This window comes from Lynx rufus, unplaced genomic scaffold, assembly GCF_022079265.1.
Source record: "Lynx rufus isolate CCGP_SWC_20201006 ecotype Redwood Valley unplaced genomic scaffold, mLynRuf1.p SCAF_1, whole genome shotgun sequence".
Taxonomy (NCBI): domain Eukaryota; kingdom Metazoa; phylum Chordata; class Mammalia; order Carnivora; family Felidae; genus Lynx; species Lynx rufus.
The window spans coordinates 124,455,384-124,599,562 of record NW_025814823.1 but is presented as its reverse complement, the minus strand read 5'-3'; the positions used below and the strand labels follow the sequence as shown (position 1 = coordinate 124,599,562).

General features: G+C 40.2%; 1 protein-coding gene and 1 pseudogene across 2 annotated transcripts; one reads left to right on the top strand and one right to left on the bottom strand.

The window, feature by feature from the left end:
- The first annotated feature begins 29,978 nt into the window (after positions 1 to 29,978).
- ANKRD55 (ankyrin repeat domain 55) lies at positions 29,979 to 125,297 on the top strand. 2 transcript variants are annotated; one of them, XM_047086729.1, is made up of 11 exons: positions 29,979 to 30,061; positions 57,704 to 57,826; positions 68,024 to 68,154; positions 72,330 to 72,439; positions 81,977 to 82,037; positions 93,535 to 93,663; positions 105,537 to 105,721; positions 109,857 to 110,024; positions 113,092 to 113,753; positions 122,232 to 122,324; positions 124,269 to 125,297. In XM_047086729.1, exons 1-11 carry the CDS (start codon positions 30,004 to 30,006, stop codon positions 124,388 to 124,390), a joined length of 1,842 nt encoding a protein of 613 aa, XP_046942685.1. In that variant the 5' UTR covers positions 29,979 to 30,003; the 3' UTR covers positions 124,391 to 125,297. The 2 variants fall into 2 exon arrangements, with proteins under 2 accessions (XP_046942685.1, XP_046942678.1); XM_047086722.1 differs by lacking the exon at positions 29,979 to 30,061 and having other exon boundaries at positions 57,703 to 57,826.
- Positions 125,298 to 134,038: 8,741 nt separating this feature from the next.
- Positions 134,039 to 136,525, bottom strand: LOC124509602 (succinate dehydrogenase [ubiquinone] cytochrome b small subunit, mitochondrial-like; annotated as a pseudogene).
- Positions 136,526 to 144,179: the final 7,654 nt, after the last annotated feature.

Here is a 144,179-nt window from a genome sequence, read left to right as displayed (position 1 = left end):
CCAAAACCCAAGAGCTGACCAGAAACACAACAGCCTGCCTTGGCTGTTCTTTTTACCCTGACTGCTAATGCCACTGCAGTATCATGGTCTCCAATGTTGCTCTATCCATCAGTCCTTGAATTTGTCTGGCATAAACTCCTTCACCATCTCTAAGCCCCAGCTCAGTCTTCAAATGCCTTCCCTCTCCTTCCCTGACATCCTACCTGGCCTCCTGCTGGACAGAGAGAAATCAAGGTAATTAGGAAGGATCTCCTTTAACTTCCTGCCCCCTTCACTATGAATATATTCATATCCACACACATCCTTTTTCCCTTTTCCCAAGTTTGTAAGGCCAAGATCTCCCTCTTCTTGTTCAGAGTTTGACCTCTACCATGAACCACATACTGTTCTTTCCACCTCATTCTGCTATACCCTCAACTGCCTCCTCTCTCTGGGCTACTTCCCCTGAGCTTCTAACCATGGGATCACTTCTCCAGTCCTGAAAGACCCACCCCTGCAGCAGAGGCTCCTCTAGCTTCTGTCGAATCTCTTTCTTCCCCTTTTCACCTGAACTTCTAAAAAATGTAGCCGACCCCCAGTTATTCAGCCATTGAAATACGCCTTTTGTCCTCCTTCCACAACTGAAACAGGTCTCCCAGGCCACGAATGACCTCCTTCCTGCCAACCCAATGGATACTTGCCTCTCTCTGCCCCACCAAACCCTCTGCTTTGGCTACATGGATGATTACTCACTCCTCAAAACTCTTTTGTGATTCTACACTTTCGTGATTCTCTTCCTAAATGTCACTCAGCCGTTCATTCATTCCAGAAAGCATTTATTTGACACCTGCCATAGGAGGATTAATCCAGGAGATTTCAAGGATCTAGAAGTAAGGAAAACATATCTACACTAATGGAGTGTACTGTCTGGTGAGAGAGACAATACAAACAGGCAAAAAAAGCAAACATGGAGTCAGTTCTCATGATTCATGGTCATCGTGTTCTATAAAATCACTGTAAACACTGAACTAGCAACTATTAAGCCATTACTCCTAGGGGAAATGCAGGGTCAGATTCCTATAAGCCCCTGGTCACATGTTTGCCAGCTGATCAATACATAGTCTTGTTTTATTGTGTTTCTTTTTAAAGATGCCTTATTCAATAATTCAATGTATGTTTCTTACTAATAATAAATTCTATACTGTATTTCTTTAGAATAAAACACAAATTGAGAAGACTTTAAGGCTTTCTTGAGTTTAAGGCTTTCTTAATTCTGGGTATTCCCTCCAGGCCATAGTCTCTGTTCATTAAAATCATTTCCTAAGCTGCTCTCTCATTGTGCTCCAGCATTGAGGACACTGATGCTTTTATTAATGTGCTGAATTTGTTTATTTCTCCCTCTCTCTCTCTCTCTCTCTCTCTCATTCACACACACAAACACACACATACACACACACACACACACACACACACACACACATACACACACAGACTTAACATCTTTCAACTCAGGTCAAATTATCAGAGTTTATGTCTCATCCTACAAATCATCTTGACACATTTATTTCTGCTTCTCTAACTATAATTTATAGGATGTTGTGATTAAATTTGAACCTGACACATCAGATTTCCCTGAGCATCAAGATGACATTGCATCAGCCAGAGATGGTGGTGAAGATTACTCTGGAGTCAGTGAAGTGCTGAAGTGTAGAAACAAGAGAGAGCTCCAGACTCAGACAGACCTAGAGTAGGTTATGACTGTCATTTGCCAACTGAGACTTCAGCTTAGGTACTTAACTCCTCTGAGCCTCCGTTTGCTCATCCATAAAATAGGAGTAAAAGTATCTCAGGAGAAAACTGTGAGGGCTAAATATACATTACATGTAAATATCCTGGCCCATACTCAGGGCTCAATTTATGCCATTTTTTATTTCTTGAGATTTGTTCAGTTTTCAGAACCATCTTGATGTCCACTCACCTGGGGTGATTCCCCGGGCTCACTGGAGTACAATCTGGTGTTAAGAACATCCTATGGCACTGCAGAGGAGGAAATACTCATGGCTTAACTATAGAGGAAGGCTTAGAAGAGGAGGCAAGGATCTTGGGAAAGGATGATACAGGTGTAGAGGTGCAACAAAACTGTCTTTAGCAACTTAGAAAGGGCAAGAGGAGATGATGAAAAGCACAGTGATTGGGAAGAAGGGGCTGGGAAAAAAAGGAGTAGGCCTAGTAAGGCAATCAGCTAAAGTGGAGTAAATAAATGGACTGTCAACATGGGAATAACCATCCTTTGGCACCAGGAGAAGCCGAGTGCCCCTGAGATTCAACACCCAAGAAGATGAACACGGAGGGGGAAGGCCCAAGCAGGCCTTATCAGGAGGCCCCCGTCTATGGGGTTTATTACCATGGCTGGGCTGCCGAATCCCAAGTGTGGAGAGAGATGAGGCAAAAGAGAGTATCTGGAGAAATGGGGACTCCAGCTATCAGGCCTGGCTGCAGGGGTTCTGAATCCAACTAATTTGAATACAAGGACCCAGATATAAGTCAAATGGACATCTCTTCCAGGAAAGCACTTGAACTTATAGTTATTTGGTACACAAATAGTGCTTGGTTCAAATGTAGATTTTGAGGGCCCCTTTCAATGATGTCAGCAGTCTACCCAACGATTTAGAGCCCCTGGTTCAGCATAAGGTGCAACTCCAAGAAAACCCCACACATCTTTTATAGCCCTCTCTTCTTCAGTTTTCCAGAGGGGGAATTGGAATCACATCAGCTCTTCTAAGGGCAAAGACCATCTCCTCCCCTCTTCCTCTGTGCCCCAAAATGGTGGAATCTGACCCTCATAATTACATTCTGGCCTCACCCAGTTTCATCTCATTCATTCTCCACCCCCATTCTCCCTTTTGCCAAATTCCTCTTCCTGATGAGTCAGGGATTAAAAATGCTTGGCATCCTTGCTGAGTAAATAGTATTTGTCCACAGTGATACTGGTCAGTGGCAAACTGCCTTTGCTCTGTGATGAGGAGGTATAAGCACACAATTAGCAAGCTGGCTCTTTAGGACATGGCCAGGACAAGGAGCAGGATTGTGGTCTTCTATGAGCATCACACTCATTATGTCCTCAGCCTTGCTTGTACTCTGCTCTAACTAACTGGGCTGACTGGTACAGAAGAGAAGAAAGAAGGCAGGAAGGAGGACAGGGTACAAGGGGAAACAAATATACTGGTTTCATAAATCTTCTACCATTTGATCATACCTGCAATGCTGTTCTTATCATTCCCATTTTATAGGTCCAGAGAAATCAAATCATTTGTTAAATTTGCAAGTGTCAGAAAAGCTAGAATTTGAACTCTTGTATTCTTAGTGGGAGCCTATTGTCCTTTCTACCACATCAGGCCACTGATGGAAGTGAGCAGGCAATTGACTGAAATTGATTCTGCCTGCCTCGGGGCCTTTCGGAGATGGTCTGCCCTAGATATAATGGAAGTTGCAGTGAACATCAGACAGCATTTGCCTCTTACCCCCTGGCCTGGCGTCAGGCTGCCCCAGAGTGGATTGTTTGTGTTTGGGGGCATCTGCTTTGTTTTAGGCAGCTGTGGAAGAGGCACTTCCCCTGGAGTGATGGACACAACAGCCCCCTGCTGCCCCAAGAGATCCCCCTGGGGTGGGGATGGGGTGGGAGGGGTAGCCATGGCAGGAATTGTTTACTTCCTTCCTTTAGCAGGTTCTGACCATCTCAGGTGGTTATGTTAGCTCAGTGTTCTCTGCCAATTAGGTTTTTTGTATTTTTCTTCTTTTTACATCTTCAGGCACCTCTTTGAATGTTCCTTAAGACTTAGGAGCTAATGGGTCATTCACTCCTGAAGATTCCATTTGTATTCATGCCTAACAGTTAATGCACAAGGTGACCAAAGTTCAAAGAAGGAAGTTCCTCAGGGTCGCACAGCCAATGAATGACAGAACCAGGGCCAGAACCAAGAAAACTGACTATGATTTAGTGACTCATTCAACAGAAATTCCTTCACTGCTGATTATCCACTAGTATTAGGCACTGAGCTGGGTGCTGGGTACTCAGGGTTTTAGCACATGCTGTGCTACTGTCACTGGTGCTTCCCTGCTCCTCCCTTTGAGATGTTTTCAATTCCCAGCCCCAGTCTAACCCCAAGACTCCCAGGGCCACTCACCACGGCATTCCTAAAGACTTAGAAGAGGTGCCTTTGTGTGCAGACTTTTCCTCCAAGTCCCTGGAATGCGCGTTACAGGACTTGCTGATTTATAGCCATGTTGCCTTTCAAAGAATTCCCTGGCCTGCGTTAAGTCAACAGATATGAGAAAAGGCTTGTTAAAAGTTCTGTCACGGGAGCCAGTTGCTCCTTGTATTAGCAGGATGCTTTCTTTAACCCTGGGCCCCTCAGGCCTGCAACAGCACACCCTGGTCCTACAATAAACTGCTCACAATCTAAGTGGAAGACTTGGAATCTCCTTGAAATATAAATGTACTCAATGCCATATCCAACCTTGCCACTGTTTCCAAAAGCCCCATGCCTCTCTTCTCTCATTTGCTGCTTTTTGATATTCGACTATCTTAAAGTTTGTCTGTTCACATTGACCTATTTTCTATTTTTACACTCTTGTCAATTTGCTTGTCAACTGAGACTCGTGGCCACATCCTGTCTGTGTGCATGCTGACCTTTTGGAAAAGGAATTCATTCATTCATTTGCTCGTTCATTCATGTGCCCACCCATCCAGTCAATAATTCTGACCCCCTTCTGGAAGCTGGGCACACACCAATAGACAAAGATCCTGCTCTAGTGGCTGCTGCTGGGGTGCACCACCCAGATCCCCCATTCAGGATCATTCTGCCCATTCCCCAGCTGCCAGGAGTGTTGCTGGCTGCTGACCCATGACTGACTCCTCCTGGGATCTGCCCTTGGCCACAAGGAGCTGTGTTACCCAAGGTAATGCCTCTTCCCTGGTGCACCCTGTGTCCAATGACTGGCTGCTGTGGAGATACAGAGGCCCAGCCCCTTTTGTCACAATTCAGGACAGGCCGAGGCACTACCCCATCTTCAGAGCTCCCCTTGGGATCAGCTGAGACCTGTGTTCAGCTGCACTACACACTCTGCCCAGTCCTGTTTCCTCAGTCCCTTATGGCTGCTGTTCCTGGGAGCATTACCCACCCCCATAAGCATCCTGTGCACAAATCTCCACCTCAGAGTTTTTCCCAGGGAACTTTTCCCACAACACCTGCCATTGTGAAGTTTATACACTGGATAAGGGAGATAGAAAATAAACATGATAGTAACACAGTAGGTGAAAAGTGACATTGCTATGGGAGAAAATAGAGTGGGGTCAGGGGATCAGGAATATGGAATAGAGAGATAATTAATTTTCATCTTTTAATGTTTATTTATTTACCTGGAGAGAGAGAGAGAGAGAGAACACAAGCAGGGAAGGGGTAAAGAGGGAGAGAGAGAATCCAAAGCAGGCTCTACACTGAGCACAGAGCCCAATGTGGGGCTTGAACCCACAAACTATGAGATCACGACCTGAGCCAAAACCAACAGTCGGACACTTAACCAACTGAGCAACCCACGTGCCTCTAATTTTCATTTTTAATATGGTGATCAGAATAGGCCTCTCTGAGAATGTGATATCTGAGCAAAGACTTAAAATTAGCAACCTGAATTATCAAAAGCTTCTGAATCCAAAATTGTTACTGTTATCAGACAGGATTTTCCAGAGAAACAGAACCAATAGAATGTGTGTGTGTGTGTGCGTGCTCATGCGCCTGCATGCACAAATACCCTTTGAGGAGATTTGTTTCAAGGAAATGGCTCAATTTGGATTTGTTTTCTGCTTCCTCATGATTAAATTAAAGTGAGATTATGCATTTGGGGCAGGAATATCACAGATGTGATGATGTATTTTCATGGCATCCCATAATATGACACATGATCTTGGTTTATCCTATTAGTGGTGAAGTAAACTTTGAGCTCTTGAGTAGCATGGTGTCTACAAAGGTTCTCTACTATAAGATTACTCTTTTTTTCCTTTGCAATTAATAAGGGTTTTGTGGGAAATATTTTAAGGCTATGTAAATGCTCCATTCTTCACCCAACTTTTACCCACTAGTTTTAGAATCTTTTTGATAATTTTTGCCTAAAATAATGATCACTATGGGTCTCAAACTGTGCTTTTCTAATTCCATAGTTTCTTGAACATCATTAGTTGGTATTGTACTACAGGGAAGATTATTCTTTTCCCCTTACATGTTCATTTACATATTAATATTAGGAAAAACTAATGGATGCCCATTTTAGTTAATGGGACTTAATCTGATGCTATGATTTCATTTATATCAAATCATCCCAAATTGGACCATTTGGCACCCCTTCTGTCTTCTGTGTCCCTTGGACATGTCTCCATTACTCTTTGATTATTTTCTGGAATTATGAGATGTTCTAAACATGTCATATTTTTCCTGTTCCAGCCCTGGCATCAAAGCTGTTCCCTTTTAGTGGAGGCTGGCGTTTAGAAACCAGGATCTGGGCTCTAGGTAGACTCTTCATTATTGGGGTTTTCCTACCCCCAAGCTCTCAGGGATAGAGCTAGGAAATACATGTATTTATGTATGTGGTATACATGTGTATGCATATGCATACATACGGAGATATAGAGGTGTTTGCATACATACATAGAATGTACATCACTATTTCTTTCTGCATCTAATTCTACATATTGAGAACTCTAAGTCTGCACTGAACTTCCAATTCTAACTCTATGCAACGTGACTCATTCCAGCTTTCTCCCTCTCTATATTTATTACTCCCTTCTCTAGTGAGAAACTTCGTTTTCATCACTTTATTACATTCACTTATTTTCTAAAATCCTCTTTATCCCCTACTTTTAATCTATCTCCCAAACCCAGTGAGCTGCCACCCCTGTTAGGCCATCTTCATTAAGTTGCCAGGACCCTATCAGGCCAATACTCTCATTTAGACATTTGATTACAATGATAAAAATACAGACTATGAACTAATAGCCTGGACATAAGTCTTTTGTAGAAAATGCTACAAAATTATGGCACAACAGACGTTTTGAATGTGTTTCTTCAGGCAATTTTGATGATTGGCGAAGGTGAAAGTTAGTCCATGCCTGTGAAAGAGTGTTTTCTCTAAGAAAAGCTGACTACTTTGTGGGTTTAAATCTATAAGTTGTACAATACATGTATAACATGAGCTATTGTCCTATGGCTCCTCGTGTGCCACAAAAGAGAAAGGTGACCCTGTTGTCTTCCAGATTGAAACCATAAAATGTATGTTATAGACTTTCTAAGGAGGCTTACATTTTCCCCAAGGCCCAAAGTTAGAAAGGGAAAAAGCATACATGGGGTCATGGGTCTTAGTATTGCAATTCAACAGTTAAAAATTATTTAGGAATATGTTATTTAATTTCTTGCTAGTCCTCGAAAGGAATTCTTTATGGAATTGTTGACTGTAGTTTCAGGAATGGTTCATACTGGAAGATCTTCTAGGCTAATCAGATATCGTTCCTTTTTCTCTTTACTAGATGCTTTCTGGTCTGTGCATGATAGATGATAGTGCTAAATGATTTACTCTTAAACCTCCCCTGGAATCATTGGTGTGCTTACATGTTTAACAAAGTCAGCTTTCTAGGAGAAAGAGCCCTGATTTGCAGCATTTGCTCATTTCTGTAAATACTCTCACCATGACCAATGTTAAGCTACCAACACACACCACTCAACTAGGTGGTAGAGGGATGTACACAATTGGCTCTCCTGAGGTTGCATAAGCACCTCCATCATGGATGCCTGTGCAACCTACAAACCAGTTAGACCTACCCATCCACTTAAGCATTGTCTTCAAACTGCCACTGACTTACAAGGAAAAGTTATTAGAAGGGAAGTCCTGTGCTCTGAAGAGATAGGGTGAGGGATGTAGAATAGAGTCCTTGCTTCAGTGTGTTTACATGCTTGACTCTGAGAACAATGACCACCCTGCATCTACTAAGCAGCAGGAGGGTTATTGCTGCAAGAAAATGTAAAATAAGCAAATTGCTTTGAAGTCAGAATTAATCTTTATGGTAAAGCATCTGAGATCAGCTGCCTCCTATGTTTTCATGGTCCTGCTCTTCCTGAAGAGAAGTGTGGACTCACAGGGACTTCCTGCTGAGTTCCTATTAGCAGGATTTGTCCATCTTGAGGTTAAAGGTGCCAAGCAGTAGACGGACGCAGCCTGGGGCTCTCTCTCTTTCTCAGACATAGAGTACCTCTGACCCCCACTGGCTGCTGGCATGTGTTGCATCTTGGGGATGGCCAAGGCTCTTCCAAACACTGCCCTGTCCCTAACTGCACATGACTCTTCAGGGGTGGCCTGACCGATTTATTTTCTGCCGTGTTGTCAGTATTTCCTACATGGTGACATCTATCTCTCATTGGTTTTCTTTAAATTGTTCAAACTCTTCATCTATTTCTCCTCTGGAGTGGTAGAAATGTCTACTATCATTATTCTGTATATGGATTTTATTTCATTTGATCAGAAAATGAGCCAAGAGAAGGTTTGAGGTTGTCACATTTGCGGTTGGTTTTGGTTTCTCTTGCTCTGGCCCTTTGGGTGACAAACACCAGGTGTTGCTTCTTTGTTTATGAGAAGCCCTTCAGCTGGGTTGGCACCTGGGCCCATGTTTTCCTATGGTGGTGCCTGTGGTAGAGCAAAAGCACTGGCCACAGCAACAAAACAGGCATAGGCCAGGCTGTAAATCTCTGTAGGGAGCCAGGGCAAGGGCTGTTAATGAAAGCTTGGGCCAGTGGGCCACAAAGCCCATTCTGTAATCAGAAAGCCCTGCCTATTGAACGTATTTGAGTGTCTGATTCCGTCCATTCGTTTTGGTATTTCTATGACATCTGTCACCATGATACCTTGGTAATCTGGTGCATGAGTTAAAATAAGCCCAGGGAAAAGCAGCATGTTACTGGGTAAGGAACATGCTTTCCAGTGGGTTTGCTCAAGCCAATTTAGCAATCTCTACTAATTACTGAGCCTGCACTGAAAACAAAACATTTGTACATTACAGGTATTCCCTGTAGGAGATATTTTTTAGCACTGTGTATTAAATTAATTTCAACTTTTGAACTGAGACCCAAATCCAGTTGTTAATCCTCTTTTTAGAAGGAGATTTGTATTGCTATTTCTAGCTTACTCTTCTCCCACCATTTTATTTTCATAACCCAAGTTGTGATGGCCCTGATGAATAGGAAAATTCTTGGCTCTCTCTGTATTACTTTCAATACAAAATTCAGGGTTCCTTGTCCTAAAGAATTGCTGTTTGCTCTTGTTTCTCATGGCCAGCAGAGGGCCCCAGGGTAAGGCTCACACCCAATGTGAGATTAGGCTTCTCTAAGTGGTGAAAGATCCCCTAACTCTCCAGAGAAGTGACATTTCACCCGAGGGTTTCCCAGCACACATACAAAAGGCTTGAGAAATAGAGCTAAATCTCCTGGGACCACAGGTAAAATAATCTTTATTTGGGACTGAGAAGAGCTTTGCAACTGCATCCACCCCTGGCAAGGAGAGAGAAAGCAGGTTAGCCCTTCTTTTGAGAATCATAAAAACGAAAGGAGAAAGCAGCAGAATCCTGGACCTGGGCCATTACTCATCATCATCATCATCAAACAACACAGAGTTGGGGTGTGGAGCAGAGATATTTGGGAGATCAGAGACTGGCTCAAGTTCATTATAGTTGATAAACTTTATAAATGTCCTATTCTTTATGGGTATTATTTTGTCACCTGTCACATTTCATTCTCTGTTCTGTTTCTTCCTATCCTGTAGATAATCCCCAAACTGTATAAAAAGTAATCTTGGGGCACCTGGATGGCTTAGTTGGTTAAACATCCCACTCTTGATTTTGGTTCAGGTCATGATCTCACGGTCATGGGATCAAGCCCACGTCAAGCTCCATGCTGCATATGGAGTCTGCCTAAGATTCTCTTGGGGCACCTGGACGGCTCAGTCAGTTAAGCATCTGACTTTGGCTCAGGTCATGATCTTGTGGTTTGTGGGTTCAAGCCCCGCATTGGGCTCTGTGCTGATAAGCCCAGAGCCTGTTTCAGATTCTGTGTCTTCCTCTCTCTCTGCCTCTCCCCTGCTCACCCTCTGTTTCTCTCTGTCTTTCAAAAATAAATGTTAAAAAAAAATTATGAAAAAAAAAGATTCTCTCTCTCCCTCTGCCTCTGCTCATTCCCTGCATGCATGTGCACACATTGACTGTCTTTCTCTTTCTCTCTCAAAAAAGTAATCTCTTTGACTTAATAAAATGTATGTTATAGTCATACATACTACTCTCTGAATTTTGAATGGCCAATGTCTAATGATAAGAAAACTTTGTAAAGATTCCTGGCATGTTTCAATGGAATCTTCAACCAGTGTCTATGTGGCTTTGCTAAAAATTAACTTGAGGGTAAGTTTTATTGCTTAATACTATGGAAAACTGACCAATAAAAAGCTGTGGCATATTTATCATGTTCAGGGAGTTCACGAGGCAATGCAAGGGTTACAAATAAACACAAAATATGGTCCTTGAATAGAGGAGGCTGACTGACCTACTATGAAGAGGTGACATGATCCAAAAATGCAATAAGGAATATCAAGTAATCTATTTAATGGTAATAGTGGTAATAATAATAAAATACTACGTATTGAATACTTACACTTTTCCAAACACTGCGCTAAATGCTTTGTATACATTTTCTCATTAAATCCCCAAAACATCTTTATGAGGTAGATATTATTATTTTCATTTTGAGAATAAAGAAACTGAGGCACACAAAGTTTAAATAACTTGCCCGGATTTGATTGCAGGCTGTGTGACAACCAAGACTATGTCCTCCAGTATCCAGTGATCTGTACTGTCTCATGAGAACATTCAGGGTTCTAAGGTAGGAGATCAGTGTGGGCTAGAGGAAACCTTCTTGGAAGAAGGGTCGAGGGATGAGTGTGGTTCAGGGGATAATGTGGAGAAGAAGAGGGAGTGAGAGCATTCACACAGGCAGAGAACTGAAGATGCTCAAGGCAGGGTGGGCTTCCAGGAATGAACTTGCTGCCTGCTGTGGATGCTTTGTGCATGTACATGAATGAGTGGAAAATGGTCGCTTGGGAAAAGCAGATGGAAGGCAGGTCACGGAAGGACCTCCTTGAATAACACCTTTAGAAACTAGTGTTGGAAAAGGTAGAATTGGAATCAAGACAGACAATAAGTAAAGCACTTCAGTGATTCTCCATGTGAGGTGACAAAGGTAATACTGGAGCTGTGGGCAGGAAATGACAACTGGAGATAAGATGTCCCCAGTGGGATCTGTCTAAATTCTGGCCCCGGGCATTTTATATTCTAACCCCTATCAGGGAGTAACAACCACTAGTATATTGTGCAACTTTGGCACATTCACCTAAAAGCCAAAAACTATCTCTGTCAGGTACTTTATTAAGTCCCTTTCATAAACCTGTCACTGTCATACCAAGTGGGCTTAGGAATTATCATCATCACCACCAATATCATTGTCATCAACATCATCACCGTCTGTTACCAATGGGAAAACTGAGGCTCAGAGAGCACATGACTTACTAAGGACATCCCAGATAACTCAAACCCAGATCACCCCACTCCAAGACATTCACAAACACTCTGCGAATGTTCACTGAGTAGTCACTATACACCTGTGTATCTGATGTTGGGTGTCCAAAGACAAGGAACTCTACCCACCACTTTAGGGAGCTCACAGCATTTAAGTGATAAAACAATACAGTCGATAATGATAGGTGAAAAATCTGTTCTAAGCTTTTTCTAAGATTTTACTAAGAAAAATCTGTTGGAAGTGGGATGAATGTGCATATAAAAATGAGAGCACTTTTTCAAGTAAAAAGGTTGATTCACATGCAGTTTATTTCATCTCTTGCTTCATGCCCAAGAGTAGCTGACAAGAGCCAGCTGTCCTTCCTAGAGAGTGGGACTAAAAAGTGATGAGTCTGATTTTTACAGTTTGCCAAGACAGTAATTCTCACTTCAGTTGCTTGTGTAGAAGTAGAGGAGCAAGTGTTGACTGATACCAACCTGCCACCTGCTGGAACCAAACAGAATTACCTGAAGCTCCAGGGGAGGGGCTGGTGTGGGATCTAACAAGACTGTGTTCTCTTTGTACCTTACGGTGTGAGTTGACAACCTGCAGTTAGTTGCTCCCAGCCACCCTTTTTTAATGGGTTAAACTTGGAAAAATGGGACCCTGAGGAGGCTTTCAGGAAAGGAAGTCATAAAGGATCTGCAAGCTGTGGAGTGAGACCTAAGCACGTATCTAACTTGGCCACTCACTTGCTAGGTCACTTTAAAGATATTAGTCAGCCTCTCTAAACCTGTTTCATTGTCTGTAAAGTGAGATTACTGGCAATCAAATATACGTTGAATGAATGAAAAGAATGCATGAATACATTTTTGGTGGTTGGCATACACATACACACACACACACACACATACATATGGCACCTATTGTAGCATATGACATCAAGATCAAAATAGGGGTGCCTGGGTGGCTCAGTTAAGCCTCCAACTCTTGGTTTCAGCCCCCGTCATGATCTCATGGTTCATGGGATTGAGCCCCACATTGGGCTCTGTGCTGACAGTGAGAAGCCTGCTTGGGATTTTCTCTCCCTCTATCTTTGCCCTTCCCCTGCTCTCTCTGTCTCTGTCTCTCTCTCTCTCTCTCTCTCTCTCTCTCTCTCTCTCTCTCAAAAATAAATAAATAAAAACAGGGACACTTGGGTGGCTCAGTCGTTAAGCATCCAACTTCAGCTCAGGTCGTGATCTCATAGCACATGGGTTTGGGCCCCATGTCAGACTCTGTGCTAACAGCTATATATATATTTTTATTTTATTTATAAATGAATTTATAATAAGTTTATTTTATTTATTTCTTATTTATAAATAAATAAAAATGTTTTTTGATAAAGACAAAAATAAATGGTAGCTGTGAGGAGTTATCAATAGAACAGAAGCGTAACCAAACCCAAGTTAGTATGCCTGACATGCAGCTAAGCCAATCACTGAGGCATGTATGCAGCAAGGAAAGGGTTTATCTGAGAGGCAGCTGAATGAGGAGATGGAAGGGCAGGCCTCAAATCCACCTCCGCTAAGATTAGAACAAGTTTTATAGTCATAGGGTTTGGGATTATATACAAAGGGTGTGGAAATTTAAGACTATTCATGAGGAAAGATAGAGCATCTGCACTGAGCAAACATATGTAACATACATCCCATGTTCACTTTGGGTTGGAGACTTAACATTAAAATGGGGCAAAATTTGGCCCCTGACATCAGGAGGTGATCTGTTAGGAGAAGACTATGTACATGTTAAAAAAAAAGAAAAGTTGTTATAAACTGGATGGAGTCTGGGACTCCTTATCTTTGGGAAGGAATGCAGAGCCTAGCTTATTCATAGGCTAGAATCATATCAGTGACCTTCATGTGTGTCAGTCCAGGTCTCTTTGGAGACAGCTAGTGGATTTGTTAGTGGGCTCCAAAAAGAAACAATAACTGATTAAGGAGAAACAAGTCTCTGAAAAACCATCTTTAAATTTTCTGTTAGTCTCAATCTTTAACCCTATGGCGCATGGTTTCAGAAGTTATATGGGAATACAAGCCTAACAGAAATTTTTGGAGGAATAACCCATGGGTTTTTGCATTTAATCCTTTATAACAATCTTATAAGCCAAATACTATTATTTCTTCATGTTGCAGATAAAGAAAATAAGGCTCAGCAAATTCAAGTGTAGTAGATACCAGTGGTTATCTACCTAATAACCTTCTTCCTTGTGAGCAGAATTCACTTTTATTCAAATGCTCATCTCTCCCCAGGTGGCTCTGGCTTATATACAGATTGAGGAGTTGGTCACAGGAATTCCACTTTCCTTACTGGAGATTGGCTTAGGCAGGAACAAGAGACCTAGTTATGTTCAATAAATCATGAGATGAGGTTTCTTCCTTCAGGTATTGTGTCTGGATATGACTCAGGGAACCAAAAGGCTAAAGACAATACCAGTACATAAGATGGCAGAGTGGCAATATGGAAATAACCTAGATTCTTGGTGATGTTATCAAGCTATTGAATCTACCAATCCTAAAGAAGTTCTACCTCAGACTCTAAGATAGATTTGAGATAATGAATTCTTCTTAAGCCTTTGAGGCTTAGTTTCTATTACTTGGAATCAAAAGCTCTTTAACAGATGGATTAAGTAACTTGGTAAAATTCATACATCCAGCAAATAGCAGATCTACCTCTTAATTTCCTCACCCCCAGTTGAGGTCCTCTGGACACACATAGGAGTTCAGGGGCAGCCTCAGGACTCTGGTGCCTCTGACTAGAAGGGGAGATGACAGAGAAAGCTGGACTGGATCATCCCTGGGATGACTCTTGTAGCCATTCCTGTTCCTTATACCAGTGCTCTTCCAGATCTGAGAAACCCACCTCCTTAGGACTATCCTATCTAGTCTTTTCCTCTCTGCTTCACCCTTCCTACATTGCTTTTAAAACTTTCTTGCCTTGAGGCACTTGGGTGGCTCAGTAGGTTAAGCGTCTGACTTCGGCTTAGGTCATGATCTCACCATTCCCCAGTTTGAGCCCTGTGTCAGCCTCTGTGCTAACAGCTCAGAGCCTGGAGCCTGCTTCAGTTTCTGTGCTCCCCTCTCTCTGCCTCTCACCCACTCACACTCTGTCTCTCTATCTCTCTTAAAAATAAATAAACATTGGGGTGCCTGGGTGGCTCAGTCGGTTAAGCGTCCGACATCAGCTCAGGTCACGATCTCGCGGTCCGTGAGTTTGAGCCCTGTGTCGGGCTCTGTGCTGACCGCTCAAAGCCTGGAGCCTGTTCCAGATTCTGTGTCTCCCTCTCTCTCTGCCCCTCCCCCGTTCATGCTCTGTCTCTCTCTGTCTCAAAAATAAATAAACGTTAAAAAAAATAATAGAAATAAATAAATAAATAAATAAATAAATAAACATTAAAAAAACTTTGTTGCCATAAATTCTTAAGAGTTGGCTACTCTAAATTACTTTCATCACAAAGTTCTAGGACAATTATGGTTACAAATGCTTTTACTTTTGACCAGTGTTAAACACTGCGGATATGCCCAACTAAAAACATGACAAACTTATTTTTAAAAACAATTTTCAGAGGAAAGTTACAGAACCATATGTGGTTTCATCTTTTTTCCTTTGAAAATGAGTATGAAGCAGTATGAGTTTTGATTCATTATCAGGGTTAATCTTTTAAATATAATTTCACCATGTTTTCAAAGGTTAGGTAGTCATTTATGCATTGTCTAAGCCTCATTTTCCAGCATGGTTCATCCTTCATGAATAATGATTGATCTTTTCTTATTTCTCCTTACATCCCACCCTGACCTCCAATCTTAGATGATTTGATGCTATCTGAGAAACGTAGTACAAGTTTTGTTTCGTTTTCCCACAAAAATAGTTCTGCCTGACCCAGACACCATGGAATATTGACATCATACTAACACTGTCTTTGAAAACAACCTAAACATTGCACAAAATACTTAAAGCAATTGTTTGAAGGCACAAAAACAGACCATACTTGAAGAAAAGCCCATGACATGAGTTCCACATTCTTCCCAGATATTTTTCTAAAGACATTTACAAGTTGCAGAACAAGGATATACAACAGTAGTCTTATTGGGCTAAAGAGGCAGAAGTCAGAGTTTGGAGTAGCTTGAAGCTTGCTACTTGGGGAGCAAAGTCCTAGAGGAGGAAGGCCAGCAGAGAAGGAGACTGAAATTCTGCATACACATTTCCCTAAAGCTGGGTAGCTGAAGTGCTGATCAGAGAATTCAATACTATTGGGGAGGCAGAAGTCATAGTTAAAGCCTTACTAAGATGGAGAAAGCTTGGTACAAATCCCAGGCTTCGAATTGAAACCTTAGCATCATGCCTTAAGAATAAGAGCCATACCATAGGAATAAGGACCAATCCATAGGAATAGGAAAAAAACAAACTAGACTAGCCCCCCAAAAAGCATAAAATCAAGTTTTCTCAAGATCTTGACTACAAACCTGCAGAAGAAAACTTAACCTTGGAAGAAGATAACATCATTTCAAGTCTTTATAATTTTTCATTGATGACATCTGGCATTTAACCAAAAATTTTGGTGTTGGTGAAAATATAATAAAAATTAAAAGGATCAAAGTACTGAAATCCAAGTGAAAAATATGGGTAATAGGAAAAGATTTATAGGTGATTCAAATACTGACATTAACCCACAGGTAGTTTAAAATAATCATGATAAATATATTCAAGAAAATGTAGGAAGTGGTAGCCAGCATAGAAGATAAGTTGGAGAATTTCAACAAAGAAATAAATCTATTTTTAAAAAGAAGCAAACGATTAGGGAGTAAAATTTTTAAAGCACCAAAAACTTCAATTATGCAGAAGAGATCTAATGAAAGATACACAGTACTTCTACACTTAAAACCACAGATATGGGGACGTCTGGGTGGCTCAGTCGGTTGACCATCCAACTTCAGCTCAGGTCATGATCTCATTGTGTGTAGGTTTGAGCCCCATGTCAGGCTCTGTGCTGACAGCTCAGAGCCTGGAGCCTGCTTCGGATTCTGTGTCTCCATGTCTCTCTGCCCCTCCCCTGCTGGTGCTCTGTCTCTCTCTTTCTCAAAGATAAATGTTAAAAAGAAATTAAAAATATATATATACTGAGAAAAGTAAAAGAAGACCTAAATAAATGAAAGACTATACTATGAACATGGGATTCAAGGATGTAACATTAAAATATGAGTTCTCTCCATGTTCATCTCTAGACTCAGTGCAATCCCAATGAAAATCTTAGCATCATTTTTAATTGGTGGAAATTGACAAGCTATTTGTAATATGTACACAGAAATACAAAGGATCTAGAATAATCAAGGCAATCTTTAAGGAGAAAAATAAAACCAGATATCAAAGCTAGCGTAATTAAAAGTGTGGTATTAATATAAGAATAGACAGTAGATGATGGAATAGACTAGTAGAATAGAGTTTAACAGATCCACACCCAAATGATGAATCAATTCATTCATGACAATGACACCACAGCAATTCAGTGGAAGGATGGACAGTGTTTTCAATAAATAGTGCTGGCTCAAATGGGAAAAAAATACCTCAAACAATACACAAAAATTAATGCAAGATGGATCATATACCCAAAGGTGCAAAGTAAAACAACAAAACATGTAGAAGAAAACACAGGAAATATCTTCAGGACCTCAGGGGAGGTCACACGTTTTTAAACAGGACAAAGGCAATACTGATAATTTGGATTTAGATAAATTCAGATATTTAAATTCAGAAATTTAATTTTAATTTAATTCAGATAGTAAATTCAGAAATTCCACTTAATAAATTACACTATTACGACAATGGAAAAGCAAACCTTAGACTGGCATGCACAGACATACAGACACACACACACACATACACACACACACACACACATCTAGAAAGGATTTATAACAAGAATATCTTTTTAAAAATTCTCTAAGTCTATAAGAAAACAATAGCGCAATTTTTAAAATTGGACAAGAATCCTGTGCAGGCACTTCGCAAAAGAGGTTATCAAAATGGTCAAATAGCAAATGAAAAGTGCTTGGCATCATTACTCATGGGAAAAATGCAAATTAAAACCACATCTTGATAACATATGTTGCTCATAGTCCAGAAACATCACTGTTTCTCCTTGAAAAGACAATTGCAAAACCACAGTTCTGAATACCATAAAGTGAATTAAAATAGGTGTCAATAATTATAAACAGCCTAGTTTAATTCAGAGTGAGGTTTCTGCTAAAAGTAAGTTGCAGTGAAATGAATTTTAATTCCCCATTGTAATTACATAAGAAACTCTTGTCACCCTAGTACAAAAAGCACAAAAGCTGTAACAGAAACTTCACTCCTGGAATTAAATGTGACTGTTTGCAATTATTGAAATCTATCCAAATTCATTTCTTGATATTTAAAACTGTGGTTTTAAAATTGCTTTCTGAGGAAGAAACGTCAGAGAAATGTGGCTGCACTATCTTTTAAAATCCCTCTCTCAGTGGGGACCTGAGTGGCTCAGTTGGTTTAGCGTCCAACTTTGGCTCAGGTCATGATCTCATGGTTCATGGGTTCAAACCCTGCATTGGACTGAATGCTGACAGCTGGGGGCCTGGAGCCTGCTTCAGATTCTGTGTCACCACTCTCTGCCCCTCCCCCACTCATGCTATGTCTCTCTCTGTGTCTTAAAAATAAATAAATTAAAAAAAATTTTTTTTAAATCCCTCTCTAAAATGTGGGAGTTTAGTGTCAATAGATGTGATAGCAGTGCAGGAATGTATCTATTCAGAGAGATGTGAGCAAACCAATTTATTATGGAGCAATGAGAAAAACCAGTACATGGAAATGCACAGCACGATGAAAATACATATACAGTTTACACTCTCTGGGAATGAAGCATGGGCTTGGGTGAGCTGGGAAGATATGAGAAGCAGTTTGAGCTGCACATCCACTTGGTTTCCCATCCCTCTGGCCCCTCAGTACCCACTGCTTTTCCTCTCCATGTCACTGGTTCTCAAAATGGTGATGTTTATGATGTGTTAATATAAAAGCTTATATACCACTATATTACAACATTTAAAAACTTTTTTTACTATGTTGCTATGTAATTGGCTTCCTTTGCAATTCCATGCTTTTTATTTTATGCACTTATCCTGATAAGGAGTCCATAGGTTTTATCAGACTGCCAAAGAAGTTCCTGACACACACAAAAAGATTAAGGTCCCACCCTAGCCCATTATTAACTTATTATTTACCATGTGTTATTCCATAATGTGTTTCTAAACATGTCTTTGGATGTCCAGACACCTCATCTAGGCTAGAAGCCTTGCTGAATGGCTTGCATATGGTCAGTGCTCAAAGTGTTTTTGTTGGTTTATTGATAATATGAGTCAGTGCTTAGGACTGAAGTTAGACTACCTCTGTTAGAAAACCTAGCTCAGGGACCTTGGGCAAGTGACTTAACCTCTTAATTTTCTTATCTGTAAGTAGAGCTATTAATACTGCCTATCTCATAGGGCTCCTGTGAGAATTAAATGAAAAAAATATATACATAAAGAGCCTGGCAGAGCATCGGCCCCATAATAAACTCTTAATGCACATCATCTCTTAATTATGAGCATATTATTATCCATGAAAGTTTTGAGTGAAATACTGTTGCCAGATAGCAACTAGGGATCCTGGGAGTTAAAGGGAATTGAAAAGATGGGGCAAGAGATTAGAATTCAGGTTAGCTCCTTCAGAGTGAATTCAGACTTAGCCACCCAATGGGGCAATCAAGGCTAATAGAGCTGACTCACAGCTAGTAGTAGACATATCTCTGTGTTGAAAAGTGTGATAGGGGCGCCTGGGTGGCGCAGCCGGTTAAGCGTCCGACTTCAGCCAGGTCACGATCTCACGGTCTGTGAGTTCGAGCCCCGCGTCAGGCTCTGGGCTGATGGCTCAGAGCCTGGAGCCTGTTTCCGATTCTGTGTCTCCCTCTCTCTCTGCCCCTCCCCCGTTCATGCTGTGTCTCTCTCTGTCCCAAAAATAAATAAACGTTGAAAAAAAAAAATTAAAAAAAAAAAAAAAAAGAAAAGTGTGATAAATTATTCCTACCCCTCACTTTGCCCAGTTCTCAAAGTTGCAGGTCCTGGGCTAGGAGATCATCCCCAGAAGGCAATAGTAAAGATACTAAACCAATGTTAATTTCCGCTCACAGAGCAAGAGTCAGCATGGAACAGTGGAGAAAGTGCTGGCCTAGGTCAACACACATCTGTGGCCTTGGTTTTCTCCTTTGTAAAATCAGGGTGCTGGACTGGATGTCCTCCTGATGTCAGGATGTCTGAAGGAAGCTGCTTATTTGAGAGGGTGATTATGTTGTAACCAAAGAGTTGGTCTTAGAATAGCTCACCATTGGCACCTGACTCACAGACACTAGCCTTGAAGAGTAAGTGTAACTGACCAATGGTCAGGAAAGGTTCTCAACACAAAGGACTTGCTCTGGAAAGTGGTCTAGAGGGGTCATAATGTAAGACTCATGAGCCAGCAGAAGGGACAAGATGTATACTTACTTTATACCTATCTGTGCAGAGAAAATTGGACTAAAACACACTTCTCCTTTCTGATTACTGGGGGCACAGTAGGTCTGAGAATAGGCAGCTGATTTATGAAGCATGTTGTGATAGTGAATAAGGGCACCAAATATTAGTCCAGGCATTCAATGAGTATGTTATACATACTTCTTCATCAGTAGTCAATAGTGATCTCCTCTAATACATCATTCTAACTCAACTATTTGGTTTTTCTCTCAGAAAAATTTAAGAATTCTGATTTGGATCTTTATTTGTGCATGGTAAGCATAGAATTTAATACACAGGAGTATGTTCCATGCAAACAGAATTACACGAATAGTATTTCAACAGGCTGATATCGTCTTGTGGAGTCTATCATTGCCAGAAGGGGATTCAGAGATCATCATCTTTTTCCATCAATTATTAATTGCCTGATAATGAAAATCACTTCTCTTATATTTCAGTCTATCAAGCAAATAGCTAAAGCCTCTCCCTGTATGTTCTTTGTATCTTAAATTATAACAAAGAGAATATTAAAATAAAATGACAACTATATTCCTCTGCCCATAGAATTTCAGTTTGTTTGTTTAGCTGGATGAAGGAAAGCTTAAGCTTGTTATTGGAGATACAGAGATTAATTTAGGTTTTTGTTTCTTTAAACCTTATCATGCCTAAAGTCTCACGCTGCAAATTAATATCTCTTTTCCTCCTCTATTTCACAATTTGGATTGCAATAGAATTTCTTTCCCTGAGGGAAAGAAAGGGAAATGTCAGAATATATGCTTTGGAAGCTTAAATCCTGCAAATAGATGAAATGTTCCATCAAGCAAAAGTTGCCTAAAGGCTGGTATGTTGCTGCATGTATAACTTCTTCAGTACATCTCTCATTAACACACAGGATAAATTGGTCCAAAGAAGGACTCAGGCATTGTTTTACCCAGAAACATGCACCCTAGGTCTATATGATACCAAAAAGATGGTTACTTTAGGGACTCAAAGCCTACCATACCAGTTTAGTGTAATTTAGAGCTAACAAGATACATGACAGTTTGGTTAAAATTTTAATTTTCCGCTTTGTAAGCTTAATATAAATCTGTTTGCTCCAACACCACTTTCAGTGGAGAAGAAAATAGAGATGTTTTAAATTGTGTCTTACAAAAAGATTGGGAAATCAAACAAGGGATTGCTGGATGTCACTCAGCATTTCAAAACCCTTATCTGGCACAAGCTCATATGAAAACATCCTTTTGGATGATGTGTAAAGGAAACCCTCAAACCCTTGATGTCATTAAATTGTTGATGCTGTATTCATGCAATGGGAGTGTCGCCTCAACCGGCTGAGCGATAATCCAAACTTCCTTATTTTTCTTCCTACAAATGAAGAAAATTATTTTCTCTGATGATTAGTGGTTTAGTTATCAACTCTCTGGGTCTGGTTGTAAGATGAAGGTAGGTAAGATAATTTTTTGTTCTAATATGTTTTATGATTCTCTTAACATTGGGAATTTTTTTCAACACATATGACAGGAGGACTTGAGGGGTTAAGATTCTCTTGAGAGGAAAAAGAGATTAGAGGCAGAACTAGAAAGAGACACTATATATTATAGATGATACCAGAGAAAAACCAGACTGACTTCAAGCAGGAGAGGATTTCATCTGAGCCCCATTTAAAGGGTCAGGTCTGAGTCCTGTGACCAATTTCATCTTCCTGCCTTCATCTTCCTTCAGAGAGAAAAATCCTTTCAAAGCCCTTGGGTTATTCACTCTTGTGCCTAAGGGCCTAAGTTACAGGCTCAAACAAGTAACCTCCACTCAGACTCTGCCGTAGTCAGACTCAACCGGGATTACTGATACATTAGCATAAAAATAAGAAGGCAAGGGTCCTGAGTGATTTGCTGGGAAATAATTCACTGCAGTTAAACAAGTATTGGTGAAGCATCTACAATGATCTACAATGTGTAGAACAGAATGAGAACTTGAGCCCAGGTCTTGTGGTAACAAAGTTCACCATTTTTTTCCACCATACCACATTGCCTAGGCTCAACTGCCAAGGGTCTGCCTCTACCCCCCCAAATAATACTGGATGCTCAAGTGGTAGAAGCCCTGAGATGTGTGGAAAATACTATTTGAGCCTGTATGTTTTTCAAAGCAGGCATTACCAATCAGTTCCACCAGCCAAACGTGCAGTGAATCCTAACATTTCCATCAGAACAGGTGTCCATCAGAGTATCTGCACAATAGTGCCCATACTGAGCTGAACTGAAATTGTAATGGACCAGGGAAAGATTGGGTGGTCAGGAAAGAAAGAGAAAATGTGGACTTTTTTCTCCCCCAAAAGCATGCTGGGAAAGAAAAGGCAAACCTGTCTGAAGAAACATCACAGTTTTGTCTTATATTATTTTGGTTTGTTTTTTAAGGATTGAAAGATGTGAGCATGCATGTAGGCTAAGGAAAAGGATCTTGAAGGAATAGGATGAAGTTGCAAAAGAGATAAAATAATTGATGGCATTAATAGTAAACGTATATAAGAATTACTCTGTATAAGGCATTGCTTTTAAGAGCTTGACATATTTAAATCAATTTGATGCACTGAAAAACCTTATGGGAAGTCATTAATATGATTCTGACTTTACAGATGAGGAAAATAAGGCATAGCTTAAACAGCATCAAGTTGCAAGACTGGGGTTTGAACCTAGCTAGTCAGGCTTAGTCATTGCTCTTAATGGTTGTGCAAATCTGCCTCTCTGGGCAGATTTTGTGTAGAATGAGATGCACTAATGGTGGCCTAGCATTCTCAAGGAGAAAAGACACTTCTTTCTTTGCAGCAGAAGAGATTGGGGCTAGGGGAAGGAACAGAAAAATTTAGAAGAAAAGGAGAAGAGAGTTGAGGGCGTTCACATTCGATGACTATACTCATTCTTAGATCTAGTTGTAGCATAAATACACAGAGGGACATTACCTCCCTACCTGCTGTGTCAGGTGCCATTTCCAAATTAATCTACCAACTACAGTTATTTTGAGAAATGTGTGAAAGCTTATGACTGGGACACAGACCTATCTTATAGCACTTGTACATATTCTCTTTCTCCCTGTTCCAATGTTCACATTATCATTGAAAAAATTTTGGAGAGGCATTATTATCTTGGAATCTGTCCTGAGATTATTCAGGTTGGACTCTGATTCTTCCTGTGAAAGGAATCAAGGGCTTTTGGAGTAATGGACTCCAAAGATTTTGAAATTATGCTCAGTAGTCTCCTTGGAGAGTCAAAAAATAAGGCATGATCAATCATGGTATATGGCAGAATATGTAATACCTCTGCAACCTCCAGTTTCAAGAGACCCACTCTTGAGAAGAACCCTATTATAGAATTTATTGAAAAGGAAGCTGCTATACAATGTCTAGTGCTAAATGATGTGTTTCAAACCACAAGTGCTGGAATAATTCAGATAAGGTAGCTAAGGTAGTATTCACAAGGTCTTTAGTCACTAAGTACTTTATTTTTTTTTTTAACATTTATTTTTGAGACAGAGAGAGAGCATTAACAAGGGAGGGTCAGAGAAAGAGAGAGACACAGAATCTGAAACAGGCTCCAGACTCTGAGCTGTCAGCACAGAGCCCGATGCGGGGCTCAAACCCACAGACCACGAGATCATGACCTGAGCCAAAGTCGGACGCTTAACCGACTGAGCCACCCAGGCGCCCTGTGGCACTAAGTACTTAATAAAAACTGGTATGCTGGTAAAACAGCTCTCAGAAAAACAAGAAAGAGCCCTTACCAGTAGCATTTGCTGTTTTCCATAGGGTAAATATTCCCACCATTGCTAATTTCAAGCTACCAAGCACCTCACAAAATTCCTCAATATTTAACAGTCAGCTTCAGAGGGCCAGTAGGTGCTGGCTTCAGCACACCGCTGTTTTGTTATCCTTTTTCATCCTTACAGCTGCCTTTTAAGGTGAAGACCACCATTATCTCCAGTGTGCTAATTAGGAGAAAAAGAATTTGCCCAAATGCACAGAAGTAGAATGGGGGCAGAGCTTGAGGGAAGCTCAGGGTATATGACCCTAATAACATCCAACTATAGGCCTGTACTCCTTCTTTAACCTAAAAACAGCCACAGATATTCAAGGTGGTAATGTTGTCAATAACCATTCCCCACCTCTGGCTCACTTCTGTTACAAATACATTTTCTGTGACCCCTTGGGGACTTAGTTAATATTTCTAGATCTTTACTATTCCATAGAGAACCTTGGGTGTAAAAGCCCAGTAAGTGTATATTTTACTTAGTATTTGAAAAATATTCTGGCTCCTTGCTACATAAAGAATGGACCAACTGGGGCGCCTGGGTGGCGCAGTCGGTTAAGCGTCCGACTTCAGCCAGGTCACGATCTCGCGGTCCGGGAGTTCGAGCCCCGCGTCAGGCTCTGGGCTGATGGCTCAGAGCCTGGAGCCTGTTTCCGATTCTGTGTCTCCCTCTCTCTCTGCCCCTCCCCCATTCATGCTCTTTCTCTCTCTGTCCCAAAAATAAATAAACGTTGAAAAAAAAAATTTAAAAAAAAAAAAAAAAAAGAATGGACCAACTATCAGCATCATCTGAGAATGTGGTAGAAATCTAGAATCTTTCTTACCCAGAACTACTAAATCAGAATCTTCCCCATAAGATGATCCCAAGGTGATATATATGTCCATTAAAATTTAAGAAGCACTGCTTTAGGGGTGCCTGGGTGGCTCAGTCGGTTAAGTGTCCGACTTCAGCTCAGGGCATGATCTCACGGTTTGTGAGTTCGAGCCCCACATCGGGCTCTGTGCTAACAGCTGAGAGCCTGGAGCCTGCTTCAGATTCTGTGTCTCCCTCTCTGTCTCTGCCCCTCCCCTGCTCATGCTCTGTCTCTCTCTGTCTCTCAATATAAATAAATGTTAAAAAAAAATTTTTTTTAAAGAAGAAGCATTGCTTTAGCCTACAACAATCATACTGGGGCTTTCATGTGTCACGTTGTATGTTGTTTTTGCAGTTGGCAGTGACTGGCACTGATACAATATAGTCTATCATATCCCATCCTCTTTGTAGCTGATAGTGGTACACTCTGTGGTCACAAAACACAGCAGCTTTACAGAGTGAGACTTGGCCTTGTTAGCAACTATTCTGAGCAAAGAACCACAGGCTTCTCTTCCATTAACCTGCTTCATAACCTCAAATTTTGTTTTTCTAATTCTACAAGAAACTTTGGAGAGCCAAGTCCAACTAGATTCCTCACAAGGATTTCCTCTCAGAAAAATTAATGCAAAGAAAAGTAAGTTCTAAACACTTGAGAGTCTGTCAGGAAGTGGTGGGGAGGAGTGAGCTTGCCGGAGCCAGACCTCTCTGACATGCTAACTTAATTCAAACCACAGGACTTCATTTGAACTTGGCCAATCATTCCTGAGTTGAAAATAGAAGGAAAGGATCTGTGGCCAAAGTTAGAACTTTTAAAAAGAGTTTTGAGGTGTTCAGTAAATTTACCATCCACACATACATTTAAAAAGCATCGTGGATTGAGTTTCTATTATGTTTTGTTTTCTGTGTTTTCCCAAACCATCAGGTTACTGAGGAAATGTCCACAACCCAGATGGATTTAAAGGTAAATCCCCACAGTTTCCAGTTGATATGGAAGTCTAGAAATGAAACAAATACAATTCAGAGAAAGAAAATTTCAAAAAATATCTATTTGGGATTTTAAAATAAAGGCAAAAATTATTCTAATCTGTGGACATCTATTGTAATATTAGTGCTCATGGTGAGAGGCAGGGTGAAAAACCCTTAGCATTTTTCATCTGGCCAAAGTAGGGTAGCAAACCTGCCTATTAGAGAGCCGAAGAGCAGCATTATTCATCAGCATAGGATAGAAGGAAGAACATTCTGTCTGCCCAGATATGGGGAGGGTTACTGTGTTCTTACAGAAGGTGGTCATTCAGAGATATTTCTTCAGGCTTCTAGTGATCCAAGGACTCCGAGGTTCCGGAAGGCCACAAAAGGTAGTCTCCTAAATCATCCCTAAACTGAAAGCGTCTTATGAATGGGGACCACATACCTAGTTTGGTCAGCACCATGCCCCCAGCACCAACACTATTGCCTGGAACATAATTAGTATTCATTAAATACGTATCATGTGATGGATGGATGGATGAATGAATAAAGCCATTGCTCCAGATTAAAGTCAGCATGTTAGAAATGCCTGATAAATACCCACCAAGTTGCTATCATGATATGCATGAAGGTAAAAGTTTATAGTAGCCTGGAAAACTAAGATAAAAGGAAAACATAGGGCAAAGTCAGAAATGGGGATGTCTGCACTAAGTAGGAATGGGATTGTGCAGACTGGGAAGGGGACAGGAGGAGCACCCACTGTTGGAAGTCTCCATTGTCTAATTCACCATTTTACCAAAGGTTGGATTTGTCCATTTGGGCATTTAACACTTAACATTTAACAAAAATCAGTATCTGTTACTGGCAGCTCTGAGTGTAGCACTCTTTTGGCACTGCGGGAGACAAAAGACCTATTCTTCAGCTCAAACCTTCTGGGAACTTAGAATTGAGTTGTGAATGTAAGTCTAACATGATCATATAACAAATTTTTAAAAACACATTGCAAAATATCAGTAATTTATGATTAAGTTCCAGATAAGGTAATGAATGTTAAATGGTCAGACATCTTTGTGAAAGGAGATCTATTTCAAGCTCTAAGAGTCCCTGGTACACACTAATCACTAAATGTTTATGTAAGTGAATGAGTGTTAAAACGTACAAGTTATAAGATCAAAGCAACATGAAAACTGTTTTAAGAATAATGTGTATAGGGGTGTCTGGGTGGCTCAGTCGGTTAGGTGTCCAACTTTGGCTCAGGTCATGATCTTATAGTCTGTGGGTTCGAGCCCCACATTGGGCTCTGTGCTGACAGCTCTAAACCTGGAGCCTGCTTTGGATTCTGTGTCCCCCTCTCTTTCTGCCCCTTCCCCGCTCATTCTCTGTCTCAAAAATAAATAAACATTAAAAAAATTGTTTTTTAAGAATAATGTGTATATATATATACAAAGTATATACCATATTTTATACGGAGAAAGTTCATATTGCTGCTTCATGAAATGAGTGGATACAATATAATGCACCCAAGAGTGTTAAGTTGTTTGAATGTGGAGACCTTGCTCATGCCTGCATCATCAGAACCTACAGAGATGACCAGAGTGCGCTAATCCTTCCATAGGAATTGATGAATCAATGAGCAAATGAATGAAAAGGAAGTTAATCTAAATTCGAGGTAGGTCATTTAGGCAAGCTTGAGCCAGCTTTCCTTAGCTAGTATGAGTCACTTTCTTCACCAGTCCACTGAGCCTTCTCACTTTGGCTTTCATGGCTAATGCAAAAAAAAAAAAAAAAAAAAAAAAAAAAAAAAAAAAACCAACAAAAACAAACAAAAAAAACACCCCACAGCATTGGGAAATTTGAGAGACTTATCTATAGAGCACATTTTGCATAATGATTTATAAGAAGTAGTTCCTGCCTGTGTTTTAAATAAAAAGAACACAGGGCATCTTGGGGAGAGGGACTGACATAGGAAAGGTAAATGAGTAGCAATATTGTCACAGGGAATTGAGACCAGACAATGTGTTTAATGGAAAATGAATGATGAGGCAGTGAGAAAATATAAGAAGGAAGAGATAAGAAAGAACCTTTTCTATTGGGGCGCTTGGGTGACTCAGTCAGTTAAGCATCCAACTCTTGATTTTAGCTCAGGTCATGATCTCACAGTTCGTGGGATCGAGCCTTGTGTAACGGCCCCTTGCCTGCTTGGGATTCTCACTCCCTTTCTCTGCCTCTCCCCCATCCCCTTGCTCTCTCTCAAAAACAAACAAACAAACAAACAAACAAAATTTTTAAAAACAAAGTAGTTTTTCTATGAAAGAACACATATCATAAATTATATGTCCTTATCAAAACAAGTTGTGGTCATATATGAAGAAAAATGGCTTCTATTTTCATTTCCACATTCACACAAAGTTAAAAAGAAAACAGTTATTACCATTTTCAACAGCCTTGATGACAGCATTTGCTATATGGCTGGTTAACTTGAGTGTAGAGCTTTGTTAGTTTGCTTTGAATTATATCAAATTTATAATGACAAATATAAAATAATAGACATTAATTATAATATGACTAAAAATACAAAGGTAGATGGAGTTAGAAACCTGCTACTTTACACTCTCAACAATAGCCAAATTATGGAAAGAGCCTAAATGTCCATCAACTGATGAATGGATAAAGAAATTGTGGTTTATATACATAATGGAATACTACGTGGCAATGAGAAAAAATGAAATATGGCCTTTTGTAGCAACGTGGATGGAACTGGAGAGTGTAATGCTAAGTGAAATAAGCCATACAGAGAAAGACAGATACCATATAGTTTCACTCTTATGTGGATCCTGAGAAACTTAACAGGAACCCATGGGGGAGGGGAAGGAAAAAAAAAAAAAAAGAGGTTAGAGTGGGAGAGAGCCAAAGCATAAGAGACTGTTAAAAACTGAGAACAAACTGAGGGTTGATGGGGGGTGGGAGGGAGGGGAGGGTGGGTGATGGGTATTGAGGAGGGCACCTTTTGGGATGAGCACTGTGTGTTGTATGGAAACCAATTTGTCAATAAATTTCATATATATATATAAAAAAAAAAAAAGAAACCTGCTACTTTAATTGCAATCACCTGAGGTAACCAGTATTAATGGTTTGTTGTGTATCTTTCTACATCTTCCTTGATGTTCCCTAGAATATATATATATATATTTACATACACAGTGGGTAGTTATTGTATTTATAAAAATGTGAACAAATGAAATATATAAGCTTTTTCTTCATTTAACAATAGATTAGAGACCTCCTACCAGATGAATATATAGAGAGATTTTCTCACGTTTTCAAATGTAGAGTATGAATTTACTACCATTTGTTCAACTATTCCTCAATAGTGTACATTCTGGTATTTTCAGGGTTTTTTCAAACACATATAGTACTGCACTGAACGCCCTTGTGATTGCAGACTGTTTTAATTTCATTGTCATGGGTGTCTGAGACTTGAAATCTCACCTTTCAAACGCCACTTGCTTCCCCTCATCCTCCCTGTCATTTGGAGCATGAAACCGAAGAGAGACTGCAGATGAGCTATGAAAGCCGATAACCACTCCATACAGCACATGGCCAGCAGCTTCCTGCTACACTATTTACGTCCTATTCCATTGAGATGGCACTCTCCGCTCACATGACCCAAATGCAGCTCTCACTCCACCAAGAACACAGCTGAATCCAACTGCATTGGCAGCTCTGCACATGCTCCGTCTGGCCCTGTGAATCCTCACTCACCCATTGAGATTTCTTTTGGTTTAAAGCAACATTCCAGCTGCTGAAGCTCCGTTGACCTCCAGTGTTTTCCTGGCTCAGATCCAAGGCAGGTGGCCCCCTGCAAATTGTATTTTTTTTAGAGTTTGAGCTTTTTCGTTTTTTTTGTTGGGGGTTGGAAGGTGTATAATAATTACCCACAAGCATAGCTGATGAATGAAGCCACAAGAAGTAACTCTTTTCCTGGCAGGTATCACAGGAATAACATTTGCCTATTGCCATCATTTGCCTCGACAACAACCTGCAGCTCTAATGCACATTTAATTCTCAAACAGGAGTTTTGGCAAGTGATGCTGTATTTGACTGATGTGTTGACTGTAACGTGTGAGATGGTGGGTTTTTTTTTCTCTCTCTAGAAACCTGGATGCTTTTTGCCATTCTGATGGTAAATGATGAGACAGGCAACCATGGATTTCAGCACTCCATCTGTGTTTGACCAGCAAAAAGGTAAAAATGCTGCTTTAATACCTCCTTTGGTTCTTCATATCTTTAGTTCAGTGGTAGAGATTCTGCAATTCTGAGGGGGAAAAGAGTAGTGTGTGTGTGTGTGTGTGTGTGTGTGTGTGTAATATGAAAGAGGATTTCACATAGAAAACAAATCTGTTTTACATGTTCACTTCTTGTTTGGTAAGCATTTGGAAACGAAAAATAAGCTTATGGTCTGTTTGTCTTGTTAAAGTATTCCTATGTACAAATTTTAAAAATTGGGTTTCAAACACAACCAGCTATTTCAGATACGATCATCTTTATTCTCATTAGTTTATTTTCAAGTCTTTAAAAACTATATTATAGTAACTAATATAAAAAGAACAAATCACATGTCTCTTTTCATTCTATTAACTCAATATCTCATTGCCACAGTTCCATAGATACTTCTTGATTTCCTTTTAGGAATAGATGTTACCTAGATTTATACTATAGTTGATAGAATATCTCATCCGTGGTTGTGGTGTGATTTAACACTATGTTATTTGTAATGACAGGATATATCTTTCCTACTCATAATTTGCCGAGTGGAGGTCATTTTCCACATGAAAAGATTGCTATGGAATCAGCCCCATCCTCATAAAAAGCATGTATTCAGCAGTACAGTTTATGTGTATACATTTTGCATATGAACTGTGTACATATACATAATACCTTTGTGTAATTATGCATCTTTTCTATATATGCACAGGAAATTTCCACTCTGTAAATGTAATAAATATTTTTTAGAATATTTAAAAAAAACTGACATCTAAACCATTTTTTGTAGCCTGTGAATATTCTTCAGGACCCTAAAGTTCTTTGGTCATTTGCTCCTAGTTTTGGCTCCAACATGAAAAAGATGATTTGTAAAAGCTCATTAAGAAAATCCATTGCTTCTTTCTTTTTCCCTTGTCCTGCTCTAGGCCGTAGTGTGTTTATTACCCTTCAAGCTGTATCTGTTTCATGGGTGAATTATTTTAGCTCAGTGCTTTCTCAAATATTAGATTTACTTTTAGATCTCTGAGTGACTATATGTACAGATGTATATATAAAGAGAGATAGTTCTCCACTTCTTAACTCATTTTGAACTGCATGTGTGTGTCCCTTCAGAATATGCTGGTTCACATGGTGTTCGATGATGAACACCATAGGGAAAATGATTGTTAAAGCTGTGCCTACCACCATCCCCTCCCCTTGGTACATTTTGTATCACTGAAGGCAATCAGCAAAAATGAAAGTCTGCCTAAATCCAAAGACCTCATACTAGCTAAAAAGTGACATTGTTGAGCTATGCAATCCAAAGAGGAACACAACGAGTTTATTTTTTTTGAGACTAATCTGAGGAAGCTGGAATTGACTGTGAAGAGGTGGCCCTTCATAATGAATTCACCTGTTCCAGTGTTGTGTTCCCTTACAGGCTTGAGCCCAAAACGTAGTTAACTAGTTAACATATTAATTTGTCATATTTATTTTCTTACAGCACCTTTCATGTGAGCAATTCACAGCATTTCGTCCACCCCACACCTGACTCCCTCATGAAAGTTCACCTTCTCCCTGCCATCTCTATCTCTATTTCTCAATCCTTTCTAGAGGTGCTGAAATATGGTTGAAATAGCGTAGGTTGGAATGGCAGATCTACTTCTTAGCTGTGTGACCTTAGAAAGCTACCTAACCTCTCTGGGCCTTACTTTCCTCAGCAATGAAATGGAGGAAATAATGTTTGCCTCGCAAGGCTGTTGTGAGAATATAAAATAATACATAAAAAGCACCAATCACATTGCCTAATGTGCCATAAGTACTTTAAAATTGTGGCTGCCTTTGTTATTCCTGTTTTAATTGCTACCTTGGACTATGAGTTCCTCAAATGTGAAAGGCTCTTCCCTTCTCTTACCTCCAGCTTGAATTGAGCAGTCCTCAGAACAAACAAGAGCTTAGTTAATACTAGTTGACTATAAAACATTAATTTTTTTTTCAGTATTCCAGGGTACTATTTAGAGCAATCCCCTAAAATAAAAATTAATTAGATGATACCTGAGTAGTTCTATTATCACATTAACCCTTCCATCCTCTTAAAAGCATGAAAGGCCATAATGGTTTAGACCATTACATAGCTTTTAAATGCCATTATGGTATATTGTTGGGCAAACCACAGCAGAGTGATTTTCTCCCCAAATGTGGGCTTTATTCAAGGGCTTTCCATGAATTCTGAATATTTGGGGAATCAAAATTCTAGTAGCCCTGGATTTCTGTGGAAATGTTGAGAAAAGAAATGATCTGGAAGGATCTCAGAAGTCATGTAATCTATTGGTTCTCACACTCAGCCACACATAAGAATCACATGGACAGGTTTGGAAAACGCTGATGCCTAGTTCTCCAGTATAATTAGTGTTGGGGGGAGGCCTGGAAGTTCCCCAGGAAGATCTCACATACAACAAGGATTGAGAATCATTCATCCAACCCATTGGCCTAACATCTCAGATGGGAAGAGGGAAGCACAGAGAGGTGAAAAGGTGGGGCATGTTTGTACTAATAACACCCAGCTAGTGAGTCATAGAAGGGCCTGAGACCCAGGTATTCTCTATCCAGACATCAGAACATTGAGAAACTTCTTTTCGTGGGTGGTCTGTGGCCCCAATAGCTGCTATGGAATGGTTGCAGGGCTCAGACAGCTCTGGTTTATGGTTTCACAGGGAATGGTTAGCATTGTGCACTTGAAAAAAATATGACACAGAATGACCTTCAGGGGTCAAATGATGTGGATGTGTTAAGTCTGAATCCCTTCAGTGGCATTTTTCTAGATTTCTCTTTAGTAGAGGTAACAAGGCATCCTTATGCTAGGGGCTCAGGGACATATATATGGCCCTTACTCATGTTATGTCTCAGTTTTCTTCCCATTTGCATGAACCTGGACAAATCAATCTCCTAGTCTGTGAAATATGCAGGGTTGCTGGGAGGCTTAAACACCCACTTATCTGGTTACGGGAACGAGAGTCGTTTCTGGTTTGCTTTCTGAAATTGTGACGCAGGAAGCCTAGGTCTTCAGAGCTCTCCACTCCTGCTTTGTGCTTTTTTGCTTTCACCATAGCAACACTGTTTCTGGTCCCACGTGTTCCTCCTGGCTGTCTTCCCTGTCAGAGCCCACATGCAGGAAAGGACCTGTAGTAAAATCATTTACTACGGAACACAAAGCTTCCTACTGCAGTGGAGATGTTATATAACAGAAGATGTTTGCATTTTAAGCTTTGTCTCTAATTGTGGAAAGAAAAGGTTTGCTATGCCCAAAGGAGGAACCTAAGGCCTCAGAGAGGATGGGAGCTGGATGAGTGGTCCCAAGGGTCTCTCCACACCCTGCCCTGCCCAGGGTCTAGACGAAATTGTGTTTCATGAGCATTGTGTTTGTGGGCACCTGAGGGGGCATGGCCCACCCTGCAGGCTCTTTACTGATAGAGTTGCTGAGAGAACAAGAGGAGGGCCAAACTCTCCAGTGCAGATTGAATCACTGCAGTAGTGTCCTAGGGCTGCATGACAAAGCACCACAAGCTGGGTGGCTTAAAACAACAGAAATGTATTGTCTCACAGTTCTGGAGGCCAGTGTATGAGATCAAAATGTCAGCACCTGCTCCTTCTGGACTCTCCAGGGAAGAATCCTCCCTTGCCTCTTCCAGCTTCTCGCTGCTTGTGGCCTCCACTCCAGTCTACACCCCTGTCTTCACATCACCTTGTTCTCTGTGTGTGTCTGTCTCAGAAATGCCTCTGCCTCTCTCTCATAGTTACAATGCATGGATTACCCACATAATCTAGGATAAATCTCTACTCTCAACGTCTTTTAACTTGATCACATCTTTTGACATACGAGGTGATATCCACCCTTTGGTCATACACGGTAAAATTCACAGGTTTCAGGGATTTACGATATGGATGTATCTTCAGGGACACCATTCAGCCTGTTACGTGGCATGAACAGATATCAAATCTCAAGTCCCTTATCAGAAAGTATTATGACTGGGGTTTTGGGAAAACCCATTCTTATTGAAACTAGAGAGAAATTTGGCATTTGGAAGGGAATATAGAAAGGGCATCTACTTGGAGCAGACTCTGTGCAGGCATTTTACATGGATTATATTTGATGAGAACAAATGTCAATTGAGCACTTAGCAAAGCCAGGCTCTGTGCCATGGACTGTACATAGACTAGCTCGTTTAATCCTCACATCTATCCCACTCTCGTGTTCCCGCCTTTTACCAATGAGGGAATTTTATAAGGTTATGACTGACCCAAGGTTACCACATATAAAATGGCAATGCTGAGATTCAAGCTGCTTGACTTCAAAACCCATGTTCTATCTACAACTGTAATCTTCCTTCATCAACCACAAATTTTAATGAAGAAGTAAGAGATTAATGAAAATTCAAATTAATGAGGCACCTAGGTGGCTCAGTCACTTAAGCATCTGGCTCTTAACTTCGGCTCAAGCCATGATCTTGCAGTTTGTGGGCTCCACAAACTGCAGACCCCACATCGGGGTCTGCGTTGACAGTGTAGATCCTACTTAGGATTCTTTCTCTCTCCCACTCTCTCTGCCCCTCCCTGGCTCACGTGCTCTATCTCCCTCTCTCAAAATAAATAAATAAACTTTAAAAAATTAAAATTAATGAAGCGTATATTTTCACAATCAAGCTGTTCTTCCATTGTGTTGTGGATTTTTAAAGCTCCCACACACAGATGTGAGGGTTTTAATTTCCAACATTTCATCCAAAATGGAAGCAGTAAACAAAAAGAATTTAGAGTGTAACAAATTTGCACTTTGCTGAAAAAGCAAAAGTGAAAATTCTGCATGACAACCAGATGCCTCCAAAGGAAGAATAAGCACATTTTTAAAGAGGTTTGGGAAGAGAGCAGAGAGAGGCAGGCAAAGGAGACAAGACAGAGAGGGAATGATTTAGGCCCAATTGATGATTTTAGGGTAAAAAACCTAAATGCGTACCTAGAATGAAACCCAGGAACACTGAGGGGGAATTCTGTGATTAATTTTCAGATTAATTGTCCAGATAAAGTAAGATTAGCTGGAACTCACCAGTCCACAGGCTTAGAAGCAGACTGCTGTTGCCTCTGGGAAATGTTTAGCCTTCTCCCTCATTTGGTGAAGAAAGAGGAGCAGAGGGAAACAGAGATGAAAGACTTTTTTCTGGTCTTGTGGCCCACTCAAGACCAAGTTTTCTGGAAGTCTGTCCCTCACCCTTCTCTGCTTCACTGCTGTCAATTTGGCACAGGAACCTCCCTCCCATCAACCAACTCCTGGGAAAGGTTGTGACAAACCCATCCACTCCTGGCTCCTCTTGTGAACCTAGCAAGAGGAAAGCCTTGACTAATCTTACCCAAACAATTACCATTCACAGCCTTTGAGAGCCATGAAAATGCAAGTGATTCAGTGGGTTGGGGATTAGGAGAGTGGTGTCCTCAGTATTCTCTGTCACAGGACAGCCCTACTGTCCTAGGGAATGGGGCCTTTTTCCCTAGTATGCATCCCAAGAGGGAGCATCCAGGAGTGGTAGCCACAGAGAATGAAGGTACACTGGTCCCTTAGGTCTCCTGCATCAACCCTTACGTTATGCCCACAGCTTAGCCAGATCAACTTCAGGAGGTGAACCCTCTTTTCAGCCCCTTGTCCAAAAGTCAGCTGGGTCACTACAGTGAGCTTTTCCTACCATCTCTATCCATTAACTCCACATTTCCTTAGCAACTATTAAGCAATTGTGTTGGGTAATGATATTCATGTATTTTCTCTTTGATGCAATTATTTGGATGCAGGATATTTTAATGGAATCTGAAAGAAAATTTACTAAGCATGTAACTATTTTTATTACCAAACAAGTATGAAACAAACATCTTACCCATCCCCAAATATGAGACAAGGTGAGAAGAAGAGGGTCTAGAGGCACTTACATACAAGATTGGTGTAAAAGATGTGTAGAGATATATACCATCTTGCAGAAAGACCCCATCCTACCAGAAGTCATGTTTAGCACTTGTAACTATGAGGAAGGAAGCCTGTCAGTTAGTGCAAAATGTTTGCTGATTCTGAGAATCCACTTATATCAAGAATGATCTACATCTCAGCTTTTCTGATTTATCTCTGAAAATCATGGTGGTTTTAACTAACACTAACTTTGAACTAATATATAGATTTGTGTGCTTAATAAGGGTCTTTAGTTTGTTTTCTCTTTGTAAAATTTAAAAAATGTAATTTGTGCATTGATAATCTTGTTTTATTGGCTCTATTGGGGAGGAAGAAAAGGGAAGATTCCTTTCACACAGGAAGTATTTCTATCTCTAAATGTTCCTCAGAATTTTAAAATACACATGTAAAATATTTAATAGCATGCTAATCCTTTTTAAACTTTTTGTTTGAAAATAATTTCAAATTTAAATCTTGTAAAAATGGCATAAAAGAACACTTGACTATCTTTTACTCAGATTCATCTGACATTAATATTTTGCCCCTTTTGCCTTTTTGTTGGCTTTCTTCTGTCTGTGTCTCTATGTCCCACATCGCTCTCTCTGCCTCTATGTATATGTTTATATATGCATGTGTGTGTGTGTATGTACTTTTATCTAATCTGTCTGCATTCCAATTTTGTCTAGTGAGCTAGTAACATCTTTCATAGCATTTCTTCCAGTACTTGATCCAGTCTAGGATGACGTATTATATTTAGTTGTCATGTGTCTTTATTCACATTTCTTCTGGAACATTTCTGCACAGTTTTTTTGTCTTTTATGGCATCGACATTTTGAAATTATAGCCTCTCTCTGTCTCTTTTAATACTGAGTTCCTCCTTTTGGGTTTGTCTGTTGCTCCCTCATGACTAGATTTAGATATATACATTCCCAGACAGAGTACCACATGGGTGATGTCTTCATCTCAGGTTATCACAATATCATTTAAATCTTTTCAAATTCATTTCAAATCTTTCAAATCATTTCAAATCTTTTCAAATTTGAGATGAATGGTGTTGCCTTATTAGTTATCAACCAGTCCTTACAATGTTTTTTTTAACATACTGTTTTCTTTCTTATTGTGAAATCAATACCACCTTTTTCAAAATAGTCAAACAATACAAAAAGGATTTGAGCATAAAAAATGTATTCTAGCAATACGCATGTTGTATAACTAGCAAATGGCTCTGTTCTTCAGTCTGTGAGCCCAGCCTGTCTCCAGCTTCTCAGCCACCAAGATGGACTCATCGTAACTTACCCCCCATGCCAGGGCTGGGGAGTAGATTACAAAGGGAAATAGAGGAGATCAGGCCAAGAATATTAACCAGTATCATTAACTGGTCACAAGAAGAGCAGTAACTGGTTTATTAAGCAGCTCCCACATGCCAGGCACTGTGCTAAACTCTTCACTCCTATTATGTCACTTGATCCTCAACACAGCCTATGAGATATATTCCATCTCTAGACTGTCTGAGGTTACATGACTTGCCCAAGGCCACATAGGGCAAGGGCAAAACTGTCATTTTAACTCCAGCTTCTGACACCCAAGCCCCCTCACACTCCTTTTTACCAAAAGTTATACTTTGCAGGTTCTGATAGCCCACCCACCTACCCCTTCATGACTCCTAGCACGAGAAGGAAAAGAAAGGCAATGGCACCTCAAGCAGGACTGGTGGGAGCTGTCAGCCACTGAGGTGGTTCCCCAGGCTGAACTTCCAGTTGCAGTGAACTGTGCCCAGTGGGCTCTGCTCACTGTGACAGCCTGACCTCTTCTAAAGTAGCGATGGATTCAGTCTCCATGGCAGACTTCGTTTGGAGGAGAGAAGAGCACCAGCATCCTAGAAGGAGGGGTCAGTGGCGAAAAGGTTGGGGTTACACTGGAATGTGACCTGTGAAGCTGATGTGATAGAAGCTGAGCATTTGCAAAGTCAGGGCTTGGGTTCCATCACAGAAGCTTCAGAAGCCAGATTCTTTATCATATTCCTATTCAGCACATTTGTTCTGTGAAGCAACCTGATGTTTCTCCAAAAGACAGTTCAGGGAGGCCAGCCCTATAAACAAGGTCACACATAAACAGCATTTGATAAAAAGAAAAAAAGAATTATTTTAACATTGACATCCTATGCTGTGATAATAACCTTGACACCATTTCTTTGTTCTCTAACTCACCACAGTAAATTAAAACACAGTCTGCGGTTTTATTTTTTTAAGTTTATTATTTATTTTGAGAGAGAGTGCAAGCAGGGGAGGGGGAGCAAGAGAGGTAGAGATAGAGAGACTCCCAAGCAGGCTCAATACCGTCAGCGCAGAGCTCAGATCTCAGGAACCATGAGATCATGTCCTGAGCCGAAATCAAGATTCGGATGCTTAACTGACTGAGCTACCCAGGTACCCCAAGTCTGCTGTTAAAAAAAAAAATCTTATTTTTAAGAACTGTGAGAGGGACACCTGAAATTCATCTGAATTGACGCTTTTTTTTTTTTTAAATTTTTTTTTTTCCAACGTTTATTTATTTTTGGGACAGAGAGAGACAGAGCATGAACGGGGGAGGGGCAGAGAGAGAGGGAGACACAGAATCGGAAACAGGCTCCAGGCTCCGAGCCATCAGCCCAGAGCCCGACGCGGGGCTCGAACTCCCGGACCGCGAGATCGTGACCTGGCTGAAGTCGGACGCTCAACCGACTACGCCACCCAGGCGCCCCTGAATTGACGCTTTTATCCTTCTGATTACTTAGTGCCATCCAAAAATGGTGTTCTAGAGTTTTGGCCATAACTTGGCTGACTCAGCATGACCACTGAATATAGAGAGGAGCAGAGATAGGCTCACAGGCATCTGGTTTCAGGCAGTCAGAGCAGAAACCAATTTCAGGATGGATCCTGGAAGTGTTATGACTGAGAGTAGTAGTACTTTTTGGAATTGGAAGGAACGTCAGTGAGTGTTGAATCCAACTCCCTTACTTTTTATATGTGAAAACTGAGACATCGAGGTATTGATGGGGATACAGTATAATGTTGTAATGGCCACTGGAGCCAAACTGAATGGTTCAAGGCCAGTGCCACCACTTAGTGTGTGACCCAGCTAACATCTCTACAGCTCGCTTTCCTTGTAAAGCCTTGTAAACTAAGATGAGGCTACTACAAAGGATTGTTTATATAGATTGACTTAATACATACAAAGCACCTGCAACCATGCCTGGCTCATAGTAATCATTCAGTGAGTGCTAGTGTTGGTTATAGGACTGTTTTAAAGATGATTGCAACAAAGATTGTTATAAAGATTTAACGAAGTAATACATACAAAGCAGTTGGAACTACTAATGGCCCAGAGTAATCACTCAGTGAGTGCTAATGGTTCTTACAAATGACTCACATAAGGTTACACGGACAACTGGTCTTCCCAGGTCAAGAGAACCTCTTACCCTTCAAGTTGACTCCTGCTTGGTAATAAATATGTGGCAGAGCACCACTGTTTTTTGTGGAAATTGAAAGGGACAAGATTTTCTTGGGCAGGAAAACCAAGAAGGAAATGAATTCTCCAGGAAAGCTCACATAGCTTGGAATACTTCTACTTTCCCTGTCCTCTGTTTCTGGTGTTCTGTCCTCTAAGACTTGCCTTCCAGATAAAACTCTTCTCTTTGCTCAAAAGCCACTCTGTCAGATTCACTCTCTATGCTGGTGCCAGGCAGGTTTCTGGGCTCTCTACCCGGTTCTAGAAAATCTATCTGGGTTTGAGGCAGAGCCTCATTTGTTTAATAGTTTCATAATGTTTTACTCTTTGATAGAGCAAAACTCCCTCAGTACTCTTCTTTTTTTTTCAGTTTTATTGGATAATCTTACTCATTTTTGTTGACTTTTTAAAAAAAATGTTTATTTGTTGAGAGAGTGAGAGAGAGTGGGGGAGCAGAGACAGAGAAAGAGGGATAGAGAGAGTCCCAAGCAGGCTCCGTGTTGTCAGCACACAGCCAGACGCAGGGCTGGATTCATGAACCGTGAGATCATGACATGAGCCAAAATCAAGAGTCAGACACTTAACCGACTGAGCCACACTTTTTTTTGTTTGTTTTTGCTTTTGGAAGATATTACATTCATACATGTTCAAGGTATAAAACAATACCCAATGAAAAATCTCCCACCCCTGCCAGACTCTCTAGCCATCCAATTCCCCTCGCTGGAAGCAAATCAATTTAAGCAGTTTCTTAAGTATTTTTCCAGAGAGATTCTATGTATAGATAAGCAAATAGTTAAATATATTCTCTTTTTCTTCTTTAAAGCATAAACTTATCCATTTGTTTTCACAAATGAAAAGTAGTAGTATTTCCCTGAACCCCATCCCCTAAAAACCTATTTAAACTTTAAAAAAAAATTTTTAAGGGGTGCCTGGGCGGCTCAGTTGGTTGAGTGTCCGACTTGGGCTCAGGTCATGTTCTCATGGTTCATGGGTTCAAGCCCTGCGATGGGCTCTGTGCTGACAGCTCAGAGCCTGGAGCCTGCTTCAGATTCTGTGTCTCCCTCTCTCTCTGCCCCTCCCCTGCTTGTGTCTCTCTCTGTCTCTCAAAAACAAATAAATGTAAAAAAAATTTTTTTTAATTTTTTTAAGTTTATTTATTTATTTTGAGAGAGATAAAGACAGTACAAATGGAGGAGGGGCTGATAGAGAGAGGGAGAGAGACATAATCCCAAGCAGGTTGCCATACTGCCAGCACAGAGCCTGATGCGGTGCTCAAACCCACAAAGCCCTAATATCATGACCTGAACCAAAACTAAGAGTCAGACGCTTAATTGACTGAGACACCCAGTGCCCCAAAAAACTATTGAAACTTTTACTGAAATGACTTTAAATTTACAAATGAATCTGTAATAATTAAAATTTATTATACTATTTAGTTGTCCCATCTGGGAATATGGCATGTATCTCTATCAATTCAATTCTTCTGTTACATCATTCAGCAAAATTCTATAAGTTCTCCTCAATTGGATTCTGAATATTTACTCCTGGGAATTTTTTTGTTTTCAGTGTAAGGAGGAGTCATTTCCTGCTTATATTATTTTATTATAAATTTTTATTTGTAAATTATTTGTAAATTATTAGAAATTATTTTACTATAAATTTATTACAAATTTATATTTATTTTTAAACCTCACTAACTTAATCAAATCTTATTACTTCTGTTGTTTTGTCACTAATTTTCTTGTGCCATCCTTGTGCAGAGGTTGAAACTAGATGGACTATTTTCAAATCCTGCTCTGCCACTTAACAGCTTTGCAACTGTGGGGAAATTATTAAACTCTTCTCTATGCTTCTATTTCTTCATCTATAAATTGGGATAAATATACTATCTACTTCATAGAATTGTTGAAGCAAATAAATAGCTGAATTCAAATGAAACTCTTAGGACAGTAAGGGTGGCTGTGTGGTTCAGTCGGTTAAGCTCTGACTTCAGCTCAGCTCATGATGTCACAGTTCATGGGTTCAAGCACCACGTGGCACTCTGTGCTGACAGCTCAGAGCCTGGAGCCTGCTTCGGATTCCATGTCCCTCTCTCTCTCCCTGGCCTTTCTCCACTCGTGCTCTCTCTCTCTCTCTCAAAATTAAATAAACATTAAAAATTTAAAAAAAAAAAGAAAGTCTTAGAACAGTATATGGAACATTAGTCATCTGTAAAAGTTAGCTGTTATTAAAATTATGATAATTTTGCTCTCCCTTTGTGATTATTGTATCTTTTTTTTGTTTCATACTTACTGCATTAGGTAAAATTTGTCTTCTTTCTTTCTCTATTGTTTTGCTATTATATATGATGTTTGGAGTTGATTAGAAATAAATGTACTTAATTTAGAATGTAAACTTTTACTCTTAGATATTAAGCATTTTTTAAGTAACAGATATATCAAATTTTATTAAATGCCTGTCTATTCTTTACTTGCATTATCATGTATTTCCCCTTTGTTCTAGTGGTATGATATATTTTACTAACTGATAACAAAAATCAAAACATCTTTATAAATGATAAACTGTTTGATTATGGTGTATTATTCTTTAAATATTCAATTGAATTTGATTTGGTAGAATTTAAAACCTAGAATTTTGTACTCACAAATTAAATTATTCTGTAGGTGCTTCTCTGTGTGTGTGTGTGTGTGTGTGTGTGTGTGTGTGTCTGTGTGTGTCTGTGTGTTTTACCAGTTTATGCTGGCCTTAAAAAATAAATCAGGGGGGTGCCTGACTGGTCCAGTTGATAGAGCATCCAACTCTTGATCTTGGGTTTGTAAATTCGAGCCCCACATTGAGTGTAGAGACTACTTAAAAAATAAATGTTGCTAAAAAAGAAAAGCGATTAGAAAACTTTCAGTCACTTTTCTGTGCATCAGTATGAGAATTATTTGTTCCTTTGTCATATTTATCTTAATATATTAAAAGAATTCAGTCAACCTCACTTTAGAATCTTTATACTATTACCGCTGACTTTAATTGTCTCCCTGGTGTACAAACAGCTCTTCATAGATAACATTTCCAATTTTCAGCAAATGTGTAAATTGTACTTTTGCTACAAATGAGTATAAACTGCAGAATGGTGGCATCTGTCAGGCACAATGCTGAGGCACACAGCTTGTGCAGCAGAGTGGAGAGCCAGGCGCAGGCTCTGTTAGAAAGAATGGAATGTGGAATGACCATCCAGCACCAGAGAAAGGTCACAAGTTCACTGGAATATGTGAGAGCTCTGCCTCCTGAGTGAAAGGGCAGTTATATATAATAGTCCACATGGGTCACAGGGTGGAATCTGAGGCCTGATAGCCTGCAGCCTTTTCTGAGTTTCACCAGCTACCTAGGTGCCTTTGGGTAAGTCACTTTCCTGCCCTAAGCCTCAGTTTCCCCATCTGTAAATGGGAATAATTTGTAGTACCTAGTTCATAAGGTGAAAATTAAATGAGTTGATTTACAGAAAGGGTTTAGTGCAGTGCCTGGTGCATAATAAGCATAATGTTACTGTTAACCATCATTATGATTGTTCTTCACAGGGTGACAGAGACATGAAGAGCACAATAACAGTGGATAGTATCATAGTGACTGGAAACATTGTTGTACTGTAGAAGTGGTCGTATAATAGTTTTCACTAACTCTAGGGTTGTTCTGAGCTTTTCAGTTCCTCTGAATAAGCTACCAAAAATTCTAGAATTCAAAACTCTGCTAGAAACATAAAAAAGCTAAGAACCTTGACTGCAGACTGACCACAGGACTCTTTGGAATGTGCCTGAGGTGCACTTTGGCTATCTCCCCAAGTTCATGTGTGCACCACTGCAGAGAGGGCAGTTCTAGGGTTCTGCTTTCCAAGCCACAGTTTCAGTGAACGGAAGGTAGGAAGAGCCTCCTGTAAGGAGTTAATAATGATTTAGTATATGATAAGGTTGTCATTACAAATTACGAAGGAAACAGAAAATTATCCAATAATTGACTCTTTGGGAAAACATTGTAGTATACAAAAATAAAGTTTAGAAATTCTATATTAATTATAGTTAAGTGTTAACTGTTAACATACTTATAAGTCTAAGGTCCCACAACTTCTGACCTCTCTAATCATAAAAGCAATGAAATAAATTTTTAAAATGCAATATCCATGAATTTTGAAGATGTATTTTTCAAGAACCAACAAAGCACCTGGGAACTTAAGTGGCAAACAGGGAAAATAACTGAAGCATAGGTAACAGGTGAAAAGCTAGTGTACTTACTGTATATAAAAGTATTGCAAATTAATTAGATAAAGATAAATGCCTTGAAATAATAAGATATAAGGACACCATTAAATGATAAGATGGCCATAAACATATGAAAAAACTTCCTCTCAGGAAGAATAAATAAATGGCCATTGAAAATTATATATTATTTTCCATCTTTCACATCAACATTCATTTTTTTAAAATAATAATGTACACTATCATTAAGAAAGATGAAGTGGGGCGCCTGGGTGGCTCAGTTGGTTAAGCGTCTGACTTCAGTACATATAATAACTGAAGTCTCGGGCGCCTGGGTGGCTCAGTCGGTTGAGCATCTGACTTCAGCTCAGGTCACGATCTCGAGGTCCGTGAGTTCGAGCCCCGCGTCAGGCTCTGGGCTGATGGCTCAGAGCCTGGAGCCTGCTTCCGATTCTGTGTTTCCCTCTCTCTGCCCCTCCCTCTTTCATGCTCTGTCTCTCACTGTCTCAAAAAATAAATAAACGTTAAAAGAAAAATTTTTAAAAAGAAAGATGAAGTGGTGTGCTGTCAAAGCCTGCTTGGGGAGGCCAATTTAACAAAGAGTCAATGAATTGACTCCCATGTTCACTTCTAGGAATATGTCCACAGCAAATAATCAAAGATGTGGAAAAAGATATATATGCAAGAATATTATGGCATTGTTTGGAATAGCTACAGAACCTTCGATTCTCCAAAAAGAAAAAATTTAAATGTCCTATGATAATAAAAGGATCAAATCAATTATGGCTAAGTTCAGTCAATGGGATTTATGCCACATTTTATAAATAACATTTTAAAATCTTACCTTAGGACATGGGAAAACATTTATGATCAAATATTAAATGAAAAGGGGCAAAAATAAAAATTACGTGTATAGCGTAATCTCATTTAATAATGAATAAATAGATATGTGTAAGTGCAGGACTATGCTCAGAACTGTTAGTCATTGATTTTGTTACAATATTAAAATACCTCTGTGCCCTCTGATCAATAGGGACCATCCATCCTTCTGGACCAATCATTCCCTAGGAACACAAACACATTACCCACAATTTAGCAGCTAAAAAGTTATAGATCCCACTCCAGCTGTTAGGCCTGCTTCCATTCTGATGGAGGCTCTGATAAACCAGTTGTTAGATACTCTTAATACAGACCTCTTAAAATAGACCCTTGACCTGGTGCCTTATTGTGGAAGGGGAATTGGGGTGGGGAAGGGGAGACAGAGATTCACTTAGTAAATAAGTAACAAAATGCCCTTATAGTTAGCCAAACTCACACTGTCTTAGAAGATCTTTTAGTCATTTTTTTTCAGGTTCTATCATTGTATTCCAACCATGGAAAGATCACAGTGTGAGAGATTAAAGAGTTGTATGGCTAGCTTGGCCAGCTAGTCCTGTCCCACCAGCAGCCACAGGCATGAAGTCACTGTCCTTATCCCTGAGGCTTAGTACCTCAGGGTGCTATAGCACCTTCTAGGACTTTGTCCCTCCTGGTTTTTTTTTTTGCCTCCTGGCCTCACAACTTTTTGGATGTTTTAGTCCCTTTGATTGCTCCTCCGGAGTCTGCCCTCTCATTTATATAGCCTGTGAGTTGGGTTACCACTCATTTTCAGTCATACCCATTTTGAGTGCAGAATGGGGAGCAAGAGACAGTTGAGATTTTGAAGGAGAAGATGGAAAGGGCAGAGGCTCTCACAATTTCTCATTCTGAAGCAACCAGATCCTTCAGGCTCACAGTCTTCTGCTCTTGCTAGCATTTCTCCATACCCCCTCATTACATCATACAGGCAGGTAGAGGAACAGAGGTTCCAGGAAGGAAGAGGTGGGAAGGAAGCCCATTGCGTCACATAAGTTAACTACATACAACACATCAACATCTTAATGGTGATTATCTTTGAGGATGTATTTTCTTCTTTTCATCTGTATTTTGTAGTTTTTATAAAGCAAGAGAATATTATAAATAAAATAACATAAAATGATAGATCAATTGAATCAAAATATCTGGGGATAGCATTTGAACATCAATTTTTTTTTTTAAGCTCCCAAGGTGACTCTAATGTTTAGCCAGTGTTGAGATCCAAGGATATAGTCAACCTCTAATTTCACAAAACAGGCAGCTGAACCCAAATAGGTTCACAGTAACACACTTGGATAATATGCTCATTGTTCAAAAAGAGGATTCTTTATGAGATTCAGATTTGAGTGAGAATTCACATCTCTTAGTTACTGAGAAGTCATTTCTGTTGCCATTGTTTTAGATCTCATAATATTAAATGTATAAAGTTCTGATAATACAGTATAAACCAGCCTTACTTTAACCATACATCTATATTTGATAGTTGACAGAAGCTGTTCATTTAACTCCACTTAAAATCCTAGTGATAAGCCTTACAAAATTATTTAAAGGAGAAGACTCCTTCTTTCACTACTTTTCATAACTCTTTTCCCAAGGATTATGAAAAATGAGACTTAAGTTCTTTTCTTTTTTTTTATAAATTTTTTTTAACGTTTATTTATTTTTGAGACAGAGAGAGACAGAGCATGAACGGGGGAGGGGCAGAGAGAGAGGGAGACACAGAATCGGAAGCAGGCTCCAGGCTCTGAGCCATCAGCCCAGAGCCCGACGCGGGGCTCGAACTCACAGACCGCGAGATCGTGACCTGAGCCGAAGTCGGACGCTCAACCGACTGAGCCACCCAGGCGCCCAAGACTTCAGTTATTATATGCACTCTGTTCAACTTGCCAAATGGAAAAGAATATGCTGATGCAATCATATAAACACATAATTATCAAGTATCTACAATACATCCAACACTACTCTAGCTTCTACTATCTAATATTAGAGATTTTTTTCTCCTGTAATAAAGGCAAAACTATACTACCAAAATTCTAGTACAGACATATAAAGAGTGATTATTCACTAGGTTTGGCTTCATGCTCTGCCTTTTATTACACAACAACGAAACCATGGCAAGAACAGACATCTTTAAAAACACATGGAGACAGCCATTCAGGAACTTATTGTCAATTTGTGACTGTGGACAGAAAGCAAGTGTAGAAATTTTCAGGGTCAGTTCAAATTTAAAGAAAATTTAAACAAGTAAGAGATCATGTCCAATCTGAATTAACTATTGATAAAGAGGGAGAAAGAGAAGTCAAGACAACAAGGACATCCATGGAAGACCAGCTGACAGAATGTGTCTGCAACAAGGCTTCAGGAACAATGCAAAGCAAAGGGACTACAGAGTGACAGACTTGTTCAATCTCTAACGCTGGAACAGACAAACTAAATTTGTTTTCTTAAACTGTTTTCAGGAAATCAAGGCACTAGGAGCATTTTTTAAGTGGCTACAGTAGAGGGCCACTTGAAAAATGTCTTTTAGAGGACCCAAGGAAGACCTCCTTCTCCAACCCCTTCCAGCCCAATAGTCATTATTCATCAACAGTAGGTGATTTGTTATTTGGTTCTCCACAGAAATGAGAAAGACATGTAGAACCTCAATCATGAAAGGAACCTTAGCGGCCAACATTCTATTCAGCACAGGTATCTAATTAACAGCATCCCAAGCTTTGTTGGTCAGAACCCACTTAAACTTGGGTAGTGATGAGAAGCACACTAGCTCGCAAGATAAGCTCTTCTAGTTTTGAATAGCTCTAGTTATTTGAAGTCTCAATTCGGTCAATTTCTACTCACCTGAAACTACCCACCACTAGTTCTCCCTGTGCATCTACAGAAAACAAATCTAAATCCTCTTCCAGTTTTCCAGTATTTGAAAATGGTGCTCATGTCTTCCCTCAGCTAACAAACTCTGACTTTTCACCAATTCCTCACCTCCCAGAGTCCCCAGGTAAAATGACAAATACTTGATGTATACACCTCCCATTTTTGGAAAGTGAAAAAGATAGGTTGAGGGATGTATTTGATCTACAAAAGAGTTGGGGGTATTGAAGGAAGGGTGGTTGAATAACAACACTTGGCTTCCTTTGCAATTTCCAAAGGCCAACAAAGCTAGCACAGTCCTTCATAAAATTCATTTAAAATTTATACCTGCCTAATTGCCAGAGAACTTACTGACACAGTATTTTAACATCAAGATATCCACAAGACTCCAATGGCTGAGAAACCCCATTGAAAATGTGTGCTAAATCACTCAATCGATCCATTCATTGAACGGATACTCAAAGCCCTATGCTTTGAAAATTCAGTTCTTCTTAAGAATTAGTATTATTAAAATGAAAGTTCATTCTATGAAAATACATTCTAGAGAGGCATCACTATTGAAGTTCAACACAGACATGCTTCTTAAAATAGTAAATTCCATTTTCCAGTGCCCCCAGACCCCACCTCACCACCACCCCAGGTTCAATAGAGATGCCAACTGTGGAATGACATTCACAGGTCAGAAGAAGCACCCCGAGGAACACAGTGCAGCTGAGATTCAAAGAAACACAACAAGTGCTACATCACAAATCTAGTTATTAAGAAAGGTCTGATGGTGGCCAGATATTTACCCTAGAGATAATATTGTTGCAAGACTTCCTCCCCACAGAATGAAATCTCCTTTTCTACTCCCAGGGCATGAAAGTTGCTTTGAGTACTTGTTCTCTCAGCTGGCATATGCAGAAAATTTGGAGTTATTTTTCTCTTTAAAATGTTAGAAAGAAACTTTTTCCTCCTTTCATATGACTGGTACTTTATAAAACACTCTTAAAGCTTCAGCCAATACACCCTGAGGGACTGGAGGAAAAAACAGGAGAAATACCAAAATGTTTCAGCTCACAAGATCTCTGTAGCCTGCCCAGCAATGCAAAGGGTGTCATTAAGGACATAGAAGACAGAGAGTACTATCTACACTAAAGAAGTAATATTAATAATAATTGACATGGTTTCAGTGCTTACTCTGTGCAGGCATTGCTATAAGCACCTTACATGGATTAACTTATTTAGCTCTCCAGACAGCCTTACCAGGTAATTACTATTCTCACGCATTTGACAAATGAAGAATATGAATAGAGAGGTTTAGCACTGCACCCAAGGTCACACAGCCAACAGGTAAGTGGCAGTGCTAGGGTTCAAACTCTGGAAGTTGGGTCTATGACCTTATGGTTTTTCTATGTTGCCTCCAAGTAAGTATGCAGTGTGTCACATGACATATATAATGAGTCGGATGAAACTACTTTTGTTTCAATTCCATGTATCAATGATTTTAAACTTGTTTCTGTACTTCCAAAGACTTCCAGACTGACTTTTAATTCTGTCCAGCAGGACTGACACCATTCTAGTTCAGGGACCAGGTCAAGGCCCACAGAGACTCTTCATCACCAGTGGGTGGCAACATTGTCACATGGAGCCATCAGGGTACAGTGTAGGCCTGGCATCCTTCCTAAAATTACAAAGGCCTCACCACCTTATGGATAAGTCATTCCAAGCAGCTCCCAAAATGCAATTTCTCTACTATCCCTAAAACACCCAGGATAATCCTGCAGGAGGAGAGAGGAATCTGAATTAGGAGAATGCCCAAGAAACTATTCATTTAAGTGATTCTTCATCTTGCCATAGCACTGGTATATTTCTGTTGTCAATTGCACATTTGTATTCCCTCTAGGGTGTGTCTTTCTTAAACACAGAGACTCTACAACCTTTGTCCCAGCAATTTCACTAGCCTAAGGGTAGATGTTGAGTAAATGGATGAGTGATTAAAATTCAATTCCTCACAGGCAATCAATTCCACTGCAAGCAACAGTTTAAGAAAGATCTACAAAGTCTTCTGTTGGATCTAGACTTCATGGTGATTCTAGAGTGGGTGATCCACCCAAGCATCCTCAGGATAGAATGAACTGAAGAAAGCCTCTCAAGACCATTCTTTAGACTCTTGACACTGCAATGCCTAATCTATTTTCACATTGGCCCGACTCTTCCACAAAACGGTCACAGCTTAAGCAGAACAAGTGTCAAGCTGACCTCTAGGTAAATTTCAATAAAATAAGCCAGTAACTGATGCAGGCAATGGCTTTCCCAAGAAACTCCTCCATAATAACTCAAGGACAGAACTAGAAAAGGGCCTACATTTGTGTAAATCTGAGAAATTCTGAGGAAGGTCCTCTAATCCCAAACATTTCTACTGGCCTGTCATATGTCTGAGATTCAAAGAAACACAAGTGCCACTATTAAAGAGGTAGGCACTTAAGGTTAGGTAGACAATTTGTGATACCTCCAGAAAACTTTCAGGGTTTTTAACCATGAAAAATGAGGGAAATAGATGATTGTAAGAATGCCTATCCTTCCAGTTTTTAGGTGAAAATTGATACAATTTTAAAATATGTATCTGGTTTTATTTATTTATTTATTCATTTATTTATTTATTTATTTATTTATTTTGAGAGAGAGAGAGATTGAGCACAGGCAGGGAAGGGACCGAGAGAGAGGAGAGAGCAAGAATCCCAAGCATTCTCCGCACTGCCAGTGTGGAGTCCCATGTGGGGCTCAAACTCACAAACTATGAGATCATGACCTGAGCCGAAGTCAGACGCTTAACCAACTGCACCCGGGTGCCCCTGTACCTGTTTTTTTAATCTAGGGTATTTGTAAAGGGAAGAATTAGAAAAAGACATATATATTTTTTCTTTTTCAATACTTTGTCAAATATCCAGGACTTGTTTTCTCAGTTATAGACATAACTAGGCTCTGTTTACCCATTTAGTAATATCATGTTATTAAAGTATTTTTTTAATGTTTGTTTATATTTGAGAGAGAGAGAACACATGAGCAAGTGAGTGGGGAGAGGCAGAGATACAGAATCCAAAGCAGGCTCAGAGCTGCAAGCTGTAAGCACAGAGCCCAACACGGAGCTCGAACTCATGAGCAGTGAGATACTGACCTAAGCCAAAGTCAGATGCTTAATTGACTGAGTCACCCAGGTGCCCCAGTAGTAGCCTGTATAAAGCTTATAAGACATACCCCTCAGCAGTTAAGGAAAAGACTTGACTTACTTCAATAATTTTTAAAAACATAAACTCATCTAGAGAATTTGGAAAATATAGAAATTTCTAAAGAACATCCAAGAGATGATCTCTGTTGTCTTTTTGATGCATATTCTTCCAATCTTCCATATTTCATGTTTATACATATACAACAATATCATTTTTATAAAACATAATCTACATCTATTCACACGCTTCTTTCTTCCTATTTGTCTCTTTTCCATTTTATCTACTTTCAGTCTCTCCCCCTCTGTGTGAATTCTGGAATTTCTCTTTATGCGCCCATACATAAGTCTGTCTGTTTTACTTTCACACAATTAGAGATGCAAGACCCATTCAAACCATGTGCTGGATGTAGTTAGATGATACTAGGTAGACAAATAGGTAGATGATAGATACATCGATAGACAGGTAAGCCAAGAAGGAAGGAAAGAAGAAAGATTTCATGTATTGCTGGTTTATTTAGATCTTCTCCATATAAATGGTTTTGTGACCTTCAGTAGAAAAAAAATTCCTTCTCTTTTAGATTCATTAAGGGCCATCATTCATCCTTCTCCTTATACTTACTATTTTATTTCTACATCACCTTTCTCATTTTCACAGGAATTCTTTGTATAGTCTTAAGTTTACAGCTAATTATTTTCATTGACCACAACTTAAATTGACTATTTCTACACATCCTCTGCAGAAACCCCTCCATTTCCTGTTTCTTAATGGCTCAGTGGTTGAGTATGACAACTCAAGGCTAGAAGGAACTCTGAAATAGGTTTTCTTCTGCCTCATACATCTTCCTGTTCCCTTGTGCTATGCCTCATGCTGCTGAATTCCTTCTACAGTACACTTCTTTGGTGGCTATCTAGCCAGCATTGGCCATCTTCAGTGTCAGGAAACTCACTACCTCTTGAGGTGGCCCATAATATTTTTACAGTGCTTTAACATTTAAAATACCCTTTTCTCTGTCATTGTCACTCACTGCTATTTCTAACTTCTGGGGTTCCATGAAACAATTTAACCATAAAATTCTTTGCTTAAAAACTTGTTTGATGGGAATGCAAGCTGGTGCAGCCACTCTGGAAAACAGTATGGAGGTTCCTCAAAAAATTAAAAATAGAACTACCCTACGACCTAGCAATTGCACTATGAGGTATTTATCCAAGGGATACAGGTGTGCTGTTTCAAAGGAGCAAATGCACCCCAATATTTACAGCAGCACTATCAACCATAGCCAAAGTATGGAAAGAGCCCAAATGTCCATCGATGGATGAATGGATAAAGAAGATGTGATATATATATATATATATATATATATATATATATATATATATACACAATGGAGTGTTAGTCGGCAATCAAAAAGAATGAAATCTTGCCATTTGCAACTACGTGGATGGAACTGGAGGGTATTATGCTAAGTGAAATTAGTCAGAGAAAGATAAATATCATATGACTTCACTCAAATGAGGACTTTAAGAGACAAAACAGATGAACATAAGGGAAGGGAAACAAAAATAGTATAAGAACAGGGAGGGGGACAAATCATAAGAGACTCATAAATATGGAGAACAAACAGAGGGTTACTGGAGGGGTTGTGGGAGGGGAGAAGGGCTAAATGGATAAGGGGCATTAAGGAATCTACTCCTGAAATCATTGCTGCACTATATGCTAACTAATTTGGATGTAAATTTAAAAAAAAAAAAAAACTTGTTTGAAAAACAACTCTATTTACAACAGCATCAAAAAATAAAATAAAATATTTAGGAATACACTTAACCAAGGATGCTAAAGACTTACACACTGAAAACTACAAAACATTGCTGAAAGGAATTAAAGAAGACACTAATAAATGGGAAGACATCCTGCATTTCATGGATTAGAAGATAATATTGTTGAGATGTCAGTGCTACCCAAAGAAATCCACAGATTCAATGTAATCTTGATCAAAATTCCAATTATACTAGATAGAAAAATAAATATTAGATAAGGAAAGAAGAGAAAGAAGAATTTATTGTTTACATAGATCTGCATATAAATGGTTTTGTGACCTTCAGTCAAAAATTTTTTTCTATTTTTGTAGAAACAGAAAAATCAATCCTAAAAAGCCATGTGGAATCTCAAGGAGTCCCAAACAGCCAAAATAATCTTACAAAAGAAAAATAAAGTTGGAGGTTTCAACACTTCCAGATTTCAAAATATACTACAAAGCTACAGTAATCAAAACTCTGTAGCACTAACATAAAGTCAGGCATATAGATCCATGTAACAGAACTGTGAGCCTAAAAATAATCCCAGACATATAAATCAACTGATTTTCAACAAGGGTGCCATGACCATTCAATGGGGAAGACTAGTGCTGGAACAACTGGATAGTCATATGTAAAAGAAGAAAAATCAGACCCTTACCTTAATACCATATACAAAAATTAACTCAAAATCGATGAAAGATACAAACATAAGACCTAAAACTATAAAAATCTTAGAAGAAGTTATAGGGGAAAAGCTCTGTGACATTAAATTTGACAGTGATTTCTTGGATATGATGACAAATGTATAGACAACAGAAGAAAAAGTAGACAAGTTGAACTACATCAGAGCTAAAAGGTTTTGCACATCAAGGGATATGATCGGCAGAATGAAAAGGCAATCCACAGAATGAGAGAAAATATATGTAAATCATAAATTGATAAGGGGTTAATATCCAGAATGTATAAAGAATTTTTATAACTTAACGCCAAAACACAAACAACCTGATTAAAAAATGGACAAAGGACTTAAGGAGATATTTCTCCAAGGAAGATATACAGATAGCCAATAAGTACATGAAAAGATATTCAAAATGACTAATAATTGGGATATGCAAATCAAAATCATGAGATATCACCTCACAACCATTAGACTATGTACTATTAAAACAAACACATCAAATGATAACAGGAAATAACAAGTGTCAGTAAGATCATAGGAATATTAGAAACCTTCTGTGGTGTTGGCAGGAATATAAAATGGTGCAGCCACTGTGGGAAACATTATGATGGTTCTTAAAAATTGTTTAATAAAATTATCATATGATCCAGCAACTCCACTTTTAAGTTTATACCCAAAAGAATTGAAATCAGGGTTTCAAAGAGATATTTGAATAAGCATATTCATGATAACATTATTTGCAATAGCCAAAAGGTACAAACAGCCCAAATATCCATCAGTGGATAAATTAATAAACTACATGTGGTCTAAACATAGAATATTATTCAACCTTGAAAAAGAAGGAAATTATGACACATGCTACAACATGGATCAACCTTGGGACATTATGCTAAGTAAAATAAGTGAGTCACAAAAGCACAAACACTGTCAATTCCACTTGTATGAGATTCCTAGAGTAGTCACATTCACAGAAAGTGAATGGTAAAAGTGGAATGGTAGTTTACAGGGGCTGGTATGAGAGATGAGTCAGGAGTTACTATTTTAATGGGTACAGAGTTTGAATTCTGGAAGATGAAAAGAGTTCTGGAAATGATTGATGGTGATAGTTGCACAACACTGTGAATGTACATAATGCCCCTGAACTGCACACTTAAAAAGGGTTGAAACGGAGGGTACCTGGGTGGCTCCGTCAGTTGAGCATCTGATATTGACTCAGTCATGATTTCACTGTTCTGAATTCGAGTCCCACATCAGGTGAGCTCCGCTTCTCTCCTTCTCTCTCTCCCTCTCTCGCTCTCTCTCTCTCTCTCAAAAGAAACAAACAAAAAACATTGAAATGGTAAATTTTTTGTTACATATTTTTCACCACAATTTTTTACTTAAAAAAAATCTTCAAATATCTGAAGTCTGCTATCATGACCCAATGGAATAATCTCTGGTGTAAAGACATCTATTTCTTCAATTGTTCCTCAAGTGACATGAATGAAATCCATACATACCCCATTCTGGTCACTCTGAATGTTCTCCAAACACCAATAGCCCATTTAATCCACACACAGGCCATAGACCTCAACATAACACTGACCAGTTAAGAACAGAAAAGCCTATCACCTCCTTCAATCTGTTTGCTAAACGATTAATAATACAGCCAAAGCTCCTACTAGTTCATCACACTGTTCATTCCTACAAAGGAAACTACGAAGCTAAACCCCTAAGTTCTTAACTCATGTGCCACTGCTAAAACCTTTTTAGCTCTTAGAACTCTTTCAGTGATTAAAAGGAAAAAGCAAATACACAAACTATGCAAACTGACAAACAAAAAAAGAATTTATTGGCACATTTAAATTTAATGGTGGGGACTTGAAGTGTGGCTTGATTCAGGAGTTCAAATGATGTCACCAGGTCTCAATTATTTCCTTCTTTTTGTAGAACTCTGCTTTGCTCCTTGTGTTTTCTTTATTCTTGGATAGTCTCTATACCCATAAGATGCCTCCAAGTCTCTCCCAAGTTCATGGGTGGTGGAATAAAGCAACAGTATTGCTCCCAGCAATTCTGATCAAAGCATATTGCCATTCATGGCCTCTGATTGGGTCACGTTCCTGAACCAATCTCTGTGGCCAGATAATGCTGGTGCTGAGTGACTTATTTCCAGGTCATGTGTTCTGTCCCTGACCAGGGATGTTGTCAACTCCACTGAATCAGCCCATGGTCCAAAAGTGGAGAAGAGCTGATCCCTAGAGAATGCTCAGGTTAATTTCACCTGTATGCTGAGGGGGTTTTGAGCAACAATAACTATAAAGTCAGCTACCCTTCAATAAGTCCAACTGAGTGTTTTAAAACTAGGATACATTGCCCTGTATTTATTCCTATTAAATACAATCTTATTAGAATCCTCTTGGAAAGTTATTTTGGGGATTCTAATTCTATCAAGCAGTGAATTCCTTGTTTGTCTCAACTGTATATGCTCAACAGTGTGATGAATGTGCCTTACAGATTTGATTGCACTCAATATTGAACAGATTATAATCATGTGTATATATGTATTATAAACATGTTATATAAGATGTAAACATGCTGTTAACACAGAGCTTCACAGCCCAACACCAAGATCTTCTTTCTGAGGTGACATTACCAGCATCTTTGGATGTGGTCATATAACCAGATACCAGGCCCATCATTGTCCTTACGTGTGAGCCCTATTTTGGGGCCCAAAGACATCATTATCAACCTTTAAAAAATTCCTAGACTCCTAGGAGGGCTTCCAGCAGAGTAAATATTCTGTGCAAAGTATGAATTCTTGATCTAGCCATCATCAAAAAGAGGCCTTCTTCTCTATTTGCTCCAGATTTCTCATATTTCCTAAACACAAACACACACATGCACAAAACAAAAGTAGTAGTAGCAAAGTATATATAGTGTCTACTACATGCTATTCTCTGTTCTAAAAGCACATAGGATTAAGTATTAATTCACTTATTCCTGACAACAACTTTATGACATAGGTGGTTGTCGTCATCATCATCATCATCATCATCTCCATTTTAGAAACAAGGAAACAGGCCCAGAGCAGGTAATTTCCCAAATTCACAGAGCTAGTTAGTAAAAACCAGGACTTGAACCCAAGGTGTGTGGCTGCAGAGTTCTTATGGCAGAGGGGACATTTGACCCTGACATCTCTCATCTCCTATTTCCAGCCCCCAGGCAAATGCGCAGGTGAGCCTGCTTTAAAAACACCACCACCTACAACAAATTTACTGTGGATAAATTAGGGAACCACTCACTTTACAAAGCAGCTTGTTGTCGTAAGTGAACCATTTGCAATAACAAGCTCCATCTGGGACAGGTCAACTGGTTAAAAAATCACTAATCACTTCCCAGAAGTACTGGGGCAGAGAAACCCAGCCAATAGGTTAGGATCACTGCCAACTAAAGATATATTAGAACTGTAAAGTATTTCTGGTGCAATGTCCACATTCATAGAAAAAACACAATTTAAAAAACTTTTCTTACATATATTTTCCCTGAATAATGGCTATGTATGGGGGGAAATTGTAAAAGTAGAAGGACTCTGCATAGCACCTCACTAAAGCTCCCAGCCCTTACGGTGCTCCCCTAGGGTCACTTGACCCACAGTTCTGTTGTTACTTTTGGCAGTACTATTAGTTGGTTCAATTGGTTTAGTCTTGCACAAAGGTATAGTACAGGTGGCTACCAAATTCAAAGCAATTGCATACAGGTCTCTTCTTTCTGGAAACAGCATGTCATGTAACCCCAGCTGGTTCAAATGAAGAAGTTTGCAGCAGAGATGCGGCAGGGTGGTGAGAATGGTGTTACCAAAGGGAGCCCAGTAAGAGCTGGTTCTGGGGAGGAGGAACATCCTGGTGGGAGAGAAGCAGCTACTATTAGACACTACACCAGGGAAAGGCAGAAAGAAATTCCCTACCTCTTTCCCTTCTCCCTATCAGTCTCTTGCCAGTGTCTCCTATGGGCAAGCCAAAGAGGGAGGGTACCTGGGTGAAGTAGTCAGCAAGCATCAGCCCTCAGGGAACACAGCTGAGGGGAATAGAGTGGAGAGGATGTCAGAACAACAGAAAATAATGCAATATCTCTATCAGAGGTAGGTAAACTGATTCACTGAGTTTAACAAATTTATCACGTTTCAGATCAGAGGGGAGCCTAGAACCAACATGAGGGTCCCATTTTCCTTTCTAGTCTCACTGATTTTGAGAAGCCTGAAGGCCTAGAAAGAGTCACAAAATCTCAGAGGACATCTAATCTCTCAGACTCCTTCCCAATATATGGTAATGTTACAACATGACCCACAGGGGTCCACCTTTCTTCAGAAGCATTGAGGTTGCTTATAAGAGGATGACTCAGCCTCCTGCTCAGATTCATTAAAGAAGTTTTCATGAATCACTTGTATGTGCGATGTTGTGGGTGTTGTTATTCTTTCAGTGAATTTGCTGCACACACTAAGTGTATCTCTTTTTGATTCATGAAGGTGACTCATCTGAGGAAGTTGACCTGACCATGGTTTATCAGGCAGCTTCTAATGGAGATGTCAATGCTCTGACCTCAGTAATTCGTGAAGACCCTTCCATCCTAGAATGCTGTGACAGTGAAGGTGAGCTATTTATTCATTTTTGAAGCCTGCAGAATGTTCTTCTGTATTCTTTTAGAGATGGTCTTCAGAGGTGAGCACTGTTAAAATTACATCTAACAGTCCATTTTGGTACTGGAGGGACAAGGAGTGGCTTGTCTTTAAATGATAGTCTTGGACACAAATCTTTCAATTTTTTTTACACCACTTCATGTAATGAATCTAGTTGATTTAGATTTATTTGCAACTTATTTGTATGAATGACTAAAGTAGATACACCAAGTAGTTAAAAAAGGAATATAGAAAGAGGGCTATTTTTGGTAGCAGTGGATGTTGGGAAAGTATGACTATTAAAGGCAGAAGCAAAGACCTGCTTCTCAGAAGATGCAGTAGATGTACTTGTTTCTCTATTCCTCCTGCTAAATATAACTAAAAATCCTGGATGTTGTATATAATATAAACATAAGAACACTCCCGAAGGTGGAGAGAAAATGACAGACCGGCTGGGACCATGTGACCCAAGGAATAACACTGTGGTAAGTTTCTTGGGTTTTCTTTTTTGCCTCTTATATCCCAACTTGGAGTTGAAGAATCCAACAGCTCAGAAGGGCCAACAGTCACAGACCAAAACAAAAACAAAAACAAAAACAAAAACAAAGCCCCAAAAAAAGCCTGCCCTCTAGCCAAAGAACCAGGAAAGGGACCACATAGCAACACAGAAAATTTGTAGACAGTAATGAGTCTACTCCAACCAAACATCACACAAAAAACAGACAAATGAGAACCTGTGGCTTTAGGCTCATTATTCCAGCAAAGACCTAGTAGAGATCTTGGACCTCCACCCCAACTAGTGAGCCTCCCTCCCCCTAGTTGCCAGTACTCCCACCCAGTAATGAAGAATCTTCTCCCTCAAATATCAATGGAAGCTAAATAGGGAACTTGGACCTGGCAATAATGAGGTCACAAGTACATACCTTCTCCCCCTTTGGAGCATTGTCAGGGAAAGCCAGCTAAAATAGAGGGTTTAAGTAAGATTAAGCAACTCAACACAATATCCCAAATGTCCAGATTTTAATAAAAAACAATTTGTTATATCAAGAAACAGGAAGATCTCAAACTGAATGAAAAAAGATAACCAATAGATACAAAACTGAGATAATAGATGTTAGAATTACCTGACAGATTTTGAAGAGGTCATGAAAAAAAAAAAAAAACTTCAATGAACAATTACAAATATGCTTGAAACAAATGAAGAAATAGGAAGCTTAAACAAAGAAATAGATGATATAAAGAAGAACTAAATGGAAAATTTTTAAACTGAAAAATACAATAATCACAATTAAAAACTCCATAAATAAACTCAGCAGCAGAGTGAGGAAGCAGAGGGAAAGGATCAACAAACTTAAAAATAGAATGATAGAAATGAGCCAATCTGAACAACTGAAAGAAAATAGGCCAAAAAAAAAAAAAAAAAAAGAGCACCAGGGACTTGTGGGACTATAACAAAAGTGTTTGGGTTTTTTTTTTTTTTTAATGTTTATTTATTTTTGAGAGAGAGTGCAAGTGGGGAAGGAGCAGAGAGAGAGGGAGACAGAGGATCCAAAGTGGGCTCTGTGCTGACAGCAGAGAGCCCAGTGCAGGGCTCCAACTCATAAACCGTGAGATCATGACCTGAGCCAAAGACAGATGCTCAACCGACTGCCACCCAGGCACCCCATAATAAAAAGTTCTATCATTGTTTTTTCTGTCTTAGTACTTGTGTCATTAATGATTTTTAACCAGTGTACCTGTCCCATGAAGAGCTTGAGAATCCCTTATCATGACAGCAAAATGTTTTGTAAAGTGAGTAGTTGTCCCTAACTTATCAATAGTAGTTTTTTTGTTTATTTGTTTGCTTGTTTCTTTTTAAAGGAGATTTACTTGTACATCTGCTTCATGGCTAATAATGGGAAATGAGGAGAGACAAATGTTTGATACTACTTGTGTGATAAGTGCAAGAGCCAGACTGGGTTCAATCCTAGCTTGTCCTGCCTATGAGTGGAAGTGAAAATATATCTTAGAATTTGTGTGACACAGGCAAAGCAATGCTGAAGGAAATGTATGACACTAAATACATTCATTAGAAAAGAGGAAAAATATCAGTCAATAATGTAAGTTCTTACCCCAAGAACTTAAAAAAAGAAGAAAATAAACCCAAAGGAAAGAACTAATAAAGAAAGAATAGAAATAAGGATAATTGAAAATAGACAACAGTAAAGAAAATCACTGAAGCAAGGAACTGATTCTTTGAAAAGATCAATAAAATTGACAAAATTCTAGCAATAAAAAACAGACAAAAAATGAAAGAAGTCACAAATGACCACTGTCAGGAGTGAAACCAAAGATATCACTATAGACCCTGCAGACATCTAACCGATAAAAAGGAATTACAAAAAACAAACAAACAAACAAAACCTCTACACCCATATATTTAACTATTTAGATTAAATGGGTCGATTCCTCCATAAAGATAAACTGCCACAACTTATCCAATAGGAAATAGACTATTTGAATGCCTCCACAAATATTAAAGAAAGTACATTCATTATTTTTAAATTCCCAGAAAAAGAAATGTTTGGGCCTAGATAGTTTCCCTAGAAACTCCTACAAAGTTTTAAATAATAGTTAGCACCAATTGTAAATAATCTCTCCCAGAAAATATGGGAAGGAAACTCTTTTCAGTTATATTTATAAAGCTAGTATTACCCTGATATTAAAACCAGATGATATAAAAGATGATGTAAAAAATTAACCTAAAGACCAATCCTCCTCATGAATGTCGATAAAGAAAGCCTTAGTAAAATATTAGCAAATATAATTCAGTAATATATAACAAGATTTATATACCATGACCAAGTGGGATTTGTTGTAGGGATGTGTGGTTCAATATTTCAAAATCAATCAATGTAATCCACCATATTAACCAGCTAAAGAAGAAAAATCACACAATTATACCCATGAATGCAGAAAAGTATTTCACAAAATTTTACATACATTCATGATTAAAAACTCTCAGAAAAATAGGAATAGAGGGGAAATTCCTCAATTTGATAGAGTATCTATAAAACAAAAACAAAAAAACCAAAAACCTAGAGCTAACATTTTACCTAATGATAAAAAAGTCTGAATGCTTTACACCTAAGATCAGGAACAAAGCAAAAATGTCCACTCTTACTTATATTCAGCATAGTGGTGAAAGTTCTAGCCAGTACAAAAAGGCAAGAAAAGATAATAAAGGCATATCTATTTAAAATGAAAAACTAATAATGTCTCTTTTCGCACAGCTTGATTTTACACATAGAAAATACTAAGGAGGCTACCAAGAAAAACTTCTACAACTGAGTTCAGGATACAGGTCACAGGATATAAAATCAATCCAGAAAAACAAATTATATTCCTGTATACCAGAAATGAACACATGGAATCCACAATTAAAATTAAAATGCTATTTAAAATCACTCAACAAAGAATAGTTAGGTGTGAATATAACAAAATACATGTAAGACTTGTATACTGGAAATTATAAAATGCCAATGAAAGAAATCAAAGGAGATCTAAATAAATGGAGAGATATGCCATGCTCATGGATTAAAAGACTGAAGATAGCAAATATGCAGTGCTTTTCAAATTCATGTGCAGATTTAATGCAATTTCTATCAAACCCCAGCAAGATTTTTTGTAGATATATACAAAATTATCTAAAATTTATATAAAAAGGCAAAGGAAGTAGTATAGTTAAGTCAATTTTGAAAAAGAATAAAGCAAGCAGGAGAGCTTGGGAAGATGGAGGAGTATGAGGAAACTGAGCTCACCCCATCCCACATTTACAACTAGATTTCATCCATATCCAAGTCAATAAACTGGAGAATGATCCAAAGACTGGCAGAACAAATTTAAAAACTAAATATAGAGAAGAAACTGCACCTGAAAATTTAGGAAGATCAGAAAGGGGGAAGGAAGCTACCTGCAGGAGGGAGGGAGTTGTGCACTGCAGGGAGAGGGCAGAGAAACAGGCCCTTGCACCAAGGTGATCACATGAGGAAGACTGATACCCATAATGTTTTTTCTTCAAAAACTAGAAGGGCTGAATTCTGTGAGTTTTTAAAAACAGTGGGACTTGGAGCCTGGAGCTTTAAAAGTCAGCTGACTCAGCTCTGGGTGAGCTGGGAGAGTGAATGATAGCTGGGTCTCTGCCCTTAAAGAGATAGTGGACTACATGGAGAGACAACAAAAAAACTGGAATTTACATAACACCAGGACACATGGGAGACAGATGTGTTCATACTGATTTCTGAGCACACTGGGGGACTTCTCTGAAAATGAGGGACTTGCAGGCACCATTTTCCTCTCCTGCCCCCCAGCATAAACACAGAGCCACCTGGGGTAGGTGGGGCTGCACAGACATTTATAGCTTTGGCCCAGGCTCAAGGCAAATTTTGTTAAAAGTACACACATGCCCCACCCAGCCACCAGGTGAACAACTGCTATCTAGAGCCCCGCCCAGCGACAGCACAGCACCCAGCCACACGCCCCCTGCCATGTAGTGCAGAGCTTGCAGCCACCACAGCAGTTGAGGTGATCCAGCATAGGCCTAGTGGCCCAACACAAATTTTGCTAATACTGCCACCCTGCTCCCAAGTTCCCCAGGGGTCATGCACCCTCAGAGCTGCTCTGCCTGGGTCCACTAACATCACAGAGAGCTAGCACAGTCCACAGCAGGCAGAGTCAGTGCAGACAACTGTACTGAAAAGAAAAGTGACTCAGATGCAATAGCAAGGCATAAGCAGCACACATAGGATACTCTCCTGAAGTGCCAGGTCTTGATGAACAGGGGACACTACACTGCAGGGCACTCCAGGACCTCCTTTTCATAGTTACTACTTTCAATAACAAAAGGCATAGCTGACATTCTTAAGACACAGAAACAGACACAGAGAGCTAGACAAAATGAGGAGACAGAGAAATTCATCCCAACTGAAAGAACAGAACAGGGCCAGAGCCAGAGATCTAAATGAAACATTTTTAAGTAACAATGCCTGATAGAGAATTTAAAGCAATAACCATAAGAATACTCAGTGACTCCATTAAAGATAGTAACATTTGTATTACAGGAGCCCCAGAAGAAGAAGAGAGAAAAGGGGGCAGAAATTTTCTTTGAAGAAATAATAGCTGAAAACTTTCCTTATCAGTGAAGAAAGGAAATATTTATATCTAGGAAGCATAGAGAATTCCCATCAAAATCAACAAACTAAGATGTATGATAACATTTACAAAATATAGTGATAAAGAAAAAATCTTAAAAGCAGCAAGACAGAAGAAGTCAGTAACCTACATGGAAAAGCCCAAAAGGCTCATGGGAGATTTCTCAACAGAAACTTTGCAAGACAGAAGGGAATGGCATAATATGTTGAAAGTGCTGAATGGGAAAAATCTGCAGCCAACAATACTCTATCCAGCAAGGCTATCATTGAGAACAGAAGAAGAGATAAAGCATTTCCGAGACAAACAAAACCTTTCATGATCACTAAACCAGCCCTGCAAGAAGTATTAAAGGTGACTCTAAATGAAAAAGAGACCAAAAGTGACAGTATAAAGGCAGGAAACACAAAAGCAGTAAGTGAATATTTCTGTAAAAAAAAAAAAAAAAAGTCAAAAAACTCACAAAAACAAAGGATGTAAAATATAGTAACATATATCTAAAAGGGGGAGGAGAGGGGAAAAGAATGGATTTAAACTTAAATGACCATCAAATTAATATAGACTCCTATATGATATGCATAAGAGGTTATAAACAAACCTATATATCAAACCATATATCAAAAGCCACTAATAAACATACAAAGTATAAAGAGAAACAAATCCAAATATATCACTAAAGAAAATCAGCAAAACATGAGAGAAAACAAGAAAAGATCAGAGAAAATCTTCAGAAACAACTACAAAACAAGAAATAAAAAGGCAATAAATACATATCTATCAGTAATTACTTTGAATGTAAATGGACTAAACACTGCAATCAAAAGACATAGGGCAATAGAATGGATAAAAAAAACCACACAGGACCCATCTATATGTTGCCTACAAGAGACTCTTTTCAGACCTAAAGACACCTGCAGAGTGAAAAATGAGGGGATGGAGAAACATCTATCATGCAAATAGATGTGAAAAGAAAGCCAAAGTAGCAGTACATATATCAGACAAACTAGACCTTAAAACAACGATTGGGGGCACCTGAGTGTCTCAGTCAGTTAAGCGTCCAACTTCAGCTCAGGACATGATCTCACAATTCATGGGTTCGAACCCCAGATTGGGCTCTGTGCTGACAGCTCAGGGCCTAGAGCCTGCTTCGGATTCTGTGTCTCCTTCTCTCTCTGCTGCTCCCCCACTCACACACTGTCTCTCTCTGTCTCTCAAAAATAAATATTAAATAAATAAATAAATAAATAACTGTAACAACAGATAAAGGACACTATATAATAATAAAAGGGACAAGCCAACAAGAAGATGAAACAATTATAAGTATTTACACACCCAACATAGGAGCAACCAAATAGATAAGACAGTTACTAACAAACAGAAAGGAACTGATTGATAATAATACAATAATACTAGGGTATGTTAACCCCACTTACATCAATGCACAGATCATCCAAACAGAAAATAGGAAATAACAGCTTTGAATGACACACTGGACCAGATGGATTTAACAGATATATTTAGAACATTACATTCTAAAACAGCAGAATACCCATTCTTTTCAAGTGCACATGTAACATTCTCCATAAAAGATCACATATTAGGCCAAAAAACAAGTCTTAAAAAATTCAAGAAAATCAAAGTCATACCATATGTCTTTTCTGACCCCAATGCTATGAAACTAGAAATCAACCACTAGAAAAAATCTGGAAGGACCAGAAATACATGGCAGTTAAATAACATGCTATTTTTTTTCAATAACATGCTATTAAACAATGAATGGGTCAACCAGGAAATATAAGAAGAAATTAAACAGTACATGGAAACAAATGGAAATTAAAACACAGTGGTCCAAAGCCTTTGGGATGCAGCAAAAATGGTTGCTCTAAGTAGCAACACAGGTCTACCTCAAGAAGCAAGAAAAATCTCAAATAAACAACCTAGCCCTACATCAAAGGGAGCCAGAAAAAGAATAATAAACAAAACCTAAAGCCACTAGAAGGAAGGAGAGGATAATAATAAAGATTAGAGAAGAAATAAATGATATAGAAACTAAAAAAAAAAAAAGACAATAGAACAAATCAATAAAACCAGGAACTGATTCTTTGAAAAATAAATAAATAAATTGATAAACCTCTAACCAGACTTACCAAGAAAGAATGTGAAAATAGTCAAGTAAAATAATAAATGAGAGAGGAGAAATAACAACAAACGCCTCAGAAATACAAACAATTGTAAGAGAATATTATGAAAAACTATATGCCAACAATTTGAACAACACAGAAGAAATAGATAAATTCCTAGAAACATATAAACTACCAAAACTATAACATAAAGAAACAGAAAACTTGACCAAACCAATAACAAGCAAAGAAATGGAATCAGTAATCAAAAAACTCCCAACAAACAAATATCTAGGACCAGAGGGCTTCACAGGCAAATTCTACCAAACATTTAAAGAAAAGTTAATACCTATTCTTCTCAAACTGTTCCCAAAAATAGTAAAGGAAAGAAAACTTCCAAATTAATTCTATGAAGCCAGCATTATACTGATACCAAAACTGGATAAACACACCATTAAAAAAAAGAGAACTACAGGCCAGTATCCCTTATGAACATAGATGCAAAAATCTTTAATAAAATACTAGCAAACCTAATTCAATAATACGTTAAAAAAAATCATCCACAATCAAGTAGATTTATTCCTGGGTTGCAAGGATGGTTCAATATTCACAAATTAATCAACATGACACATCACATCCAATAAGAGAAAGAATAAGAACCATATGATCATTTCAGTAAGATTCAGGAAAAGCATTTGACAAAATACAATACCCATTCATGATAAAAACCCTCAACAAAGTAGGTTTAGAGGGAACATACCTCAACATAATGAAGGCCATCTGTGAAAAACCCACAGCTAACATTGTCCTCATTGGGGGAAAACTGAGACCTTTTCCCCTAAGGTTAGGAATAAGACAAGGATGTCCATTCTCACCACTTCTATTCAACATACTACTGGAAGTCCCAGCTACAATGATCAGAAGAGTAAAAGAAGTAAGGCATCCAAATCAGTAAGGAAGAAGTAAAACTTTTATTATTTGCAGATGACGCAATACTATATATAGAGAGAAAACCCAATAGACTCCACCAAAAAACTTCTAGAACTGATACATGATTCAGTAAAGTCACAGGATACAAAATCAATGTGCAGAAGTCTATTGAATTTCTCTACGACAATAATGAACAGCAGAAAGAGAAATTAAGATAGCAATCCCACTTACAATTGCATCAAAAACCATAAAATACCTAGGAATAAACCTAACCAAAGAGGTGAAAGACCTATACTCTGAAAATTATAAAACACTGATGAAAGAAATTAAAGATGACACAAAGAAATGGAAAGACATTCCATGCTCATGGACTAGAAGAACAAACATTGTTAAATGTCCATACTATCCAATGTAATTGACACATTTAATGCAATCCCTATCAAAACACCAACAGCATTTTTCAGAGAACTAGAACAAACAACTGTAAAATTTGTATGGAACCGCAAAAGACCTTAAATAACCAAAGCAATCTTGAAAAAGAAAAGCATAGTTGGGGGCATCACAATTCTGGAGATGGAGATTAAAGAGTGCCCTCCTCATGATGAGCACCAGGTCGTATACAGAAGTGTTGAATCACTATATTGTACACCTGAAACTAATATACTGTATGTTAACTAACTGGAATTAAAAATGTTAAAAAAAAAAAAAAGAATAAACTGGGAGGAATCAGTCTTCCAAAATTCAAGACCTATTATGTGGCTACAGAAATCAAGACTATGTGGTAACGGCTGAGGGACAGACATAGATTAATGGAAAAGAACAAAGAATTCAGAAATAGACTCACACAAATATACTCAACTGATCTCTGACAAAGGTGCAAATGTAATTCAGTGGAAGAAAGCCTCTTCAACAAATGGTGCTAGAGCAATTCAACACCCTCGAAAACAAAGAAAGAAAGAGGGAGGGAGGGAGGGAGGGAGGGAAAGATGGAAGGAGGGAAGCAAGGAGAGAAGAGAGAGTGGAAGAAATAAAGAAGGAACTGTTGCCACTATTCAAGACATAGTGCTTCATTGCTGCTTTTACCCAACGAGCATTAGAAAGGAGAGATTTGTAGAGAAACTGGGTTGCCAGCTGTAATCTTGCAATGAGAACAGCAGCCCCACAATTTGTCCATTTCGAGTACCTTGCAGCGCACTCTAAGAATATGTTATCAATGAAAAGCATGTAAACAAGTCTCAGCTTGGCAAAGAATTGTGTCCGAGGTTTGATTTCTTCACCTGAAGAGTGTGAAGCACCTGGATTCTGCCTCACCAGGCTGGCTTGTTCCAACAGGTCTACGAGTTAATCAGAATGTGTAATTTCATCTGTTTTTCTTCAGAAAGAAAACCCACAAAGAACCAGATGCCTTGGCCTATATTACTAACCAAAACAGAGAAGTGTTTCAATAAAGGTGGACCCTTTTCTTAAGAATGTGTGTAACCCAAGGCTAGGCAACCATCACTGCCCTTTATCATCTACCATCTCTAATAAAAATATGCTGCACCTGTCTGCCTGGCTGGAGTTGCCTTCCAGACACTTCCAGATTCTACATTGTTCAAACCAGGTTAGGAAAAACCTGTCATGTCCTAAATGGTGCTGATTCTCATGGTAGTAATGAGGATTTTTTAATCATTGGCACAAATTGTTTTAATCAATGAATTACTGCAAAATTACAGAAGATTTAATACAGCCAGAAAGAAAATACATAATTTACATAAATGTAGCAACAATCATCTTCATTTCTCTTCAGTCTCATAGTTCAACAGCTGAATTTGTGTTGTGGCCAGTTCCTTTATTTGCAAAGAGCATAATAAGTGAACAGGCAAATAAAGCCTGCTAATAAATTTCAGAAGTCAAATATTTTTATAAAGACTGTTGAAATGTCTCATTCCAGGATGTACACCCTTGATGCATGCAGTTTCTGGACGTCAAGTGGACACAGTGAAGCTGTTGTTGAAGATGGGGGCCAATATTAACATGCAGGATGCTTATGGCCGCACAAGTCTATGCCTGGCAACCTATCTGGTACTGATTATGTCTGTGGTGTCTGTCAAGGAGTGGGGAGGGCTTAGTGTGTTGTTATGGTGTCCCCTTGCAGAAAAGTATTCTTGGACTTATGCTAATGGAAATAAAACTTGAAGCTTTGCTCCAATCATCTCTGACACTTATAGCACTACTAAGAGCTATTTTTGTGGATCTAAGACATTTTGGATCTTCCTAACAATCTTCTAAGATAGAGGTGATTTTGCCATTAGAAAAATATTATTGAGGTACCTGGATGGCCCAGTCAGTTAGGCATCTGACTCTTGATTTCAGCTCAGGTCAAGATCTCACAGTTCGTGGGATCAAGCCCTATATCTGGCTTCACGCTGACAGTGCACAGTCTGCTTGGGATTCTCTCTCCCCTCTCTCTCTGCCCCTTCCCCCATTCTTTCTCCCCCATCTCTCTCAAAATAAGTAAATAAACATTTTTTTAAAAGAAAAATATTATTTTCCATTTTAACAGCAGAATTTGCCTTGCAGCATTTCTGGACTTACTTGGTACTCTTTTTAAGAACCCACTCCATTAATACCCTGAGTGGGTGGTAGCATTTGAAACTGCAGGTAACATTGTGGGGTAGGATCAGCTAAGTGGAAGCTAGAGGATGAGAAATATGGGGAATGCTGGGAAATGTCGGGGGTAGGAGTAGGGGAGAAATACCAGACTATTCAGGGGCAATACCAAGCATAGGACTCAACCCACAATCAGTACTCAATTTAAAAATTGTTGGGGCACCTGGGTGGCTCAGTCGGTTAAGCGTCTGACTCTTGATTTCAGCTCAGGTCATGTTCTCATGGTTTGTGAGTTAAAGCCCTGTGTCAGACTCTGTGCTGACAGCATTGAGCCTGCCTGGGATCCTCTCTCTCCCTCTCTCTGTGCCCCTCCCCCTACCTCCTCTTTGTCTCTCTAAATAAATAAACAAACAAACAAACAAACAACTAACTAACTAACTAACTAACTAACTAAATAAATAAATAAATAAATAAATAAATAAATAAAAATTGTATAGAGCCAGTCCTCATCAAGAGATTTCAGTTTAGCATTTCCCAACATTGGGTAAGCTTGGTAAGCCTTACTGAAAACGTTCAAGCCCCTCTCTTTTCAAATCCTCCCTGCATTCCTTCTAGGAAACCCCAGAGCTACTTTGAGTCTATGTCAAGCAAGTTCTTCTTAGTGCCACATGTGGGTCATCATTCTGCTTCACCTCTAATGAGGCTCCCAGAAATCTTCACCATAACTACTGTTGCAGCCAAAGCAGATTCTTGGATTTGCTCTTGCTGCCCACTGACAGTGGTGGATTCATCCTGGGCAAGCCCCACGGTGTCCTGAAACTGCCTTGCTGAAATAGGACTCTTCCCTTTCCCAAATACCACACCTTCCTGCCACAATCTAACATAGATTGCATGAGGCATTGCCCAATTATCACAGAGATTTTTTTTTTTAGCAACTACTTTTCCTTTTTCTATTTGCATGCCCTCTTTCTCTAGGACTTAGATTTAAACTGGAAAGAATTTTTTTGAAGTGTTGGAATACTTGTTTCAAATGTACTTTCCAGGAATACACACTAGCCCTCCTGAGTCACACACTGGGAGCAGACAGGGTAGTGGATGGGAAGGAGATGTCTATGCAGACAAACCTCCTGGGCAATTTTTATACCCACCCAAGTTTGAAAACCATTGGTCTATGACTAGTAGGTGAAGTGTCATATCTCTGAGAGACACAGGAATGCCCTCCCAGGCCCCTTCCCTTTTGCACATGTCTTAATAATTGCTCCTGCTATGGCTTTTTACAGCAAGTATCCTGTAGATCACAGTGAATAGTGAGCCTAGAGAGGTGCCACCTTTGCAGACAAGTCTTTCTAGGAATGCATTCAAAGGAGCTACATGAAGGAAGTATGCTTGCATGACAGCATGTGGCATCACCCTCTTATTGATGCCCCCACTTCTTTGTGGCAACCCAAGCAAGGACCCCTCCCTATTCCTTCTGAGGTTCCCTGAGAAGGGGGTGGGTGGTCCTGGGGATTGCACTGTGGAGCCCACCAACCCCTTCTGGCAATGTTTGAATTCAAGTATTGAAGAGAAACTTGGCAAAGGGCGTACTTAGCAACTTAGTGTCCATCACAGCTCCAAACTCAGTATACACATACACTTACCATGGATGTGTAACCTTAGACACATCACCTCACCATTTTGTGTCTCCTTCCTCATTTGTAAAATGTAGTGGAAATACTATCCTACACTTATCACAATTGAAGGAGAAACACATGTGGAATCATCCAGCACATAGTAAATAAAAAAATGTACTTGTTGATTCTGAATAGTGACCACTGGTTTCAAGTGTATTCAGTGATTTTTCTGATTTCTTTTCTGAAGAAAAAAAGAAAACCACATACACATAGTTCCAGGAAATGTTGCAAGATGATAAAAATGTTTCAAACCCTCCCCCATCAGGAGATTTGTTTTTCAATAAGTGTAAAACTTAGGCAACTCTAAAATTTGTTCAGTATGCCTTTCTTTTGGGTTTCTTTGTCATATTTTTTCCTTTTAATCAGAGATCTTGATGACTTGGACATTAGAAACTAAAACCAGATTTAATACATTAGTAAATTATAACTTAAGACTGAAAAACATTTGCTTCTACTTAAGACTTATATATTATTGGTCAATTCAAAACCATATTCAATGTTATAACCTACGAATGTGCTTTTATTAAAAGATTTTTTCCAGACTTTCCAGAACCAAAAAGTTCTTTTCTTATTATCTTTCTTCTCCATTCATTTAGTAACATTTTGATTTTCATTGCTTTCAGTATTTTTTTATTTTTTATTTTTTAATGTGTATTCATTTTTGAGAGAAGGAGACAGAGTGTGATTAAGGGAGGGGCAAACAGAGAAGGGAGACACAGAATCCAAAGCAGGCTTCAGGCTCAGAGCTGTCAGCACAGAGCCCAACACGGGGCTTGAATTCACAAACAGTGAGATCATGACCTGAGCTGAAGCTGGACACTTAACTGACTGAGCCACCCAGGAGCCCCCCATTGCTTCCAGTATTGTGAGAGGAAATCTTCAGTCATTTTTCTCTTCTGATGGGGTAGTCTTGAAGTTTAGCTATAAAGGAATGAAGGCAGAACAGAGAGTTATCATATATATTATTCTTTGTAATAATGGTTTCATCTACTTATATATCTAATTATAACTGAAGGAGTAACCCCAATGGTTCTGGATGAATGTAGGAAGCATTCTGCTTGGCCAAACTTGGTTATCAGTAGGGCTGGGTCAGAACAGAAAGGGAGGGAGGACTAGCCTGTGATTATATCTGCCCTTTGAAATGAGAGATAGTGGGGAAATGACCCAGCTGTAAGTGCTAACCAAGAAGGGGACAAGCATGAGATGTAGCAATGCCACTCTCAATCTGGAGAATTAGTGGACAGCAGGGAGTTCACATAAAGCTTCTTAGGGAATTCATAGTGGGTGAAGCCCAGCAACAGGGAACCCTTAGAGGGTCCTGGTGATACCCCCATATTCAGCATCAGACATATCAGTCAACAAGATGGCAGGGTCCCAGCCATTGGATTATGGCTTAGACTAGGATTCTAGACATTGGGAGGGAGACTGACTAGAATAAGAAAAATATTATCCTTGTGGTTACTAGAAAGAGAACTTGGAAAAGAGGACCAAAGCCTGTTTATCAGATATAGATAAACTGAGGCACAGAGTGGAGGCTGGGACTCAAGAATGATATAGGAGTACAGTTTTTGGAATTGGACCATGGCACCCACGTTAGACCACTGACAAGCATGATTTGAAGCTAAGCCTACAGAATGCGAGGTTAGAACTACCACATGCCATATTGATCCCTAGGAACTGCGTATAAAAGTGGAATATCAGCAAGTAAGAAATGGGGAATGGGAGACAGAAGAGAGAGTCTAGGAATCCATCTATACCCGACAGGGTAAAGGTCCTCCAGAGTACTCAGGAACCCATATGTCAAGGTCTGCAGCTTTCTGCTGAAGTTGAGGTTGTGATCCTTAACCACTTCAAATCAAACAAAACATATTTATAGCCACACCAAAGAAAAAAGAGAAAGAAAACTGGAGAGAGTTTGTTGGTCTGTTATACCAGGCTGTGTTATATAATGACACAGTTGCTCTTATATTTCAGGGTTGGCTAGAAGGTTGTGTGAGTCTGCTCAGGAATGGTGCCAAGCACAATATCCCGGATAAAAATGGCCGTCTGCCACTGCATGCTGCCACTGCTGAGCCCGATGTGAGGTAAGTAGCCAGGTTCACACAATCCTCACATTTGGAGAGACTTAACTTGGATTAGAAGGTCACCTAATTAACCCTCTGAGGTGAATAAAGAAAAAGCCCATCCATTTTTTTTTACATTGCAGCAGATAGGACCTCATCTCAGTGAATCAAAATATCCTGGAAGAATCTTAAACTCTAATCTCATTCCTCTCCTGTTTAATAAATTAAAAAGAAAAACCCTTTCTCCTACACTCTGATTTAAGAAATGCTATTTTTCATCATCTGAATTCACATATTCATCCATTCAATTAGTCATTTATTGATTCAGTCACTGTCGAGTGCTTATCATGGACCAAGTGCTCCTCTAGGCCCCAGTGGTTGCCAGTAAGCACAACAGCGTCTCTGACCTCACAGAGGTTACATTCTAGTGAAGGAGCTAAGCAGCACTCTAGTAAACAAATAAATAGGGTAATTTTAAAATAAATAGGATAATTTCAAATAGTGGGGAGGGGAGTAGAAGAGCACTGACTGGGCAGAAAGATTAATGTCTCAAGTCAGAGTCACGCCAACATTTATGGGTTGGAAGGAGGCAAGGGACTCAGTAAAGGAGAGAGACAGGGGAACCAGTGGGTTAGAAGGAAAACCAGGCCTGTGAGCTTCTGGGAGCTGTGTGAAGAAATATACACAAATAAGTTGGATGATCAAGAAGGTCACATTTTTGTAAGACAATTGAGCAACAAAGGAAAAAGTTTTGTCCAGACCAAGTGTAGCTTCCCCAATCCTCTGTGTCTAAAAGTCCTTGGTGTCCAATCTTTTGAAAGCCCCTTGGAGCAGCCAATAATAGCATTTCCCAGTGTGGTATCAGCAACATTCTGGGCACTTCCTTAACCTCCCTAGCACAGAACATGCCTCTGACAGGAATTTAGCATTCCCCAGAGCTAGGCACAGGCCAGCACCACAGGGTGTGCCTCATCATCTGGGAGCTTCATCCTCTAGACCCTGAATTCAGAACTAACATGAGGGGCTCTGAGGGGGTTCATGAGACCAAGGCCTCTTCCAGGTTGAGAGGTAACAGGATTTCTTCATTTCATTCTGTTTTACACCAAAAGGGTTTGGGAAATTCCAGAACTATTCCCAACCAAGCATTGCCTCTTATTATCATTGGATTATATCCAGGAATAATAGAAAACTAGGATTTACTCAAAGCCCAACAAAACAAGGAAGTTTAGAGAAGAAACAGCAAGCTCAGAGCTAACAATCAATAGACATCATAAAGAGATGACTCCCTTTTGATGAATTGGGATAAAGAAAGAATGACTTTTCTAGACAACCCACAAAAATATTTAGTCACAAAATCATACTGTTATCCCAAGAATAATGTTCCAAATATATGTTTAAAATGTACCTTTAAGACTATTCTACCTTGATTTACTCTACTTGGTATACCAGCCTCACTGAGTGGTCATTTCAAAATCTGCCTGATTCCGGAAGGTAAATACCGGCTTTTGTTATGGTGATTATAACTTTTGTAACAAATAAAACCCAAAGCTTCAGTTTTTTAACACAATAAAAGCTTTGTCCCAGTTAGGTGTTCCTGGATTGGAGGGTGGCTCCCCTCCATATGGTAACTCAGAGACCTAAGTTTCTTCCATCTTGTGGCTTCTCTTTGTTCAGTCTGGGGACGGGGAAAGAGTAGTATGAAGAAGTCTCCCCACCTTATTTCTTTAAAATCTCAGCTTTTGATTCAATTCACTTCTGCTCACATTCTTTTAATAAGGACTAATCATTTACCACACTGGTCATGTACCACCCTGTGTTTAAGGAGTACTTGGGAATATAGAATCCACCTCCCAACCATGACTCCAACCTAAGAAAAGGGTTCATGAATTTTGCTGAAAAGCTGTCTCTGTCATCAGGCCATTGCACCTGAGGGGTGAACTAAGACTTCTCAGTCAAAAGCATGCTTGATGTTAATTTGACCAATTGATTAGGCTCATCATTTCAAATCACTACAGTGATAAATTAAAAACCAATCCAACTGTATTTCCTCTTCTGTGGACATATTAGTCTATTTCATATTATGCCCAGCAGTGTCCCTAGACTCTCTAGGATCTACATTACATCACTATAACTGAGATAACACAGAGTTGTGGTTTCCCCTTTTCTTGAAATTATACCTAGTGACCCAGCCACCACCTTCAGAAAAGCTAAAGCCAGAAAAATAAACATCCTTCTGTGTGCTGATGATATGGTTTTATTGTCCTAAATGGACATTTAGCTGATTCTGGAAGATAAAATCCTCCTTTATTTATGATACTAGCTGTGGCAACTAGGAAAACCCAAAGATTAAGATTAACTATTCCAAAACCAAAATCATCATTTCTGGTAAATGTTCTCCAAAAATGAATCGTGTGAAACCTTAACAACCCATATAGCAAAGCAACTGGCTTTGTTACCTAGAGAACATTTAGAAACTAGCTTGCCTTAAAAAATTCCCTATGGCATTACATTGCTTAAAATTAGATATTTTATCATTGGTTTATGAGAAATTTTATGACCATGGCAGTGTTTGATAGCATCTGCATTCAGTGTTTCAAGCAGAAAGTAGCCAAGCAATGTCCTATGGCACAAAAGTTGGCCTTCTATCATCCATTTGTTTATGTATCAGCATGAACTCATAATTGTTTTCTGAAAAAAAAAAAAAAATATATATATATATAGTCTGGCTTGTGGGTACTTCCTAATCCTACAACCATAATGCAGGAGCGACCTTCCATTAGGCCATGCAAACCTGTTTGCTTAATTTTCCTAAGTGGACACAACTGTAAGCCGATTTGGCTAACCACTGAAGCCTATAGGTCTGCATTTACAATGATGAGGAAAAGAAAGACAAATAGCACTGATTATTTACCATGTTCTGAGCAAAGTTCTGAGTGCTTTCCATGTACTATCTCATCTAATCTTGACCACACCTTTATGTGATAGGTAATATTTCTCTCCCCATTTTATGGATAAGAAAGCTGAGGCACTAAGAAGATAATTAATTGCCTAGTGCATGTGTGAGGCTAAGTAACCTGCCTGTGTGCCTACTCTGTTCCTAGGATCCACTACTGTGGACCCTGTAGGATGTACTTTAATGGCCACAGTCTGTCATTAAGCCCTACCCTAAGAAGCTTTACAAAACTCCTTATTGTTTCATTGTCAGGAAATACTTTGTTATAGCATCTAAAAAATGAGAAACCACACACAAAAAAATTCTACTAAAGGAAGAATTGCTGTGTTTCTCCTGATAAATTATTTATTTTTACTCTGTGGACCCTGTGACCTATGATTTCTCTCTGTATGTTTAAAAAACCCAAACCCCAGTTTGTGTCCCACCTCTGGCACACGTGTAGGACCATAACTGCATCTTATTTACCCTGCCCTTATTTTCTCTTGGACTAGTTTCTTCACTTGTAATCTTGTTTTACTATATGTATCTAAAAACCACCTAATATCCCTTTTGGATTGAGGTAAAGGATGGTCAGGACTGCCAGCTCTGGAGTCAGACTGACCAGATTTGAATCTGGTCCATCTCTTAGTAACCATATTATCTTGGACAAAGTTAACTTGTCAAGACTCAGCTAGCTTTCTTTCCTAGAAAGTAGGAATAATACAGTATTTATTTCATGGTAAATCAGCAGAAATAAATGAGAAAATATGTAAAAAAACACTGACCACTGTCCATTGTCAGTGTTTGGTAAGTATTGATGATGGTGATGACAGGGTAATAATCACAATAGGAGATAGACTGAAATAAAGAAATACCATAGATCAGTGCTAAAGAATGAATCCCTGCTCCTGCCACCCCACCAGCTCTCACTCCAGCCTTCTTCACCTTAGCACACACAGGTCCACAAAACATATGTTCACATACAGGTGTGTGGGGGAGGAAGAATTTCTTCCATCCTTCAAGATCCTTCTAACTGGACTAAGAATCAAACTGACATGAGACAGATTAACAGAAAAAAAAAATCAAATTTAGTAGCCTATGTACAGGGAATCCACACAGACATGGAAATTCCAAAGATAGGCAACTGACTAAGGGAATATAGAAGAGCTAAGGAGAGGTGTTGGGGTCTGAGGATACAAAGGGGAGAATTCCATTAGGAGGAAGTTAAGAGGAAATGTTTGGAAAACAAAGATTGCCCTATTAGGCAGGTAAGTTTGTTAAGTGAAAGGGAATCTCTATTAATAGCTCTCTTTCTGGTACAGGCAAGCAATTGAGGGGGAGCTAAAGAGTGTTCTCTGAATTTACTGGCTTTTTTTTTTTTAATTTTTTTTTTTAATGTTTATGTTTGAGAGATACAGAGCATGAACAGGGGAGGGGCAGAGAGAGAGAGAGACAGGATCTGAAGCAGGCTCAGATGTGGGGCTCAAACCCACAAATATTGAGATAATGACCTGAGATGAAGTCAGATGCTTAACCAAATGAGCCACCCAGGCGCCCCTGAATCAACTGGGTTTTGATTGCTTTTAACTCAAAGTAATGTCCGTGCCAAAGTGGCCCATCTTAGGGGCTGCCCTTGGCTGCCCTTGGCCCCTATAAGAGCATTACTAGGCTTTAGAATCCAATGAGCATCAAATTCAACCATTCAGCTTCCCTGAAACTCCCTTCCTTACCTTTGTTAGTGTACATTCATCTCTATTTGTCCCCTAATCCTAAACATATATATGGGCCACATTATGTCCTTGTACTCAGGTATTCATACTCACTTTAAAATCTACTAATACTTAGATTTCCAAATCTAAGCATGCTCCTTCCACTCAGTGCTCAACTGGAGGTTATTTAGAATGAAGCCTCAAATTGTAGCTGCTTGTAAACAAGCCAAGGGGACACCTCAATCAGCCCTCCAGCAAGGTTCTGTGATGCAAACAACTCATGAACAAACCAGCCAGTTCCAGTGTACAGCCTTAGCTAAGCTGCAGCTCAGTGGGGATTTAAGCTGATGCAAGAATAAGGGATTTATAATCATGAACACGATAGCAAGTTGGATGGACAAAAGCAAAGAAACGCAGGTTTCATCTCACGAGTCCCTTTCCTGCTTTGAACCCTGAGCTTCTCAGCAGGTCCAAGTTTTCTCCCTTTCAGCTCCCTAGGGCTTTTCTTGCTTCTAGGACATTCAGAGGGCGCCAGTGTGAAAGAGGGGGCATGATCATTAAGAGGAAGCTCCAAAGAGAAAGGAGTTGTGTTTGTACAACGCTACACATGCAAGCATTGGAAGGCAAACAGCGATTTCCTCTGAAAGCAGCCACAGGGCTCTCTGGAGGTCTTTTTCATGGTCTCCATGGTTACTGGCAGATTCTTTTTTTTTTCCCTGCCAGAGTGCCAGCAGCTCTGCCTCTTTTCATGACTCTTGATGACAGATAGAGGGAGGAAGGAAATTATTTCTTTGGGGTCCTGTTCTCGCATTACCAGGTGATGCATTCTAACCTGTGGGGGGATGATATACTTCAGGATACTCTCACATCAGCAGCTTCAGGAACAGGAGGGCAGACAGGTGGCTTAGGGACCCTTTTCCCCAACCATCACTGTGCTGGACAGATTCAGAGCTGTGAGTCCAAGGGGTCAGCAAAATAAAGCCCACAGAAACAAGGTACCCCCCAGTATACATCTAGCTGATCTCTCCCTGATCTTTGAAATCAGGGGATCCCAAAATATAAAGAGCAAGAGCTTTTAAAAACTTTATTAAATTATACAGAATATTCATTGGCATGTAAATGTCATTCTAAGTGTTTCATATGCACTGAGTCATTTAAAATCACAACAGATCTTTAAGAAGGAGGTGTTAATATCATTTCTATTTCACAGATAAGAAAATATGGGTACTGAGAGTTTTATAGCCTGTGTAGGGTTACTGGCTGGTTGGTAATGGAGCAGGGATTCTAATGGAGGCAGTCTGGCCCCAGCACCTGTTTTCTTACCACTCATCATGCTGCCTATCTGAGAATGTTCCTGCTGGGCCTCTGTGCCTGGTATCCTGCCACCTGGGATAAGGTGGGCTTTGTGTGGCTTCTTAGAGAGCTGAGAACAGGACAGAGCTGGTGCTAATAAGAGACTGGGCTGGGGATCTTGGGAGGAATACTTCTAAGCTACCTTAGCACAGAACGAGGGCTCTGAGAAAACAAAACTAAGGGGTCTTCAAATCCTCTGGTAATTAAGACAGATGTGAGACAAGCACCTGGCAGATTCCCCTGTACCATGAAACAGCATGGAAGCCCCAGGCTTGAAACCAAACACCTGCTCTCTAGTCCAGTCTGAATTACCACCAAGGCAATGTATGATGGCCCTGAGAGCAAGATCGTTTGCTCTCACAAAGGGAGAGAGAGAGAGAGAGAGAGAGAGAATACTTATCTATAAATTTGTTTCCATCTTTGGAGATTATTGAATCTGAGACACTTAGGAATCAAATGGAATCAAGCAATATAGGTTGGCATGTATCAATCAGGGTCACAATAAGGAGGTCACAGAATATTAAAAGGTAACTGAACAAAGTTTAATGGAAGACTATTTAAAATTAACTAGCAAGAGATGGTGACATAATTCCCCACCTCCACTTTCCCCCAAAAAGCAGGAAAGTATTCCACCACTAGGCCAAAAGGATCAAGGAATGGAGCTGTTACTGGAACCTCTTCAGGGTTCTGGCTGTAGAAGAGGACCCACTAGGCAGGAGCTGTGGCCTTTGGTAAGGGGAAAAGTCATTGACAGAAAGGGAAGTGGCTTCTCTCCTTTCTCCTGCCAGTTCTCCTGGCCAAACTCAGAAAGCAGTCAGAGGGCAAAGGAAGTTTGATGATAAAGTTATTGCAGGTCAACCTCAGAGCAGGACATTGCAGGGCAGCAAATGGATTTGAGGGGCAAATAGAAAAATATCCAGAGACAGGATTCATCCCATGACCTTTGGAATACCCCCACCACCAGGATGTGACAGGAGGTCATGCTCTCCCCTCCCTCATTCCCATCAAGTCAAAGCCTGACTTCCTTCAGTGTGATCACTGCTCTGGAGCAGTCCCAGAAGATCCTGTCTGGCTATGTATGATCTCAGTCTCCTTAGGGTTGGCCGAGGATAACCAGATTGGACCACAGCTGACCTCTTGCCTTTCTTTCCCACTCTCTCCCCACAACTCAGACCAAATGAACCCTAGAGACTAAGCAATGGCCAGTAAAGAGAAAAGAAAGTCACCAGTTGCCCTCCAGCCTTCTAAAGCAATTACAAGGGGAAAATCCAGTAGTGAAATATAGTTACAAAGATAAAAAGTGTTATCCAAAAATGCAATTATTATAGCCTCTTCCCACTAGGTGGAGAAATTTTAGAATTCAGAAAGCTTGCATTCAGTGCCACTGTTCTTTTAAAGTCTGTGTACTAGGAGCTTTATACCTACTATGTTATTCAGTCTTTACACCACCACTGTTATTATCCCGATGATAAATGTGAGGATACAGAAGCTCAGAGAGGTCATGCAGCAGGGAGGGCAGAATTAAATCACAGCATTATCCTGGCTCCCCAAAAGAGGTAAGACTAGATTTAAACCTTAGGCTTTCTGGCTATTTCATCTCCACAGCAAATAGCCAGAAATGCATCCCTATTTAAGCTCTCTGTGTGTTACATTTACCACTAATGCAACATGATCAGTACCACTTTCTTTTATTCGATTGTAGGTAGCAATTTAAGACTCAAGACTAAATGTCATCTAAAATAAAAGACAATGAAAATCTGACTGGGGAAAAGGCTAAACCATTTGATTTTTTTCAAGTAATTCTTCCAAAAATAGTTTCTGAATTTCCTTCAGAAATTGTCTGAATTATCTGAATGGTCTCCCCATAGACAATCCTTTATCATCTTCATGACTGTATTAGCTTGCTAGGGCTGCTGTAACAAAATACCCACATAATGGATGGCTTAAGCAACAGAAATTTATTTTTTCGAATTTCTGAAGGGTAGAAGTTCACAAGCAAGGTGGCAGCAGGTGGTTTCCTCTGAGGCTTCTGTCCTTGGTTGGCAGATGGCCAGCCACTTGCTGCCTTTTTACGTGGTCTCTCCTCTGCAATCCATGCTGCTGGTGGGCCCTAATCTCTTCTTCTGAGAACATCAGTCAGATTGGATTAGGGCCTGGCCTAATGGCTTCATTTTAACTTAATTACCTCTTTAAAGGCTCAATCTCCAAATATAGTCACGTTCTGAGGAACTGGAGGTTAGAACCGAATGAATTTGCGGGCAGGAGGAACACAGTTCACAGCAGTGAGTATCAATTGGTTAATTTATTCAGTACCTGTCTCAGTGGTTTTCAGACCTGTTTGCCAGAATTTCCCGAGCAACCCTTTTAAACTGTGAAAGCTGAGCTTCTCTCCAGACCTACGAAGTCAGAAATACTGAATACAGAATCCAGGTATTTGTGGTTTTAAAAAATTTCCCCTGGGGATTCTGAGATTTGAGCCAGGGTTTAAAACTTCTAGCGTTAAGTGTTCTAAAAATAACACTTGCTGTGTTCCAGTCATGCTATAAGTGCTGTATGCATTAACTCATTTAACCTCACACTGAGCTGTAAGGTAGGCACTTTTTTTACCCCCATTTTATAGATGAGGAAGCTTAGGCACAGAGAGGTTACTTGCCTTCAGTCATAAAGCCGGCGAGTAGCTGGGCTGGGATGAGAACCCAGGTGGTCTGGCTCCAGATTCTGGGTCCCTACCAACTACAATCAACTGCTTCTCTCCCACAATGTAGACCTCAGTCAACCAAGTGTGGGACCCAAGTGAGATAAAAACTTGAGCTTGAGAATCACTGATAGTTTTTTCACACTGATTACTGTCATTTCATGCCTAGACATTTGCATGTTTTCGAAAAAATAAGCAAAGTCGTAAATGCTGTCTCCTAGCATAATCTTTATACACTTACAAGGTGTGACACATGTACCAAGTGGTGAAGCAATTTGAAACCACTGCATATGTTCATGTAAAAGAATGAAGAATAAGTGCTAGAGGAATTTAGTTCTTTTTTTTTTTTTAAACGTTTACTCATTTTTGAGAGATAGAGACTGAGTGTGAGTGGGGGAGTGGCAGAGAGAGAGGGAAACACAGAATCTGAAGCAGGCTCCAGGCTCCGAGCTGTCAGCACAGGGCCCGATGCGGGGCTCAAACCCACAAACTGTGAGATCATGACCTGAGCCGAAGGCAGACTGAGCCACCCAGGCACCCCTAGATGAATTTAGTTCTTAAAGTGCACACATAAGAACACAGGTCTGGTGAAGAAGATGAGCCTACAGATTCACTTTCTCCATTCCCTTTGTCCCTGTCCCCATCTCCAGAGCACCAAGATGGAGAGGAGGTGGGACGAGAAGAGACAGAGGAATCCCCTCAGGTGCCTTATTACCAATCACACTGTCTTCTTTTCTATGGATCTTTCCCCCTCGATAAACAGAAAGGGCTCATCTTCACTTGGAGGCCTTCGGTGGACTGTACTTATAATGTTATGTTCTTATACACATTCTGTTCTTTTGAGCCTCTTCTTCCATTTTTCTTCACAGGCTCCTAACAGTGTTGGTGCAACAGTCAAATCTCAGCGAGATTAATCACCAGGACAATGAGGTGAGCCTTCTTTAAACATCTCAAGGAACAGTTGGCCATTGTGCATTTTAGGACGGCAGGAAGGGCTTTTCTGAACCAGTGCTTCCTATCATAAAGGTCAAGGAGGGGATGGAGCGCATTTTGGGGATCCTACCCTGAGGGGGTAGCCTGTGTCTTTACTATTAACCCTCAGGCAGAAATTTTTCCCCACCATGGTATGGGTATCTTCTACTAGGGAAGAATTTCTTGCATTAAGTACTTAAGCTTTTATCATACCACTGAAATTTTGTAATTTCCCTCTGGACATTGAGAAATAAATATTGCTCTTTCCTGTCTTTTTGAGTCCCAGAAACTTCAATGGCAAGCTGTGGCTGCCAGTTTTCTCTCTTTGAGTGAAAGATGACAGATGATAATTCCAGGCTCTGGAGGCCACATATTAATGCCGGTGATCACAATTGCTGTTTCCTTTATGTTGCAGAGACAGTATAAGGCTTCCAAGAAGACAGTATAGCACTCTCAAGCAAAATTCCTGCTGGAGTGTTATCGGATACCAGGCAGAGCTGCCCCAGAGTAGCTTAGGATCTTATTCTAACTGCTTAAATCTTTGAAAAAGCAGGACTGATTTTTCATTACCCAGCCTGTTTTCTTTAACAAGCTTCTTTAAACTGATTTAAATACCTGGTTTCCATTTTATTTTTCTTTAATAAAATATGTGCTTGGTTTGGCTGTGCTTTACTAAGAATGTCTGATAACTTTAAGAAAGTCTGATAGCATTGAAAGTGCATATGCCTCCAAATACCAAATTACACTGTTTTCAAGGAAGCCAGGTGGCCAGCAACAACAGTGTGGGAGGAAGTGCCCTAACAGAGGCTGGGCCCCTTGTCTTTCTTGAACTTTCTGATTATAGGCTTCTTCCCTGCTGGGTTGGCATTAATGACCACACCAGAAAGCCCCTGCTTCACAGCCTAGTTCTGAGTTTGGACACCACCCTGACTCAGTGGTCACACGCCACTTTTACCCTCCATGTCTTTAGGGGTTTAAAGCAAAATCCTAAGAGAGGATTTCACTGTTTTAAACTTCTGCTTTAAAAATGAGAACCAGAGATGAGAAAGCACACTTTGATCACTCTGCCTATGGTATGAAAGCAGGGAACTTGAGTGGTGCAGTTTATGTCGGCTGATCTAGAGCTTGGGAAAGTTGATGACCACTTCCCCCACCTCCAGCTCTTACCCTCACTCACCAAAACTGGGGCGTCTTAAAAAGGAGGGAAATTCAGGCATTCATACCCTAAAGTTTAACTCCTCTTATAGACCTCCCCCTCTGTCCAGCCTTCAGCTGAAAGAACATCCTGAAAGAACAGCTGAAAGCAAAGTGTTATTTCTGTATTCTTCCCCACCCTGGGAGGCCCCTGCCTGGTGGAGACAGTTAAAGTAGACCCAGCTCCTTCTAACAGTGGTAATTATACTTTCTGAATAATGTGTACTAAATATTAAAATGCCTCCAGTTCCTTCTCACACAAAGTGACCTCTCAGAGGAGATTTTTCCCACTGTTACACCAGCGTTGTGACTCAGTGGCTTTTGTGTGCAGGGAGAAGGGACCTCATAAAGGACACTTACATCCAGTGTTGCAGCTTTCTCTTTGGACCATGTCACAGCATGTCTGAAACCTATGTAAGCCAACTGCTAATGCTTGCCTGTGTTTTGTTGCCAGTATGGTCAATCCATATAAATTTATAAGGGCTAGAAGCTCTTTAGCCCTGGGAAGTAAGGACAGCTGTGAAATGGAAGGAACATTACCTTGGTAGATTTCCTGCATTTGGTTTCTCAGTGTTCTGAACAAGTAGTGTTCCCTCCTTTTTAAGAGTAGTGGCCTACTCTTCCTCTCCCTAAATCACTTTGCCAGTGAGCTCCAAGCATAATCAGTCTCCATTAGGTTTGAGGGGATAACAAAGTGTAAGTGCACACATACCATATATCTGCTAAATAACAGGAAGGAAAAAAGATGGAAGGCAAAAAAAAAAAATGAGGGAAAAGGTAAGTTAATGCTGCTACTGAAGTATTATGGTTTTCTAATACAAGAGGAAAGAGCAAGGCATACCTCTACAGAATCCAAATGAAATTATATTCCAAGAATAACTGTAGGATTAACAAGCTTATCACAATAAATTATTAAAGATTAAAGAATCAATTAGTAGAAATTTAACTTCATTAAGAGATGATTTAGATTATAAACTGAAACTAAAGAACTGAGAGAGGAAGAAAGAAAACCTCTCTCCTATAACTGTTCAAGTTAAACAAAATATGATAGTACTTTATATCAGGGAAGTGATTATCGCCTTAGCGGCTGTCCTGATCTGACCTCGATGACTTAAAACAGTTTTTTATATTCTTAGTTTTTACTTGCATAAGTAATATATGAACACATTTGCTTTTGAAAAATTTAAATATTACAAGTAACGATAGGAAGTCCTTGATTACTTCCACCCTACCATCTTAGCCTCCAGGTAATCTTTCCCAATGTCTTCTGTATATTCACAAATGTGGACTGTAACATAAAAAGTATCACACTCTGTATATTGTTCTACAACTTTATTTTCTTTCTTTCTTTTTTTTAAATGTTTATTTATTTTTGAGAGAGAGACAGAGTGTGAGTGGGGTAGGAGCAGAGGGAGAGGGAGACACAGAATCAGAAACAGGCTCCAGGCTCTGAGCTGTCAGCACAGAGCCTGATGCAGGGCTTGAACTGAAGAACCATGAGATCATGACCTGAACTGAAGTCCTACTGACAAGGCCACCCAGGTGCCCCTACAACTTTATTTTCTTCATGTAACAATATCTTAGAGCTCTATCCATGTTGATACATATAGATCTGTCTCTTTCCTTTTAATGGCTTCATGATGTTCCACACTAGGAAAATACTTCTTTTATTTTACTATTTCCCTATGAATGTATATTTAGGCTGTCTCCAATTTTTCGCCATAAGAAACATTCTTCCAGAGTATTCTTGTACAAGCCTCCTTGAGTATTTTACACAATCATTTCTCTGGGAGAATAATTGTTGGTCACTAGGGTGTACATTTTTATTTTTAATACACATGACTGGTGATTCTCCAAGATGGCTGTGTCAACGTATCGTTCCACCTGCAGTTTAATAGCGTGCTTGTCACGTTTTCTTGTTGTCTTAATTTTCATTTCCCTGATAACTAATGAGATTGAGTACTATTTCATAGGTATAATGGTCATTTTTATAACTTCTTTTGTGACTTGCCTGTTTAGATCTTTTGTCCTTTCATCTGTTGGGTTACTTTGTCATTTTTTATATGGATTCATAATTTTCTATTCTGAACAGTAATCCTTTGCTGTTGGACTGCAAATAGTTTTTCATAGTCTGTTGCTCATTTTAGAACTGTTTGTTCTAAACAGTTTTCTTTTCTAGTACAGAAATTTTAAAATATGACATAATCAAAGTGATCATTCTTGTTCATTACTGCTTTTGCTTTTGATGTCTTTTTAAAGAAGGCCCTCCCTAACCCCACAAGACATAACTACATTATGGTAACTTTGCATTTAATTGTTCTGTGCTAATGATCTATTTGTTTTTCATGTTTCATTAACCACAGAACTTAATTGTAAAGTGACTTATTTAGAAGCTATCCACACTGCAGAGTTTCACACTGTAGGAAAGGTGAAATGGGCCAGATTGTCCTTTGTGCCTTTGTCTTTTTGTACCTCAGAGGAATCTTTGCATAGAGGGAGGCTGTCTAATGTAGTTACCGGGAGCTAACAAGTTGCTAAACTCCTGGAATCTAACCTCTCTTGCTCTCATTTTAGCTTTGACAAGAGCACCCCATTAAAAGGGGCTGTGAACTAATGGCATCTGGGTTAGAACCGAAATGCATTTATCCAGAGAAGGACTGTTTTGCATTGTATTTAGGATACAATGTTGTTGATCCTACATTGCATGCAAATTCGGGTCTAAGTAGAATTTTGTGAGGGGTCTGACAATCCAACCTTCCATTATAACCATACTCTGAAAAAATAAATCCAAGTTGCAAAAACAGATGTGAACCTTTGGGTATAATTCTTAGTCCTAAATTCACTTACAGCTTTCCTAAGGCATAATCATAAGCAGAAACTGTGCATTATAATGGCAAAATAAAACAAAAACAAAAACGAAACAGTGCCTGACTCTAGAAATCACTTTACAGTTAGCAAAAGGTAAAATAATAAAGTAAATTTTTTAAATGCTCTAGAATTTTTATTCTGAAAATGACCTGCTTATAAAAATAAGAGTAGAATCACTGCTACTTACAAACCCTCACTTGCCCCTTCCCCATAAGATTCTAAAGGCAGGCCATGTCTTTTTTATTTTTGGATCCCTAGATCTAGCTCAGTAACTTGTACATAGTAGAGCCCCAACCCCAAATATATATTTATGTATAGATGTATGTATATATTATAGATAGATAATTATTCAGTTTAAGGGAAAGTCATATTTTATTTTATTGGCCCTTTCTCTTTGTTTTGTTGACCCAACTTGGTTACCAATTTTATTTACCACACTTAACTCTCCAGGTGACTTTTAATTATTTCCAAAATCTACTCTCAGAAAAATAAGATTTTATTTCATTTAGGATCTTCAAAAAATGTACTCTAGACTCTAGGCCAGGAGTCCTTGTTCATGTGTGCCGGTGTGCTGGTGAAGCCTATGGATCCCTCCTCAGAAAAATGTTTGAAATTATATAAAATAAAATATAGAGGATAAAAAAAGAAACCAATTATATTGAAAAAGTTGCCAAAATATTATAAAGATCAAATTTGTAACGGTAATATGTAAGCTTGCTTGTTAATGCATTTATTAAGATTTAGTGATAGGAGGGGCGCCTGGGTGGCGCAGTCGGTTAAGCGTCCGACTTCAGCCAGGTCACGATCTCACGGTCCTTGAGTTCGAGCCCCGCGTCAGGCTCTGGGCTGATGGCTCAGAGCCTGGAGCCTGTTTCCGATTCTGTGTCTCCCTCTCTCTCTGCCCCTCCCCCGTTCATGCTCTGTCTCTCTCTGTCCCAAAAAAAATAAATAAACGTTGAAAAAAAAAAATTAAAAAAAGATTTAGTGATAGGACCAATAACTACTGTACTAGGGATACATACAAAACATATTTTGAGATATCTGCACTAACTAATGCAATACAAAAGTGTCTGTGATTTGTATTTTTGGCCAAGTCACAGGTATTGTGTTAACAGTACTGTGGCTTGTTGCCTATATTCATATTTAAATAAGATGGTGAATTTCAATTTGAAGTTAATGCCAGTAAAGATGTAATTTATTTCTCTGATCTAAGCCTGATTCCTATCCATGGATAGAACCCCTGTTATGGTGGTAATTCCAAAAAAAAAAAAAAAAAATCTCCCAAAAACATTTTGATCAACAAGTGGAATAATTATAGGCCTCCCAAGGTGATCTGCTTAGAATGGGAAAATGGTCATTTTATTCGCTCAAAAATATTTAAGTACCTACCTTGTCTCATATAGGCTTGATTCCTGCTCTAATAGGTCACAATTTAGTGCAGAATGTAGTGCTCTGTTTATTTGAAAAAATAAATATAACAACTTAGGTCTCTGTTCTCAAGGCTTTGTTTTGTTTTGCTTTTGAAAAATGTTTTTAATGTTTAATTTTGGAGACAGAGAGACAGAGTGCAAGCAGGGGAGGGGCAGAGAGGAAGACACAGAATCTGAAGCAGGCTCCAGGCTCTGAGCTGTCAGCACAGAGCCCGATATGGGGCTCAAACCCACAAAGCACAAGATCATGACCTTGGCTGAAGTCGGAAGCCCAACCGACTGAGCCACCCAGGCACCCCTAAAGGCTTTGTTTTATAAGTTTGCTCTTGTTGGAATTTGCTCTTTATTTCCATGACTTAAATTAATCTATGTTGCTTCTCTTGTGTTAATGCCTCATTTAAATTATAAAAACTTCCATCCTGAAGGTTTTTGTATTTTTGTTGGAAACATTTTGTCATTATTAAAGGGAAAAAGTGACTGTTTTTGAAGAATATCACTAGTAGCCATTCCTACTGTCCTGAAACCCAACATCTAATTATTTTTAGTTATCAGTTATAATCTGTGGCTATTATGATGTGCACTACTTATCCAGATTAGAAAATTCTAGAGGCACCTTGGTGGCTCAGTGGGTTAATTGTCTGACTTTGGCTCAGGTAACCATCTCACAGTTTTGAGTTTGAGCCCAGCATTGGGCTCTGTGCTGACAGCTTGGAGCCTGAATCCTGCCTCAGATTCTGTGTCTCCTTCTCTCTCTGCACCTCCCCCCCGACTCATGCTCTCTCTCTCAAAAATAAATAAACCTTTAAAAAATTTTTAAAAAAAAGAAAACTCTAAAACAAAGACAATGAAATAATTTACTAATCTTTGTGAACTATAATTATAAAATGTTTTCAAAATAAAAATTGAAGAAAATGACTTTCATTCCTGTACTTACAACCATCTATTTTTTTTAATCTTTTAAAGTACACAAAAGTTATTGTTGTCTCCTATAGACAAAAAGTAGGAATGATTGATGCATTTATTCCTATTTTTTTGTCTACAGGAAACAACTTTTGTGAGGAGTAGTCATATGTGATTGGGAAATTAATAGTACGTGAATTTTAAAATGTCACCCCGAGCCAAGCTGGACTTCTGTGAAATTCTAGATCCTTTGGAAGATCTAGATCCCCTGAAGGATCTAGAATTGTTTGGCTGACTCTTCAGCACTTGCTATAATTTTACCCCCCCAGGGCACCAAGATGAGGGATATGGCAAGCACCAGGTCACATCACACATTTCTCTCTCTGTGCCTTTCAATGTCTGCTAGAGTCAGTCTAAAGGTGCAATCCTGAGCACTTAATCAGATTTCTGGTTCAGAAAACACAGAAGTTATGGTGGTTTTGGAAAAAAAAAAAAAAGTTCTGAGACACTGTTAGGACTTGTAAGCCCTTAAATAAAATTTCAGTGATACAGGCTCAAGGCACAGAATTACTCATCTTCATAACAGCACTGCTCCAAAGCAACCCTGCTACCATCCAACAGTTAGGACATTCATTCAATCCTATCAGCAGTCTCAGAATGGATTCTAAGCCAACTAAAACTTAACATTTCCCTTCAAAGCATTCTGGAGAGCTGTGCTCATGACTGAATATGAGTTACTTTTCAGCCATTGAGCCAAGGCTTTCTGTTTTCCAAGAGAGTGGGGTTCTCCTGTCGCCAGGGCCATCTGGGCATTTGTTGCAACATGTCTACAAGTGACTCCTAGCTTTTCAGTTCCTAGATGCTTCCAAGGCCCCATTGAGTCCTCAGTGAAATTCCAGAAAGCAGCTGGTAGAAAAGGTCTCCATAGTTTGGACACAGATGGCTGGCTTGCATTCAACAGACCCTGGTGTTTTATGCTTTCCAGGAGTCCAAGGGAGCCTTGATAACCAGTAATCCACTAATTCTTCCTGTGGATATTTCTTGAACACTTACTGTGTGCTTGGTGCTATGGGCATACCACATCAAATAAGCCACGTCCTCTGCCTTTAAGTGCATTACAGCTGAACCATGACCTGTCACCACTCAGTGCAGACACCAACCTCTGAGACTGAAGTCAACCCCTTAAATGGCCACCAGTCTTAACATAACACAACTCTGATGCCTGCTGGCTCAACAGAAGCTGGAGGAAAGAGAAGGAGGCAGTTGTAAGAAAAAAGTATACTTTCCTAAACGAAGTATGTTGTGCAATACCAGTGGGTGCACTGAAGCTGATTTTGAAAGTTTTGGTTTTCTTATTACTATGAGAGGATTTACTTTTATTTCTCATTAGCCCAGTTGAAAAAAAATAGCAATAGAAAAGTTCCCTTGACTTAACCGAATGTTATATACTGTGATATAAACAGTGTGTGTGTGTGTGTGTGTGTGTGTGTGTGTGTGTGTGTGTAATTGTTATTTCAAGAAGGAATGGAATGATTAAAGTCTTGATTTAGAGTCATTCAGATGATCACCAAATTCTAGGGTGGGGGAAGGGGGTGGGAGAAAATACATAGTTCAATACCTTACAAAAATAAATACTTGCCAGCTGTGTATTTAGTAAGAGCCTAGGGGCAATGCCAAATGAAACAAATAATATAGGATGGCAACATGTACTCTAATGAAAACCACCATTCCAGAAAATTAGAAGACCCTGAATGGTGTTAAAATCACAAAGAAAAGAATTTCCAACATTTGACCTCATTTCCAAAATGAAAGCCTACCTGCATGATGTGTGTAAAGAATGTTATTCTGCAGTGTTGGAGAGACCTGGATTTGAATCCCAACTATGGCATGTGCCCATGGCCTTAGGCAAATTACTTAACCGGTGTTTTGGGTTCCTCAAATGTAAAATGGGCCTAAAAATACCTACCTCTTAGGATTATATATGTATATAAATATTCAATGAGGTAATATATATATACATTTCTTGACAGGAAGTAGGTATATAAAAAATGGCAATGCTCCTCCCCACCCCATTCACTCTACCAAAACATGCAGAAGTTGGGCTTTTAAGGGTTTTTTTGGCAGGGGGGTGGTGTTGTTTTAAGGAAATAACTCTTGAAGCTTAGCAGTTCTGTTTAGGAGATAATGATTAGCAGTGCATGATCACAATTTAATTCATAACCACATTTCACACAGAGTTCTCATATACACACAGTGATTGCCATCTACCTTTTGGAGAACTCATCAAAAATTCTACCAGGTTTCAGTCGAAGAGTTAGTAACAATGACCATATCAGAAAAGTTCATTTTCTGTAAAGGAGAAATGTTTTGCCTTTTTAAAAATGTATATAATTTTTAAAAGCAAAGCTAGATATTACAAAAGCAAAAAATTCAATCAAGGACCGTTAAGATATCCATTTTAAGTAACTACTGACTACTTACGATCTACACTGTTCCTGACACTGTTCTAAGCTCCAGGTATTGAGACGTTGGATAAGGACCTACCCTAATGAAGTTTACACTCGAGTGACTTAAAATTTCCTTTGATGTCTTTTAACGCTGGATACTGATAGCCCTTCATGATGAAGCCAATGACTCTGAAGCAAAAAGGAATCAGCACTGGGAAGGGGAAATCCATGCATAATAAGAATAATCTGATTCCCTTGAGTCCAGATTTCTAGTTCCAGTGGGTCAATTTTATAATGAAGAGGGCTTTTTGAAATGCATTGAGTTATTCTAAATCCCAAGCAAATATTCAGCTGTCAGAATAATAACAAGAAGTTCCACTGCTTTAGTATCAGCATTCTTTTCCATATGGAACCAATTTCTTAAAATATCCTCAAGAATATACCGGGAGACTCACTTGTATGTCACCTATAGCTTGAAAGCAAACTGTAATATAATGATTTAGAATTTTCAACCTGGTCAAGGAGATTAACATTCTTTTTCTTTAAATGTTTTTTAACTTTTATTCATTTTTGAGAGACAGAGCATGAGCAGAGAAGGGGCAGAGAGAGGGAGGCACAGAATCTGAAGCAGGCTTCAGCCTCTGAGCGGTCAGAACAGAGCCCGACACGGGGCTCGAACTCATGAACTGTGAGATCATGACCTGAGCCAAAGTCAGACGCTCAACCAACTGAGCCACCCAGGTGCCCCAAGGGGATTAACATTCTAATCCCAGCTCCCCACAAACCTCAAACCCTAGATTCAGTTCTGTGTTCATTCACAGACTTGGGAACTTCTCTAGAGCTGGGCTTCCTCTTCTATAAAATGAGAAGGACAGTGGTACCTGTTAACGTTGGTCAACTGCTATAGCAATTAACTCAAAAATTCAGTGGCCTAATACAGTAAAATCTTACTTCTTTTTTTTTTTAAGTTTACTTATTTATTTTGAGAGGGAGAGAGAGAGAGAATGAGTGGATGGGCAGAGAGAGAGGGGAACAGAGGATACGAAGCATGCTCTGTGCTGACAGCAGAGAGGCCCTACCTGGGGCTCATGTGAGATCATGACCTGAGCCGAAGATGGGCGCTTAACCAACTGAGCCACTCAGTTGCCACAAAAGCTTATTTATTTAGAATCATAGTCCAATACTGGTCAACAAGGTAGGCTTATTCCCCCTCAACAGTCAGGGTCCTGGGCTTCATAATTAAATGTGGTTCTAGCATCTTCTTTAGCCTTGTCCTCTGCATTTGTTGAATGAGGAAAGAGAGAAGGTATGGAAGACCACGTGGGTTTTGTTTTCTATGCAGGCCACCCCTTTTGTCCACATTGCAATGATCAGGACTCAGTCTTATGGCCATGTCCATCTGCTGGAAGGATGGGGAATGTACCCAGTTTGGTGGCTTGGAGGGAGAGGAAATAGAGTTTGGTGAACACATAGCAGATTTCCCCATAGTACTTAGTTCAGAATGTTGTTTGGAGAATTAAGTGAAATAATATACATAAGAATTCATAAAGGTCTTTGGATCAATAAATATTAGACTCATATCTTTATTTATCTGCAGAGATGACTATAAAAAGAACTTTAAAGATGCCCATACCCTTTATCTCCTTTACCAGTCATCTTAATCTAGAGTCATTTTAGATATATTTTGTGTAATTGAGAGGTGTGGGGAAGGAGAAGAGGCCATCTTTTCACAGTACACTCCCAAATAATACTGGTTCCTCTTGGTTACCATTTCCAAGCATAAGCTCATTTTATTATTAAATGATGACTAAAGTGTGTGACCTTAAACTCTAAAAGAAGTTGGGATTCACCATATAGGTTCATCCAAGCTACCACAGAGTGGTTTCTTCTAAACAATGTAGGTCAGATCATGTCAACATTGGTTTAAAACCCTTCAGTGTCTTTGCAGTGACTTTAGAATAAACTGTGAATGCTTTATTCAGAGTTGGTATCCCCAACCCATATTCCCAGGATCAGCCTTGCCTCCCTCTCCAGACTCATCTCACATGGATATCTCTCCCACTCCATTCCTTCTTTTATTCAACAGCTATTTATCTAGTCTCTGTTGTAGCCACTGGAGATATTGCAGTAAAATTCCTTGTGGTGGGATATGGCAGGTTAGCGTGACCCCAGTTACAAGTGGTTGCCTCTGTGGCTTGGTGCTTGCTGTTCTGTTTTCCCCAGCCTAGCTCATAGAGGCCCATGTAGAATAGTCACTAACTCCACAATTACTCTCTCACAGTACCCCATTTGCAGTCTTGATAGCATTGCACAATCTGGAAAATCCTTTTGCTCATTTGCATTTGTTGTCTGTCTTCCTCTACCACACTGCAATTCCCATGAGGGCAAGGATCTTCTTTATCTAATTCACTACAGTATCTTCAACACTTATTTTCCTGGCAAAAAGCAGAAACTCAGTAAATATCTGTTGATTGAATGGCTTAAGGAATGAATGAACTGACAGGCAGCAACCAACTTATGTGGTGATGGCCCTTGGCCTGAGGAGACAATGTGAGTTCCATTTTCCTTCCTGATAGCCTCTGCTCACCTCTCCCCTTTCTGACTGTGGTTTTATAGGGAATGACACCACTTCACTGGGCAGCTTTCCACAACCGGCCTCAACACACCCAAATGCTGCTGAAGAAAGGAGCAGACCCTACTCTTGTGGATAAAGACTTTAAAACAGCTTTGCACTGGGCAGTCCAGGTGAGAAATTGGCCAGCAAACTTGTCTAAAGTTTAGATGGTGTGAAGCAATGTTAACAGTTCTCTGAGTATGTCAGAACTGAAAGATGGAATTATCAAAGGTGCAGCCACTGCAGTGATATGGAGGTTATTAGTGTGCTAGAGCAAGTAAGATTCTCTGCACTCCTCCCATCCCTCATATCCAGAGGGGCAACAGCAAACCTGTCCATTTGGAAGATGTGAGTGCATCACTTGTGGAGAAGAAACCACGCCAAGATACAGAGGAGGAAGACAGCCTGCTTTGGATGTTATATACAGACACACACACACACACACACACACACACATGCACATGCACACACACATGCACACATACATGTAAACAGACACATAACACTTCTCTCCCTTGCTCTCTTGCTCTCTCCATCCACATGCTTGCTTAGTAGCTCACAGCACACCAGGAAAAACCTTCAAAGATATACTAGGAAAATCTCTTCAAAGTCTTTGAACCATAACTCTCTTCTTCCTTCCAAATCCTCCAAAGCAGAGTTATTCCAGATGACCCTGAATTCTGTCCTGAGCAATGAAAATCATGCCTTATAATCTACCTCATGATCACAAAAGGCCGTCTATATCAGTACACATGACTGAAGAAATCAGAATAGGCCCAAGAAATCTATAGCCCAATGAGGGGGAAAGTGAGACTAAGGTGAAAGAATGATCATGGCTAACATTTAGTGACGTGCTTTCTATTTGCAAGAGGAATGATCAACTAAGAGTCATTTCCTCCATCCTTCAGAGGAGAGCAGTAGTATGCATCATTTCAACAAACTTGCTAGCCTTTTCTGTCTTATGACACCCAAGCATAGACACCTCCACTGTTTATCTTCATCAGCTCAATAAGGCACTCTTGTCATACTGCTGCCAGGATCCTTGTAAGAGGAGTTTCTGCCTGCCTTGATGGCGGTTACATTCAGTTGTTTCACATGCTAAGCATACCAGAGATGGGCACCTGGCACTTTCAGGCCTGAGGGAAGAGGCAAACAGAAGTGATTTGGAAACTGCTCTGGTTTTGTCCCTCCAACTCTGGCTTCAGTTACTCTGTACCAGCACCAGCCCTGGGCAAAACTGTGAAGTGAGCAAAACTTATTTTGTCATCCCCACCTGCCTGTAGCATCCACCTACATACTTTCAGTATCTAATCTCCCACCCTGACCCCCAGGGTGCTGTCCTCTGGTTGGGCAACCATGTGTGCTGATGCTCAGCTGATGTGAAAGTGGTATCCAAATCAAGCATTTCCTGTATTCATCCTCATCACACTTGAGTTTTAATCCCACAGATTTCTGATGGGGTTCACATCTCTGCTCCCACTTCCTCCACCCCACCCCCAATTTAGAGTTGCTGCTCTAGTCCTGCACGTGCAATGGAATCATCAGCAATGCTTGTAAAATTATAGGTCCCCAGACCCCCTCTCCACATCTTCTAATTTGGACTCTTCAGGGGTGGGAACCCTTGCTCTCACCCTCTAAGAGGCAGTTTGGCAAAATGAAAAGTCAGAAAATCTGTTTGTATTGACAGACATGGTTTTGATCTGAGGAAAATCACCAATACCTTCTTGGTTTAACTATCAGTGTATCTTCGGGGTATGAATGAGATTGTGCATATGACAGCACTATGTAATGTGCTAGGTGATTGGAATAGATAACCATTTTTATTATGGTTCCTGATTTCTTCCACAACAGCTTAGTTATCATACGCACATCATCATATTCTTTCTCCTTACTAGATGATATAGCTTTTAACCTGCTACATTGATTGCAGTCCTGTCTGCACTTTAAAATCATCTGAAGAGCTTTTAAGCAATATTGGATACCCAAGCCCCACATCCTTAGATTTTCAGTCAGTTTTTCTGGAGTAGAGCCCAGGCATCCATATTTTTTAAAGCTTTGCTTCATCCCAGCAGACTGCAATATGCACGTAGGGTTGAAAACTGATGAGGGAGCATAAGGCAAGCTGACACCTCACAAACCCCCTCTCCTCCCCCCACCCCCACAGGTGGAATATCTGTGATATTCCTCAGGCACTGCTGGCTGACCAAGAACAAAGGAAAGGACTGAGAACAAATGGTTGAACTGATAGAGATCAAAGGACCTGAGTCTCCATCAGTTTGCAAATATCTTAGTAAATTACAAGAAGAAAGGCAATCTTATCAGTAGCCTAATCTCCAGGAACTCCCTATTATTATTGATAATGATTTGCTAGAGGGAAAAACAACCTTAGCCTGACAATAGCTAAGGCTTCAGTAATCTGTGAGTCTTCTTTAGCACATGGAAATCCCTTTAAGAAACTTCCTCTTGACTTTATCTCCCCCAACTCCAGAGCATATAACCAGTCACTCTTCACAACCCCAGTGCAGCTCTTTGTGCCCACAGGTCCTGTCCCTGTGCTTTAATAACTTTTTTGCACCAAAGACATCTCAGGAATTCTGGTCGGCTCCAGACCTCCATCACTCCAAAACCCCATCAAAAACACTACAATAAATGAATTCATATTAATGGGTACTAAAACCTTATGTACTCCTACATAAGATATTTGCCTTTTTGACCATGATTTTGTATAAGCATAACGTGTCACTCACTTATTGACTCCACTGCTTAATATATATTTCTTGAGCATATACCGTGTATCTGGCATTGGGTGTAAAAAGATTAACAAGGCAGGTTCCTTCTAAAAGCCTTACAATTGTATGAAATATGCTATGTGTGAGTGTGAGCGTATGTTAGCATACTTTTTTCTGAGGAAGGCATCCATGACTTTCTTCACTTCCTCAGTGAGGATCAGTGACTACCCCCCAAAAGGTTAAGAATCACAGTTGTGGGAAAACCGTGCACCCTTTGTCTCCTTGTGGTTAGCAGTGGAATTCAGAAGTGGTGCGTCCTGGCCTTTACTCTGCAAAGAAGGCTAAGGGTAATTCCAAATGTCAGCTGAAACCACGATGACACTTGCCTGCTTTAGACTTCTTATTAATTTATAGTACAGGACCAGCATTGTGCTCCATTTACAGTTTTTCCACATGAATGAGTCTATTTCCCTTTGTCATTTATTCCTTTCCCTGAACTTCCTGCTCTTCTCTTGGACCACATGAGACCACATTTAAAGCTATAGCACTCTGAAATAATAAAGCCTCTGTATTCGACCCAGATTAACCAAGGCAGGAAAGATTGGAAACATTAGGTCCATGAAGTGATCTGGAATTGGGCTTCTGCCCCATCTCTAAGGTCTCTTGGTAACTGGTGGTGCCCTCCTGTGGGCCCACTGCCCTCATTTGCCCCTCCTGTCTTCCCAGGAGACCCTGCTGCTTGCCTCTGTCTTGGTTAGCACTGAGCAGAGCCCTGACCCCATCCAGTCTCTCTTGATGGCATCTCAGTCCCTTCAGGGCATGTGAGGACACCAATTTATCAGGAGTCCACACGGGTGTCTCTCCTCTACAAGGCAGAAATTCAGTTCCCAGTCTTTTTCTCACTCTGTTCCTCAGAAAGCCTGTCGCTTCAGCTAACATTCCCATCAGAAGATTCTCACCAGTTTCAGTATTTGTATTTCTACTTTCAGCCCTTTTTTTCTCCATTCTGTTCTCACATTGCCACCAAGTGCTCTTTCTACAAATCCCAAAGGAATGTATGAATACAACTGTTATCCCACCAAAACAGTTATGGTCCCTGTTGGTCCTTGGTTTAAAAACCTTCAGTGAGTTCCATCTGACATCTCTCTTGAACTCTAGACTCATATTTCTAGCTCTCCTGGGCCTCTCTACATCATTTCCCAGACACTTCAAACTGGTCATGTCCAAACTTAACCCGTGATCTCTCCTTCCTGCCACACTCCCATCTTCCTGGTAGCCCAAGCCAAAAGGCCTCTGCATGGTCCATGAACCCTCCTTTCTTATCTTCCTTCACTGTCCCTTCATTATCAAGACTCCTCGATTCTACCTCCTCTGTTCCCACATCTCTGTTACCTACTTTCTATCCCCACTGTATAGGTCATGGTTATACCAGGAAACAGCCCATTTGCATGGGATAAATTGGGTAGAGAGTCATGAAGAGGCTATTTCCATACCACAGTACATTGCTATTAGGGCATCTGGGCCTAAGAGGGCATGGAAGGGAGCGGTTACTAAGACAGAAAAAGCTAGAGCTGTAGGAGAGGTCCCAGGACAGTACAGGTAGCCTTTGATGGAATGAACAAACTGTGGCCTGGCAGGGAGAGAACTGAATGACAAACACCTCAGTCTCTGTCCTCCTACACCCATCTCCTGTCAGTGCCACTCATTGGCCAAACCCAACAGGAAAACAAAGGAGTCCATTTGATGCAATTCATACAGGCTAAAAAGTAAAGAGCAGGATGGAAAAAGTTTGGAGGGTAAGCCTGGAAGAGCAAGTAGAGACAATTTTGTACACCTGCCATCACTTCCTTAGCTCAGGTTTCTACCATCTTTCACCTGAACAGTTTCAGTATTTGTATTCCTACTTTCAGCCCTTTTCTTCTCCATTCTGTTCTCACATTGCCACCAAGTGCTCTTTCAACAAATCCCAAAGGAATGTATGAATACAACTGTTATCCCACCAAAACAGTTATGGTCACTGTTGGTCTTTGGCTTAAAAACCTTCAAAGAGTTCCATTTTTTGGTGCAGAACAAACTCCCTGGGCTAACACATACTGTTGTGAACAACCACTCCCCACCCCCTACCCCCTCCCAGAGATTCATTCTGTCTCCACCTTAATCACGTTCTTCTCTTTTGGTGAAATCCTTCTTGCACTCCCCACATCATCCCTTCCACTTGAAGAATTTCTACATATTCTTTCTTATTCCTGAAGGCCTAACTAAATGCCACCTTCTTTATTAAGCTCCCTTCCAGAATTGTTCCCTCCAAGTTGCACGTCTAGTGCTTTCTTAAACATCTAGGACTTGTGGCGTAGGCAATGGGATGCCTGATTCTTTCCTTCTAGACTGTGTGCTTAAAGGTATTGTGCCTTATTCAGGTAGATGTGTCTCAAGACCCAGAACAGATCTTTGTGAATCTTAGGTCCTCCAAGAGGTTTCACTGAATTCTGTCCAATAAACTTACCCATCTCAAATCAATGAGATTAATGGCTTATTGGGTTCTTTCTTTAGAACACCATTTGTTACCTTAACTGAGTCTTTCAGGAGTGTAAAAGTCTTAATACCAGGGAGGTTTTTCTAATCGTAGGATTTCTAGCATAGCTATGATGGCTGGTCAATGAAGGTGGCAAGTATCTACTGTCCCTCAAATCTTGCCACTAGCTCCCTCCTCTGCTTACTAGAAAATGTGTTTATTTGGAATCTTCCTCAGAATTACTTTTCTTTCAGTGCATTTTTCAAGGGAGGGTAGAAAGAAAAGAATTATGATAATAAAAAACAACTATTTCATGTTTCTTCATTCAGTATGTAGTTATGTGGTTAAGGAAATTAAATACACACACACACACACACACACACACACACACACACACACACAAACACACCCTAATAGCTCTTTAATATAACCTTTAAGCCTCTAGTGCTTGAGACTGGTTTGGTTCAGTTGGTCCAATATGGAATCCTCCTCCTTCCTGTAGTGAAGACCTGTGGTCAGCCTTCTGGATTTATTCAAAGTCTTATAAATATACTTTTACCCTAAATATATTCAGAATAACAATGGATAAGTGTCATATACCAGTGGGGTCTAATTCCTAAGGTGAGAGAATCTCAGCGCTGCAAGGGACCAAACTAAATCATGTAATCCCACTATTCAATTCACGAGTAAAGAAACTAGTGCACAAGGAGGTTGTCATTTGACCAGATACACCCAGTGCCCACGTAAGCACCCAGGCCATATGACTCCTGGGAAGACTACAAAGCCACTAAGCCCAAAGTAAGCAAAGAAAATATTTGCAAAATCCATCATTCTGGGAGCAAAGGCCAACCTGCTTAGGAAACTGAAGTCTTGAAGGGCAACCTAAGTTTAAGTGGCCACATGTGTCAGCTCCCCAGTGCTTGGTTATAGTGAGGAAGGGATGCAGTAAAAGGAGAAAATAACAGGGACTCACCTAAGAGTGAACACAAGTGAAATAGTAAAAGAAAGAAGACAATGAGGAGAAGACAGAGAAGCTAAAAAGGATGGGTATTCTGTTTGGCTTTGCTTGTAGCTTGTAAGGCTTGTTTTACTCATTTATTTATTTGTTGCTCAGTAAATATTTATTGAGTATTACTCTCTGCTAGGCTTCATTTCAGCAGAAAGATCCCTAGTCATAACATTTAGCAAGGACAGGGTAGAGATATCCTGGAGACCTTCATTTATCAGACAAAAGTGGGATTTAACCCCTTTCTACACACTAACGGAGCAAGAAAGGAGTTTTGTTTTTTGTTTGTTTCTTTGCTTCCTATACTATAGTAGTTTGTTTTCCTATAGTTTTTTGGTGTGTGTGTTTTGTGTTTTGTGTTGTTTGTTTGTTTGTTTGTTTGTTTTCCAAAGTATCAGAAAACCTATGAAATGAAGTAGTTCAGCAGCGAAGGTCACCATGCCTCATGCCCCATCCCTCCAATTTCTGTCTTGTACTAGCTCTCCAGGAGAGTCAGCCCCAGGCTTTGGGGTATAGTGGCCTCTGGAGTCAGGCCAAGCAGTAAAGCCTGGGTCCAAAGGGGCTAATCATGAAGATAGTTCCAGACTTTGAGCTAGGCTATTAGGCACCTTTTTTTTTTTTTTTTTTTTAAATCTGGTTAGCCCTAGACTCTCAACTCTCAAATGTTCACCTCATGTAGATGAGTAGATCTTTCCTTGGAGTTTCATTCTCAGCCTGACATATCTGGCTCTGGCTTAACTGATGGGCTAGTTCTTTCACCTCTAAGAGGGCTGTATGATCTACAACCCTAGCGATGATTTATCTAATCACCATCATGGGATAAGTGATGCAAATATGCCACTGCTTCCAAAAGAAGGAAGGTGGTTGGAGTGCCCTCCAAGAAGAAGCCACCATAGAGCTTATTCCCCAGACATGTGGTAATAAAAACTAGTCCAAAATCTTCCACAAAGACTCTTTGGAAGGTCACCTAGAATAAAAAGCGTCTACAGTAAGAATATTGTAATGTTTTTTAGCAATCTGCCTATAGCAAAATTCTTTTTTTAATGTTTATTTATTTTTGAGAGAGAGAGAGAGAGACAGACAGACAGACAGATATCTCTGGATATAGCATCAGACTCCAAAGGTTAAGTGTTCGGTCCCAGAAGGCTGCCCCTCAGATGCCAATCTCAAGCCCCAGGCTGTTACCTGTGCCTCTGATCTACCAGTGAAAGACTGGAAGCTCCACTGACCTCCTCAGATTTGATTAATTTTCTAGAGCAGCTCACAGAACTCAGGGAAACACTAACATTTACCATTTTATTAAAGGATGTGATAAAGCATAGGAGTCAGTAGCCAGTTGAAGGGATACATAGGGTAAGGTCCAAAAGAAAGGAACTTGTAGCCTCATGGACCTTGAGGCCTGGCTTGGTAGCCCATGGAAGCCTTCTGGTTCCCCAAGCATGGAAGCTCTGAAAAAGAACTAAAAAAGTTTTTGAGGCATTATTACATTGTCATGATTTAACTAAGTAGTGGGCCGTCAGCTGATTCTACTTCTAGCCCCTCTCCCCTTCTGGAGGTTTTAGGGTGGGGATAATGGCAGTTCCAACCCTCTAATCACATAGTTGGTCCTCTTGGCTATCAGCCCCACCCTTGGGTGGGGTCGAAAAGTCACCTTCGTTAATAACAAGACACTCATTTCACCTTTATGGTTCTGAAGCATTTTCAGGAATCTGAGAAATATATTTTGGTTATCTGAATGACTATATATACATTTCTTATAAATAATTATATCACACAAAGCCTCTTATGAACCCTCCCTCACAAGGTGTAAAGTGAAAATGACTAGCACTTGGTAGTTCCCAGCAGTTTTCAGAGCACATGAAGGCAACTGTATGGATTATCCATGGACAGAAACAAAACAAATACAACAGAAAACAAATAAATCCACAATCCACATCTGGCCACTCAATGCAGAATTGCAGAGCTCCGTAAGAAAAGGATCTGTACAGTTTGTTACTTCCCCTGTTTAATGAAAGGAATCCCACTCTCCATTCTTCCTGAGGGCTCTTCTAAGCACCACCCCATTCCTTCTATCCTGGTGCTCCTTGGTCATTGTAACCCTCTCTGGCCTCCCAGGCCTGGAGCCTACCATTGGCTGACATGGCCAGCTTGCCAAGAAGGAAATGCTGTCACCAGGAAACGACTGAGCCTGAGGCCCCAGCTCATAGACTAGTGCTCTCTTGAGCCCCTCAAATTCCTGTGGGGGTGCACCATGGCAACCCTCTGAGCAAAGGCTTTTAAAGCACCTCATGTTTCACTTTGTAAAAGGTCTCATTTGGCCAGGCACACATCATTGCTTCTGACATTGCAGTCTAAGCAGGCATTTTTACTTCTGTTTCCCCAGTATGAACATGCAGGATCAAATAAACAGACTGTTCCTTTTCTCAGGGACAGAATGGTGTAGTGGTGAAGTGCAAGGGCTCTGCAAACTTACTGTCCATCCTGGCCATGTCCCTTCTTGACTGTCACCCTGGCCAAGTTACTTGATTCCCACATGCTTCCATATTCTGCTCTACAATATGGGGATCATAGGAGTACCTACTTCACAGGGTTCTTACCAGGATTAAATGAGCTGGCATGTGACAATGCTTAGAACAATGCCAGGCACACAAAGTCTACACAAAGTAAAGGTAGCTATTGCCCTTATTCCTGGGAGCACCTTCTTCTTAAAGAAAAGGAAATACAGTGACAATGTTGTAGAAGTGAGATCTAGGTATAGAGGCAAAGGCCTTGCCTGGAAAATTCAGGATAGAAGATATTTTGGAGGAAAAGGATAAGGTTGGAGTTCTCATCTAGAGAAGCTGTGTGACACTTTAGTCGTCAGGGGCACTGCTGACTGGGCCTGCCTGGTCAGGGCCCAGAATAGGCTGGTGCAGAGTCCTGGGAAGCAACACAATTTCAGTGTGACTTCCAAAAATGACTGCTCTGAGGGTCAGGCGAGGAGGGAGGAAGACACAGGGTGAGGAGATGGGTATTGTTTTTTCTATCTGTGCTTGACACTCCCCCTTTCACACAAAGAGAGAATTGTGACAGGGCACTTTGCCCTTTGAATCACCTTGGCAACCTGAATTCTTTTGCTGTTCCAGGAAATTATAAACAAAATAAATATATTGAACTGACGCTCTTTGCTTCTGTTTTCTCCCTCAAATGGTACTTTTTTAAAAGGTGTGCGTGTTGGGGGTGGGGTGCTCTTGATTGTTTTAAATGTATTTTAGACTCCTTCAAAATATGTTTAAGTAACATCAGGTGAAGGAATCTTAGAAAAGTTGATAAAGCAGGCACAGAAGCTTGGATGTGTTCAGTGTAAACAACTTCTGGTAACAGGCATGCCATAGAACTTCATCAATTGATCCAAATAATGTAGAAGTTGTTGTAGACAAAGGAAGGATGGAAGGAGCAAGAGGATATAAGAGGGAAGATGAGAGGAAGAGAAGGAAGAAGCTTGAGGGTAAGAACCACTTTATGGGCCTGTGACCAGTACAGCCAAAGTGGGTCCCATGCTCAAAAGGGATCCCTGTGCTTGGGGTATAATGCTCTGTGGCCACCATCTGAAAATTTTCATTAATTTTATCTTTGAATTTTTGTTTTGTAAGTGAAGTCAGAAAGGACAATGGTACCATGGCTCACACAGTACTGCTTCCCCACCTCTCTAGTACAAACTGTCAGCCTCCTGGCAAGGGACCTGGACACAGACCTGAGGAGGGTCAGGATCAAGCATGTGCCAGGTTACAAGAGAAAGGCCCAGGCACCTGTAAGGGTTTGCTCTAGTAGTAAGACTCTCCAGCCCAAAGGAGCACAATAATAAATAGCAAATAAAAATCACTGTGCCATGTCAAGAAAGACACCAAGAAGAAAGGACTGAGATTCTTTCCTGCCATATCAACAGGGGACTCCACATTTTCATTTTGCCCTGAGCCTCACACATTATGTATCTGGCCCTGGTTGCAGCATTTAACACCCACTCAGCTCTCTTCCTGCACCTCAGAGTTGAGAGTTGTGAGGGCCCCTGGCCCTCGTCCTGCAAGAGGTTGTAGAACTCATGTCAGCTGCCGTCTCTCATACAGTGGAAGCACATTTCCAGGGCTCACAGTGTAATTGCCCATTGTGAGCCAGCAACAAGCTGAGTAATGGGAAATCCGGAGAGCCGAGAATGCAGAGACAAGGGAGGGAAAGGAAGAGGAAAGGTGAAATGAATGAGTGCTGTTCCATGGAATTGTGAAAACTGACTCCAGCCGTGGGGTCAAATAAACAGGATAACACAGCACGAAAAAGACCAACAGGAAATTTTACACGGAAAAATGTATCAGGAGGTAGCTGTTGAACAGCATTTGAAGTATATCAAAATTGCAGCTTTTTAAAAAACCAACTCTATTTCTTGCCCAGGTCTCTGACCCTAGCTTGTGGTCCAGCTCTGGGCTTCCAGAACTATACCTTGCTCCTCTATTTCCTTAACCTGCTCTTAATCCTCCTAGGGACCTCCATTCTACCCATAAGTCCTAGTGCATGGAGTTACAGGGTCTTTCTGTGGACTCAATCAGAAAATTAAAATGCTAATGAATTATTTGGATTGTTTTATAATCTTTCCAGAGATATCAGAAGAATCTGAAGGATTAGAGTTTCTATTGTATGATATAAAATGAGAATCTCTTTCATTGGCCAATGAAAATTTATTGTCATTTGAAATTGTAAATGCTCATACAGTTTTTTTTTTCCAGGTCAATGAAAGGTATTCAACACCAGTAATATGCACAGATTTTACTTACCTATTTGTGCAAGCTGAGGAGATATAGGACACTATCAAGGAAGAATTGGTAACTTTTAAGACTTGGACGGGCTACTTAAAAAAGTGTAGAATAGCCTCCTTTCAAAGATAGGATGAAAAGTTTATTATAGATCTACACAGAGATGGACCCAATTTAGATGGTTGCCTGAAGTTCTTTCTTTCTCATATTTGTTGATTTCTTATTGACTAACTACTTAATTATGATCCATTTACTTTCACCAAGGATTTTTGGAGATTAAATTTCATGCAGTTTGTAGCAATCTGATCATTACTGGATCATCTTGGTCATCATTTTGCCACCAGTGAGTACTCATCCTGGTCATTTTATTTACATTAAAATTCACTCTGGGGTACCTGGGTGGTTCAGTCAGTTAAGGTCCAGTCTTGGCCCAGGTCATGATCTCAGGGTTCATGGGTTTGAGCCCCTTGTTGGGCTCTGTGCTGACAACGTGGAGCCTGCTTCGGATTCTCTGCCTCCCTCTCTGCCTCTCTTTTTCTCTCTCTCTCAAAAATAAATAAACATTAAAAAAATCATTGTTTAAAAATTTTTTTCACTCTTCTGGTTTCTCAGGGGCCAACCTCTGCCCTAGTTGGGGAAAAAAAAACAACAAATAGATTTGATGAACCAGTTGTTGTCTAGGTAGCTCCCCCCACCCCCCAGCATGTCAGTCAACCTGTATTTAATTTAAGTCCTTGTTAGTTGGCTAATGATGGAAGACAATTTAGCTCTTATGGGAAACAAAAATCCTTCCAGTGACAAGAGGCAAGTGGGAGTTTGTTGGAGGGTTTGTTAAAATGTGTTTACTCCCCTTTTTAGTTTTCCTTTCCTTTCTTTTTCTTTTTGCATTTTTTTCTTTGTATTTTATCTTAACATTCATAGACTGGGAAGAGCACTGGATGATACATAATGAGCTTCCTTTGACTCTCTCCTCCAGAGTGGAAATAGAATTCTGTGTTCCATCATCCTGAGCCACCACCAGGGTCCATCCATAATCAACTACGATGACGAGAGTGGGAAGACATGTGTGCACATCGCCGCAGCAGCAGGCTTCAGCGACATTATTAATGAACTGGCGAGAGTGCCTGAGTGCAACCTGCAGGCTCTGGATGTGGACGACAGGTACTGGTAGCAACTCAAAGTGTTGGGAACTAACAGCCATCTTCTCTTTATCTTAAAATAAAGAACATGGTTAAGGGGTTATCCTATATGACTATATCCTTGACTGCCGGTAATATTCACACATGTGCTTGTGACAATAAAAACTGCTCTATTTTAGTCAGGGCAGGAAAAATCATTGTTATGGAAAGAAATGCTGTGACTGTACAGTATTGTCAGACTTTCCACTTTTTGCTAAATGTTCTCAGAAGGCTTTCTGTATGTCAGCTTCCTGCTATATATGCACTTTTTATTTCTTAACAGTAAGTCTTATTTTTTTCATCATTCCTGGATTATGTCATAAAGTCTATAAGTTCTTGTTATCCAGACAAGAGCATAAGAGAAGTTTTGTATTCAGAACTAGATGTGACATTTTTCAGGTTTTTCTTTTTTTTTCCCAACCATTAAAAATACATTGGCAAGGAAAAAGAAGCTGGATCCAGAAAGGGGAAGAGACTTATCCCAGAGGTAGGTAGCAATGAAAGAAGACTTGTACCCTCCTCTTCTAAACGAAGAACTTTTCATCCATAATCAACTATTAGAGCTTTTCAATTACACTGCTTATCTAATCTTTGTTTTGGTTAGGCATTGATTCAATGGAAATACAAGAATAATATAACAACAAACAAGACTATTGAAAATAAGTAAAAGGCTTACATGCTATGTATGGGTTTTTTGCCCTCTTCTGTTGAAGTGCAAAATTAGCCACCTACTTATCTTAACTTCAGGTAAATACCAAGAAGCACCTCCTACTCTGCTATACCTGAAATTCTTATAACACCTGGGAAAAATTCTTGAGTTGCACATGAGTCTGCACATGATGGTTAACATGATGACTTTAATTAAAATTGAAGTGTAGATCATTGAAAGTAGACCTTTTCCCAAGGTCAGATATTGATCTTGAGCAGGTAAGACAGTAACAGGACTGAAGTTACATGAAGAGAAAAGGTTAATGAGCCAAAAAAAAAAAAAAAAAAAAAGAAGAAAGCAACACATTTAAGAAAGGCGGGCTGGAGAAAAGTTTACCGACTTTAAAATACTTTCACAACCAGTTCCAAACAGGATATTTCCCAGTTTGCATTATCATACACTTAGCAAAGGAAATCCAGTTCCCCAAGCCTCAGGGAAGAAAGTAAAACCAAGGTAGGAAAAAAAAGTACAAAAGATAAGATCGTACAAGAGTTCAAAGTGAAGTAAAATCTCCAGGAGAATCTAGTTCCTGCTCCAAAGCTCAACTCACTTGTTGCCAATTGAGGCAAATTGAGGCCAAATTGTTGCCAATTGAGGCCAATAGAGGCCAAATCCTGCCCTCCGTTTTGTTTTGTTTTCTGCAACCTGCAGCTGTACCTTCACACTGAAACTGTGAGCTTGTCTTAGTAGAATTTTTCAGAAGTTTCATAGGTATAAATGCTTTAACCATTTGTAGGAATTGTGACTTCCTTATGCTTCTTCTCCTAGTGGAGAGAAAGTGTTTGAAGCAAAGGGAAGAAAAATAAGGCAGTGGTTTAAAAAAAAGAGAGAGAGGGAAAATATGCAGGCACTAGTCCTCCTAGATATTAAAGTACTTTCTAGATCTGTGATATTTATTTATTTTTTTAAAGTTTACTTATTTATTTTAAGAGAGAGAGAGAAAGAGAAAGAGAGAGCAGGGGAAGAGGAGAGAGAGAGAGGTGAGAGATAGAGAATCCCAAGCAGGCTCTGTGCTATCAGCATGGAGCCTGTTTTGGGGCTTGATCTCAGGAACTGTGAGATTATGACTGAAGCCAAAATCAAGAGTGGGAAGCTTAACCATCTGAGCCCCCAGGTGCCCCAGATGTATGAGATTTAAAACATGGTGTAATTAGCCTAAGATCCATGGCACAGAACACATAACTCAGAAGTAGCTCATGTAGCATAAATGTCTCAAGTTTCATCAACCTGTGAGGTCATACTTTACTTTAATACCCAACCCATTTATCTTCAGGAAAGACAGTCTTTTATCAAGTTCTCCCTACATGCTTCTGGGAATTCTCTCGGGAATGTTTACATGTCCTATAAATCATTCCTTACTGACATCTCAACCAATGCTGCATGCTTATATCAATCATTTCCTGCTCTTCAGACACTACCTCATCAACCACCTCTAATGAATTTTTTCTGAGTCATGGGCCCTGGCCCTCCACCTTCACATTTTGATAGTTTCAGCTATCCCAGTGTAAATGTGTGTTTGTGTGCTGTGTTTGTCGGAAATTTAGAGATAAGAAAGGAATTACAGGTTAGATAACCTGAAATTGGATACTACAGATTGCCCACAAAGGCTCTGTGTCTATTAGTTAGGAGTTTTCTATATACTCTGTTTCTCTGCAAAATAATTTATGTTTTCCCCTTGGTCTTCCGGATCTCTTTTTCCATGTTGGCAGTCAGAAGAATTAAAACACTTGGTCTTCACAATTGTTGTAAAGAAGTATTTCACACTGCTCCAAAGTGAGTTGTCATGTGTCCATGAACCTGATGAGATTGATGCCCAACCCTTCATCTATTGAATTTATTGGCAATATATCCTCTAAACAGGATGGCATAATCTGGCTGGAGCCTCATCCTGTTTCATAATAGATATTGTGTGGAGACCTCTCTCAAGTAGAATAGAATCAGTCACATCTGCCACTTATTCAAATAAGCAGGGTGATTGATCACTGTATTGAAAAGAAACACAGTCCTATGAAGTGTTCTCAAATTGCAGGAAGTAGTATAACATGAGGAGGAGGATGCTTGATTGACAGAAGACACAATCCACGCATGGGGATCTTGACCACACTGAGGACAAGACTACTCTCCCAAGTACTAAGGCCCATGCACCTTTAACAGATAGCTCCAACTGAGCCCTTCTCTGTCTAGCCCCTTGGCTGCCTCCATGTCTGAGAGACTGCTTGGCCACCCTTCTGCCCAGGGTTCAGGCCCCACCAGAAAGCCAAGAAGTTTTCCATGCCTTCCTTCCCTGCCTCAGGATTGAGCCTTTCCCAGGGCAGCTTAAAAATGACAATATTTTCTCCTAGCCTCCTGCTTTTTTTTTTTTTTTTTTTTTACCTAAGAGAATACTGCTTTTACAATTAAATAAAGGCTTAACTATTGAGGAATATGTATCTATCTTCTGGCTGATGAAGGACTTTCTAAGTATAAAATGCTGAAAGAAACAAAAGCAAAGAGATAATTAAATGTGGCTATTTTTAATTTTTTATGGAAAATCACTATAAAAATTAAAAGTCAAGTAACAAATTAGAGAAAATGTTTGCAAAAGTATTGATATCTTTAATATATAAGGAGCCTACATAAATTAGTAAGAAAAACTAACAATATAACAGAAAAAAAAATGGCCAAAAGGCATTAAGAGTCATTTCAGTCAGAAGACTCAAATGACAAATAAAAATGTATTTCAAAACTTCCACCTCACTATTAAAGAAATGCAAAAGAAAATAACACTGTGGTATCATTTTGCCTACCAAATTGGCAAAGATTTTTAAAGGTGATGATAACACTCAGTTTAGGGAAGGAATAGGGACACAGCTGGTAGGGGGAGAAATTGAGTCAATGTTCTTAGAAGACAGTTTGCACTATGTATAAAGAGCCTTAAAATTGCCCATAGCTTGGGGTTGCCTGTGTGGCTCAGTAGGTTAAGCAGCTGGCTTTGGCTCAGGTCATGATCTCACAATTTGTGAGTTCAAGGCCTGCATCGGACTCTGTGCTGACAGCTTGGAGCCTGTTTTGGATTTTGTGTCTCCCTCTCTCTCTGCTCTTCCCCTGCTTGTGCTCTGTCTGTCTCTCTCTCTCTCTCAAAAATAAATAAACTTAAAAAAAAATTGCCCATAGCTTTTGACGCACTACTTCCTCTTCTAGGACATCGTCAAGAAGGCCAGAGAAGGGTACAAGGCTCCAGAATGCTTATAGCTGGAGGACAGTTTGCATCATCCTGAAGCCCCATCTGATACTTAACTTACCATTTCCACACTGCAAATAGCCACACATTTCTCGTGCCACACCCAGACTTTAAACAACTGTTGCCAGCTGAGCACCCTGTGCCATTTCTGTGCTCTGACCCTTGTGCCATTCCCATGTGGTCCCCCAGGACACCACTGCACTGGGCTGCAGCTGCAGGGAAGGCAGACTGTGTGCAGTCACTGCTGGAGCTGGGCATGGACAGCAACCTGCGAGACACCAAGGAGAGCACACCCCTGGCCTACGCCCTGTACTGTGGCCACACAGCCTGTGTCCAACTCCTCTCCCAAGAGAGTAGGTGAGTGCACTGGAGAGGAGAGGCACTCATTGTTTTCTTCCTCTCAAACATTCATAAAATTGGATGAAACTTTTCCCTTGCCGATGCCCAAATCCAGCTCTAACTTAATATTGTGCTTGCCACTGTCTAATATATCGTGACATGTTCTCTACTCTATGGAGCAAAATTATAGTAGTGAGCCCAAATCCATCACCCTAACATCCACTGGACTTTCATTTCTTCTTTCCTGTTTCTCCCTTTCTTCTTCCCTGTATGCCATGTTCTCTTAATCTTCTTTTTTTCCGTAATCAACTATTCTCAAACTTTTTGTTCTCAGCACCCTTTTCCACTTTCAAAAATTGGGAACCCCGAGGGGTTTTCTTTATGGGAGTTACACCTTTCTGTATTTATAGCACTAAAAACTAAAACTAATTTTTAATAAAATATGTAGTTATTCATTTAAAGCAATAACCTCATTACATTTACATGTTGACATAAATACCATATTTGTAGCTAAAAATAACCTTGTTGTCCAAAACCAAAAAAAAGTTGTAATGAGAAGAACAGCAGAGCTTTGCAATGTTTTGCAAATCTCTTCGATATCTTAATAGAAGCATAGTAGAATACAGCTATATTCCCACATCTGTTCCTGTACTCAGTCTCTTGCAATATGTTATTTTGATTGAAGTGTCTGAAAAAAATCTGGCTTTGCATAAATATGCAGTTGGAGAAGGGAATATTTCAGTAGCATTTTCAGATATTGTAGATACTTTTCCTTTGCTATTACATCCAAACTTGACAAATGTTATTTACAACGTGAACTATTGGCATATCGATGAACTTTTTATACTCTGTTGTGTTAAAATCCATTAGTCTGTCTTGCACTTTAAATGGGTCTTATACCCATACAGGATTTTATAGTATCTTGCTTTGGTCATTTGGAAAATATTGGTTCACTTAATTAGGAATATCATCCAGATGACACATTGCATTATACAATATTAAAAAATCACATTTGTTAATATCACCACTGATCTTATTGGAGGAGCCTTTATGTATCAGGAAGCTGTCAAGCTTACAGTATGCACACAAGTTTTTCAAAATTCTAATTTTTGCTTGAAAACTGGACTTTTGTCATTGGCAGCAATTGCTGTCAGTTGTTTACCTTGAAATTACAGGCTTATTTTATTCATTTTTGAGAAGCTTTCTGAAAATACCCAATTGCAAATAACCATAGTTTGTCTGTAGGTCATAAAAATGGTGTTCTGTGAAAAAACAGTATCTAGGTTAGCTGGCAACTCAAACAATTATACAAGTGCTTTACCTCAAGACAACCGTCATATTTTGTTATATAGTTGAATTGCTTATGGGTACTTCCTGTTTTGTCAAAAAGTGTATACTGAAAGGTCATTTTTAAAAATTTTTTTAATGTTTATTTTATTTTTGAGAGAGAGAGAGAGAGAGAGAGTGAGTGGGGGAGGGACAGAGAGAGAGGGAGACACAGAATCCGAAGCAGGCTCCAGGCTGTGAGCTGTCAGCACAGAGTCCAACCTGGGGCTTGAACTCACGAACCGTGAGATCATGACCTGAGCTGAAGCCAGGACTTAACCTACTGATCCATCCAGACACCCCGCAAAGGTCAATATTTAATAAAATTAATAACTTTTACCAGACATTAATAAGTTAAATGACAATTTTTTAACATAAGTCCATTGATGATACTGTCTTGATTTGTATCAAGGAGCCCATACTTTGACCCACTATCTCTATTGTACAAAAGCACATGAATATTGTACAAAAGCAACTGAAGACTGTTGGGGACCCCACCCACAGGGTTTAGGGGACCACACTTTAAGACCCCACTGGCCTAAATCACAATCTATAACCGGAGGAAAGATTATAGAAGATACTAAAGTAGCATTAATTTGCACAGGGCTATATTCTATTGAGGTCAACTTGGAAGAATGTTAGAGATCCCCTGAGGTAATATTAGGGGTCTTGAAGGGGTATTCAATAGTTCACAAAGCCTATTGGAAGGTGAAAGAATGAAGATAAAAATACATCGTGGAAATAAAGATTCAATTACACACTGTGTGACCTGTAAAGAAAAACACTAATTATATACAGTCAAGTGGTGATGTTTTTCAAATTACAAATTACAGTATCTCACTCTGAAGAGTAATGTTGCAATCTGGCTTTTAGGGCACACACATGGGTCAGATTTCATCATTAACTTGTACCACAGAAAGCACTAAGTCAATTGTGGCCTCAAAAGAGAGTAACAGAATTTTCCAAGCAAGAAAAACAGAATCGTGCCTCAGGGAAACTCACATAAGAGGAGCCCGTCGGACAACTGCTGACCTTTTTTTCTTTAGAATTTGCCTGCCCATTGGGCATTGCTCACTTTTCTTCTGCTGCCACACCTGATCTCTGGGACAAACACTTCCTCCTGGGCAGCTAAAGCCCAGACTAAAGCTTCTTCCCTCGGTTTCCTTTTTTAAAAAGTATTTTCCAATAGGAAATTTAGTAAAAACTGAAAGGGAAACAAAGAACATTCAAATAGCATAAAACGGGCAGTCTTCCTGAGGTAGATAATGTCTGAGCTATGCCTAGATCTTATGAGATCTCTTTCAGAGAAAACCTGAAACCACATTTCCCCTGCCTCTACAAGCTCCCCTTGCCTCTACCACTTGAAGCCTGAACTCACCCTTAGCCTTCATCTCTGTGACTTAAAACTTATACCCCTACTGACTGTGCTTGATAAGTGAGAACAGTAATGCTTTAACTATTTTCAACTTAGTTTATCCCTTGGTGAAAATAGATGATCTAGAGGTAGATTTTGAAAGGACAGTTCCTGAGGGACTAAGAGGAATCTAAGAAATAGTCTAACTATGGCAAGGAGTGGAGTAACAAAGGGTTTTGCGAGTTCTTCCACCTGACCTTTGACTTGAAAATGCTTTGGGGTGTCTTTGGATTACCTAAGACAACCTTCTCAAGCAGATGAAATAGAGGGAGGCAGTGTTTGGTTGGGGGATTGTGACCACTTCCTAGCTTCTTACAGAGTCCTTGTTATTTTACATTCCCATAGAACAGAGCCTACTCGACCCTTTCCTTCCCAGAGCAGTAGACCCCAGAAGAAGGAGGGACGATTCAGCATGCTCAACCAAATCTTCTGCAAAAACAAAAAAGAAGAGCAGAAAGCCTATCAGAAGGATCACAGCAGGGATCGACACAGGGGGGAGCACACCTCGGAAGTCGATGACATCATCACCACCTTTGACGGCATCGTGGATACCAACTGCCAAGAAGGGCCAGGCGATCAGGTGGCTATGATTGACCTTAAGAAGCGGACCTCAGAGAATTCAAAATATCTCTTGCCAGAAAAGAAGCCTCTGGGCCCCAAGGGGCTTCCACCAATCAGAACGCAGAGTCTCCCACCCATCACCGTGGGCAGTCACTTCCTGACAGCTTCCCAGGGGGCCACTTCCCATACTGGTCTGAGCTCTGGTAGTCATCATATGGCCCAGCGATCTCAGAAAAGCCGCAGTGAGCAGGACTTACTGCATAACAGAACTGGTTGCCAAGCGTTGCTAGATAACCCCTGGAGAGGCGATTCTAACCAGGTGTTCTGTAAGGCTGGGACTGTGTCTTCTTCTGATAAACTGCTGGACAGATTGCTCACCAGTGGCTCTGGTCACCAGGAGGTCTTTGGGCTGCCACATCTTCCTCATCTACATAATCCTTCATCAGGTATTACCCTTGCTTCCCTCTTCCTCATTCCTGGCAGGCTCTCTCCAAGAAATGTTTCCTATAGTTCTGGGCTAGGAACTGGGGTGACAGTAGCCTAGAAGGCAGGGCCAGAACAAAATGGATGATGAGGGCCAACATTTTTCCTTGAGTCTACTGGACTCAAGATCTCTAGGCTATTGAAACATTCTGCTTTTCCACCCTGAGGGCAATCATCAAGTTAAAGTATGTGCCTTCTTCTATTCCCAGCAGATATGTGTAGTGATTGGAAGATTAAAGCAGAAATATTGCTATTTCCAGTAGCTAAGATTCTTAACCAGGGATAGTGGCAATATCAATTATGAGGGGTTGATTTGTTTGTGTGATGGCTTGCTTTTAAATCAGGTGTTCAATCCCTACTTCAGACCTACAGAAGCAAAATTTTGGTGAGGGAGGAGAGGAAATGGCAATACCTTCTAGGTAACATTCACACATTAATGGTTCAAGTTTCCACACATACCAAAGGCTTACATTGTAATTCTCCCTGCTGTCTCTTCCCCAAGCCAACCAATGCCACTCATCCAAAGCTACTAATATTATTTGTTGTTTATTCTTCCAGAGATATTTTATACACGTGTATACACACATACACACACACACACACACACAAAATAGGTATAAGTAAGTATATATCCCCCTTTAAATAAGTGTATCACACTAAAGAATTTGTTTTTATACACATATAAGCAATATATATATATATATTTTTTTCTTTAATGGTCCACAGGTGATTCTGATGCACACTAAAGAAAGGGAAACATTGTTTTAAAGCAGAGGCTGCAAAACAGCTTCCAAAATTAGTTCATTGCCACAGAATCTTGTTTTGTTTTCAAGTGAATTAATTGCCAATATTTAAAAATCATCAAGTATTACATAAAAAAAATAGAAAATTCTAGCCTTTTCTGAAAAATTTAAAAGCCTGGCAACACTGAACCCAAATTCCACTTGGTAATAATAGGCCAGATATGAATACCCACTGTCCCCTTGAACACCAGCTAGACATCACTGTCGCCAGTTCAACCCAGTCCACAACAGTCTCTAGTATCTCTCCAAGAAGTGTCAGTTTTTCTTCATTAATGTGTTTCTGTTGTTTTTCTCATAGTAGGGTTAAGAGAAAAAAATGATGTATCTTGAACCCGCATTTCTGTCAAACATACAAGAATGAAATACTGAGAGGGCTATGTGTATTGTAAGAAGTGGAGGAGGGATGAGGCACCTGGGTGGCTCAGTCAGTTGAACATCCGACTCTTGGTTTCGGCTCAGGTCATGATCTCACAGTTTGTGGGTTTGAACTCTGTGTTGGGCTCTAAGCTGACAGCTTGGGATTCTCTCTCTCCCTCTCTCTCTCTGCCTCTCCCCCACTCACACTCACTCTTCACTTTCCTTCTCTCTCTGAAAATAAAGAAATAAAATCTTTTAAAAAAAGAAATGGAGGAATATATATATTTGGAAATAAGAAATATTCCTTCCTAAAAAAAAAAAAAAAAGAAAGAAATATTCCTTCCTGTTTAATATGCAGCATGAGCCTGGCTCTCTTCCCTCATTTATGTGTGCCTGGTCTGGTGTCTGAAACAGGTAGAGGTAGAGTATGACTCCCCTCATACATATTTACATGTATGTGTGAGAAACAGACATCCTGGTGTCTGAGAAAAACTCCACGCAACATTTTACTTCCTCCACAAAGCACTAAAGTATGTGGTTAGTGCCATAGGTAATGTTTTTGCTTTTGTTCTACAGAAGGATCAGGAAGGAAAGATATTAGTCTTCTTTTGATACTTTAGTGGTCTCCAGGGCTTCAACCCGTCCTCCTTTCTGGAGTTGGTCCTGTCCTGGCTAATATCTCCTCTTTTGAAAATCTTTTGAAATTTGTGAAAATCTCGTTCTTTTTCTGTTCCCAAGAGAGCCTGTCTTTTTTCTATCAGTTAGGAATGGGCTCAGCCGCCTGTAAAAGAAACCAAAGTAACAATGGCTTAAACAACATAGAAGTGTATTGCTCTCATAGGAAAGAAGTCTGAAGTAGGTAGTTCCCAGGTGTTTGGTAGCTCCATGATCACCAAAAACCTAGGCTCCTTCCTCCTGGGTGCTCCACAGCTTACCATATGACTTCCATTCTTCAGGTTATTTCACGGTCCATTAAGGCTAACAGAGAAGGAGGAAAGAAACAGAAGGGAAACATGGATTTTCCCAGCTGAATCAGCTCCCATTAAGACATCATTGCCCTTAAGTCCACACATCTGTTTACATCTCATTGGCCAGAACTTTAATCACATGGTCACGCCTATTGGCACGGGAGAGTGGGAATTGCAGTCTTTTATCTCAGCATGCGGCTGTCCCTCAAAAGTTGGATTTTTGTTTCTAAGAGAGAAGAGAGATTTGATAGTGGATAAAGAACTAGTAGATTATGGCATTTGTACTATCTAAAACTTTCTGTATTATTGGAAATAAAATGAAATTCAATAAACTCGGTTTGAAAATTAGCTTCATTTGCCAGTGAAGTGACTTGAAAAGTCCTGGAGTGGCAGAATAGTAGAAAAGAAGCAAAATTCTCCAGGAGAATCTTAAATAATTAGCTGTGGCTACATCAAAGCATTTATTTTTTAACCAATGTTTTTAAGTTTATTTATTTTTGAGAGAGAGGGAGACAGAGTGAAATCAGGGGAGGGGCAGAGAGAGAGAGGGGGACACAGAATCTGAAGCAGGCACCAGGCTCTGAGCTGTCAGCATAGAGCCCAACGCAGGGGTCAAACTCACAAACCGGGAGATCATGACCTGAGCCGAAGTCAGATGCTTCACTGACTGAGCCACCCAGGTGCCCCTGCAACCAATGTTTTTAAGCACTGATAATAGCTAGGAGCCATTCTAGGCAACTGAGCTGTGGTAAGATAAATCTCCCAAGAATCTTCAGCCTATAAATGAGTTTTAAAAGATATGGATTTGCTAAAATGATTATGCAACTGACTTCAAGGTACTTTTCTTATCATGTTTAGTTACAAGATCATAGGGTTTTGAAATGGAAAGGACCTTATTCATTAAATGGTTAGAGGGTCTGCCATTCTAATTTGTCAAGAGGCGGACTACTACAAGGGCTAAGACATCTGGGTTCAAATTCTGGTTCTGTCACTTAGGTGCTGTTACTTAATCTCTCTGGGCTTTTGTTTCTTCACCTGAAAAGAATGGGAGGAAATACCTAACCATACCTAACTATAGCATTGTGAGTTGCTGTTAAATTAAAAGAGGTGATACAGGTAAAATACTTAGAACAGTGATTTGAACAAAGTGTTATACCCACACGAACGTATTTGGTTTTTTAAAACTATGTGCCAGGCCCTATACTAAGCACTATGGTTTAGTTACAAGCTAAGAATCACCTTGTTTTAAAGATGATGAAACTTAAGTAAATGTGCTAGTCAACTGCCTGATTGCCCTCACGTCTAGTTTTTCCCTCCAGCCCTATTCTGTCTCTCAGGGAATGACACTTCCCAAGCTCCCTTGCAGCTGCTCCCAGGTACTTTTGGCCAAGTATCAGGAGGCACTGGCAGATGAGGAAGAGCAGGAGAAGGAGGGAAAACAGTGTAGTTGTCCACAATGGCCCTGTGCTTTTTCTAGAAGCTCCCACAGTGGTTCCATCTCCTTCATGCTCCCTCCACACAGCTGCTCACTCTGTAGCTCTGGCCCCCACTAGCTTTAACACCATCCTTTCCCCTTATCTCTCCAGTCTAGAGATGGTTGCTTTTTTTTTTTTTTTTTTTGCAGTGGCTGATCTCTGGATTGTCCTCTACCCTCTCTTCTGTTTGGCTTCTTAGTTTTTCTAACACCAATAGAAACAAGTTTCTGTATGAAATTCCCTCTGTTCCAAAAACCAAGAGAGGTCTCTTTTTTCCTGGGTGAGCCCCAACTGATAGAACAAGACATATCTCTCTGAGCCACAGTTTCTTACTCACCCAGAGGCTGGGACCATTATACCTCATCAGGCTCTTTTCAGTTATAATTCACATGGCCTAGAAGAGTTAAAACAGTTTGCTCCAAGTTTTACAACTAATTGATGACATATTTTGTACTTGAACCCAGATCTCCAAAATAGGAAGGTATCACCATGGCAATGTATTTCTCTGAAAGTCCAGTTTGGTAGTAAGCTTACCAATTACCCACAGTGTACTTGTCTGAGAAATGACGTTGTCCTCCCCAAAACAAAAAAGATTTTCCTGCCTTACGGATTTTATTTTTGCGGACATTTTTAACTCAGTTTGAAATGTTTTGGCAACTACCGAGACTCTGGACTACGATTAGGAGGCTCACTTGGGTGGTTTTAGTGTTAGTCTAGGCAGGTTGAAACAGTAGATTTCTACACTGAGCTGCCATATTTGATATGAAAGCCTATCGCTTCTCAGCCTTTTGGCTAAGATCATGTGTGATATGAAAGCCTAATACAGTAAAGTAGTTGGATAATCTAAGTCATACCATTGCACCACTGATTTGAACTTGGATAGTAGCTTTAGCATAGGATTTTCTCTTTTCCTGACCTGGATTTAGTAGAAATAATAAGGGCTAGCTAGCACTGCCACTGTTTGAATTCCTGGCAGCCATTAACCTGTGCTTGCATCAGCAACCCTGAACATTGAGCTGTAATGATTATTGCTTAACATTCATTGAGACCTGTCAGTGCGCTAGATGGAGAGAGATGGGGGGTGAGGCACTTAGCCTAATGAGGAAATTTGGAGCACATCAGCTTAATTCATTGCAAACAGCTTTCAGAGAAAATGGAACAGAAAGCTCTGAGGTGTTTGCTATCAGCCTGGTTATTTACAAGCCATCACACAGAAAGCAAGAAAGCTCTCACTTCCCTTCTCCCTTAAGAGAGAACTTCCTTCTCCCTAATTTTCTAACATATCCTAGCAACAATGCAGCCTCCTCCCTGTGTATGGCTGATCTAGTGATCCCTCGATTGAAACCCATCACAGGTGCTACATCTTTTCCAGGACAAAAGCCAGATTCTTGAGCTGGTAAACAAAATCCTCCCAGCATGGCAGGGCCTCACTTTCTGTTGTCAGCTTCTGTGACTCACATCTCTAATCCTTTCCCCCATCCCCCTGAACAGTTCCTTGAATATCTCTCAGTTCCCTGACAACCCATACCTTTCACTCTATGACGTCAGTGCCCATGTTATTTTTAGCTTCTGTCCACTGTCGGCTTAACAGACTTGTACAGACTTTTAAGAACCACCTCAAAACTTCTCTGAAAGTCACCCTGACCTCTATAGGAAGTGTGGCTCTTTCTTACTGTGAATCATAGAAGAATAGCTCTACCTTGTTGAGCCTCCTGGGGGGCAGATGGCAAACTGAACTGCGTACTTCCCCTTCAATAATACTGCAGAAGAGGAGTCTTTAATCCCTATTCTGGAAATGAGGAAATTGAGGCATAGAGAGGTTAGCCCACCACTCAGTAGGTCACAGAGCTAGGTAGGAAGTGACAGAGCAGACATTCAAGTGAGCTCTGTGGGAGTTAAGACACCTCCACCTGTCTGGACCCCTCTTTTCTGTGTGATGCCCTCACGGCACTGCTCATGGGCTCCAAAAGTATCCGTTAACCTGTTTTTCTTCCAACGTACACTGTAATCACCTCCTGAGCATCTTGCCTTCTCCTCTTTGTACTCTAGGCTCAGGAATATGGTGAGCACACAACAGAGGAGTGCTGAATTTATTTACTTGTTGAACAAAGGGATTTAGTTGAAAACCTTTTCTGCCTTTGAAGTCTAGGACAGTAGTCCTCAACCCTGTCCCCACAGGCTGGAGGTCCCTTTCAGTGCCTGCAGCACAGATGGACTGCACACAGCTCTACCTCCTCCTTCAAAACTGAGCCAAATGCCAGTGCAGAATGAAGTTGAGCTCTGCTTTCACTTCCCAAATCACTGCCATAACCTGTTTCTGCCCACTTCTCTCATCCTGCCAAAATTGCTTTGGCTGCTAGGGAGGCAGGATAGGTTCTAGGTCAGACAGACCTAAATTGGAGCCCAGCCTCTGTCACTTTCCATTATATGACCTTGAGCACTTTTGAGAACTCCTCCAAGCCACAGTATCCTCAGGGATGATAATAGTATCTATCTCACAAGGGAAAGTGATTGTTAGGATTAAATGAGATTATGCATATAGGATTGAGCCCAGTCCCCGACAATAGCCCAATAAACATTATCCATAATTACCATTATCTCATTTCTTGGTTTTGCAAATTTCTGCTCAATTCATGGATAAATAAGGTATGAGTTGATAAGGGTGCTTACTTACTTACTGTAATTACTCACTATTATTCTACTGAAGAATGTTTTCTTTTTAAATAATAGTTTGTGAAGTTATTTGACCTTTAGGATACAAAGGAATGAAAATATAATATCCACCAAAGAGACTGGAAGTTTTGCTCAGTCTTCATCAAATGGCAGTGCTCAGATTACTGCTCCTATAATATGCCTTTGGACTCACCTAAGCAGACAGACAGTGGATCTTGGCTAATGCTTTTTCTGTTTCCCCTTATTTAAGGACGACTTGGTCCAAACAGAAGAATTAAACCTATGAGCAGTACTGTAGTTGTTCTGATTCTTTCAAGACTACGAGGCAACAAATTAAATGAATACATTCCCTACTCTCCCAGAGATCGTGTTAAACACGCTACAGAATAAAAATGTAATAATTGCTAATGCTTATTGAGTGTTAACCTTGTAAGCTACATGTTTTAATTTGTTCTCCTACTTAATTTTTAGGACAAGTGAAAAAAACAGACACAATTATTTTCACCATTTTGTACATAAGGAAATTTTAGAGAGGGAGAATCTCTTGTCCAAGTTGGCAAAAAGTCTAATCCTGTCCCATTTGGTCAACTATGTATAAGGACCTGAATAACTTGGGTATTTTTTCTATTTTCAGATATTTAGATCTATCTCCTGTAATCAGTAGTCTGTTGATAAATGTTTAACAGCTGGCTCTCTGGGAGAAAAATCAGTGCTTGCTGATTTTCATGGTATAAATACTTCCACTATGGCCAATGTTGAGCCACCATTGTGATGTCAACCAGCTCACTAAATTCCTAAAATTTTTTTTTTTATTTTTTTTTTAAATTTTTTTTTTTCAACGTTTATTTATTTTTGGGACAGAGAGAGACAGAGCATGAACGGGGGAGGGACAGAGAGAGAGGGAGACACAGAATCGGAAACAGGCTCCAGGCTCTGAGCCATCAGCCCAGAGCCCGACGCGGGGCTCGAACTCACGGAGCGCGAGATTGTGACCTGGCTGAAGTCGGACGCTTAACCGACTGCGCCACCCAGGCGCCCCTAAATTCCTAAAATTTTAACCATCGGTTCCCAAGAGCCAGTATACATGGTTCCAGCACAGCACTACTTATGGCCTAAATTAGAGAATAGCAATCTCCCAGGTGACTTCACCCAGATCCATCTTCTAGGTCAGTGACGCTCAATCCTACCACACAATAGAATCCTTTGGGAACCAGTAAAAATCTGATGCCCTATCCCAGTCCCAGAGATTCTTTTTTAATTGATCTGGGATTTGGCTAGGGCAGCAAAACTCCTCAGAGAATTCTTATGTGCAGCCAGCATTGAGAAACCCTGGTCTGGAAGAATATCCCCTACTTATCTGTATCATTTAGCACGGATTTGACTGATGGGTTGTACTTTATGCCCTATTTTTTTTTTTTTCAAGCTTTTAAGTTTTATAGAGTGGGTGGCCAACTGTGCTTGTTTATGAAGTTATATTTAAACTGATTTATTCAAGAAATGATTTCTGATGTTCTTTTCTTTCATTTTTAAATTTTTTTTAATGTTTTTATTTATTTTTGAGACAGAGAGAGACAGAGCATGAGTGGGGAAGGGGCAGAGAGAGAGGGAAACACAGAATCTGAAGCAGGCTCCAGGCTCTGAGCTGTCAGCACAGAGCCCGACGCAGGGCTCGAACTCACAGACTGTAAGATCGTGACCTGAGCTGAAGTCGGACGCTTAACCAACTGAGCCACCCAGGCGCCCCTCTTTTCTTTCATTTAACTAGTGATTGGCATATAATAAAAACCAGTAAGGTGTAGCTACTATTATTTTTGTTGTTATTAGCATCTGTTTTTTAATTTTTTTAAATGTTTATTTATTTTTGAGAGATAGACAAAGTGCAAACAGGGGAGGGGCAGAGAGACAGGGCACAGAATCTGAAGCAGGTTCCAGGCTCTGAGCTGTCAGCACAGAGCCCAATGTGGGGCTCGAACTCACGAACCTTGAGATCATGACCTGATCCGAAGTCAGACACTTAACCTACTAAGCTACCCAGGTGCCCCTGTTGTTATTAGTATCTTAAGTTTAGTGATCACTAACAATTTTATGATTATCTTATCCATTGGATTTTACAATTTGCACTTGGTTGCATCTCAAATTATTGATACAATTATGTTTGTCCCCAGGACAAAATTTTCAGCATCTGTCCCCAAACAGACCCCAAATCAGGGATCATCCTTTGACCCGGAACAACCTAGCTCCCTTACCAGACCAAAAATGTAAGTATTATGAATCTTCTTCAGCTACCTTTGCAAGTGTTAACATGTCTAAACGCAACTAACTTATTTCAGTTTACTTTCATTTTTCAAGGGAACATCAGGTGCCAAAACTTGTAAATTACAGGAAAATAGAATAGAGACAGTTCTTTAAAGCTTCATCCAACTTGGTAATGCTTATTTAAAAAAAAAAAAAAAGAATACTTCCCTCCCTTGAGGAATTTTTATGTTTGGATTATAAAAACAACAACAGAAGTTTATTTTGCTATGTACTATTTAATGTGTTTAAGAAGGTGCTTTAAAAATTCTTAAGATTGGTCTCTTGACATTGGTTTCCCTATTACAATGAACAGATGGAAATATGTATCATCTTTGTACTCAGAGGCTACACATCCCTAAACAGAAAGGAATAATCAAGTAGATGTTGTTCACCTATATTACTCCTGACATTGTTGATCTATTTTATAATATTTTGTACAAAAATTTCTCACAATATAAAATACTAAAAATATTCTATTCAGCCAGTGATCTTCAAGTTTGAGTGTACTTAAGTATTACCTGGGGTACTTGTTATAGAGTAGATTTCTGATCCCCACACCCAGAAATTCTGAATTTGTATATTTTCATATCTATACTATGAGGCAGGTTCTATTATTATTCCCATTGTACAGATGAGAAAACTTGAGTTCAGAAAGGTTGCATGATTTTCCCAACATTATTTAGGTAGTAAGTAGCAGAGCCAGGAGCAAAACTATAGGACTATGAGTCAGCTGCCTCATGAAAACAAGCAATACTCACTGGATTCTAATTTCCTTCCTTCCTTTTCTTTCTATCCCAGCCCACTCATTTATAACATGTATGCAGACACGCAATGTATTATCTTCCCCATCCCTCGCCATAACCTCTTAATTGCAGAGGTTGAAAGATTTAGGAACTGCCCTGTTCAAACAAGTTTCTTAACCTTCAGTTTCCTTCCTTGGCCTGTAAGAGTAGTGCCAGCCTGATAAGGTTGTTGGCAGGGTTACACAAGATAACATATGGAAAATACTGGCAACTATTTGAAAAATTAATATCCAATATGTCTTTTCCTGCCCCAGGCTGTAGTTTGGATGGTACCAATCGAGAGCTCTAGGATTCCTTAGGTAAAATCAGTAATCCACGGGGTCTTAGTATTACCCTGTCTTTATGCAGATAAGGAAAGGGAGAGGTGGAGATACATGTCCAAATTCACACAGAGTTAGTAGCAGAAACCAAAATGCATTCCTCAGCTTTTTCTGATTTATGTAAAGTGAGAGTTTTGGATGGTGCGAATTCAATCACTGGATGAAATTCAAGCCTGACCTTGTCTTTAAACAGAAATGTACTCACAAAGACATCTAATTAAGTAGCCGGTCAGCCTCGAATCCTGGTGAGGCTTGGAGAAGCCAGAGAGGGGATTTTCTTTGGCAGAGCCCAGGAGCTTTGGTCTTCACAATTAAATTTAAGGAGAGAAGAAAAGATAAAGACTTTGATCAAGTTTAGCTCTGCGAAAAAGAAATGGAAAGCTACACAGTGCTTTTCCTAAAAGAAACCGAGAACCTTTTGAGGCTTGCATAGAAGTGCAGTACAAATGTCTTGGGGCTCATTTAGAGCATTGTGCTGACTTGGCCATCAACAGCTGCTCCACCCCAGGAAAAGAGAGCTCTGCCAGGAACGTACAGCCCAATCATGTTTTGATCAAACTTGGCTCTGTCCTGTATTTGTACATATTTGACATCCCTGATGGCACGTGGTGAGCCTGAATAGATACAGATATACAGCTTTCTCCTGCAGCCAGGCTCTCACCAGACAAGCTTCTTAGAAATGGCTCCACTCCTTAAGACATAACATTGTTTCCCCCCACCATTTCTCCTGAGACTCTCACAGAAGTAAACCCTGAAAGTCTCTCCTTCTATTCTTTCTCCTCAGTTCTATCTGGAGAATCTCTGAGGACAAACCGAGTGCTACCTGCTATTCCAAGCCAACGGGGACACAGCACAGCAGGCAAAGAAAGTGAAAACTTTGTCAATCCCACCAATGATGAGAATTAGCTGTGGCTCACTGACTGTAAAAATAGGGATTATATATATTTTCAACTGTCAAGGGATGAGATTACTCTAGTTTGTGAGAACAAAGACTGATTCAGTAAATTGCATTCTAGAAGCCATTCACAGTTTTACAACTCCTTCCTAATGACATTTCCCAAACAAGCACTTGGAATCTTTGATTATATATATATTTTAAGTCTGTGAGTTGCTCTGACCTCTACATGCCAAAACTAAAAGTCAGAATATGTTATCAGCAGGGAAACAGCTATGTTTGGCTTGCACTGTGGTATCAGCAGAGATTTTTTTTTTCCTGAACGATTTTATGTTCTAAAAATGTATGCTTTGCTGAATAAAAAAAAAAAAAAAAACAACAAAAAGCATATTCCATAGTTTTCTTCACATTCATTGTAATTCTACCCTTGGTTGATGAAACTTAATTAAAATTAAAGTAGCAAATTCCTTTAATCACAGTTTAGTCACAGTTTTTGGCTTTTAAATGTACAAGCTTCTGTAAAATATTTTCTAACATCTGATCCTGGTAACAGCCCAAATCATTTGCCAATGTTTATGTATCTTCTTTGTTATTTGATTATTTCCACCTATTGTCACTTTCAGATGTGATTAATAGTGAGAAGATCATGTGAGTTGGAAGGGTCTACATCCTGGCCTAACAGAATGAAATCGGCACTTCTCATGCATTCCTCAAATACTCTATGTATTTAATCATTCTTTTTTATGTTTCAAAATAATGGTCTCTGCCCACTCAAAATGTTTCCAAAGTTATGACTTAGTAAAGTTTGAAAGGCTACTACTAACTGTAGATCTTACTTAAGATGTTTATGTGTTGTTGAGACTGATTTAAATGTCAAGGCCCAGCCATATAAGATTATAGTCATTCCATGTTATTTCTAAGCCCACATGTTATCTGTAAATATCTCAAGTACAATGCTTACCATTTGATATTAGCATTATTTGTTTAGAGAGGTCAGACTATGCCATTAACTAAATAGAAGCTCCTCTGAAGCCAAAACATAGTTCTTTGGCTTTGTGCTTATAGAAGTGTGTACAGTGCCTGGCACATAGTAGGCACTCAGTTTTGCTTTTTTTTTTTCCATAAAAGAAGGAAGGGAAGGAAGTCAGAATGTAGAGGGGGAGGTGGCAAGATCGAGAGATGTAGAAAGTGATAAAAAAGAGGTCATTATTTCCACAATCTCGTTTTGACAATGATAGTAGTCTGAATTAGGGATTATATAAGAAAAAGCCTGTGACCAATCACCCAAGCTAGACAGTAGTTGATAGGGAGGGCAAATCCTGGTACAAATGGAAGAGCTCCCAGGACATCGATACTGAAGGGTTTTCTATTCTGTTTTGTTTTGTTTGTGGGCTGCATCTTTGAAGAATCATTCTTTGTTAAGTATCAGTTAGGTAGTTCTATTGTGTCACCTGGTTACTTCAGAATCTGTGTTCATCCACAGTAGACATAGTAGACACCTGGCCCTGTCCTGCTTAGCTTAGTCAGCATAGGCTCACCTCTTCTTCAATAATAACACCAAAATCTCATTGGCTGACAATTTTGTTTTCTCATTCACAACACATGCTCCATACCAGCTGGCAGAGTTGGCTCACGTAGATTCCACTTCAACATGCACCTCCTTGGTGACAAAAACAGCAGAAATGCGATGTGAGTCTTATCACCACCCATCCTATTTCATTTACCAGATCAAGCATATGGACATGTCTAACTCCAAATGGGGTAAGGAAATAAAGTCCTCCCATGGGTCAGAAAAGGGGAGAATTGGAATATTTATGAACTATCCAAAAGATTACCACACTAACCAAAGCTCAGTCCCTAAGTGATCATTTAAGTTCTCTTTACCACATGGATAGCTAAGAGGCCAAAACAACTTAAAAAACAAAAACAAAAACAAAACAATACCTGTGTACAGCTATGGAATAAGCCACCACCTCCCAACACATATATACACACATAGCATTCTCTAATGCTAGGCCTTTTTATCGAAGTTGATTTAAGGATCTTTTGCTAGCTATGAAGAAATAATATGCTTCCCAATACCACCTTTTTAAATAGAGCAGATATCCTTGGGGTTCCTGGGTGTTTCAGTCAGTTAAGCATTGGACTTAGGCTCAGGTCATGATCTTGCAGTTCATGAATTAGAGGTCCACATCAGGCTTTCTGCTGTCAGCGCAGAACCTGCTTCAGATCCTCTCTCTCTCTCTCTATCTCTCTCTCTCTCAAAAATAAATAAAAAATATAAATAAATCAGTAGAGGAGCTATCGTTTTGCCACCAAGTAAAGTTGCTTGTTTGAGGTAGATTTATCCTCAGCCAATATTTTACTGACCAAATCAGATATTAGGTAGGTATTCACCAACTTGTGCCCAACTTTAAAAATGTCCAGAAAATTTTTTTTTCTAAAATGACTATTTTCTTGTTTTGCCACTTATATTTCCCTTCATTGCTAAGGACTCATTTATTTACACACATAAACATCATAACTTTGCATACATTATTTCATTGGAATCATTATATCAAATCAACCTATATTGTCCAAGTACAGACAAGGAATCCAAGGCAAAGAAAGAACTAATTTTCCCAAAGTCACAAACTAATGGCAGAACAGGCCTTAGCAGTGAAGTCTTTCTAGTCCCATAGTCCACATACATAATTCCCAAATCATCATTTTCCTGTTCCAGAAATTTCATTGGTGTGATACATCTTTGGCAAAGCTTCCCTTTCTGAATTTACTTATTTAGCTTATACGCTGTACAGGCATAGTGTAGCTAAGGTTAATATTTGTGGAAAGAGCAGACCAATTCAGTAATTTGTGCTAACCAATTACAGTTGTTGGAAGCCAGGGTTTCCCCCAATTTTTCCTTTTCTCCTTCAGTAATCACTTGGTTTAACACAGGTGTCCTTTCTCCCAGTAAACACTAAATTCTAATGCTCTTATCTTCATAGAATTCAGCCAATATAAATAGCTTTCTGTGACTCCAGATTATTATCCTTTCTAAGTCTGTTAAATCACAGCTTGATACACAATTTTAGAAAATCTCACTAAGTGACTGATTAGAAATATTGTGCCTCCTTCCCACAAAGGCAAACATAACCATTGATTTTGCTTTGGCCCTTACTCTTTGAAATTTTCCAATGCATGTCTCTAAGCATCCTGGCATTTTAAAAGTGGTTTTTGAAAAGAACCATTTGGAATCCACCCTAGGGATTAAATGGGGTAATTAGGAAGGAGCATATTTGACCTTAGCATGATATATAACACTCAAGTTAAAAACTAAATAAGGAGTGCCTGGGTGGCTCAGTCCGTTGAGCGTTTGACTTTAGCTCAGGTCATGATCTCACAGTTTGTGAGTTCAAGCCCCACATCAGGCTCGCTGCTGTCAGCACAGAGCCCACCTTGGATCCTCTGTCCCCAACCTCTCTCTGTCCCTCCCCTGCTCATGCTCTGTCTCTCAAACACACACACAAAATAACAAAACAAACAAAAAACCAAATTAATTAATTAAAAAAAAAAAACATGGTAGCAGCTCTCACATGTAGTAGCTAGCCTTTCTTATTGCCTTCAGGGAAAATGATGTATTTTTTAAAATGCTTACTATTTGAAAATGATCTTTGAAATCAGGAAATTCCATCAGATTCAATTCCCTAGACATTGGCATAGAAACATTAATACTGGTAGATGAAGACTATCAATAAATGGTATGTTTCTATCAAACTATTATGTTTTCAAAGAAAATGCCTTCTGATTCTGACCTCTATTTTGTCCAATCTTGGTCTTTTAAGCAGATAAGTTCCAAGAAATCCCCAAAGGCCAAATATGAAAAGTCAATGAATGAATTGTATCAAAATCTCAATAGGCATCTGGTGGCTCGGTTGGCTAAGCATCTGACTCTTGATTTCAGCTCAGGTCATGATCTCACAGTGTGTGAGTTTGAGCCCCATATTGGTCTCTGTTATGACAGTGTGGAGCTTGCTTGGGATTCTCTCTCTCCCTCTCTCTCTCAAAGTAAATAAATAAACTTAAAAAAAAAAGCTCAAAAGTTTTCAGTCAGCATGCACAACTGTCATCAGAAGGACAAAGGTAGTTTTCACACTAATGTGTGAAGAATAGGAAATAGCTTGTTAATTATTAAGTCCCTAGTAAAAATTTTATTTACATTGAATGTAAATTACCTTGCAATTGCTAGTGGTCCACAACTAGGAAAAAGGAGAGCAAAAGAAAGACTGCCAGTTCCCTTAGGGGGACAAGGTAGAATCTAACATGTTGACTTCAATGATGGGAAGCTGGAGTTTGGAGATGTGGAGATGTGGGGCCAGCTATAAGGTGAGAAGGTGGAGTGGATGGTATAGGAGACTGTAGTTGGCTGTGCATTGGCAATGAAAGCAAGTGCTGAGCCCAGATACAGATGAGCATGAACAATATCTTTGGTGCACTGAAAGCGAATAACAGTGAGTGACATAAAGGAATGAAGGAAGGAAATTATCTCCATCATTTCCATTAATGTGATATATAAAAGTACTCCAAGAAAGCTTTTAAAAAGAAACCAATTATATTCACTATTACTGATAATAAAAAGACAGTTTATGAGGAAGCAAAGCCACATCTTAGAGCCCAAAGAATTGTTCCCTGCAATAGACAAATCAAGGACTGGTCTCACTCTCAGAAGATGACACCCACTTGCCTTACTAACACTTAAGACATTGTTCCATGATGTCCCAGGACATAATGGTATCTCCTCTACTTCATCAGGGCTCAAACACTAGAATTGATTGAATCATACCTATCTATGAGATACAGAGCTACAAACATTATGCTCCAACAGGCTAAAAAGGAAGCTTAAGGGCCTAAAAAAGGACTTCAGGGAGATCACCACTGAGCCAAACACTAACCATATTTGAAAGTATAAGCTATTCATTCAAGCTGCAGAGTTAGATGAGAAGTTTCTGGAAGTATGTTAGAGAATAACAATAAACAGAAGGCTAGGCCAGTCAGCATCGTGGTTTACAGGTAGGAGGAGGCTATCAGACTTTTCTCAAATCTCTATGACAAAGCCAAGAAAGCCTTTGAATTCAAGAAAAGGTAAAAACCAAGGCAATGTTCAGGCACCTGGGTGTCTCAGTCAGTTAAGCATCTGACTTCGGCTCAGGTCATGGTCTCACAGTTTCTGAGTTTGAGGCCCGTGTCAGCCTCTGTGCTGACAGCCTGGAGCCTACTTTGGATTCTGTGTGTGTGCATCTGTCTCTCAAAATAAACATTAAAAAAAATTAAAAAATTTAAAAAGCACAAGGCAATGTTCTCATGTGTCAACGTAGCTCACTCTAAGATATCTACCCCAGTGGTCTCTGAACAAGTGACTTTGGGGAAGGAAAAAATACAAATGCAAATAAAAAAAAGGAAAAGATTTAAAGAATTTCCCCTCCTTTGACTCTCTAGTTCCTGAGAGCTAGCCCATTCAGTTTCCATAGCAGTGAGATTGGGGAGCATCACCTCCCCGTTGCCACATTCTACCCGGGCAGGATGAAGAGTCAAAGTTCCATAAAGCCTTTTGTACTATTCTAACAAAGGCTTATACAGTGAGTAAGATTTTGCTTCCTTGGATGTGCTAGAGCCAGTTCTTGTCAGCCACCATTGGTGGCTTGAAATTGGCCCTGGTGGAAACATTTACACCATGGAAACTGGAAAACACTACAAATCAGGGTTTTCTTTTATTTGAGATCTGGTTTACCACCATACCCCTGGGTATAACATTTGGGGAGGGGGGGGGTAATCTTTCAGATTTAAGAGCTCTTTGAATTAATTTTATCTGCTGCAAAAGCTTTATTGTTTCCATTTGGTCTATGGCTTGGGAGAGGGCTCCAGGGTGGTTGAAGGGCTGACTGGTGGCCTCGGGAAGAGGTTCAGGCAGAAGCTCTGACACCAGGGAAGAGCCAGGGGGGGCCCTCGGAGAAAGGCGGTGCCTGAGGGGGGAGTCAGGTGAGGAGGTGCCCCCTGCCCCGCCGGCGGGCCGGCCCACGGGGTCAGGCAGGTGGTGTCCATCTTCGCGATGGGCGGCACCTGCGCAGCTGGCCGAGGTCCCGCAGGTGGCTCGCAGACGCGGGTGGGTGGGTGCGGGCAGAGGCCACGTCCCCGGACGCACAGGACGGGATTCGGGATCCTCCCGGCCGGGGCCGCTGCCTTGGCGTCCGGAGGTCGATCCCGCTCACGTGCGCGGCTCCTGCACGTCCTGGAAGGAGCGCTGCGGCCCCGCCTGGCTGGCCTGTTCCAGCGACGCGGGGACCCTGGAGCTTCTCAGCTCTCAACGTGGCCTGCGTCCACAGAGCCACGTCCTCCCCGTGGAAACAGCGGCCCAAACAGAGGTGAGTGCGGGAGACGCGCAGAGGCAGGTGGGCCAGGCGGTGGACGCGGCTGCCACCCGGGTGGCATAATTCTGACGCATGTGGGAGCTCGTGCTGGTGCACAGGAAAGGGGCCAAGTGCGGAAATCGGTGTTGGCTCTTCGGGGAGGCACAGGATGGCTGAGAAGGTGGTTCCGAAGGTTGCGACTGCAAAAGAGGTTGCGGGGTGGTGGGAGACTGGAGGAAGCGGCCTCCTGGGGTCTGTCTGTTCCTTCCAAGCAGGGTTGAAGCAAGAGACAGGTACCCGAAACTGTGCAGCAGATTGCAATATTGTTAAGACATATCCTTTTGCAAGCACTGATGCTGGGGCACAGGAATCATGCCTAGGTTTTACTGTATTAAATTGTGATGTTTCATGGGATAGAATATAATCCAAGGGTTAAGGAAACCCATATAATACGTGTATGCATGACTCAGCACTGTGCTCAGAATGGGATTTCCCCGTAGAGCACATCATTAGCCACATCACACCTTAATGAGTATTCATGGATGAACACTGTTTCTTCGTGTTACCTTGTGAGCCTATTAACAGCTCACAGCTCAGTTTAATCAGTTTTTCTGTTCAAGGTAGGTATCCTGATGGTAATGTAGGCAGTACACTCTAATTTCACGCCTGATCTTGCAGTTACCCCAACACCCTCTCATACTCAAGAAATGTATGTTTTCCCCCTTAACTGCCCTCCTAGTCAAAAGATAAATACTAATCATGGTAGGTAAGAAATGGATGTGACAGTGCCTTTCCTTAGGTCAACTCTCCTGGAATCAAGGAGGTATTCTCCTTATATTTATAAGCCAGGCAAATCATACATCTTTTGTACAGAAATGGATGTGTATGGGTCTGAATTCCTTGGCTGGTTATATAACCAATCACTGTTTGTTGGTAAAGAAAAAGGTTAGTTTAAATCATGTGACCCAAGAGCTCTGACATCACTCGGGCAGGAAGACTTCTTAAGTATTCTAATGTCCAGGTCTGGAAATTATTTCCATTTCTAGCACCTATTCTCTGTTCTTAGTGCATTCTGGCTCTGAAGCATTTGATTGTAATGCTTTCATGCTGTCGTTCATTGTGTCAGCAAACATGTTTTAACTGCCCTGTGGTAGATGCTGTAGGAAAAATAATGTTTAAAATATTAAGGGTACAACAAATTTATATGAGGTTAAGTTGTGAGGATTTTCCTGTATTTATTAGAAGAAAAAAAGTCATTTAAACTGTATGCTCTCTGTTTTGGTCATTTGAAACCAATAGATTATCCCTTAATATGTGAAACTTAAAAATAAACTAGCCAGTTAACCAGCAAAAGGAGTTTATTTGGGGAATAGAAGAATTGCAATTCCTGACATGCAAACCACAGCAACCATAGGCAAGTCCAGAGAACTAAGGAGAGGAGTGGCCTTTTGTAGGGGAAAGAAAGGTGTTGGCAAGGGCTGCTGGGAACTGAAGTCTTTTGGAAGAAAACAAGAGTTTGGGGTTGTGACAACTTCTCATTGGCTGAGTTGCTGCAGTTGTCATTGGCTGGATTGTTCCTGGGCAAAGAGAAAACTTGCTACCCGCTGCGGGTAGTAAAGTAAACCTCTTCCTTCTGGGACATTTGAGCTGTGCTTCTTCTTGGTGGGCTCTGCAAACAAAGGCAAGTGGTAGAGTATGACAGCTCCCCCTTCAGGGTTTCCTGACTACACTTGAAATCAGGTTTCCTTTAAGGATTTTCACAAGTAAAACCCAATGTTAACTCTTAAATTATTTCTCTACTTTTATTCTTTTTTATTGTATAGTATTTTATTGTTTTAAAAAACTTGATTTTCATAAACTATGTTTTCACAGTAGAGATTTCCACAGTGGGAAAAATAATGCTTTATTACTTACAGTGTTATATTTGTGGACAGAGATTTTAGGACAGGTAAAATAAATACATAAGGATACATTTAGGGTAAGTACAATAAATATATTAGGAGGATTAAGTCCCCAGTAGAATCTGTAATTTTTTTTGAGACATCTCTAAGGGGGCCTCTTCCCTACACGGGATTTCTCTACACTTCAGAAGCTCTTCAGGCTCTTCTTCCCAGGAGTTAGAAATGAGTAATGTGTGGGCCCCCGGGTGGCTCAGTCAGTTAAGCATCTGACTTCAGCTCAGGTAATGATCTCACAGTTCATGAGTTTGAGTACCATATTGGGTGAACATGAGCCCCACCTCAGGTGAGTCCCCTTTCTCTCCTTGTCTCTCCCTCCCACTCTCTCTCTCTTTGCCTTTCCTCACTTGTACCCTCTGCCTCTCAAAAATAAAAAAAGAAAGAAATTAGTAATGTGAAATAACAGTATGTCCTATTTTTTAATTTTTATTTAAAGAAATTTTTTTAGGTTTCTTTATTTTTCAGAAACAGAGACAGAGCTCAAGCAAGGAGAGGGAAGGTCAGAGAGAGGGAGACACAGAATCTGAAGCAGGCTCCAGGCTCTGAGCTATTATCACAGAACCCAATGTGGGGCTGGAACCCAGGAATTGTGAGAAAGTGACCTGAGCCTAAGTCAGATGCTTAACTGACTGAGCCACCCAGGTGCCCCAGTATATCCTGATTTTTTAAAGTTTCCATAGAACATGTAACCATCAGTTACTGGTATTGAATGAACAGAGAGGCAAGTTTTCAAAAATTGAACACTGACTAATTTTGGGGAAGTCTTTACTTAAGAAGTAACAGTCTTTGGGGTGCCTGGGTGGCTCAGTTGGTAAACATCTGACTCTTGATTTTGGTTCAGGTCATGATCTCACGGTTTGTGAGATCAAGCCCTGCATTGGGCTCTGCAATGACAGCATGGAGCCTGCTTAGGATTGTCTCTCTCCTCCCTGTCCCTCCCAACCCCTCAAAATAAATAAAAAAAACATTTAAAGAAAGTAACAATCTTTCCCTTTCTCCATCATTCCCAGGACAAATACAGAAGTTTGATCAGGTATTGATAGAACAAAGCGGAATTCCCTTTAGGATAAACTAAAAGGGAAAAGCTCATATATAATGCTTAGTTATACAATGGAACTCAGTCTCCAGATTTCTTGGATACAATTCCTCTCACACTTTTTTCTCGAAGACTAAATTCTAAAAATAACCAGGTGTTGAGAAGAGATTTGTCTCACCAGTGGGCTTAACTGTTATTTCCTCCTTATTGTGAGTTAAATGGCTTAACAGAGCAGAGTAAAAGAGGTGTACAGTCCATTCTCAAGGTATTAGGTCAAAGAGGTCAGAGCTTCCACATCATGGCAACAGATTTGCAGATGCCCATAGGATAAAAGCTGAAATAACAAAGCCCAGCAAAGGTTAAAGCCAAGAATGCCAAAACACCTGCCTTGGCAGCCTTCTGCCAAGCATCCCCTCGAACATAGTCAGCAACCACTTGTCCAAGGCCCCAGTGACTATGAAAAGTGAGGGCTGCAGCCAGGGAGTAGTCCGTCACAGAGCCATGGTCCAAATCAGCAGCTGGAACTAAGCCCAGGAGCAAAACACTGCCAACCCTCTCACCAGTCAAGCTGAGAGATGAAGCCTAGGAACCACAATGGTGGTTGGGTGACAGGTGAATGTGCTGTGTTTTCCACCATCCTGAGGCAGCTCGGACCTGGAGAAATGCTAACATGTGAGCACGAGCACGTCTGACCACTGGCATCTGTAGAAACAGAGCTCTGCCTCTTTAGGCACTACACAAGACAGCCTCTGGAGACTCATCCCTCTCTCTACTGAAGCTACTTTTATTCTTCCATGCTAAATTACAGAGTCCCCAGAGTCACAGTCTCAGAACTTAAAAAAAATCAAAAACAAAACTCTAGACATGAGCAAACTTGAATTCAAATTGAAATGATAATCCAGAGTGTTGACATTGGACCTCTTAAAGATCCTGAAGATGAAAGCCAGGGTCTTTTTGTAGCTGGTACAGGGTCAGAGTATGAGGAAATCTGGACTAGTTCTTATAAAGTGGTAACCTCACTGGTTCAGCAGAAGAAAAAAAACAATTTACGTATTTGACAAAGTTGCCCCATTCTCAAAAGCGTTGGTATTGCTGAGTATTTCTTTCTCAAAATGATACTTCTTGCTAATTTGACCGTATTTCCTCATCAGTAGATCTATTCAGGAAAAGAGAGCCAACTTCTGTGACTCTGTAGGAAGTGTGAAGATGATGGGGTGTGTGTGGGGGGGGGGGGGACACTGAAACTAATGCTTTCACCAGTCCCAGCCCCTGCCATTCTCAGCCCAACCCAGGGGCCAAGATGAGAGTTTCTCAGGGTGGAGGGACAGGAGGATCAGAGGTACTTAATGCAGCAAAAAGTAGAGAGGTGTTTCTGGTATTCCTGAGGCACAGCTCTTTTAATGGATTATCCATTACCTTCTCTCTCTTCACACAAACCTTTTCAACACAGCTGCACAGAAGAAGCAAAACAAACCGATTTCCCTGATTCCATTTTTCTTAACCTCTTAGCCCATCTGTGGGTATGCTTATGAACTCTGGAAGAGTGAGAAGGAGGGAAAGAGGCCTGCAGGATCTGTCAACTTTCAAAGCAGTCCCCTGATGATAGAGAATTGGCTTTGAGTAGCATAGACCTAAATATGTGCACGTGCAGACATTAAAGCATAAAGTTAAAAATCATCTGTCTCTTCTGTGTTTTCAATGTAATACTGGTTCTTACGAGAAAAGAAGCTTAGAACAAAATGTCAGGAAGCTTCTATGTGTGTTTTATCTTCAACAATTGAAAGGTATCTGTGCAAACCATTTTATTTTATTTTTTTTTTAATTTTTTTTTTCAACGTTTATTTATTTTTGGGACAGAGAGAGACAGAGCATGAACGGCGGAGGGGCAGAGAGAGAGGGAGACACAGAATCGGAAACAGGCTCCAGGCTCCGAGCCATCAGCCCAGAGCCCGACGCGGGGCTCGAACTCACGGACCGCGAGATCGTGACCTGGCTGAAGTCGGATGCTTAACCGACTGCGCCACCCAGGCGCCCCTGCAAACCATTTTAAAATAAGGCTTAACTTAACAGGACATAATGCTTTGCTCTGAGTTTTTTAATTACCTTAAAATTTCACTGTCAAGAACATAGGGGTAAATGCCTTCTTTCACTTAAACTGAATCTGGAAAGTGTGTCTTATTAACAGTTTTTTAAAAAAATTGTTTAATGTTTATTTATTTTTGAGAGAGAGAGAGAGAGAGAGAGAGAGAGAGAGAGAGAGAGAGAATCTGAAGCAGGCTCCAAGCTATCAGCACAGAGCCCCACTGCGGGGCTAAAACTCATGAACAGTAAGATCAGACCTGAGCCGAAGTCAGACGCTTAATGGACTGAGCCACCCAGGGGCTCCATCTTATTAACAGTTTCTAAGAGAAAATAATGTGATGAAGAATGGCCACTTAGATCCTAAGATCAACATTTTTATGAAATGTGCTAGCCCTTCTAACACTGTAAATATACTTTTTGATTCTAAGAAGAATACTTCTTCATAATGACTTTAATCTTATAATTAAAAATTCCTTAAAAAGTTGTGGTAGAGAATATCAGAAGAAACTAAGTAGTTTTTAATAAATATTACCTTGTTTTCATGTACCACTTTCTGCTGTTAACTCTCCCTTCTCCAATTGAAGATTATTTTAGCAAAAAAGTTGTGAATACCCATTATGTACATTGTTCGAGGGTGAGGAAGCTACAGTTGGAATAAAACAAAACGCCTCCTTTTGTAAAGCTCATTGTCGATGAGGATGCCAACCAAAATTCTCCAGGTTGGATTACATGGGTAAAGCAGTGACATAGATGGGTTCTATTTTCTGACTTTGTTCCATCAGTATCCAAGAAACTCCATAAAATCTGATTGCCAATTACTGGTATTGCTGCTGCTAATAGCTCTGTTTCTCCTGGGTTTTATTTCCTGTGAGAATTGATAAAATATACAGGGAGAAAAGTAGAAAACCAGAAGGGAGCACTCCACTTAATTTAGAAACAATCTTTAAATGGGCAATAAAGAGAAGGTTTCATTAAGAGGAAGTTTTCAGGAGGTATTCGATGGTGGGGAAGGAACTGGAGGCCACAGGACAGAGCATAAGCAAAGGAGACTTTTACAGCCAGAGGGTGCGTGATGGAGGAAATAAAAATCTGGAACGGAAACAGCCATCCAAAGCTGCAGCAAAGAAGAAAGCTGGAAAGAAAACGAGAAGCAGGTGGAAGGCATTGAAGGACCTCAAACATTAGAAAATAACATTTTTAGTTGAAGCCATAAATAAGAAAAAGGAGAAACAATAGCCTCTAATGTTCTTTTGTCAGACCTGATGAGGTGCTTTCCATTCAAAAATAGCTATTATTCCTCAGTTGTTTACTAAGAGCAGCCATTGTTCTAAATTTAGAACTCTGAAGAGTCCTCTTGTGTAACCTCACAACAGTCCTACGAAGTAAGTACCATCACTGTGCCTTACAGCTCCATGTGGCAGGGCCAGGCTCCCTGCCTAGTCATTTGGGGTATAGTCCCTGCACACACTGATCCCCCATAGAGATATCAGGCACAGAGATATCAGGCTGCTGCTGAGACCACTGATGGCCACCAACACCATCATGTCCTTTTTTCCTGGGCACATGTCAAAACTACATTTCCCAGGCTCTTGCAGCAGGTGAGGCATGGGTTGATTCTGAATGTGAGTGGCTGTGATGTGTCTGACTTCCCTAACAGGTCTAGAGCCATTCATGCTCTCTCTGTTCCTTCACCACGAATAAGATGCAGAGACCCCAATGGAGAACTCTGAGGTCCTAGAAGATGGCGGGACCACTCCCTGGAGGTTCACATGGTAGGCTCATGAGTGGTACAAGAACTCAGAAGGAATGAGATTAATGGACTGTGATCATTGCCTACTCTTCTGTTTTCCTGCCTGAAGATCTTTGAAACTTCCTTCTACCTTTGCCTCTGCCATCGGGGTAGGGGGAAAGCTCAGGGGCGCAGAACCAAGGTTTTTTGGAAAGACTGACATCTTGTAAGCCTATATGCATAAGTCTCTGGACAGGTAGGACTGAAAGGTTCTCTGAAGGTGAATAGAAATGATTTCATCTAAAACAAGGGCAAATTTGGACTCTGTTTTTGGACTTGGAGGCTTGGCTTTTAGTCAAATATTGCAGTTATTTAGGTTGACAGATCCCCCATCTATTAAAAAAAAAAAAAGGCAAGCTTCCTGCAGAAGCAATGAACCAACTGGTATTGAGTGCCTTTCTGACATCACAGGTTACTTGGCTCTGTTTTAAAAGTCGAGTGCAGGGGTGCCTGGGTGGCTCAGTAGGTTGGACGTCCAACTTCGGCTCAGGTCATGATCTCGCGGTCTGTGAGTTCGAGCCCCGCGTCGGGCTCTGTGCTGACAACTCAGAGCCTGGAGCCTGTTTCGGATTCTGTGTCTACCTCTGTCTCTGACCTTCCCCCGTTCATGCTCTGTCTCTCTCTGTCTCAAAAATGAATAAATGTTAAAAAAAAAAATTAAAAAAAAATCGAGTGCATATCTGTTAGAGAAAAGTGTGGTTTATTTCAGTATCTTCTATGAGCAGCTGTCAATATTGCAAAATCACAGAACTTTGGGACTGAAAGAGATTTTAAAGAAACTGAATTTTCCTCATTTGTGAAATGAGCATGTTGGACTAGAACATCTTTAAGTATCTTTCCAACTGTAAAAGTCCATGATTCTGTATATATGTTATATGTGTATGTACATACCCATATACACAAAAAAAGAAGCCAGGACGCTTGGGTGGCTCAGTTGGTTGAGCGTCTGACTTTGGCTCAGGTCATGATCTCACCGTTCGTGAGTTCAGACCCCACATGGGGTTCTGTGCTGACAGTTTGGAGCCTGGAGCCTCCTTCGGATTATGTTTCCCTCTCTCTCTGCACCTCCCTGCTCACGCTCTCTATCTCTTGAAAATAAATAAACTTAAAAAATTTTTTTAAAAATTAAAAAAAAAGAAGCCATAGAATTTTTTTAGCAAACATTCCAAAATGTATATGTGACTCATTTCTTTTCAGAAGTCAGTCTCAATAAACTGTGCACATGAAAGCAGTTTTAGTGTTGCCCACCACTCCGTAGTAAGCAGAGACCATTTTTCCAGGTCCTAGATAAAATCTCAGGCAGGTCCCATAGAACCTGGGGCCTTTTCAGGCCCAAGAACAGTCTTTCATTTTAAAAGTGCAGAACAGTTTAACATCTCAACTCCAATCTAATTCTCCTCTAAACTTGTAGCTTACATTGGCTTCAGGCTTGGAGCCTGCCATGATGTGTTGTTAGCTTCCTCTTTCCTTCTTTATCTACCTCTTCTCCAATTTCCTGGCACATGTGTTAGACCCCTCAGGGCCACCCTGTGGAGAGAGGGGATGAGGGAGCAAAGATGCATCCTCAAGGCTGTGCTCTGGCCTCTGCCCCCCTCCTCCCTCCCTGGGGTGCTAGCTGTGACATAGCTGCCTCTCTCCAGTGGGACTGCTTCTAGCTTATCTAACTTGGTCTCTCTTGGTGAGAACAGCTCTCCTCTGGCCAGCAGCTTATGTCTTCCTACCAGCCCCATGATACTAAACTGCCCACCATTCTTTTGGGGTCCCCTCTCTAGGAAGTTCTTTTGGGCAAGATCCATTTGTCTTAGTCTATTCAGACTGAGAAAGTGTAAGAAATAGAAGCCACCCAGTCTATGATACTTGGTATAGCAGCCCAAGTGGACTAAGGCAGCATCTTTCCTGCCCAGTCACATGAAAATGCTACAGTTTCTTCTCTGTGAAGATGAAATGGAATAATTTAATCCAGGAATGTCTGGCTCTTCCTGTTAGGTCTTTGCAAACTGATAACAAATGTGGGCAGAGTCTCTGGAGATGGCAATGCCAAATGTCAGATACATAAGTTGCAATATTATTTATAGCCTCTGCCAGATATGCTCAAAATGTCAGACATATAAACATTTGTTTGCTCTAGGAAATCATCAAAAATTCCACTAACTCAGAAATAGTGACTTTGTTGTGTCCTGCAGTGACCTCCTTTTCCTCATATTAGCAATTAATTGCTAATATTAGCCATTAATACCAACATATATTAACAATTGCATTTCTATAAGGAAACCAAAAGATGGCTTTAGTTTGTCAATTATTTAATTATGGGAATTAATTAAAGATGATAAACATGTGGTCCAGTTCAACCAGTTGGAAAACAATCCCTGAACAAGTAAGTATGTTTTTAAGTGGTGATGATTTGACCTTAAACATTTTTAGGCTTCTAATGAATGGTTAGATGCATATGGTCAAAATATATCATGGATAACTAAGAAACCTACCCCCTGAAGTCAGTGTTGCTTAAGGCCAATGATTAGTTCTTCGGGCTTTTATACAGCAGCCCCTACAAGAATGATCTCAGTTTTAATCACCACTGAAATAAAAGAAAAATGAAAGTGACTTTATTTAAATACCATTTCAATGGAATAAATAAGGAAGTGGTCTGGCTTTTTTCCCCTGCTCTTGGAAAATAGCATGACACACAGTGAGCACTCAATGAATATTATTCTTGATGACGAAAGGAATGTGAGGACAATAATGTTAGTGTGCTCAGAACAGGCCATGTCACTGAACCACTCTTGCCCACAAACATTGGTTGGAATTACTGTCATTTATTCAACAAGTATTTATGCCAGCACTGTGTAGGACACTGGAAATTGTGTAGTTGACCAGAGATGGTCTTGCCCTCAAGGTGCTTATAACTACCAGGGAAACAGGCAAGGAGAAGGCACTGACTATAGTGTATTAAGACTTTTGAGGGAGGTATTCTATTGGCTCTAGAGGCACCTAAAAATCAGAAAAGGCTTTAATGCAGGATTCATATCTCTAACCTGGGATCTAATTATGAGCTAGAGTTGGACAGGAACAGGAGAAGGAAAGAGAGTTCATGGAACTGCACAGACAGAACACTGCAATAGTTTAGTATGATGGGGTCGTAGTAAGGATGATCAGAGACAAGAGAAGCAAGCAGGGAACTCAAGATCAAAGTCCTTGAAGGCCATGTGGAAAAATTTGGACCTTGTCTTAAGGGCAGTGAGGCACAAGCAAAGGAGTGTTAAGTGGGGAAAAGTAGTTGTTTGCTCTGATGTGAATGCTTAGAAAGAGCAGTGGCTGCAATGAGAAGAATGGAAAGAAAGGGACAAAGATGGTGGCAGGGAGTAGTTAGGAAACTGTTGGATTAACCAGGTGAGAGGTAAAATAACTTGAACTAAATGTCGGAACAATTGAAATAGAAAGAAATCGATTTGAAATAAAAGTAATAAGTAGAAGTAAAAGTTATAGGCCTTACTGACTGGATGTGGGGAATGTGGCAGAGAGGGGCTGGGGATGCCATCAGGGTTTTGACTAGGGCAACTACAGGGATGGCAATGCCATTCATTGAGAAAGAAAATACAGTAGGAGAGTGGGCTTGGGATGGAGATGTGATCTTGATTTAGGATGTCCCCATTCTAGCCTGGGTGGCTCAGTTGGTTAAGCACCTGACTTCCATTCAGGTCATGATCTCACAGTTTGTGAGTTTGAGCCCCACATTGGGCTCTGTGCTGACAGCTCAGAGCCTGGAGCCTGCTTCAGATGCTGTGTCTCCCTCTCTCTCTCTCTCTCTCTCTCTCTCTCTCTCTCTCTCTCTCTCTGCGCCCCTCCCCCACTCACATTCTGTCTCTCTCAAAAATAAATATTTAAAAAAATTTTAGGATGTCCCCATTCTAAAATGCTGGTGGATGTCCATGTGGAAATGACAAGTATACTGTTGAGTTTTCTATGGATTCTGCAGTGAACAAATAAACCAAAATGGAACCCACAAAAGATTATCAGACATTGTGGTGAAAAAGATAGATATCATTAAAGCCCAAGGAAGTCATTTTCACGAGCACAGGGGTTACCAAGTATGCGATGCTGCTTAGAGCTTAAATCAAGTAATGTCGGAAAAGCCACCTTAAATTTCAGCAACAAGATCATTTGTGATCTTGACAGAAGCAGTGTTAGGGGAATATTGGGAGAAAAGTCAAATTTTAGGAGAATTTCAGAATGGAGGGTGGTAGGGAAGTGGTGATGGAGAGTGTAAATACCTATTTCAATATGCTTGACTGAAACCAAAGGAACCAGATAAGGACGTGAGCAGATGGTCTAAAATTAGGTTTCATTATTATTCCAATAATAGGAAGCTCACAGATCAGGAGACCCCTGCCACTGAAAACATAGTTTATTACAATTCAATAGAAGAGGGGTACACCAGGCCACACAGGGCCACATGGGGGAAGTACCAGGGTCAGTCAGGAAACAGAGGGAGATGGGGAGAAACATGGGCAGAAGGCTTTATTTTGGTTTTTATAGGAAGGCAGGGCAGCGTGGACAGGTTTAGGACCAGCTAGCAGGAATAACCAGCAGGCTCTGGAAGCAGTGGGCCTGTCTCTAGCTGTCTGCTACCCAGCCCTGTGGTAGTTAGAGTAGGAGGATAGTGGGCCAAGTGTAACAGCCCTGTGAGAACCACAGAAAAGAGGTGGTTAGGGTACAGATTCCGAATTTGTTAGTTTGCATGGGACAGATTCACTGAGTTGTTTCATGTTTCTAGGAATTAGCTAACCTGGAGAGAGGCAACAGGAAGGAGAAGGAATGTAGAATGGAGCTAAGTCTATCAGACTGCAAGGGAAAGCCTTAGAATTGACTGTGGCAGTGAGCAATCTCTTCAACTATGGTGGAGGGAGCAGAAGAAAGGTATGTGGCAAGAATTTGAGAGAGTTTCTCTCCACTGGCTTTTATTTTCTCTTAAAAAATAGAAGAAAAATTCCCCAACAGAAGACTGACTAAAAATATAGATAGATAGATAGATAGATAGATAGATAGATAGATGCCAACTTTATGGTCACAAATTTTCTCTGAATGTAGTTTCACTTATAAATAGAAAACATGACAAAACAAACCTTGTCATTCATTCTCTTTCTTTCCTTTAAAAAGTAGGTCTTCTGTCCCAAAAATAAATAAAAACGTTGAAAAAAAAATTAAAAAAAAAACAAAACCCTCTCTCTCTGCCCCTCCCCCGTTCATGCTCTGTCTCTCTCTGTCCCAAAAATAAATAAAAACGTTGAAAAAAAAAATTAAAAAAAAAAAAAAAGTAGGTCTTGGAGCACCTGGATGGCTCAGTTGGTTAAGCATCTGATTTCAGTACAGGTCATGATGTCATGGCTCATGAATTTGAGCCCCGCTTCTGGTGCACACAAGCCCTGCACCGGGTGAGCTTGAGCCCCACTTGGAGTGAATCCCACTTCTCTCTCTCTCACTCTCTCTCTCTCTCCCTCTCTCCCTCTTTGTTTCTCTGCCCCTTGTGAGATTCTTGTATTCTCTCTCCCTCTCTCTCTGCCCCTTGCTCATTTGTGCCCTCTCTCTCAGAACTGAATCAAATCGAATCGAATAGAACGTAGGTCTTACTCTCAGGCACTAAATGTAGGGTCAGGGCAGACCTCAGCCAAGTTCACTGAGCATTGTGGGGACCATCACAGCTATCAACAAATCCTGGGCACCCCCTCGGATCATCAGTGTGATTGCTGTGTACCTAGGGAGCCTCCAATCACTGGAACGTTGGAGAAGGGCAGAGAAGGGAGGGTTTTGTGAAGCCCAAGAGGATCTGGTGGCCCAAGGAAAGGATTACTGAAGAAGTGGGGCTGACCTCAGAAAAGCAGAGGGCAAGGAAAAGGAAAATTGAGTAGAGGTAGAAGTCCGGAAGGGGCACGTGCAGTCCACTCGTAGACTACCACAGTCAAATAGTGTACTGTATCCAGACTTGAAGATGCACACTTGTCTTTTCTTTCTCCCTCCTCTCTCAGGTTGATGTTAGTTTCGTGATTCTTAAGACCATTTTCTGTATTCACTGGCTTCAATAAAGCACCAATCTGCTTTACAGCCCAAGCGATGATTTCCTGTTTCTTAGTTGCTTTCATGACATGTTCTCAGAAAGCCAAAACTGCCTCAGAACCAGTGTGGCTTTGCACAGGAAGGGGACTGTCCACCCCACATAGCGGACGCCAAAAGGCTGCAAGTACCCCTCCATTCACAGGTGACATAGACCCATCCCAGAGTGTGCATCAGGAGGGCCCTTGCTTAAAAGCAGTTTTCAAGGTTCTGCCTTTCCTTGCAGTTCTGAGCAATCTGCTTTCCAAATCAACCACATAATAAAGTGGTGGCCAAGTTATGTGCCAAAATGGCCAGGCTTCCCATTGGATCCTGAGGAGGAAACAGAGAAGCTTTTCCTACTTCTGTGCTCTGCCCCTACTCTAGGGATCAGACTTTTCCGTGCCACAAGGAGGTACACCAGCACCAGCCCCTCTCCCAGCATGCACGTGCGTACACACACGTGAG

Bases quoted from the DNA above. Each gene is read 5' to 3' on its own strand.
- ANKRD55 (XM_047086729.1), top strand. From the start codon at position 30,004: ATGATGAGACAGGCAACCATGGATTTCAGCACTCCATCTGTGTTTGAC. The intron at 72,440-81,976 runs GTAAGTAGCCAG...TTTTCTTCACAG, and splicing joins ACTGCTGAGCCCGATGTGAG to GCTCCTAACAGTGTTGGTGC. The intron at 110,025-113,091 runs GTGAGTGCACTG...ACATTCCCATAG, and splicing joins CTCCTCTCCCAAGAGAGTAG to AACAGAGCCTACTCGACCCT.